The sequence below is a fragment of the Homarus americanus genome, unplaced genomic scaffold, assembly GCF_018991925.1.
Source record: "Homarus americanus isolate GMGI-L3 unplaced genomic scaffold, GMGI_Hamer_2.0 scaffold58837, whole genome shotgun sequence".
NCBI lineage: Eukaryota > Metazoa > Arthropoda > Malacostraca > Decapoda > Nephropidae > Homarus > Homarus americanus.
The window spans coordinates 290,397-434,575 of record NW_024719533.1 but is presented as its reverse complement, the minus strand read 5'-3'; the positions used below and the strand labels follow the sequence as shown (position 1 = coordinate 434,575).

Here is a 144,179-nt window from a genome sequence, read left to right as displayed (position 1 = left end):
ATATATATACTATATATATAAAATAACCATCATATTAGATGCACCCCTAACTTAGCAGGGAATATAAAATAAAGTTTTTAAATTTCTCAAGTAAGCAGCGGATTCCTTGCCAGTGCTACCTAAGATTAGACTGCTTTACATCATCTTCATCTTACTGTTTCTTATTATTGTTCTTTTTACTGTTTCTTCTCCTTCCACTTCATACTGTTTCTTCTCCTTCTACTTCATACTGTTTCTTCTCCTTCCACTTCATACCATTTCGTCTCCTTCCACTTCATACTGTTTCTTCTCCTTCCACTTCATACCATTTCGTCTCCTTCCACTTCATACTGTTTCTTCTCCTTCCACTTCATGCAGTTGCTTCTCCTTCCACTTCATACTGATTCTTCTCCTTCCACTTCATACTGTTTCTTCTCCTTCTACTTCATACTGTTTCTTCTCCTTCCACTTCATACTGTTTCTTCTCCTTCCACTTCATACCATTTCGTCTCCTTCCTACTTCATACTGTTTCTTCTCCTTCTACTTCATACTGTTTCTTCTCCTTCATACTGTTTCTTCTCCTTCCACATCATACCATTTCGTCTCCTTCCACTTCATACTGTTTCTTCTCCTTCCATTTCATGCAGTTGCTTCTCCTTCCACTTCTTACGGTTTCTTATTTGTAATGTTTCATCTTACTGCTTTCCATCGTCTTTTTCAGTACCTCTGCCAGTTATAGTACAGTACAGTGTATTTATGTACTGTACTGCATTAATTATATTATCTTTGTTTAGTTAAATTTGGTAAGTTTTCTGTTGTACAAACTGCCCCTAAATACAGTGTACAGTACATGTCATTTCTCTTTAAATAGTAATGTAAAATGTATGAATTTCTTTCAGACACAAAATCCTTCGTAGACAAGTTTCTTCAGGTAACAACAGCACGATCTTACTTACCAAAAAGATCTGCTCCATCCTCCTCCTCCTCCACCTCCAACACCTTCACCCTTGATACTTCATCTACTAGTTTCAACAGCACTACTGAAGGTGGACCTCCACCATTACCCCCAACTCCTGCCATTAAGCAATCTTCTGGTCACTCTCCTGATTCCACAACTCCCCCTAATGCTGTACCACCTCCTGCTTCATCCTCAACTACTGTACAACCTGCTCCACCTCCTCCTCCACCAAGCTCTGCTGTTGTTGCTCCTCCTCCTCCTCCTCCTCCACCCCCAGAATCTGCCCCACCTCCACCTCCAGCATCCGTTGTCACTCGCAAAGAAGAAGTGTCATTGTCTCAGCGCTTAAGAAAGTCAGATTCTGTGAGTATTTGCAGCTTATTTACTTTTCAAGTACTGAAATAGCATAAATACTAGGGTGGTCTCAGAAAATTAAAGATTGGGTTTTGTCTTCTCAACAAAGCTGTCCCTGTTCTTGTTAATGTACGAGTTTGTTTTATAAAGTTGAACATTTAGAGATCTTGGGAGTCAACTTTTTGTCTTTCATCACAGAAAAACTTAAACATAGTCAAAGAAGTAAAAAAAAATTGCCTAATGAGCCTAATTTTTTGCATGTGGGATTGTTTCCCTGGGTGGACCACCCTAATGTTGTATAATTTGAGTTATCCAGTTTATGCATTACTATATATTTATGAGAGAATGCAGGAAAAAAATTTTTTCAAGGAAAGTCACATTAGACTGGAAAGAACTGTCATATATTTTTAACAATATCACACCAGAGAAGCTTGTGTATAACACTCATATTTTTCATTTCACTCTTGTATGCCATTTCCTGCTGTATTATTGTACAAGGTGAACAGAACCATCATCATCAATTTCGAAGTTGTGTACTGTATTTCAGCTTTGTTTCTCCAGCTGTTTGGTTTGTCCTGAAGATACTGAAATTCTGTTTAGGTCTCCTTGGGGGTTTTCTGAAATGGGGTGTCGGGAAAGTTCTATTCTGGGAGTATGAACCTCTACTCCTGCCCTAAGAAGAATTAGGTCTACATGTTATATTTCTCATTGGGGTTTATGCCATACTCTTTATGCTCACTTGTGACAGCAGGTTAACTGCAACTGGTCAGTGTAGTAGAAATAATAGGGAATCGTCCCATTTCTCACTGAGTCTCAGGTACCCTTTAACCCAGCAGTGTTCATTTCCATTATCAGCATAACTCCAATCCATTTTTCCTGGGTTATTTACCTATGGTGGATTCATAGAGATTTCAATCATTGAAGTCTATTTTTGGATTGTGTCATAAGGTTCATGTAACATCTTGCAACATAGCTTTACAGAATTTTTGATCATGTCATATTCCAGTTCTCTTTTTGGACAAGACTTCATCCATACAAAAATGTCCTGGGAGGCATATGCTTGAAACACAGCCATCTTTTTTCTACATTAAACACTTGTGGTGTGTAACTTCCTCATTGATAATTTTTCTCTGTTCATCAGAAAGACCCATGCCATACCTGTATTTGGGTATGTGAATAGCTACTCTTCATTACTGTATATATCCTCCCTCTAAGCAACCAAGCTCCCTGGCAATGATAAGCTTTACCAGGGGGTGCTTAGTGTGAATAGATCTCTAAAGTCCTTGAAGAGAACCTGTATGCTGCAAAAAGTGACATCATGTTTCAGTTAACCATTTATAGCCAGGAAATGCATTCACCAACCAACATTTTAAGAACTTTGTGAAGTTTATTTCTTTTATGTTTTATTGAAATGGTATAGAGAATACTAATTATACAATACCTTTTAACCCCGAAAAGGACCGAGATCGAGATGACAGACGAGGTAGAAGAATATCACCGTCTCGGGGAAGGTCACGATCAAGATCTCGGTCAGGTTCAAGAAGTAGAGAAAGGTCTCGAAGGTCGCGGTCAAGAGGCCGAAGTGGTCGTAGCAAATATGATGATAGGAGAAGAAGATCTCCTCTAACAAAAAGGTAATCTCGCTTTTTACTTGCTAAAAGATGATGACTAAATTACTAACTGAAGGAATATATATATATATATATATATATATATATATATATATATATATATATATATATATATATATATATATATATATATATATATATATATATATATATATATATATATATATATATATCAACAAACGGGTATATTATTCTTTCAGGTATCGACGTTCTCGCACGAGGTCACGTAGTCGTAGTCCGAGGCGCTCAAGAAGTCCTCGTCGATCTAGGTCTCGTGAGAGAAAGTCTAGATCTAGAAACAGATCTCGTTCCCTCAGCCCAAGAAACAGCAGACCTGCCCGAGGAAGATCACCTCCTCCACTTCCAAGATCACCCAGTCCATCCAGAAAGTCAAAATCAATTCCAAGGGGTAAATATTCATGCTTTTAATATTATTCATTTATTTATTTATTTTTTTGTGTGTGACAAGTTATTCTTGAAATTGGGACAAGCAGGTTCTACCAAGAAATAATATGGGAGGGAACATCTTAAGTCACTCGACTCTTTCCTTGTTCAAGTCCTTTATTTTTATGGGTCAAACTCTTCTTTGAATACATTTTGTAGACGTAGATTGGTGTTATCCTTACGTATGAATTAATTCATAATTTTCAGATGAAAAGCATGAGTCCCCCCATGGAGCATCACCTGTAGCTGATGCAAAACTGGAGCCAAGGAGTGAACCAAGTTCTATCATCCAAAGTGTGGTTGCTGTCAAACATCCTGAATTTTCCCTGCCACCAACTGGGAAGAAACAGAGATGTCGGGACTATGATGGTATGTAATGCTTGTTAATTACAGTACAGTATGTGAGAAAAAAATTTCCAGTGACTAATTCATTGAAGTGTCAGATTGGAATGTATAAGAATTTTTAAGTTTAGAAATAATTGCTGGTATTTAATAATGGTGTATATAATATTGTCACTAAATAGTTTTGGCCATAATTTTAGTTGATTTGTAAATGTAACACTTAATGGTGTACATTTGTTTATCACCAATGTAGGTATTGGTTTAATTAGATTATACAGTACTTTATGATCACAGGCCTCTATGAGTGACTCATACTTCCAACGTATATATCTCTCATGACAGAGCCTGCCTTGTCACTTATAAGACAGCAGCAGGGAGCAGATATGAACAGGTTATGCAACAATTAGGATTTACCATCTTGGTTCTTCTGGTTGTTGGAGTTATGTGAATATTTATTTCTGTTCGGTTTTTTCTACAAACTAAAATTAAGCAAGTGCAGTGTTCTTCTGGGTGGGAGTGGTGGCGACATCTACTAAATTTTAGGTTGGTTATTGGCATGATCATTTATGCAAGAACTTCAAGAAGTACTTTTTTCTTAAATTGGTTATGGGATTCATCCAGTTTAATGTTTGTCCTCTGGTGGAAAGTGAGCCCAGAGTATCTTCACACTAAGTATTCATGAGTCATTTGGATGTTATTTACATATAGGAGTGTCTTACAATGTCTTGATCATCTTCAGTATGTATAAAGATGTAGCTTGTAGACACAAAAATAATTGTAAATATTCTTCATATGAAGGTTATTTTTATGAATAAAGAAAGATTAGTTAAGATCTCACTCAGAATTTAAATAACTAGGTTTTTATTAAGACAACAATGGAGGAAGTTGTGTGACTGTACAGTTGATTTACAGTTCATGATGTTTACAGTATGTGGGATTGACCGCTCAGAATGAGGGAAATCTTCTGTACTTGCGAATTAAAGAAGTAACCACTTCACTACTCGGATTCCACTTAATATTTTATTCAACTCACGCCAGATGATTTTACTTGGCACCAAGAGACCCAATACACAAGGGATTAAACTACTGAATTAAAGATACTGGTCTGAATTCTTTATACAGTACAACTCTGGTAGTTCCCAATTTATGAAGGCTCAGTTTTTTTTAATTCAAAGTTATGAACAAATGGGCCCATTTTCATATTTTTTTTTTCAAAATCAGTGAAAAGATGTTCTCATTTACTCATGTAATCTTAATTTTCATATGTTAATTATGTACAGTAAAGGTTTGGATAAAGCATTTAATATTGGCTTGTAATCATTTTTTATTAAAAACAATGATTCATTCTGAACAATTATGTATCATTTTGTGGCATTTGACAAAGGTTTATTTTTTAAGGAGTGAATTATGGCTTTTATAATGGGAGTCAAGGGTGGAAATGTGCTTCGATTTACGAAAAATCAGTTTACAGAAGGTTCTGTTCTATAACCCTTTTGTAAATCAGGGAGTTCCGGTATTTGCAGCCAGCCAAATTACTTTTTATTGCAGAAAAGGGCTATTGTATGCGTGGAGACATGTGCTCCTTTGACCATGGCTCTGACCCAGTAGTGCTTGAAGGTATTAGTGGAGTGTTGGACTTCCCTCCCCCTCCTGTACCTGGTGGCCCACCCACTGCACCTGGCTACACCCCAGCACCAGCACCACCCCAGGGTGTCCCTGCACCTCGCCATCCTCCTCCAAGACATCCTCAGTATGGTAAGGCTTTTATCTTTTTCTTGTCTGCAACATTCTTTAATTATTTTAAAGCATATGTGTTTCATATGCATCTTGCTACATTTACATACATCATGAACAGTTTACTCCAAACACCGATGTTGTTTTAGGGCAGCCACCATCGAACAGGCGATGTGTAGCTTAAAGGGAGTCTTGATTTACTTCTTTTTATCCAGCGGATGTTTCCAACTACATAATATGTAGTCAGAAACATCCACTGGATAAAAAGGGGTAATTCCTAAGACATATTATGTTCTGTATGAAGATAAAGGATAATCTGATTATCAAATTTACTCAAAACTGTATTTTGATTTCAGCTACAAAAGTCAGAGCTTAGAGTTTTTTTATCTCACTTCTGTTATAAAATGTGATTTTAGAATTATTTCACTATTTCTTGCTCACCCCTTGTTATAACTTTCAATTATTTTTAGTATCCACAGGTGAATACACCCCACGTGACCCAAGTCTGTGGGTTGGCCAAGGCAGCCCAAACACTGGGCCCTATTATGGTGGTAATGGTGGGCAGGGTAGAGGAGGTGGTAGTGTGGGGCCCAGGTTCTCGGCTCCACCACCACCCCTGCCCACTAGTACATCTCGGGAACTAATTAGCGTTCCTGTTAACAATGGAGGCCACATGGGGGTGAGTATATGAATTAATTGGAATGCTTAATTGGGAATGAAGACTTCAAGTTAGTACTGTGTTAAATGTAAGCTGTGTTTGTTATGGATAAATCATATCTAATTTATATTTCTAACAAATTATTTTTATTAAATAAGGATTAATGAAAATGGCCAGTACTGTACTTGTACTGTATTGGCATTCAGTAACAGGGTTCTTCCTGGGCTAATTAAGTGTTAGTCAACTAATATAAATGAACACCTAAGTGGGATGGGTTTATGTCTTAAAGAATTACTTAATAAATGAACCAATTATGGTGTGGTAAAAGCCAGGATTGTGTGATGACTAATATCAAAGATCAGAAAATGGTAAGAAAAATACTTGTCCTTATAAAAACTGTCCATAGGGCTTGTGTTAGAATTGCTTTGACAGTATACCACTAAATAGAGAACTGAAGTTTAGGTTAAGATATCTTGTATTTTAGTTGAGTGGGAATTAGGAGCTTGTGAGTCAAAGACTCCTGACCCGAAATGTTCACTGGTGTCTGAGATGACCATTGGATATAGATATGAATCTGGATTTGTCAAGATGTGGAGGCTACATTGCAGAAAATATTGTCCAATTGGATAATATTTTGTTGTCAAGCATTGCAGACCTTTGCTCTGACAAGACAAGCTCAGCCCTCAGGAAGCTTGGCAATGGCTTGCAAGGCTTCAAAAGTGCAGTATCTGTATGTGTAAATTGCAATAACAAAAGTACTATAGGATATTTTTTTATCCAACAGGCTGGTGGTGGTGTTCGTCCTTCTTTAGCAAAGCGTCTGGGTCCGGTTGTACCCACTTCTCACAATTTGTCTTTAATCTCCAAGCCTGGACGGCCAGACCTTGATAGCTGCACCCTCGAACTCAGAAAGATTCCTTCAGGTCTCAATACTATTGCACACCTGAATGACCATTTTGCAAAGTTTGGGACTGTAGTTAATATACAGGTATGTACTAAAGTTATATACTGTATTGAAATTTTTACTTATTTTAATCGATGTTGTTTTTTGGTAATAAGATTTCAGATAGAATATACTATTCAATGAGTCCTGCCTTACCTTGAGTAGGGAATGTGACATACTTATTACAGTATAGACTGATAATTGTCAAAGACAAGTGGATAAGTAATAAGTTTTCATTAATTTTGATATTTGACTTAAGTCGTAATATTTAATGAAACCTTTGTTAAGGATGGGTGATGGAAAAATTAAAGTACTGTACAGTACTGTACATATGACAGAAGGAAGGGCACCACTGTAATGGTAAGACAGTGTGTATAGTTCCATTGTAAAGTATAAAGGGAAAATGAAAAAAATTAGTCATGCCTTTGAAGGGGATGAATTGCTTTGAGTAAGCAAATTTTACTTAACATATAGCTGGAAATAGAGTCTTGGTGATAGATTAAAATTCACTGAGAGGGGAAAAATATTATTGTTATATATTTTTTTTACTGGTATGGCCATCGTGTTTTTACCTTGCTCCCTCCACCACACTGGATTTTGCAAAGTAATGCCAGTTCTCTTAAGTATATCTTGACAAACCTTGCTGGTGGCTTGTACACCAGAATTGTATTATGTTTGTTTGATTTTGTGTTTAAAAAGGTTACCAGATACCAAATAAATCTTGTTTTCATTGTTGTCTATAGTACACTGCACTTTTATTTATCTCATTTATATCTTACCACACCAGGTTCACCATGATGGTAATCCGGAAAATGCCCTAGTGACCTTCAACAGCCACTCAGAAGCTAATGCTGCCTATCGTAGTACTGAGGCTGTTCTCAACAATCGATTTATAAAACTATTTTGGCACAATCCACAGGTAAATGATAGAGATACTGCAACTATAATAATTAAAATTTTAATTCTACTACTACTGAAACGCTATAATTTATTTTTAACGTCTCATTGTTCAATGTTTTCTCTTATATTATTTTCTTTCTTAATGCTGTACTCTTCAACCTTTATTACTGCACAAGCAGTAATAAAGGTTGAAGAGTCATGCTCATCCATCTCTTTGTGAGTTTATTCATGTACTGGTATTGTGTTTCCTTTTGCAGCAATTATCATTCATATTGATGTACTGTATATTGTAGAGAAGCTAAGTCTTATAAATTAAATTAAATTCTGATGAAATTTCACAGAAGTACTGTAGGTAAGATCTTGGATGAGATGGATCTGGAACAATCATTAACTTTAGATGATCTCCTGGAGTGACCAGAGGGTTACATTGAGACAAAATACAGTTGAATGGTGAAGAAGGAGGGGGCATGTAGTATATATTACCCCTGTCCATCTCTCCTTATGCATGTATGGAATAATGTTTCTATTCAATGAGAAAGTCTTTGTGAATGGAATTTGAGTTTTGACTGCGAACTATTTCATATTTTTCCCGCCTCTGCTAATGGTCGTGTAATATTTCAATGTGATTCTGATCTTTTAAAATATTAATTTTTGCATAATGTAATATTACTGATATGTAATTTGTCTTAGTATGTCTTATTGTGGGTAAATTTAATATATATTAAATGCATCCTCCGAAAGCGTGAATTTGCTACCCGAGTTTATCAGTTAATTCATGTATAATACTTCTGATAAACTTCCTACGTGCTCCTGTTTGAAATAATGAAGGTGTGTATCTTTATATAATTTAGTTAAATATCTTTCTTGTCAGAAACGGTCATTATGAATAAACTCATTCAGAAATACATCATTACTCGGGACAAAATCGGACAGGTTTGAAACAGCCAATCATATATATATATATATATATATATATATATATATATATATATATATATATATATATATATATATATATAAGATATATATATATATTTTTCTGTTCCATATGATTGTTAGGGATATGTAAAATTGAGATGTGGTAACTGTTTGTGTGTGTGGCTATATTATTAAAGTGCAAATTGTGGTATTCGTAAGTGCAGAATACTAAGATTATTATATTATTTTTATTCACTTTCGTCTCTCATTTTCAGAGCAAAGTTGATCGAGGACCTACTTATGCTTCCCACCCTGTCAGGCCAGTACATGATAGGTTAGGTGTACGACATCCAAACAAAACTCTCAACAAGACAATTGTTGAACCAGTCAATGAGGATAAAAATGAGAAGGTAAATCTGCATGTGCTAAGGATACATATGTTAGAGTGGAAGAGTTGAACTAATTGGAAAAGAAAAAGAGGGAGTGAGTGAGTTAAGAATCTGGTAATAGAGGTTGCAAGAGACCATACAACATGGGCAACTGCTATCAGATAATCATGGCTAAATTGCACTGGTAATGTATCAAAGTTATGTGTCAAGAAACAAAATATTCTTGTAAAGCTGTTCATGTGGTAGCAAATACTGTAGATATTTGACAATTTACCTGATATCTGAGAAGGAACGAAATCAATGTGAACTAAACTTGAAGGTTATGCCTAACCCTTCAGGCTGAGTAGAGGGTTAAACTAAACTCCAATGAAAAGTTTAATTATTGGAAAGGTTCAGTTCAGAGAAGTCCAATTATGAGATATTACTGTACTGTATGTTAAAAAGTCAGAGACAATCTGGATGGTTATGATCTTTTATGGAATGTATTTTCTTTCATCAGAGATTATGGATTGGATTTTTCATTTAGACTAAAATAAAAAAAGAAAATGGAGAAATATTTAAATGGAATAATATAATTTGTATAAATTTATCTTGCTGTTCTTGATATAATAAGCAGGATATAATATGGTGTCTCAAATACATCACAGTTTTCAGACTGAGAATAAGGTACACTGGTCAACAAATCCTTGAAGAGGGCAACATTGAGTATATGGAGGTGTTAACTTGTAGCAGAATGAGGGCCTCATGTTTGCTTGGTAGATTAACAGTATAATGCAGATTTGATTCTCAGTGTATACCAGAGTTGTATTCTCTGACATAGTCATACCTGTTGTCCTAGGTTCTCACCTTGATATTCTGGACCCTAACCCCAATTTTCTCCAACCTACAATAGGTGATGATGTCACGTGGCAGCCTAGTCAAGACTGTTTACAATACCCATGCTCTCCATTCCGCTGCTGCAACTGCTATAAATGCTTCTACTTATGCTCCACCTACACCAGGAAGTGTCACACCTACCTCTCTTGTATCTGGATCCCATTCCATTCCAACTGCAGCTGGAGCTGTCACACCCAATTCACCCACAGCTGGTCCACCCTCCTTGTCAGCAATTGTTCCTGATTCTACACTTGCTGCTATTGACACAAAGAGGCAGGAAATTGATGCCATTCTAAAACAGCGAGAACTCATGGCTGCTGAGGTATTTAAATTTTTATTTCATAAAGTGTAGAAATTAAAATTATTTCTGTTTTGTCCTGTACTGTATGCCATTTTATGGCCAAACACACTGCACTAAATGTTTTGTTTGTAAACCCACTTAGTCTTTTGTTCAGAAACCAGGTAAGTTCTCAACATTAGTAGCCGATATTATTCCAGAGATTAGTACTGTAATTGGCCCATGTTGCAACCAACACCTCGAAAAAGGAGATAAGAAGCAGCAGCCAGTAATTAAAGTAGGAAGATGATAAGTTTGACATCACACTAGCAGATCCATACCCCCACCATCAGACCAGTTGTTATTCCAGCCAGTATTTGAACTGTGTATAGGTCATTCTACTTGCTCCAGTCTCCTAAGTGCATCGCCTCACTTTTATAACACTTGAGCTGTTATAGGCTGAGTCCATACATTCTTGAGCAATAACATAACAAGGAAGGCAAATTTGTTGAGTTGAGTTGATTTGGTGTATGGGCACTTGATGCTTACACTTCCAGTTCTATGTCACTCAGGTTATTGAATAGGATTTGCTCCTGTGACCCAAATCAGAAGTACAATAAACCCTCGTTTGTATATGATTTTTTATATTGTAATTTCCTCGAAAATGATGAACAAATATAAGACCTATTTTTATTACACACTCTCCACAACATGTTTTTATAACACCTATTAGCCAAATGTGTCATTAAAGATTGAACCAAATACCTCATAATTATTAGCTGGATGATTGGAATGAGGGACTTAATCTGTTTTAAGGTTTCAGCCTTGTGAAATAAAAGACTCATTGGCCCTCAAGTAACAACTGAACAGAATTAAAAAAAAATGCTTTGTCATTGGTTCATAAAACTTTAGTTGTTGCAAGATTCTCACTGGTTGTCAAATAATGCAACCTGCTACTAGTTCAGGCCAAGTCCCGTGTTAGGAAGAGATTTCAACATGAGGTGATGTAGTGGAGGTCACTCCTGTCATTCTTTGGCAGCCAATGAGCTACAAAATGCAATATTATTTGATAATTTTTAATTGGAATTTTTTCTCCAGGTGGCAGCCAAGCACAAAGTTGATAAACAGAAGGCTGATGCACTGAAGCTCAGATCTGAGGTTGAGCAGCGAAAGAGACAGTTGATAGAAAAACAGATGCAGCAACTGAAGGTAAAAAGAGAACATTGTGTTGCTGGTGTACAGTATTTATATGAGACTGTGCACTATCATGCTAAAATTATTTTTCTTCTTACCTGGGTGATATGATCAGTGCTGGGGGCAATGCAAAGCAAGCTTATTTGTAAGTGTCAGAAATGGCTGTAGGGAGTTTAGAGAGTTGCTGCATTTATTGTTACCAAGAGGGCCTTCCCTTCATGTGAAAGGAAAGTTGTATGATAAATGTGATGTTGTACGTTTGTGAAATATGGGCAGCTGAAAAGAGCATGAAATATGCTGGCTTGAGTGAGCTGAAATGAGAATGGTGAAGTGTATGTATAATGTGACACAGGGAGGCTGAGTATTGAGAGTATTATATTGGCAAAGTTTTGTGTAGAGGTAGGCCAAGATGGTTTGGGCATGTGGAGAGAATAGATGAGATGATTTGGATCAAGAGATGCATGAGTCTAAATGTGGAGGGGAGGAGAGCCAGAGGAGGGCAAGAATGACTTGAGAAGAGGTTGTGAGAAATTACATTAAAGTTAAGAACCTAATGAGAGAGACCAATAAAACATGCAGCATGGAAAGCCACCAGTGGGAAGCAGAAAGTACAGTACATTCAAGTCTCAAGCTTTCCAGCATGTATTATGGCAGCTGCTGGGCTACACAGGCGCTAATAGAGAATAAAATTTCATGATCAATCCTTTATTTTTAGTTGCCTTTTCTTACTTTGTGATAAGTGTACTCTGTAGATGTGACTTGACTTCTGTTTTGAAAATTGTGGAGGGCAGCATAGTTAAGACAAATGGAGTTCATTATTATAGATTTGAACTATTTATAGATTTAGTCTTTCTCTTTTGTGGCCTGCACTTCTTTCTTACTTACATTTACTTTATTGATACCAGTGTCTTCAAAATATAATTTATCATACAATTAAAACAAAATCTTGCAAAGACAGTGGAATCTTTATTGGTATCATATTATTTTTTTTTTCAGGTACTAGTGAATAAACTAGAGACCAACAAAGCTTCAATGAAGGGAGAAGAGAAAAAAGTTTTATTAGACACTATTAAATCACTTCAGGCAGCCATAGATACCACAAAGTCACAGTTGGTTGCTGGGGAGGTACCCAAAAGTAAGGTTCAGGTGGACCGAGAAATCCTGGACACAGAACTAGAACTGTACACTGTACAAGCAGAAGGTGGAGATATTACTAAACTGAGAATGCGACTCAACCAACTACGAGCACAACAGCAAGCAGCAGGGTATCCCCCTTCACGTTCTGTCAGACACAATCCTTATGGCTCTGGAAGGTAAATTCCATAAAATTTAGAATTACCCCACATTACCTGAGGGCATTAAATTTACTTTTAATTGTTGTTAGAATCTAAATTCATCATAGATTTGATTAATGATAACATTACATTGAAATATCTCAAAATGGATTCTAAAAACATATACTGTACTGTACAATAGTTCTTTGTATAGTCAGTTGCCCTTTACTAGTCTGCTCAAGGATATGCATTGACTAAGCTGTTGGTGTAGGACCCAGGAACATCCCCAGCAGCAATAGTAGCCCTTTTACAGAAATTTGTTATCAGAGTTTTTCCCTCTTGGATAGTAGTGGGAGGAGGTCTGGTTAGGAATGTTACAAGCAACTGCACATGTTGCCAGTTCTCTGGGCTGGTCATACAGGTCTCTCAGACTTATACAGTAATCCATTCCCAGCCAAACCTCACACTGAACACACTCATATCTTAATTTCTGCTTTGTCTCAGGTAATTATGCATAATTTAAAGTGTTTTGGCCTGGTCATACAGTGCTCATTGTTAGTGTTAAGTGAAAGATTGCTTATTTCATATTGAAAAATTAAATGTTTAACATTCCAATTTGGATACTGCAAATAAGCCAAATGGGAGCTGGCACCACCCACTCTGTCAAAGTATCATCTTGTTAGCAGCAAATAACATTTTCAGAGAAGCAGAATATTTACTGGTATATTTAGTCTCCCTTCCTCTTGATAGATTGAAGATGGCTCTGTGGAAGAAAGATTTTTACATTCTAGTGTATCCAGGAACCTTAGGTTTCTTATGTCATGCTCCTCATTGAGGCAGAGTTTTTTATCTCCTATTGTAAAGGTTTCTTTCTCTGAGCAGATTTATTGTCTTAAAGCCTTGGCTTTCACGGATAAGATTATAGAATTGAGTATAATAGGAGGTAGCATATTCAGAGCAATTGGATAAAAAATTATCACCCAGGAAATCTCTCCTCAAAATTTTTTTTATCCATTTTTCATCAGCGTTTGGGCTTAGGAAACCCTAGCCAGCCCAGTCCTCATCAAAAGCTGATTTTTTGAGGTAGGATAAATTAGAGTTACCCCTTCTTTAAGGTTACGGTTATTTCAGAGAAATATAATCTATGGGGGAGAGTTATAGCTGAATATGTTTCCTCGAGGAGGGTAAGGTAAAGGTGAGAGTATGGGTTCTTTCAAAATACAAAAAAAAAAGGGAAAGGGGCTGAGCACAGTGCAGTACATGTAATGGTTCTGTTAAGCACTTCCTCAAGCAGTTCTGTTGACGTTTTGATTCAAGTTCCTCATCTTTCAGGAAGAACTTGAAATAAAGTGGGACTTTTCATCCACCACGTGAAGTAGTATAGAACCAAATGCTCTTATCATGTTAAGACAGTTTGTCCATCTTTTTCCCAATGTTTGTGGGTAAGATTGTTGAAGGGAATGGTGGTGTTGTAGGTCTTAATTTTTTTTGGGGGGGGGAGGGGGGCTGGCTTGGCTTGAGGTCGTTTGAAACCACAAATTTATTTATTGATTTTCTGATCTGTTGGGAGGGAGTCGTTAACTGGTTAAGTTTGGGTTCAGGCAAGGGAGGTCTTCTCAAAAAAGTACAGTAGATCAATACTGTAACTTATTTTTAACACTTTTGGGCCCCACGGGGCGCATGCTGCCACCTCCCAAAATGGGCAAGACGTGCTTAGCTGACGCCAATTGCGGCGTAAATGTTTGCATTTCTTTTTTGTTTCTGACAGTATTTTCAATTGTATGTGATTTTTAAATGTTTTTTCTTAACAAATGATTGCTCTACAATACTATTATACAAATGAAGTTGAATCTAACACCAACATATGAAAATACAAGTGAATATCATGAAGGAGCGGGTAGCATCTGTGCACTGTAAATCCTTGTGACACACTGATGCTTGTAGGCCCACAGGGCAGTTATCCCTACACTTCACATCACCATAGTTGTGTGGTGAGAATGGGAAGACAATGGCACGCATTTTGAGAATTGCATCATGAAAATTATAAATAAATTTTTGGCGAGTTTTTGAAGTCGATAACGATATTTTTGTTATCAGAATGGTAGCAGGAGTTTTTTGGAGGCCATTAACCCGCCAAAGTGTAAATAAGGCCTGAAAGAATTTGACTAATATACAGCATGACTCATTTCAGACATTATATCAGCTTGAATCGGCTGCTTGTGCAATTAACCAGGCCGTTCACATATACTGTACTGTATTTATTATTTGGGTTTAAGTAACGAAACCCAAACGGTAGTTCCTTGTTTTATTATAAAAGGGTTGTATATATAATTCCTAAGTGTAGATCGACTGTAAGTCTCACTGTATAGGAGTGAATGAGAAAGGGACGGCGTTTATGTATTATAAACGTTAGGTCACGTCCTTACGATATAAGTTGATGTGAGCGACTGAAGCTTAAGGGCCTCGCAGTGCAGGCTTACAGAAATGCTGACTATGGGACTCGCCCTCTTGGGAGAGTTGCCCGCTCACGTGTCCAACTCATGTCTTACTCATAAACAGTGGAAAGTTACAGGGTGGTGAATCTGAATATAATATCAGATGTATTGACCCATTTATACAATATGTTCTGTTGATGAGACAGGGGCCCATTACAAGCTGAAAAGTGTGACAACTTGATGGTGGTTATAATTTCTTATTTGGGATTGTTGAAATGCATTAGCCTATTATTAATGTATTTTGATGGTAAGCTTCAACAGCCTTTTGAGAATTATTTTTCATCTTTGTTATTTAAAGACCTTTCCTAATCATTCTTTTAAGGAGACTTTAGAGATCCTTACAGGTTACCTGTACTTGTTTCCTGGAACCATTTCTTAAATTCTTGGATTCTTTTGGAATATTTATGGTAGAGGAGTTGAGATTGTCATCCGTTACGGTTGTCTGCCTTCTAGTATTATCAACAGCAAGGAAACTATTAGATTTGCAAGCTGTTAAGTGTCGCAATGTTTTTGTTTCTCTTGGTCATTGTATGATGGATGAGTTTGATAATGAGAGCCTTAAGTTCTTGACTACAGCTAATTACCTCTAAATTGGACTAATTTAGGGTAAACATACTTTTTTTTCCCCAGATGTTTCCTGGAATACCACATCCATGTTGGAGACACTATTATTTTCACTTTATTTGCAATGCTTGCATGTTTATATGTTCATTTTGGCTCTCCACCACACCCACAATCACTTGTTTTCACTAAGGTAATAATACATGCAGGAAAATGGATCAATATTTTTGGGGCTGGATCACATTTCAGCCTTTAACACAGGACCCTACAGGAAAATGAACTCCATTGAACAAAATGTCACCTAATGAACACCTTTTCAGGAGTGCATATCTCGTGTTCAGTGGGACCTTACAGCCCTTTTCTAGTTTTTCTTTTTGCAGGGGTTTACTAATCATTTTGGTAAGTCTAGGTAACTAATGTCAAGGAATTCTGGGTCATAGACTGACAGCTGAGTGAGCATATATGCGATACTTGAGCTGCTTACAAGTATTTCCAAACTTAGCCTTAATATTGGATTTCATGATCAGTCCTTTATATATCATGATATACAGCATAGTGATAATTGCAATTATTTGTTCATTGAACTAACATGAATTATATATATTTTTTTTATGTTTTTTGAGAAATTTGATCTTTAAGTTTATCTCATAAAATGTCTAGGGGTGGTCACTATGGATGTGGCCGTGGACGTGGGGCCAGTAGCTTAGGACGTGGGGGGTCCCGAGGCCGAGGCAGAGGTGCCCGAGGCTTTGGTCATTCCTTTTCATCCGTAGACAGGCGTACCACCAAGATCAATGCCTCAGGATTTGAGAGAGAAGACAAAGAAGAAGTTTTGGCTCATTTTAGTGTAAGTTGAATTGTATATTTAATATAACTTAAATTATTTTTGTGAAGTATAGTTCATAATTTTATTTAAAATGTAAATGCCTGTTTTTGTGACTTAGCAAAAAGATGTTGTTTGTATGAAGTAGTTTGGTAAGCATTTAAAGATAGATAACTCAGTTTTCTATGATTAAATGTGAATTTAAAACTTTTCAGAACTTATAGTATGAAATTTTTTCCTTGAACAGACTTTAGGCAAGATAAACAATTATATATGGGATGGACAAACTCCTGCAGTTACCCTTCAATATTCAACCCGACGGGAGGCAGAGAAGGCCATGAGTGAGGGACGGACACTTGGAGACCGCCTCCTCACCATTACCTGGGCCTTTGATATCCCTCTAGCCTTGCCCTCACAGCCCACATCAAGTGTGGCAGGATCTCATCATGTAGCACCACACACTTACACCAGTGTTGCCCCACACTCTACCACCCCATTACTTTCCCCGGACGACACACTGGTGAGTGGTGTTGGGCATGTGATGGGTTTCCACATGTATACAGTAAGTAAATGGGTAAATATATAGAAAGCCAGTCCTTATTATTTTATTTGTACTGAAAAAGTGCCATACAGTCTAGGTTATTTTGGATAACATTAATCATTTATCTCTCCTCCAACATCAAAAGTGGAGTGTTGCCAAACATGATAGCTGGTAGGGAACCTGAACCACAGTTATATTGTTTATTTTTCTTTTCTTTTTTATCAGGAGGAGATCACTGAAGAAATAGTGGAGGAAGTGGAAACAGAAGAGGGAGAACAACCAGTTCTGTTTGAAGAGGAAGAAGAGGAAGTAGAAGAGGATGAGGAAGAAGTTAGATCTTGGAGGAGGTAGATATGACCTAATGGTGGAGAGTGGAAGACAGTAGTAGGAATACAGAGAACACCATTTTATAGGTTTGAAAATACAAGACGAGACAGTGTATGGGTTAAGCAAAAGTGATAAATAGGAATAAGCAGGAACTTTGTAAAAGAAGTTTGTGAAATTTGAAATGTAAGGTAAAACTAGTAATAAAGTGATAAGTAGGCATATAAGGAACCTCATTAGAGGTGTTTGTTTAACTGTTTGAATAAGAATAACCAGCAGGATCTATTACTGATCCTGATGAGCTTATATTATCATCTGTTCCCGATCACTCATCATATTGTTGCTTGACACAGTTGTTTTTTCTGTAGTGTTAATTTATGTCAAAGCCAAATTTGGTGAATTAGTAATTAATGTAGTGTGTGTTGTGTATATACCTGTAGATTAACACTGTTTGACAAAGAATCATTCATAATTCCAAAGCTGACTTATACCGGTATGACTGAGCTTACAAAAATCTGTCTTTATCATTTATTGACGTACAATGTGCAGTAGTGAGTAGCAAGTGTGACCATAGAGTTAACAGAATTGGTAATTGATTTTCAGTTTTGTTTTTAAATGTTTCCTTAAGAATTATTTACGTATACAGGCATTCATCGACTTACTACCTACTCGACTTACGACCACCCGGACATACGACCGTTGCAGTCGTACAAAATAGTTTTCAAATTACGTATTTTCAAGTCCCGACGTTAGTGTACCCTGTACTGACAAAATTTTCATTGTAATTCCCTTTAAAATGGCTGGCAAGCATAAAAGTGAGAGTTCTCGTGGTGCTGAGAAGAAAAATAGACACCCATTTTAGATTTTCTCTGTATTATTTTCGCCCTTTCGACTTACGACCAATTCGACATACGACCTGGTCGTCGGTCCGGAACCCCGTCGTAAGTCGAGGAGAGACTGTACAGTACCATATACTTTATATCCAGTTTTAATATTGGGCTGTTCAACTTAATGGAAATACTGTATGTATTTTTTATTTTTTTTATTAAACTTGGATTTTTTCACACACTGTCAGCCTGTTTGGCTTAATATTATAAAAAAGAATAAGGATTTTTCATCTGAAGTTATTCGTAAATACAAAATGAATTGTACAGTATGGTAAGCAGGAGGCTAAATATAAAAAAAAAATCAAGTGACTAATATGGTCACTCTTATTTACTCTTATTTAAAGAATTCACAGAAATCATATTATATGTACAGTATTCGTAAATAGCTTGGAAGTGAAGTGGCAGAATTTAGTTTTACAGGATTTACCTAGCAATTATAACATATTTTTTAAAACTGAACATTTTATTGATGCTCAACTACTGATAATGAGAAATACCTGGTATAGTACCAGGTACTTACGAAGAGGATAGGAAGCTGACATTTTGTACACATGACTTGCATAATACCTATATTGAAATTTCATACCTGAATAGATAAAGATTTGGTTCATCAATTATTTATTTTCAAAGTAAATAATCAATCCATTTATGCCAAATATCAAAATGAAGTATTCTAAAGTGGCTTGATGATATGGGTTATAATATTTTAGTCACACTCATGTTATCTGTGTTGATTCTGCTGAACCACATCATCTGATGCACATGATTTTTTTCCTTGTTTATTGATATGACTTTTTTTTGGTGTGGCATAAATATGAGATATTATATAATATCTTTAAAAAATAAATTTGCATCTCAAGAATCAAAACATGTGATTAAGTAAATTTTTATTATTAATTTTATATAAACTTGGTTTGCTTTAAGAAGGAGGGATTGATTCGTAAACTTTACTGTTACCACCATTTTCCACAAAACGAATATATTTGGAAGCAAAAAAATCACAGTACAAATTAACTCAGTCTGCACCTCTGGAAAACAGTCATATTTAACTTTTCAAACACACAATTACTGTGAATATCCAAATCCTGTTGGTTGTGGAAAAAGATTTGGAATTTTACCCATTTAACTTTTCTAAATCACTTTAAAAACCCAAGGACTCATAAAAAGAGTTGGCTTGCAATGAATGTCTAAACAAAGCATATAAAAAATGCCACTTGGTGGACTCACTACTACCTGGCACTAAACTATAGAGACATCTTCAGCTACCAAAAATAAAGTCTAGTACTGTACCTTATGCACAACTCGTTGCAAGTAAAAAGGAACTAAACTGAAAATTCACCTAGAAGTCATGCGAGTGTTTCTCAAAAAAAAAAAAAAACCCATTAAATAGAGTTATCAAATGCTCTCGCAAGATGGGGATGGTGGTGTCTCAGCTCTGGATTTGTTGGTAGAGATCTCTGCCCAGATTTGGTTAATTGGAGTGAAAAATAATTAAAGCTGCCAAATCTTAAATTGTATGTAGAACGTGAGGGAGGGTTCATCTACCTCAGAGTAGGAACAATCAAAAGCATTACAGAAAAGTGGGAAGATACTGCCAATGCGGGTACTGTGCCCCACCTGCACAAAGTGTGTTAATGTAAATTAGAGAATGTACATTAATATAGATTCAATCTCTGATGTTGGACCACAAAGTGGGAACCAGCTGGAGTACAAGTTAATGCATCATGATCAGCTAAATTGCAGTCATTTCATGAGGGAAAAATTATTTTTTAGGCTCTTTGGACAGGCAGCTCTTTTAATTTAGGTGCTTGTTTGAAGGTTCCATAACCTTAAGTACTCCTCCATTAGTTCACTCGGGGCTGACCTGTTGACCCATTATGGGTAGACTAATCACCCATCCTTCCTTATCACAGCATGCAGCATTTGAAGTACAGTACTGTACTGTATATGGAATTTTATGCCATGATTTACAATAGGGGATTTTATAGATTATTAGAAAGCCAATTCAGTATTCATGTCTCGTGCACACAACACCATTAACCAAACTTATTTTTAGGGGGGATTATCAGGTTAAATACTTACAGTACACAAAAAACTTGCACAAATGAAATGAAAAAACTTAAAACATTATTATAGATACTCGCCAACACAAGATGGTACATTCATCAAGTGCTGCTAAAGACCTGGAAGAATAATTTCCAACTGGCTATTGGTACTGTTACGATGTATATTGCTACAGTCCTTCTGATTAATTATTTGCAGAGGAACTTTGCATATTTTTGTGATGGGCTTGTGTGCAGAGCCATTATTTTGCTTCTTTAGCTGTGAGCCTGTATATAACCCCCCTATCCACCCTCCTGTGTTTACAAGAAACACCTTGTCAGATTTTACAGTTATCTTTGATACCAGATGGGAGAAATCCATGATGTCAGCCTCTAAAAGCAAAAATGATTCCGTATTACTGAAGGAGGAGGTTAGGTTATGCTCAAAGTTCTTGGCCCTAAGTACATCAAATTTCTCTGTATGAAATCACTCCTTCAGTATATAAACAGCAGCTTTGCATAAAAGGAAACACAATATACCTTACATGTAGCACTTCTGTTGACAAGACAAAAGAAGGCCAGTGTGTGTGTGTGTGTGTGCAGAACTGCTTTGAGAATAGCTGTACAGTACTGTATCTTCCATAAGAGTTCTCACCATGCAAACAAATAATTATGCCACTTTTCAACTACTGAAACATTCAATCTGTGTCCCTCAAGAAAAGGGGGATGTATGATGCCCACAAATTTTGAAAAAAAACGGCAAACCTTACTCCTTAGTTACGTAAGTGGAAGTTGCAAGTGACAATTGTTATTTTGCCTGGAGTTGAGTTGGGGCCACATGGTACAGTAACATACTAAGCTTAACATGTTATGAATTAATTCTAAACTAATGTTACTACCTGGGTAAGGTGATATCGGGTATAAATACATCTGGGTAAGATTATAATCTGGGTTAGGTTACTTCACTCTTGGAGCTGCCCAATACATCTATGATTGTTTGGTCTTTAAGGTACAGAACTCATACTCTGATTCATTTGGTAATGTGTACAGTTACACAATAATTAACTAAATAGTAAATACAAGATACTGTACAATACTACAGCCCAACATCTCCGTCACCACCCCTTCGTGCCTGCCTCCACCTCTCACTTCCCTCCTTCCCTGCCCACCATGATGTTGGCCATTGTTGTATGGAGACCATCCAACTTACCTATAAAAATTCATTCTTTAATTTGAAGTATTGACTATTTCATCCTACTTTATACCCCTACAATTTGCATTTGTAATGTGGTTTCACAGCACCTTTTACAACATTTAAACTACAAATTGGAGGTTGTATAGAATTTTGCTGGTTAAATTGTATTGTGAGAATCTTGATTTCTCAGAGATAACATTCTTGATATCTTTTCCCTTTCAGTCCTATCTCCCATTAATTTTCAGTTGGTATTTTTTTTTTTTTTTTGTATTCTGTGAGTATACCTGTATGTTTTTTTGTTTTGTTTTTTCATTAACAGAGGGTGATGTGGTGAGAATGGCATATCTAAAATACTGTATATATACAATTTATTTTATCCTGCTGTAATGAGTGAAAATATGAGATCCAGCCACTGTAACTACTGTACATGTATTCATAAGTAAATTACATTATCTGCTGCTTCACTTGCCAACTTGACAGCTGTTTTGATTTTGAAGGTGGCTCATAACTTTAGCCACCAAAGATGCACATCTTGCAACTGCAGCTACACCATTAGTATTTGTATACTCTCCCATTGATCAAAGGAGTAGTGTGTCAGATTTAAGTTTTCCTTTCTTTAATTGTGATGTACTTACTGCACTTGACTGATACTGTAGGAACTAGAAAATACTTGATTATCTTTACCCTGTAGTATGTTTAGTATATCCAATTGGTTTTTTACATCTCGGATCAGAATATGTAGAAAGGAAGGGAAGAATTTAGAAATTTATAATAGAGTAATGTTCATAAGATTGTAAGATGACTTATACTTATTTAATTTGACCAGTAATTCTGTTAATCCCAATGTGTTAATATGAAAGAGATGCTAAAATAATCAAATATGGTTAAGAATATTAACTTTTATTTTCTCTTAATTGATAGGTGTTGCGCATAAAATGTATAGTTTTTTTACAATGAATTCTAATAATATTGAAAATCTTGTATGCCTGTTTTAAGTGTTTAAGGATTTGACCATCCATCTGTCCTCTTTGGGGTGTCTATCTGTGTCTGGGTATCAGTAAACATTTTCTTTTGTGTAGCATAACTTGCAATAATTATGATGAAACTACATGAGTGTGTATAACAACTTGATGAAGTGCAGAATTCCAAATCCAAGCTTGTGTGTCAAAGGTCAAGGGTGCAACTGAAGATCAAAGGTACAATGCTTTGGATGTTAGTGACTGAACTTAATAGAAAGTTTTATCTCATAATTTTCAATTGTTGATGGATTAGCTTAGTTATTAATGTTGTTACACACGTAAAGTTCTTAGTTGTTGAAGTGCAGTAATAATATTGTGACATCTACAACTGAACTGTAAAAGTTGAATTAAACAGATGTAATGCATGCTTAAAAACTGGAAGTTGTGTTTCAACAAAGGCTTATACAGTACAGTACAAGTTTATCAGTACAGTACTACAATAAAAAAAATTAATCGATAAATTGAGGGTTGGCCTTAGCTTTGGACGTAAGCAAATTCAGATATTATAAAAAAGGCTAATAATACTGTATAGCATTTGATTTATTTTATTTTATTTGTTTAATTTGCTGAACTATTCCCGAGTGAGTGTCATTTTGAACTTGAGTGTCTCATCTATTTTTTTATAAGCTTGTTCAGTTCTGGTTTAAATTAATTGGATTTCAATAACTTTCAGTTTCTATTACTTTTAAGATTAGAGCTTCCTTTATTAAATTCTGATTTTACTGGTAGGTGAGATTTTATACTGTAGTACTGTGCTTCATTTGTCTGTTAGATCACTTTAGTAATACTGTAGCTGATATAGCAAGCAAATTAGGACTTGTTAGTCTTAAAGCAATACAAGTGCACCAAAGTAGAAGTACTGTTCATTTAATGTTTACTGATTCCTAAAGTAGACAGACAACCCTCAAAATATGATGTCATTAAGGTTAGAAAGACGATGATCAAAACCCAGGATCTCATCTTAACCCTTTGTGCTGAATAAAATCATGTGGCATTAGCAAACTAAAATACTGTATTAAAAGTGGCATCCTGTAATGAAGGGTTAACATCATAATAATGTAAAGGAATGAATATTTGTGAGCTATGCTTAGAACCCTTGTCTTGTTATCTCTGTACTACTGCTGTATGTTGTATCGGTTGAGTTTTAAGTTCATTTATTTGGTTTTAATGAAATGCTCTTTATTATATACTGTACAGTACTGTATTTAGGTCATTTGTAGACTGCACTATGCTGTAATTAACACAAACACAATGATTTGTTAGAGACCAGTCATCATAATTTGTCTTGTTCATCTAAAATTATTTGGTGAAGTTATGGAAAACTTACTAAGTGTTTTTATGCCAACACTGCTCTAAAGAACTTTCTACAGTACTGTACTTAATTAGTAATTGAAATTTGTAAATTTGTGTGTTTAATAATAATAATATATATATATATATATATATATATATATATATATATATATATATATATATATATATATATATATATATATATATATATATATATATATATATATATATATATATATATTATATATATATATATATATTAATTTGTTTCAGGGATAATTGTATCAACAGTAATTTCAGTATACCTGTACAGTACAGTAGATAAGAAAAAAATGTTTTAATGAATAGGATGAATTTAATACATACAGTACTATAAAGTGAACATCATCAGTAATAACCTAGCTAATTCATTGTAACGTACCTAATTTTACCAAAGTAAAGTTGATGTTATAGAGATAATGAATGATATCTTAAAAATGAGATAACCAATATACATTTATACAGTACAATGCAATCAGCTTTACCTCCTATATACCGTACTAGTTTCCTTGAGAGCTTAAACAAAGCCAATTAATTATCCTTATTTCACAAGAGTCTGTTGCTCTTTTAGGCTTAATTGGATGGTTATCCCTAAAACACACACACACACACAGTGTATTACTTTGTTATAATTATTGTTAACAACCTTGAGTAAAATAAATGATCAAAGCAAATGTGTTTTTAGCAATGTATAGACATTTGAATCATGTATATCTGCATCTTAACAAGTGTTGGTATTTTTTATATAGTTTTAGGAAAAATGTTAACCTTAATTTTTTCTTAATGAAGTGCATATTGTAGTAAAAAAAACCCAGATATATTTGTTGCCCTTATTTCATAGGCCAAGGTAACAAATACTGTACCTGTACAGTACTGTACAGTACAGTATATGAAATTGAGACTGCAACACCATATATTGTATGTCAAATATGTGTATTCAAGTGTACTTAATATTCATACTAAGTTATTTGAATATTAGGGGATATAGCTTACTCCAGAAGGTCATACTTTTTATCAGTTTAAAAAAATTACGTACAACATATGAGTTGAGTGGAAATGTACAGATTTAGATTGTACGTCCTAGTGACATGTGTAGATGTTACACATGAGTGAAGTGTACAAGCTTTATACAGTACAGTATGTCTTAACTGTCATTGTAAGTAATCATGTCATCTGTGTTTATAGTTACATTAATCGCCTAGAAATTAGAGCAATAGATTTACAACAAATAGGAAGAAATCAATAAATATAATTGTATAGTAAGTTTCACTTCAAATATGAGTGTAGCTTCCATTACACTGCTGTGATGAAGACTCAGCCCATCAATATTGTTTAGCCATGACATAATTCATGGGTTGATAGTGTCATCTAATGAGTGACTGGGAATGGATTTGTTAGCAATAAGAATTTATTATGTTTTGGCTAATATATATTTCTTTTCATGTTGGAATAATTTGTTAGTATAAAACTTCCTTTATAAAGTTCAGTGTGCTTTAAGTGATATTAGATGTTGGGTATGACATCAAGCCTCTATCCATATTCATGAGTTGTGTCAATGATCGTATCTCAACACTGGCCTTTACAGTGGTTACTGTGAGTGCTTGTGGTTATTTGATATTTTTTATCCCACATATTTTCTGAAAATTCAACAAAGATTATCTATGGATAAAAGCTTGTGAGAAATTTATTGTAAACTATTGCATGCAATGTTTTCATTATTCACTTGATGCAACCACATGCTCTGTCAGTTGTTTGTATGTGGACCACAAAGTCTTTAGGTTTTAGGGAAATAATATTAAGAATGTCTTGTACTGTAGATTGGAACAGCCTTGCTCTAATTCATCTACCTAGGATTTGCTTCACAGTGGCTCTGGAAGAATCTTTTGAGTATTTCATGGTGCATTTTCAAGTATATATAATATAAATTTATATACAGTACATGTACATTATCAAGTTTGTTATGCTAGTGAGTCATGTTTAAGAGAGGATCATTCTAATTAACGTAAGAAACAAGAAAGTTATACAGGCATTACAATGTAAGATGTACTTGTAACATGTATGCTGTTCATTCCCTGGAGTCATAAAGTCAAAGATATGTATAATTGGTGAAAAATTTGAATTTTTTTTTATTTGGATAATTGTGTATTACTGTAGTCAAGAGTTTTGAACTCTAGGGATTCCTATTAGAACAGTAAGACAAGTGTTTCACAAATATGTCCATTTGATATATAATAATACTGTTGTATACACCACTGTATATAAATACTTGTTTGTATCGTTGAGATATATTTGAAAAAAACATTTGGACCAAACGAGATCTGCAAAAACAAAGCATGCAAAAAATATATTTTTGAAGCATGCAACTGAAGGTCCTGTAAAAAAAAAACATGGTTCATTCACATATACATTATAAAAAAAATGATGGAAATGAACCACAAAAATTCTTACTAAAGAGATTATATAGACACAATAAGTCATCATCATCATCATCTCATGATTTCATTTCTCATAAATAAAAATGACTACATCTTTCATTACATAATCATCGTGTTAACAATATTGACCTTGTCTCTTACTTAGAATGTGCTTGATAAGGCTGGTTGGCTGTGTGGAGAGAGAATACGGGTAACTGAAGTAACAGCTGAGTAGAACGTAATGAAATCAAATGTACAGTACTAGTGTTACTAGGGTACAGAAACTACAAAAATGAATGAACTTGAATGCAACTCCCATGAGCAGCAAACTTTTCATGGTAGGGGGGTTGAATGCATGCCTAACAACTATGGATCCACTCATCCACTATACAGTATTTCCATACCAATGTTTACCTGTCTCGCACCTAAATCTAAATTTGTATAATTTAAAACTATTGCTATAAGTTCATTCCTGGTTGGATAATCTAAGTACCTTTGTTATATCACCTTTGTTTAACCCTGACTTACATTTATACACCTCAATTATATCGCCCCTCACTCAAGGGAGTGCAAATTCAGATGCTTTAATCTGTCCCTATACTGTATTTGAGGTTCCTAATGCCCTCCTTTGTATGCTTCTGGGGATTCTATGTATCTGCCTATAGATTGGAAATGTGTGATTTTATAGGTAAGGATCAAGATGCCATATTGTGTAAATTTGTGGCCAGTAACATGAGCTACCAGTTTTCTATCTGTTAAGAAATCGCCCACTGCAGTTGGTGCATTGTGAAGTGAAAGAAGGAACTTTCATCCAATACATCACTTTTATAGTACTGTACACTTCCTCCCTAGTACTGTATTGTACACTATCTCATGTACAGGGTGTCCACAATGTCATGTCAATCCAGTAAGATATTGCAACGACAACATGATATAATGTTAGGGATGCATTTCGTCTTGTAAACCTTCAAATGGTTTTGCAAAACTACGGAATCACACAAAATCATTGTCATGAGTCTTGGTTGTGCATAAACAGATCTACTGGATGTTTAAACTATCGAGCATTATTAAAAGTACTTGTGTTAATTTTTTTTTTTTTTTTTACTAATTACTCACATCCATGACAGTAAGCTATAGGAAACGTCAATATTTAAGATGCTGTGTGGTAGATAAGAGTCAAAAGGGTGTGAGCTATCTGCATCCTGGTTCCATTCAAGAATTACTGTATATTAGAGTCTTATTTACGGTGATAGACCCCCCTAAAAAAATAAATAAGTAAATAAATAAAATAGTTTACAGCGTTTGTCAATTTTTTTTTTTTTTTTTGAAATATAGTAAAGAAAAAAAATCGCGGGGAATCTATCGTTTACTTGTTACTCAAACAATCGGCGGAAATTTGGGTGTAACGTGATACTTGTGAGCAGCACGATCTTTGGAATTTAAAATGCGTAGCAGTTACAAGATGGCTTCTATCTGTGAAGGTAGAGTTCCTTGGGGAGGGGGAGTAGCGTCTAATTCTGCAGGTTTTGAGAACGAAGCCACAACTGTCAACATCTGAAGGGCTCGTGTGTTCTCCCTTTTCCAGTCAAGTGTCCAAGGTGTGATTCAGACTCCGTATGGTGAAGATCGGCATGCTGTACTGTACTTGATATTGCAGTAAGAGCCTGTCCAAGGTAAGAATTTTACACCTGGGGCCCCGCACCCCTGGCAAGGTTAGGTTAGGTTTCTTGTAATTTTTTTACGTCTTTTACCCTACAATTTCCCTTCCTTTACTTCCAAGTCTTGCCCACTGTGCAAGTAATATTGTTGGTAATTGGAGGGGGGAGTAATAACTCCATAACTACTCATTTCCGACGAAAATGAAGGTAAGGTTTTCCATGGTATATGGATACCTAACTACAGTATGGAAAGTAAAAGGGCGGTCGAATGCTGTATAGGCCTCACTGCCTACTTGAGAATCGAAAGCCAAGTAAACAATGGGTTGTATTCACACTTCCTTACAGGGTAATTGGGTACACTATCAACTAGGTTATCTCGCTACAGTAAGTGAAATTTCAACGCTAGTTTTACATGTTTAATTGTATCGGCCTTGGGAAGCAGATGTGTCCTAACATCACCAGTTATTGGAGGAATTTAAGAGCTGTCTAAATGAAACGCTTATATATATATATATATATATATATATATATATATATATATATATATATATATATATATATATATATATATATATATATATATATATATATATATATATATATATATATCTATAAAACAAATTTATTGACAGCTTGGAATACAGTTTGCTTATTCTGTCGTGACACTGAGGGTGGTATCACTGCCACCAGTGGCGGCTCGTGCATAGGGCTGCAGTCCCCCCAGACACTCACTGCCAGGCGTATGATTCCTTTAGAGAGACAGCTGAATAATACACTACCAACAAATATATCATTTTATGTTATTTAATTATTTTCAATACGTTGCTAAGTGAATTTTCATTAAAATCAGACCAAAATTTAAGTTACTTTCATAGTTGCTGTCAATGCTGTACGATTCATGTCTGTTATTATTTGGCGCCGCCGCCGCTGCACTCAGTCTCGTACAACGTGTGGACGGTGTGGTTAAATCGTGCTTTCTTTAATTACCCTTTGAGAACTGAACTTACTGTACTGTACACAAGAGAAGATTTGTGTAAATCAGAAAGTCTCATAGACTTGTTGGAGATGATGAATGACAATAATCTACAGTCAACATTTTCAGACACTGTCAAGTTGCTGAAAATTTTAATAACAACTCCAATGACAACGGCAGAAGCAGAAAGGTGCTTTTCAACTTTGAAGAGAATTAAAACTTTTTTGCGCAGTACCATGGTGAATGACAGACTGTCTGCTTTAGCAGTGATATCCATTGAAAATAAAATGATAACAGAAATAAAGGATTTTAATGAAATAGTAATAAACAATTTTGCTACATCGAAGAGCAGACACGCCGACTTTATTTTCAATTAATACTGGTCCATCACCACCAACACTACTACCATGCCCTGGGAATTCGTGGACATCAACTACAACTCATACCTGAGGTAGGTCAAATTTGTGTATCCTACTGTTGTGTGAGGCTTGCAGTCCCTCCCTTTTATTTTTCACGAGCCGCCACTGCAGTAATGTAATAACCTTATAACAATAATAACTCGTGTTCCGAGGAAGGAAGAAATTACAGAATATAATAAAACATTAAATGCTGATTATGTAAGACGTGTTGGGTGCATGGTGTTTATGTATACAATAAAAGTACGAGGGAGAGACAGGGGGTGACATTGTGCAGTTAACCTACAGTACAGTTAATATTTTGTAACGGCACTCATCTGTTGGTCCAATATTCAAACAACAAGATCTATATACAACAAGAGAACAAGGTCCATTTTTCCTGTATATTTTATTTTGTTATTTTAAGTATATTTCAGTGGTCATCAAATGCCTTGGTCAGTGAATCTATGTAGGCAAGTTAAAACGTGTTTATTGCAGCTATAATTGTATCATATATGAAAACAGTGTTACACGTGGCTCATTACACAGCTGAATATGTCAGGTGCTGGGCATGGGGTAAAGAAGCGAGACACTCAAAAATATTGGTGTTGTCTGTCTCCTTCCCTCTCTTACATGACCAACCTCTCGGTATCACTGCAGAGGTATACCTTATGTTTTCTTATTAGGTACGATACTCCACTGAATATTAATTTTATATTATATCTGAATAAATTGATCACATTCACACAACATAAATTCAACTAAACTGTCTTGTTATATTTAGCTTGACATCACATGACTGGTGAAACTATACAAATGTCATTCTCAAAATTGAAAACTTAAGTTTCCCCAAAGTCATGTAAAAAATCTTCGTCATTCTACTTGATTATAGTATTTTAAATATACAGTATTATATTCTCAGCTGAACAGGGTGAATAAAAAAGTCAAGACATTTATGTGGATTCACAGATTAGAAACTACAGTAGCTTATTTCACGTGGGGATTATCTACCCTAACGCTACCCGGGGAGATTTAGGTTGGCGGTAAGGTGGATACTCGTCACGTGAAAATAAGCTTGGTGTCAAATCTTCAGGTGATGGCATTATTTCAAACTAAGTATCAACACTCCGATACAAGACCAGTAAACGTAGCGAGAAAGTTGGAGATGGGGTCACTGTACGTCGTAAGTCTCAGCTGCTTATCGTTTTACGGTCAATAAATATTGATGTCGGTCTGATGTAGGAATGTTCTGAGGATAACTTAAGTTGCTGACAGAAAAATTAATACAACTGTTGACGTTATTACAGTTAATACCACATTCCGTATCGCAGCTGTAACTACTGCCAGATCTATGACACACCCCTATAACTATTATCAGATCTGTGACACCCCTGTAACTATTACCAGATCTGTGACATACCCTGCAACTACTACCAGACCTGTGACACTTCTGTAGTAATTTCTATCAGATCTTTGACAGACCTGTAGCGGTACTACTAGATCTATGACAACTTTAACAATACTGCCAGATCCATGAGACAATAACTACATCACTACCAGGTCCATGACACACCTTGCTTTAAAGAAAATTACCAGATCTGTGATATAACTATGAGGCTGGAAGACCAACAACAGATCTGCCACGTAACACAGGTTCTGGTAACATTCGTGGGGGTGGGGGGGGATCTTGTTCCTTGTGCGGAGACACGAAGTAGTGATGTGTGCAGTTAGACTCACTTAGGCTCACAGTGGTGATGAAGTAAGTCTAGCTCAGCGGGGACGTGGAGTCCACATGAGGAACACCGCGGGAGGGGGTCGTGGACTACCTTGTGGGGGGTGTGAGGGAAGCTCTGGGCGGCGGCGGGGTGGGGATGGAGGAGGGGAGAGAAGATGTAAGGGAGGCCGTGGCGTTGGTCGTACAGAGAGAAGGAAGGGAGGGTGGAGGTGAGGGAAGCACGGAGGCCATGGAGGTAGTGAGGAAACACGGGAGAGATAGATGAAGGTGCTCGCTGTTGTTGTTGTTGTTGCTGCTGCTGCTCCTGCGGGTGGAGTGACCAGTCCATGGTGGTGCCTGTGGGAGAGGTGCAGATGTTAGTGGTGGCTGTAATGGGTGTTTGTAGTGTATGCGTAAACTGTAAGTAGTAATGTCATAGTTCCTACCGATATATCACACCTCAAACTGTGTTTTAACTGCGTCATCCGCTCTATGAATACCAATTCTGACTGACTGACCAACTCACCGACTATTCTTTTTCACCCGCTTCATTTAGTACGTAAATATCTTACTCCAATTTCCTTTGTTTCCCTCTCTTTCTCCTCCTCCTTGACTTATCCTTGGATGTGTGGAGTAGGATGTCGTGCAGCGGTAATGCAGTCAAGATTACACCCACCATCTGACGGTGTAGTGTGAGTGGGTGGGGTGCGGTAGGGGTGTGGTAGTGGTGGTTTGTGTCAGGTTCAGATTTTCCCCGCGAGGGGCTAGTTTATTGAGCACCCCCTTACATCCTGTGCAAGGCGAAACAAATGGGTGTGTGTGTGTGTGGCGGTGGGGTGAAAGGTGCCATAACACATGATAACGCCATCAGCAGGCAGGAAGTGACGCATCTTATCTTGGCTACTGCTGCCTACTGACTCCTACACCCTTACCAACCTCTTTCTACCTCCTCATTGTCCCTTACTACCCCCTACCTGCCTTTACCAACCTCTTTTACTTGCTTCCTATTACCTGCACCTGCGTCATATACTGTACGTGAGGGAGGGAGATCTCGCTGCTGGACGAGTGGTGTAAAGACGACTTAGCCCTCAAGACAGAGTAAGGGTGGAGGGCGAGTGCTCGAAGGGATGAGGGTAGGCAGACGTGGCCCTCCAGGGGAAGAGTAGAGTGAGGGACGTGTTAGTAGAGGGTGAATGAGGGGGCAATGAATGAGGTCTCGTCCACTACGAGGGAGGGGTGGGGGGGAGGGGGTACAGGAAGTGGCCGCCACACTCGGCACAACTTGGCGACGCCGGGGATAAGTTTAGTGGCTGGGGAAGGCACAGACAAGCACTTTCTTATCAAAGGAATATATTCGCAAGAGTTTAAAAGCACCGGATGTACGCTCGTGAAATAATCATTGGAGGTGAAAACATGTAGTGACAAGTCGGTCGTTTATTCTATAACAAGAGCGACCAGCTGTAAGGAAGAGAGCGGGAGTTTGTCAAGTGTTACTAGATTGTGACTGAGGATTTTTGAGAAAGCCAAATATTGTTGGAGAGACTTTGAGGATATTGAAGAATTCACGAATTGGTCTCTTTAATTTTGTATGCAAAATAACAGTAAAGATTCCCCCTATTTCTGTTCGTAAAAGGACGAGATTGTCGATAAAAAAATACTTCGAAAGTTTTAGGGATGCGACTCTCCAATCACAAGAAAATGAAATCGATCACATGAATATTAGCCCCCCATCTTATTTCACTTATGATTAACCACTCAAATGCTACATGGAGAGTTAGGTTAGGTTATTCTATTTCATTTCATTTCATTTTAGGTTAACGTAGTTAGGCTAGGTTTGGTTATTTTATTTGTTCGGTTAGTTTGGTGTGAGTTGAGTTAGGTTAGGGTAGATAAGGTTAAAGTTATATTATGATGGTTACTCTTTAGGTGAAAAATTAAACTTACCTTAGAATCTTACGAATGATTTTCACTCATATTTTGTGAATGAAACCTAGAAAATTTCGTGGATAAAACTTCCTATGAAATTTATGGTTGACAATAGTATACAAAGTTAATGTTTACTCGAGACTTTTGAATATGAAACTTTAACCATGCTGAAAAATGAGAGAATAAGAGAGACAGAGTTCAAAATAATTGCAAAATACATCGACTGACTCTTATTGTTGTTGTGTGTGACTTCCTGCCCAAAACCGGCTATACTGTGTTTCTTACCAGTTTTTGTAATCTTCACTCACAAGTACCACACTACTTTGTAGCACTATATACTTGTAAGCCCGGACCTACGGCCTAGAAAACAGTGCGTTAATGTTCGAAATGAGGCAAACAGAGTATTAGGTTTTATATCTGGAGGTGTAAGTAATAAAAGTGCAGAGGTCTTATTGCAACTATACCTTGCGCTAGTCAAGCCACACCTCGATTATGTTGTTCAGTTCTGGTGCCCCTATTATAGAATGGATATCAATTCACCGGAGTCGGTGCAGCGAAGAATGACGAAAATGATTCCGGGACTTAAAAACCTTCTATATAAAGATATATTAAAGAAACTAAACTTGCATTCCCTAGAAAGACGAAGAGTGCGGGGAGATATGATAGAAGTATTTAAGTGGGTGAAAGGAATCAATAAAGGAGATATAGATAAAGTTCTTTTAATATCCGAGCAGGATAGGACTCGTAGCAACGGATTTAAGTTGGATAAGTTTAGGTTTAGGAGGGAGATAGGAAGAAACTGGTTCACAAATAGGGTGGTGGACGAGCGGAACAAGCTTAGCAACTTTGTAGTAAGTGCTGGAACGCTGGAAAGTTTTAAAAGGAGGCTAGAAAGATTAAGAACATAAGAAAATAAGGAGTCTGCAATAGGCCGGTTGGCCTGTGCATGGTAGCTCCTGTCTAGAGTTACTCTCGACAGGAGCTGCCATGCACAGGCCAACCGGCTTATTGCAGACTCCTTATTTTCTTATGTTCTTTTGTTCTTATCACCGAGAGGAAGTTGTCACCAAACACCCACAACACAACGTTACACCATTGCAACACATTTACACTACATTGCATTATTTTATTTTAATTTATCCCTCGAACAGACATGAGTAACGGATGTGTTAAGCATTACATCTCGTGACGTTAAATGGTTGCGTAACGTTCTAAAATTTAGCGCGTTCACAGCTTCTCGTACGTCATAAAACAGCGACATCACAGTGTTTACTTGTTATGTTAAAATGATGATGGTGATGGAGGATGGTGCTCAGTGTAATACTATATACACTGGCAAATAGTTGTAAATGATAAAAGAAAAACTGACGATAGATAATATAACTGAAATAAAGGAAAACGTGGTAGGAAAATAGAAAGTTCATAATGCAGGGAAAATAAAACGAAGACGTAAAGAACGAAATGGAGAAAACAACGGGAAGTTAAATAACAACACAACCGTAATAATAATAATAGTAAGAAGAAGAAGAAGACAGGGTAACCTTTAACCTTAACCCTTTGAATATGATGGCTTAACCCTTTGAAGACAATAGTTTAACCCTTTGATGACGATGGTTTAACCCTCCACTACTCAAAGGGTTAACAGCTGGTGCACCAGAATGGGTGTTGAGGAGTAAGTTATTGTCATTACTCAAGATGCAGGCCCTTGTGATCAATCTGTCTGGTCCTTGTATATATGTATGTACTGTAGGTACGAATTTATTTACGTATGTTATATGGTCATGATATTTAAAAAAAAATAAATAAAGGATCAGCCTTGGTAAAGCTTGGTACAGACGGTAACACAGTAGTTCATAATGTACGGTAGACATGGTGTAGTGGAGTTGAATATTTGTTTACAATGACTGAAGGTCGCGGCCACAACAGACGGTCAGACGGCGTCATTAAGTTATCTGAAATTATTTACTAGGACTTACTGTTGTGGGTGGCATCAAGGAGTAATACAGACGGGGCTAGCGGACTCACCGTGTAGGTGATGGAAGGAGGGCAGGTCGTGGTGATCCTTGGGGAGGTGCTGCTGCAGGAGCTGTGAGGTGCTCCTTGTCACGGAGGAGGTGGGGGTGGACGTGGAGGCACTCTCCTCGTCCATGTATTCCTCCAACTCTTTGGAGGTGTTGGGCGAAGTAGGCGGCATCAAGGGCTGTGCCTCCGTCAGTGTAGTACCCCTGGCTTCGTCCTGGTCCTGGGCACGACGCAGTGCCACCTGTTGGGCCATGATCTTTTGCCGCTGCACCGTCAGCTCACACCGCTCACACTGACATTTCTTGAAGGGACAGTACCTCTTGTGGCCTCTCAAGGGCGTGTGTTTATTGTGGTTGCGACATCTGGCGCACTTTGGGACTCTGTTGCTGTATACTGGTTGTGGTTGTTGTGGCTGGTGGAGGTGCTTTGGGAGGTGTAGAGGTGGAGAGAGACTATCGCTGAAACCTTCATCAGCAGGAGTCTCTGTCCGTAAATCAAGAGGTCGAGCGTCTGCCATACTCCCGTGTCACGCTACACCAACTGGTTTACTTGCTGTATTATGAAGTCCACAAAATAAAAACAAGCGACCCTTGACGACCAACAGAATTTAAAGAATTACTCTACATGAAGGACCGACTGGTCGAGTGCAAGTTGTCATGGAGGGTCACTTGTTAACTCGCCAGTCTCCACACACTCACGAGTGTGAGGTGAGGGTGCTGACTGTTAAGGCCCCAACACCGCGCCTGCGCAACCAAACGTCAGCATTACTGTTCAAACATCATCTAAGAGTATTTTCGTATATGAAATGTTCATTGATATATGAATCACTTCCGGTATATCTAAGTTAACCGCCACACACTGTTACTGTCCGCTAACTTTCTGCCTTGTTTATCTGGATATCTTATTTCTTATATATTATAAAGAAGGAACTGTCACCCAGTTAAGACACAATCAAGGTGTCATGGGCTTAATTAGGCGACGTAAACTCTTGAATTATTGTAATGAATTAAGTTACGATTTACTCACATCACCTCATGACAACAACATTACCACCCGTGGTATAATTATTCGACCACCACAACTACTACTACCACCACCACCACCACCACCACCACCACCACCACCACCACCACCACCACTACTACCACCACCACCACCACCACCACCACCACCACTACCACCACCACCACCTCCACCACCACCATTACTACTACTACTACTACTACTACCTGCACTATTTATAAACGCCTTACCGTTAACATCTACAGCACCAGTATCACCCTGACAAAATGCTTCCCATTTCACATGATCGACATTGTCACCATCCTCACTATTACCACCATCATCCACATCCTCCCCCACCTAACCACCAATATCAACATCATTTCCCTACCACCCCTCATTACCACAACCAATACCCCTACCATCATCTCGCAACTACCATCACCTCACCACCACAACCATCACCTCACCACCACTATCACCACCACTACCTCACCACCACAACCATCACCTCACCACCACTATCACCACCTCACCACCACAACCATCACCTCACCACCACTATCACCACCTCACCACCACAACCATCACCTCACCACCACTATCACCACCTCACCACCGCTACCATCACCTCACCACTACCATCACCTCATCACTACCATCACCTCACCACCACTACCAACACCATCACCAGCAAGAGGCTGGGAGAGACACCATGTGACACACGATGTCCACAAGGCGTGTCAGGTGCTGGGACACTGGAAGGAGGGTGTGGAGGGGAGGGGAGAGTGAGGGGAAGATGTGGAGGGGAGAGTGTGAGGGGAGGTGGTGGCGTCAGCTGGTAGAGGCACCCGGGGGCGAAAGGGGGAGGGGGGGTAATGCTGGTGTTGGTGTTCCTGCACACACACACACACACACACACACACACACACACACACACACACACACACACACACACACACTGTTGCTCATGTTCAAGTTATATTGTTATCGTAAATATAAGGACGTTGGCAGGAGAGAAGGACACCCATGGCAGTAAGGTAACATTTTCTCATTTTGGGTTATCCTTGGTTAAAACGACTCACTGGGTCTCATAGTATACCTGCACTGGATTTGTACGTACTAATCCAATGTGAGGTTATGTGAAGATTTTAATTAATATCTATATCTATTCATTCTTCCATCCATCCACCCATCCACCCATCCATCCATCCATCCATCCATCCATCCATTTGTCTCTGTCTACCTATCAATCCAACCATCCACGTATCATTTGTCAATCAATCAATACATCCAACCAGCCAGCCATCTATCTATCTATCTATGAAATACTTTAGTTTAGGGCCTACCTCAACAGCATAAGGACGAGGACATTAAGTTGTGTCTCCACGTGAGCTGTGGGGCGTCCTCGGCAGTGTCCCCAGGTAAACAAACCCCACGTGAGAGCAAACCTGTGGCTGAGAGAATGGGAAATGAAAAACTGGTAACGGAAAGGTGTAAAAATGAGAGGTGGCTGATAAGAAGAAGTGAGGGAAAACGGAGATGAAAGGATAGGATAAGGATAAGTATAGAAGTAAGGGAATTAGGGGATGGATATGTTGCTTGAGGGGTTAATGTGTGTGTGTGTGTGTGTAGCTACGACGATAAAAACCCCAGATTTAAATCCGAGTTATGAAAGAGGAGTTCCACAGGGCCATATAGTTTATCCTATACAGTTTATTTATGCCTATCGGTACTTATTTATAGACTTAGTTTTATTTACATTTTGAGTTTATTTATTTTCATCTACTTTATATACTTATTCCTACTTTCACTCTTTTTCGTTTAAGTTCAAGATGCCTGTTGATCACCCATACCGTCACCCAGTTGACCGTGTCTGCCGTTGGATGATAAATGAATATAACACTGACGGATGATTGATTATATTAAAACAAACACTGACGGATGAAATGGGAAAATTATGAAATGAGATGACGAGGATAGTGTGTGGAGAGAGAGGAGAGGATGATGGTAGAGAGGAAGGAATGATGATGGAGGGGAGGGAGAGAGAGGAGCGAAGGATGATGGTGGGAAGGGAGAGAGGGATGATAGTAGAGAAGGAGAGAGAATGATGATGATGGGTGGAGCGAGGATGAAGACAAGATAGGTGTTGCCAAGAGCACGTTGATCACCTGATTTGATAATAATGAACCCAGGGAGATGAATGTGTTGATAAAATACTCGAAGAATAAAGAATGAGATTGAGTGGTGAACTTTAGTCCCGCGATGGACCATAATAACAGATAAGTGAGACTGGTATGGTATTAGAAGCCTCAATGAACGTCAGCTTGTAAAATCTTCCTTGGGCATAATATATTTGATTAAATGACATAAATACGCGGGGCCCCGATGCTCAAGTTCTACATCGCTATTTATTAACACATTTTTTTTTCAGAATACTTAGTTTTCTCCCTTTATTAATATAAAACAATGAATATTAATCCTGCACGGGGTTACATCAGAGTATTATACACCCCAGTACGTCAGCGCCACATGGTCGCAGGTGACGGAGGGGCGGGAGGTGGACGCTGCCGGCCCACACCTGTCTGCTGTAGGCACCATGTGTGCAAGAGTGGCGGCGCGGCGGCAGTCTGTTTACCACTGCATAGCCACACCCAGGAACCTTGATGCCATCGCCATACTCTCCTCCTCGTATGGCTATATGTATCCACTTTTTGTTCGGTATCATCTATACATAAAACAAACCTCAAACTTTCAGTGACGTATTTAGTATAGATTTGGGTTTAACGAGGGATCACAAACTCTCGGCCGCCCGCCCCCTTCACGCGCGTCACCACGTGTTTTGAAGAGATTTAATTGTCCGGACACACCCACCCATGAACACCGTCCCTCACCCTCATCCTACACCTCCCATTCTTTTTGTGTGTGTGTAGTAGTGGTTTATTTACTGTTTTTGCTCTTCTTTCCGTGATTTATTTACTGTTTTTGCTCTCCTTCCCGTGATCTTTAAAAGTTCAAGTCGGTTTCCCCGTTATTTCTTATCTCGGTGTAGGTGGTGGTGAGGGGGATGTGTGGTGGAGTGTCTACAGGTGTCTGCCTCACCTACTGCGACACGTGCTGACCCTACCTGTGTTACTCCTCCCTCTCACCCCCACACCTGCACCATCTGGGACAACTGTACTACTTAACCCACACCTGCCCTACCTGACATACACCTTCCCTACCTGATACACACCTGCCCTACCTAACATACACCTGCCCTACCTGACATACACCTGCCCTACCTGACATACACCTGCCCTACCTGACATACACACCTGCCCTACCTGATACACACCTGCCCTACCTGATACACACCTGCCCTACCCAACATACACCTGCCCTACCTAACATACACCTGCCCTACCTAACACACGCCTTCCCTACCTGATACACACCTGCCCTACCTGACACACACCTTCCCTATCTGACACACCTACCCTACCTGACACACACCTTCCCTACCTGACACACACACCTTCCCTATCTGACACACCTACCCTACCTGACACACCTGCCCTACTTGATACACACCTGCCCTACCTGACACACACCTTCCCTACCTGACACACCTGCCCTACCTAACACACACCTGCCTTACCTGACACATATACCTGCCCTACTGACACACCTGCCTTACCTAACACAACTGCCTTACCTGACACATACCTGCCCTACCGACACACCTGCCCTACCTGACACACACCTGCCCTACCTAACACACCTGCCTAACACACCTGGCCTACCCTAACACACCTGCCCTACCTAACACACCTGGCCTACCTAACACACCTGGCATACCTAACACACCTGGCCTACCCTAACACCTGCCCTACCTAACACACCTGCCCTACCTAACACACCTGCCTTACCTGACATATACCTGCCCTACCTGACACACCTGGCCTACCTAACACACCTGGCATACCTAACACACCTGGCCTACCTAACACACCTGCCCTACCTAACACACCTGGCCTACCTAACACACCTGCCCTACCTGAGTTCGTGTTTCTTGGGGTGTTCTGTTATAATGACTGTGATATATTGACAGACAGCATCATTTATAAAATATTTCGCCATAGTGTCATGCTCTCGATCACACGGTAGAACTTAAGTTTTATGTTCACTGTGTTCATTTGACTTCTTACCACTATTCCACATCAAACTTTACGATAAAGAAAAATTACTCCATTCATAAACTGATGAATGTTTTCTTCTCGCCAGTGTTCCTAGTACGTGGTCAAGCTGCTACAGTCACCTATCATTAATGTTATTTTCCCATTTTCTGCAGACTGTTCAATTTTCTTTCCTGTCTGTAACTGTTATACCTTCTATAGTTTGTAATCATTTGGTCGTAATAAGTCATTCTCTTATATCAACAACTGTATCCCCAAATAATAACTTACACTTGCTGGCTCAGGGATACGAAACCAAATCATTAAAGATGCAGTAAAAACATGAGCAATAGGGTTGAAAACAGGGAGTTGGGTCAACATAAATCTGTGTACCCCCACTACCCCAACCCTCTCCATGCCCTCCTCTCCGCTGCTCCCCAGTACACGTGTGTACTGGGTGGCGTCAGCTGGTGCTCACGGTGGCGAGGGGAGGGGGAGGTGGTTGGGGTGGCGGCTGTGTGCACAAGCTGGGGAAGAAAGGGAGGGAGGTGGTGGTCGCTGGGGGTGGCAGTGTTGACATTGTGGTTGGATACGCCATCTTGACTGTGACTACACCACTGTATTTTTATGTACTTTTCATTTCCGGTGTTTGTGTCAATTTCCTGTTTATTATTGTATTTTAAGATCCCTCTAATTTTGTATTTTTGTTGATAATATGAAAATATTAGACGTTAAGTTTACACAAGGCCAAATACAGCTTTAAATAGGCCTAGATTCTAGATCTAGACAGTCTCCAGAAATGGTCAGATACCACTTCATGGTTATTCCGTTTACATCTACATTGAGTAAAATTATGTGATTAGTATTGCCAGGATAAGATAAAGGCCTGTGAACGAGCACAGGGAAGATCAAGATTTCATATATTATTACGGAGGAGCTCTAAATATATGTAGCGCAGCCAGTTACAGTTAGAAATAAACTTTTAAATGTTTTCTTGGGCTATATATACTTAATTGAATCGACTTGTCTCCCATATATGTGTATCTTCATTGTTTTGTACACGCTTAACCAACGTGAATTTCTATGACGATTTTACTGAATGAATATGTATCTATGAGGACGAATATGTCTGAATTGGCTTAGTCCACCATCCACTAGTGTGTCACATAACTCCATTTTCTGTTAATGTCACTGAGACAGGTTGTGGCTGTTGTCGCCTACAGCTTATGCCACCGCCAGTGTCTCAATTGTCAACGCCGTCTTAGTTACTGTCATTTTGTCTCTTACTCTAACCGCATTCTTTACTGTCAATGCTCTAATTACTGCCACTGTCACCTTATTTTGTCACTGCCTGTCTCTTTATAAGTTACCGTCAACAGCCACCACTTGCTTCTCGGGTCACCCAGGGTCCTCCATCCAACAGAGGAGAGGACTAGAAACACTACAACTCGCTCTCCGTAATCTTACGTGACATTGATCAGCCCAGTGCTTGTCCAGTCGGCCTTTCAAGCTCATCACGTTTCTGAGATGTTGGTACAGACAAATTCTTCAGGTGATCTGTTAAGCTGCCAATACGTTATTTACTCTCCGGGGAAGATATTAACCAGTTTCCTCCACTAGGCAGCGTTTGTCTGAATATTGGTCATTTATATTCATTCACAGTCCCATGCACTCACAATACCATACACTCACAATACCATACACACACACTCACAGTACCATACACTCACACACAATACCATACACTCTCAGCACCTTACACTTTCACATTTATCCTCAAGGTATCTCCACCCTCCCTCCCTCCCTCCCTCCCTCACCGGCGGCAACAGGTAGAGGTCGTGATTTATCACTTCCGGGAGGGCACCTGTCGGCCAGTTTACTTGTAGTCTTGTGGTGAGGAAGTAAGTCACCTGTGGGAGGGAGTCACACACACACACAGTAGCCATCCAGAGTCTGAAGATGGAGGGCTTGTGTGTCAACAGAGAGACTAGCTGGGTATAGGTCAGCTGTTCGTTCCCAGTCAACAGCACGTGGCCGACTTCCAGAGATATGGTCCATAACTAATCACTGGCCACCGCCTACCATACACCACAGTAAGTCAAGCACCATACCTAAAACCCACCATGGCCTCACTACCCTAAACACCTCTACTTCGAGTTCAGCTGATATCAAGTACCGTCCGATGGCACTTTAGAAAATGTTCAGTAGAATCGGAATACAAAACTGAAGGGAATATATTAATACTGTTACTGTTATTATTATTTCACCCGCTGATTAAACAGTGATGAAATCTCCTGCCACCAAAAACATCCGCACTGAACCACTGAGTGACCCTCGCCCCACCTCCTCCCCCCCAACACCTCCATAATCCCCGAGCAAATCTCTCAAATCCTCGGTAGAGTTAATCACCAATGAGTGATCCATAATATTCCCTCGACACCACCATCATTTACACACTGTAACGCTAAACCACATATTACCCTCACCACCTTCCAAATTATATATATATATATATATATATATATATATATATATATATATATATATATATATATATATATATATATATATATTATTATTTTTTTTTTAAAGCCATAGACAAGTAAATAGACCCACACCAGTAGTACAGCACACTGCGTCTGTAGACAAAGTAGTTACGACCAAGGTCTATATAGGATCCTATGTAGACCTTGGTTATTACAACGCAGCACGCCTATAGTGTTGGTACATTTGTATTACAATATGAACTAATTAAAGGTTGTTGAAATGTGACTTAATAATAAAGGCTCATTTTTGTTAATGGTAATGACTACGCCGCCTGGGACAAGGTGAATACTCGTATTGTGCAACAAAGATATACTGTATACCGCACGCAAGAAGAATCAAGCACTGATAATTTTATTGCAGTAATTTACTTACTTGAAATCTGCCCGCATGGAGTAATATTAAATTACATGGACGCCTTCTATGACTAGTTGCGGCGCTTGGGCAGCCTCACCAAATAGGGAATAAATTACTTGTCTATAGATAACATTTTCGGGATCATTTGTGTCATTCACTATTGAGGCTATTGTTAAGATGATGACTCTATAGTTGCCAATCAGTATTTAACTAAAACCTATTTCCCGAAGTATTGGTCAACAACAGAATATTTTTTTGGATATTGATATAATGAACGATTGATTTATGAATAACATTATTAAAGAAATTATCGGTAATATGGAGGTATCAAATGAATAGAAATATATCGTGTGTACCGCTACAATAGCCCTAAAGCCACGCCCTCACAACAGCTTTTGACGAGTCTATTGGTCCATCACGCGTGATCTCAAATAGAGACTTTTAAACTTTTACTTTTCTTTTATGGATAAAACTATTATAGATTTTTCACTTGTAATGCTTACATTATTTATTCGTCATAGTGTAATTCGTCACTACTAGTTCAGTAATATTCATATACCATAAGAATTTTAAAAATAAAACTTATCTTCTGGCAGGCACATCTAGGCGGCCGTGAATTAGCCGTGATTTCACGTGACAAACAAAATTAAGCTTTCTATCGCTTTTGTTTAAAGATGGTTTCATCGTAAATAATAATTCTGACCACGAAACGCAAAAGCAAATTGAAATTCAGCTCGAAGTCACAACACATTAAGGGCTGTTATGGTGTGCATTGGTGCGTCTGCTGGCTATATGGCGATGATGTTATTGACGGCCGTAAACACTTTATTAATAATTACCACAATATGGCTACCCCCGTGATCTATTATCTGTAAGTTACACCGCACTGTTTAACGATTGTTTTTCTTTAGAAACTGTTGTTATTGTTACATAATTCTGTTCCCAAAGTTAAGGTCTTGAAGTACATATACTCTTCGCAGGTTCATACGTTAAACAACTATGGAAAATTTAAGAAGGTAATTGTGTTTGTTTCTGCAGGAATATTGTATTAATCATACTTTTCATTATCCTATACGGTGTCTAGTTTATAAAAAAGTGTGAACTAAACCACTGTGAGGGAAAACAAACCTCACCTAACCTTACCTTCTCTTTAGGTATTCTTCCCTTATACCCACGAAAGTTTTTTTTATGATTTTTTTTCAACTACCTTAGCCTAATCTAGGCTAGGTTAGGTTAGGTTTAATTATTTTTTCAGCTAACTTAACCGACAGAAAAACCCCCCTTGACTTGTGTTTTAATCGGTATTTTATACCTATTGGTTTAAAATTGTTCCATATAAGTTCATGTATTCCCTGTTCTTCACGAACCTTAGTTAAACATATAACTTAGCACTGTGAATCTTTCTCCTCGTGGAAATTTAAATAGGAGTTAATAAAAAAATATTAAAAAACAATATTTTACTCGAAATTTGGGAGTGATAAGAATGTGGAGTTGCAACTACGAATTACCTGATGATGTATGTTTACCTCTTCCTGCTCACACTACCTGTACCTCTGATGAATATTAACAGGAGGCATGGTGATGACAGTGTTAGTGTGCCAACTATTCATTACTCCTTAAAACAGGTGAAAAGAAATAGTGGTATAATTATTGTTCCTCAAGCTTAATCGGTGAATTCTATTTATCTCGGTAAATATAACTCATTCAGTTTAATGGAATGATATTTACAGCCGATATTTGTAAGTTGAGCTTAAATAGTATATGTTGAATAATAAATAAATAAATTATATTTATTATTAACTGCTTCCTAGAGGTCCAATGATGGTTATTCCCCTTGAATCCAGAGTTAGTACAATACAGGAGGAAACTGGAGTGTCCGGAACCTGCCATGTTCGGTGTATAGGGAAACGCCGTTCTCTCATCCTGTACTGTACCACTGTATTCTGGTATTGATTTGAAGCTGTCTGCCATTGTTCCATACACCAAGACATTTACTTGAGACGTTATGGAGATAAAGATGGTAGTCAATTAAACAAAAGTATTCTGAACTTGGCTAATTTTTCCGTTAGCCTGCACTGGGGTCACACAGTCAGGGACGCGAGTGGCTGTTCGTTATTCAATAATGCTCGAACATGTTATTCATTTATATGCAAAAGCTTTAATCTAAGTATTAATGTAATCTGTTAACTCGAAACTTTTCTCAACCGTCAATATTATTCTCCTTTGGTTCAGATTTGGCAAGGCAAGGTATTCTTAAATTCCTCGCATTTGGTAACATTTGAACATATCTAGAATGATAGATAGATAGATATTCAGTCAAATCGTCATGCCAGTTCACATTGATCCTGCATACAATAATTTGGGTGAACAATAAGTCGATGCGATCAAGGATATCCCCTAAAGAGAAAACAGCCAAGATGACGTCGAAATTGTGCCGAGACTCGACCTTTACTTATATGAAATCTCTCACCCTCATGGCTGAGCGAAAAAAAAAGAGAGGAAAAATCTATAAAATACCTGATCGAGAGCGTAGTGAAGATGGTGAGTTTGGTTGAGAGTCGCCGTAGTTAATGTATAATTAGTAACGTGTATTATCTCTCCCTTCGTCCTTTCCTCCCTCTTCATGCTCCCCCCCCCCGCCCCCCAAAATTAATCGCTTTCCCTTGCCTTTCCCCCAATTGCCTTCCTATCCCCTTTCCCCTTCTCGCCCCCCCCCCTCATCTCCCCGCCCGCTCTGGTCGGGGTCGGATGACAAGTGTACAGTCAATATAGGGGAAGGGCGCCACTCTGGATTATCCACACAGTCAATTGAGCATCTAATATTTCTTAATATCTCCACCTTCTTCCACATTTCACTCCCTAAATCAAACTCACAATACGAAAACTAATAAATAAACTCACAATCAAACAAAAAATATTAGGGAAATCGATGTGTTGCTCCCTGGACGAGGAGTTGATGAGGCGAAAATGTGAAGCAGAAATCTGTTTGATAGCGAGTGAACGCGGCGTGACGAACAAGTGGTGCGGCGTAGCACGTGCTGCCCGCCATTAACCCACATTATCCTTGTTTATTCTGTCTTGTGGTGGACCCGCTGCCGTCTGTTTGTTGGTTGATTTTTATTGTCGGTACCACCAGGATCGGAAGCACGTGTCTAATCTCATCTGAAAAAAAATCCACTAAGATTAACCTGCAGGCGGAGATAGCCAGCAAAATCCGACTTAAATCCCACACCACTGCTATAAGACGCTGGTATTTTTTTACAAGACCCACAACAATGCCAGACACAACTGATCTTGAATACTTTAGGGATCACTAACAAAAAGTAACAACACTATACCGGAAATTTTTAGGTGATTGTCACTCGGAAGTTGAAACAGTTTGGCACGATGATAACAAATCTGTGTGTCAGTATAGTAGACACACACACACACACACACACACACACACACACACACACACACACACACACTGCCACTTGCTTCATCCTTCATCAGTTCATTTTGTAAACTTATTCTAAGTTCAAAAAAGTTAATATAAACCACTACCAATCACCATAACCACTATGCTGTCACCATCACCACCGCCAGTCACTACTAGCGCTTCATCACTCATCACCTGTCACCATGCACCACTTTATCACCACCACCAGTCGACACCTCATCACACTACTACCACAACCACCACAACGCCATCACCACACTACCACCACCATCACACCACTACCACTACAGTACCTCACAACCACCATCACACCACTACTACCAACACCATCACCACACTCCTACCACCATCACCACACCCTTACCACCACACCACTATTACGATCACCATTAATACCACCACCACCACACTACCACCACCACACCAGTAGGACGACAGCAGGAGGGGTGGGAGGGGGTGAGACTGGCCTCCAGGCAGCTGGTGTGTACCACGTGCGGCCCAGCTGACACTCTCCCACGCTTGTGCATCAGTATATAGCCGCACGCGCGTGCCACGTGCCCACACTTGTACCTCAGGGGCCAGCACGTGCACGTCGCATTATAGGACACCCGAGGGACGTGCAGAACCTGACACGAAGACGGAGGAAGCCGCAAGAGATAAGGGTGTGAGCTAAGGGCGAGTGAAGGGGAGTGAGAAGACGCGGGTGATAAACAGTAACAAGAGAGGAGAAGCAAGAGATAAAACAATAAAGAAAGCCAATCGTAATAAGAAGATAAGATAAAAAAAAGTCAGAAGTAGCAGTGGCGGAGTGGCATGACTGTGGGCGTGATGGTAGGCGGCCATGGGCGTGAATGGGCCGCTTGTGTTGCCCCGACTACCGCCCACTCCGAGTCGAACACCGCCCCTGATCACTCCTGCACCCAAGCCTCCGTCCTGGCCCCGCCCGTCCTTACGCCCACATCCCCGCTGATGGTGATGGCCGGTACTGATCTCCCGAGGGCGGTATCGACTCACGCCCACGCCGCCCACGACCTAAGTGTGAATCTGACCCAAGATAAGTTCCTGCCGCAGCGACACCACCACCACCCATCCACCCTCAAGCTACAGGTGTGTGAGTCTAGCTGTCTCTTTACCTCTCTCTCTCTCTAGCTGTGTCTGTCTCTTTATCTTGGTTCGCCTCTCTTTGTTTCACTCTGTGTCTCTCCCTCATTTCGCTTACTGTCATTCTCTCTCACTTTGTTTCTTCGACTTTCTATTTTCGTTCTCTTTCAATTATTTCTGTTTATCTATATTTCTCTCTTCCGTCCTCCTACCTCTCTCTCTCTCTCTCTCTCTCTCTCTCTCTCTATTCCTCATTCTGATTCTTTTACTATGTGTCCCGAGTTCAATTTCTGTCCCGGGTCATATGTGAGAAGGAAGTTCGTTATCCAGTGCGACCAAACTAAACATGGCGGTTTTATTTCTTCAGGTACTTTTGTTTCCTCCTGTACTAACGCTAGACACCTAAAGTCCTAACAGAGAATTGATAGTCTGCTCTAATGGCCAGTAAGGTGATTAGTGTGTTTATCTTGGAATATTTTTGTTGATATATTATTCTATGTCCTTTTAATTTAATATTTTGTACCATTTTAATGTATTAGTTTTTGTGATAGTTATCTTAAAATATGAGTATTTTAGTGGTTTTAGTGTTTGTGATGTAAAGAAACTGTCTCCAACATACCGTGTCCGAGAGAATGTCGCTCAGTAAGGTGGTCGCTGGAGTAAGGTTTTCACTGTAGTAAGGTTTTCACTGTAGTAAGGTGGTCACTGGAGGAAGGTGGTCGCTGGAGGAAGGTGGTCGCTGGAGTAAGGTGGTCGCTGGAGAAGGTGGGCGCCATTTTTGTACATGTCATTACATCAAAGACAAGTTCAATAGTGACTCACATTGTTTTGGATCATATTTATAATTACTTGGAGGTTGACCTAAGACACGCTTATATATGTTGTCTATGTCACCAGAAGCAAATTAGAACTGACATAGGAATTTTACGTTCGTATCATTTTAAAACGATTACTTTTAGGGCACTCACCAGGGTGTGAACCACAGACCTCCTCACACTCTGTCTCTTCTTTCTCAGGTCAAAGACGGGATGCTGGTGGCTGCAGACAACGTTGACTTAAAAACATGGTTACCTATACTACCCCTGGCTACAGACGTTCATGCAGAAGCTGCCACTCTAACCTATGCTCATGAGCACCAGCAGCGGGAGGCTGGCCGGACAGCGCTGAGGGTGACGCTGACGAGGGTGGTGAAAGAGGGGGAGACGCCTCCCTTGTGGTTCTCGTCAGAGGTAGCCGCCCAGCTGGGTCTCCCCTTTTTGAACTTCTCCCACATAAGAAGTGAGTTATTTAACTTTATTATTCTTATTCTATGTCAGTTTGAAGAGCCTATTGACACCCTTCGTTTTTGTATCCAAAACCACAATTGAAACACGACCCTGGCAAGTTGATTTATTACACTATATACAGTACATAGTATTTCAGTCGTAGGCAATGATAGTTTCGTAAATTTAATGTCTCATTTTTAATATTTGACACAATTGTGGTTCTTGTAGACGGAGTGTATGTGTGTCCACACTGCGACCGTCAGTTCACGGCGCCCAACCCCCTCAAGCTCCACCTGGCGGCCCGCTGCGACACCCTGGCGTCGCACTTGCTGTGGGAACGGCTCTATTGTTCTCCCGCCCGCGTCACGCCCAAGCCTTGGTTCACGCCTCTGCTATCCCGCCTTTCTGACAAGACTTCAGTGTCTCAAAAGCCGCCGTTGCCACCTTCCCGAGCCACTAACAATTCCCCGGGGACGTCACCAAGCGTGTCAGGAGGGCGTAGGTCACCTGTGGGACATAAACCAGTGTCACCTGATTCCACCAGTTGTCATGTTAACACCTCCAGACCCACCTCACCCAGGTCCTCCCTCGTGGGGCAGGAACCCCGCTCCGCTTTCCGACGGGTGAGTAGCAACGTCGGGGGACGTCCAGAGGGACCTGTCCCTAGACTCCAAATTTTTCCAAGACCCCCAACATTACTGCCCCCAGGTCCCTCTCGTGGTTACTTTAGGGCATCTACGGTACACCCGCTCATCATGGGCGGTCCACAACCCACAAATGGCTCAAATTTATTATTGAACCCACGATTACTGTTGGGAACACTAATACCTAGTCACTCTCGCTCCCAAAGTGCCAGTGCCACCCAGCCCCTGATGCCAGTCATGCCACTGGCTGGGGCTACTCGCCCTCTCCTGGACGCGAGTCCTGCCGGGGGTACAGTGGACCCTTGTGCTGAAATGGAGACGCTGGTATCAAATCTGGGTCGTAGCCGACGCGGTCATCTTTGCCTTTACTGCGGTAAAGTGTACTCCCGGAAATACGGCCTCAAGATCCACATCCGCACCCACACAGGCTACAAGCCCCTTAAGTGTAAAGTTTGCCTGCGACCCTTCGGCGACCCCAGCAACCTGAATAAACATGTACGACTACACGCGGAGGGTGAAACGCCCTACCGGTGCGACCATTGCGGGAAAGTGCTGGTGCGACGCAGGGATCTCGACCGACACGTCCGTTCACGTCATCCCGAGGCCCTGCCATCCTCCGCTAACCCTCTCACGGATACTGATGATGAGGACGACATTCTGGAGGTGGAGAACGATGACTTCTCGGTACAAGCTGATGTCCTCGATGAAGCTTAGTCTACCCGGGTCTGTAGAAGCTGCTTACTGACTTTAGGGTATAGTTTAATTGATCAGATCACGCTCAGCTGTATTCAGCGATGAACCACAACATTCCCTTCCATAGAAGTACAAATCGCCTGGTCATGTTCATTCCTGTAGTGTAGAGGATGTTCCACACATTTGAAGACAAGCGCCAAATTTTATATAAAAAACTAAAACTTCTGAGATTGATTCTTCGGATACTTTTTATAACCAGTAACAGTACCGGTAGTTCTAGTCATGCTAAAAGATAATTAGGTAAGGTAATTTATCGTCCAGTGAAATTAATTATATTAATTACTCTTCAGTAATAATTTTGAGTTGCGCTCTAAAGTGCTTTACTAGTCTTAATTACTTTATTAATATTGTATTCTTGTATTATTATTACCGAGGTAAATTATTACTAGGTTGTGCCAACAGCACCTCACTTCCCTCCTAGTGGCAGCCAGCTGAACCATGATCAGTTAGTTCCCTTCACTTGTGTGTCCACGTGGTGATGTGTCACTGAATTGACCTAATAACGTGCCTTGTCATGTGATCTCTGACCTATATATGTGCCATGTCACCGGACTGACCTCAATACATATCCTGTGTCATCATGATCGAGTCCGTGACCTTGTTGAGTGAAGGTAACGACCTCAGTTCCTGTATACAGTAGTTAAGTGAATTGTGTGTACTGCTAGTGGGCCTTGTGACCTGACAATGCTCCTTCATGTGAACTTATAAGTATTCATTCCTGGAAATATTACTGGCGAACATTTTGACCAGCAATATTAGTTTTTTGAACACAACCTGTATGAGGGTTATGGCAGTTAATCGTCCTTGTTGTGCAGGTAAACCGTATATGTACAGTATATATTAACGTCAGTAGTATAGATGTGTACACTCAAGTGCCAACCTCCTGTGATATACCATTTATATCCCGATAATAGTTTGTATTTCTTTATCAAATACTTCATATGAACATTCTATATTTTGTAATATGTAATAATATTTTATTAAGACACCGTAGGACATATATATTATTTAAGGATATTAAATATTCATGTATTTCCCTGTTTTATTGACAAGAAAAACACACAACTAGACTAGATGATTTATTAAGCAACGTGAGACAAACTTGTTATACCGCCACCTAGGGTTTAAAACAACACAAAATGGAAAATGATTACTCTCATTCATATCTCGATAACTATACACTGATCCTTATTTCAGGTTTAAATAAACATTCGAACACAATAAAAGAAACACATAAAGATTTATAGAATATTTTTAGTGTTATCTTTTATATGACATGAGCTACAGGCAACGACTTATGGAATTTTGTACACACGGTGGCTGTAGCTTCATAATAAATACAGCACTGTATACAAAAATAAACACTGTGATATAAAAGCGGAATTTGCAAGTCAACTCCATGATGTGATTAATAACAACAACAACACAGCGTGGCAAGAAAATATAGAGATGTGGTGTTTCTTGTCATAGTAATTACTTGACATATTTAAAGTGCCTCAACACATGATTTATTTGACATAAACAGGGTATTTATTAAGACATAGTTAAAGCACAATGTTCTGTCATACAGCTTTTATGTGTGAAATAATCCTATAATAATACTAATACAGTATCTAAAAATAATAATTGTATCATAATTATCGATATTAAAACATACGATTGTAAAATGAACAACAATAATTATAATAATTTATACCTCTTTTATTGATGCTATTAACAGCAATACGACAGATAAAGAAATAAATAATTAGAAATCTGAATAGCATTGTGCTCATTTGTCACAGGAAAGAGGAGAGAATCTGTAATATCAAACGTGCATCACATTAAATCATTATTACAAATATCAATCATATATATCATAAATTTGGTAGTGAATTCGTGAATTTTCAGTAATGCTTAAAATTCACCTTTGGGTATTAAACAATATATGAGCTGCACCGTTAGAAAAGAATAGTTCGTTATTGGCAGTCACTCCATTGTACTGTACTAAATTTTGTGTGTGTGTTTCCAATTATATGTTTATCCATTTTTTTTAGTTATATCACAACTATATCTGTTTTATACTGAGATTATGTTGTTTGACGTTCTTTATTTAATTTTCTTAGTTAAGGCAAACAATGAGTGGTGTGTATAAAGATAGCTTTGTGAGTTACAGTATGTTAGAGAGTTACCAATATAATTTATTGCATTGTGGAATTATATGCGTCTTTCCTACATCATTACAGGCAATGGAAGTTATGGAAGGTGAAGAGGCAACACTAGGATTTATCAAATTATCACCACTACAAGGTAACACTGATTTATCACCACTAAAACTAGCTACCACTGCGCGATGGACGGTTGAGATTGTTTTGAGCACAGACAACATAATGTGATCACCTCTGTAACTCAGGTGTCACACTAAACATACTTAAATTTACTAAGTCAGTCCTATGATAGTAACAGATTAATGATGGATGATGATGATCCCTAACGTGGGTGAATATCTTACTAAGTTACAGTATTTCGAAAATATATAGAGATCCTTCAGACAACTGTCTCATCATACCTTGCCTGCATCACAGCCACAGTAACTGGGTTAAGGTCTCATAAAGCCATAACAAAGGAAGGTGAATATCATCAAAGAGAATCAATTTAACACGTAATATCATAATATCCAGCCAAGGTTCACGATCACAGTAACAGTGAAGTCCCCCCTCTCTCCCCAGCCCCCCAACCTCCAGTATACTTTGTCACTTCATCCACAGTTTCACTTCACCGCAGTTTCCAATTCAACAATCCTCTTCATTTGTCTTTTGATTTTTATATAGTTACAAACTTTTTGCTCAATATATACTGTACGTGTACAACATGTTGTATCTGTCACCCCCAGAGTCACGACGAGTTTCACACTGTAGCCCCAGTTGGGTATAATAATTTTCCTTGTTAATTCGTGTTTCTTCAAGTATGGGGAACCAGAACACTGTTTACTGTGTATTATTAAGTCTAAATTGGAATACATCTTATATCACAAAGTAATCGTAAAGAAAGATGGATTACAACTGGAATTCGCATAAAAATCGTTTATCAGTTCATACACTTTAAGCAATCGGTGTGTTATTGTGAATGATCTTTGGGCAGTGAATGGATGTGTATGTTAGTGACAGTTGTAACAGATAATTTTATTCTTCTAGCTGATGTGTACATACTGTAGAAGGTTATATAAATAAACGTAATACAATTTAACTAAATAGCATTGATACAAATTAACTTCGGCTAACCTCTCCTAACCTAAATTTTTTTTAAATCGTAGTGTTGAATTTACAAAGAATAAAGGTCATTGATATGAAGAATAATTTGTTTAACGTATACGTATGACAAAACCAAAAAGTTGTCCTAATTATTAAGTGTTTGTTGCGTTTCAAGGTTTATATAGTCGATTGGTTAAACCTAAATAGCGTACATAAACCGTTAAGAATTATTTATATTATTTGAGTACTAAGAAATAATTAAATCTTAGAAATTTACAGGTACACCTGAACGCTCCATCACACGGTTGTTAAGAACGAGGCAACTATTCTCCAAACCATCATAATTAGTGATAAGGAACCACAGCCACGAGCACCACACCGTACTAAGCTCCTCAGTCACTGCACCCCGCCTGTCATAGCCAAGACATGGAGCTGTTCCTGATAGTCCCTCCTGACGAAGGCAGAAAATACCAACGATCTCCAGAAATGAAGTCAGTTGAACTCCTGTGCTTCTAGACTGGTAGGATCCTTGTACCACTACATTTATTTTTGCACCATTGTGTATTCTTATAATTGATTGTTGTTATAACTGTATTAATCGCTTTGTTCAGCTTCTTTCCGGTCATGATGTGGATAACGTCATTTGAATTCAGTTTTTTTTTTCAATAACAACAAATACGTGTTTGTTTTAGGTTTTACATATATGCTCTCTCCTTCTAAAATTCACTTCAGTCCTCCCTTTATCCTTCCCCTGAACCTCCTTCCCCCTGTCACTGGCATTTATCTATCTATCATATATGCAAGTACTATCTGGGGTACTCGGCGTTGCCCGGGTTGGTTTTTGACGAAGTAAAATTAACCTAACCTCACCAAATTTCAGTTCTATGCTGTAAAGGTCAAAAGAACACAGATACACATAAACAAACATACTATTAACTACCCCTAGAATTAGAAGGGCAGCTCATAGCTTATCTCTGTCCTTGGATAAAATGAATCTCAAGTGCACAAAATATCCATATTGAATTTCAACTCTCGGTATTATAAACTGTGCTCGTGCATAGTGAGCAACCACACGTGAGAAGGGTGTAGTGATGTACTTCAGAGGAGGACGTGTAGGTTATCTAAGGCACTTGACACTCTGACTTAAAAGTAAATGTTATCAACTTTCAAGCATGTTGATTCATACTGTTGGTGGCACGAGTTCTTGACCCCTACTAACTCATGATGCACCATAAAATCTCTTCAAGTTTTCATTAAGAGACGATGTAAGGTGATTTATCAACAAAATTGGTTCTAATTACCCACACATACACAAACATTCACACTCACCAACACACACACACACAAACATTCACACTCACTAACACACACACACAAACATTCACACTCACCAACACACACACACACACACACACACTTTAATCTTGATACAAACTGTTTTACGAACTAATTAAGGCACTAGATAAGAAGGAATGACATTACTATATCACTATAATCATCACAATGTAAGATTCTTAATATCCTGCAGGAGAGGCCAGGATACAGTCAGTAGCTGAACGACTCAGTGTTCTGGTCAGTGTTCCTGTGACCCGAGGTTTCTTTTGTCTAGTGTTGCCAAGGTCGTCACTAGCGAGGAGTTAATGTATAATAAGGCAACGCTGTTTACTTGTTTCATACGCTAACCTCACTGACATTGTTACTGCACCCTGTTGCCAAGTTTCTTTTGATATTGTTAACATGTCAAAATCTCTCTGACGTCCCTAATTAGCTGATATCTCTGAAGTCACTTATATTTGTCGTTACGTCAGCGTCTCATCTAAGAAACGATTACTTAGAGAAACGGTTTACTCACTGAGGTTAAACAGAAGCGGCACCTACATGCACCATCGTCTGTCTGTTCGTAGCTACTGTATTTTCCTGTACATATATAAAGCAGTTATAACTAAATAACAATTCCTTTGTTTCAATACTCTCTTCATTTTTTTTTCGTCATGCACCGGGGACAAGTCAACACATATTGCATTTCCACATTATCAATCTAGTTTGCGTTATATTCTGTTCTAAATCTTCGTAATAATAATTTTATCTTCACTTTATCACAAACTGGCAGTACTGGCGTGAAGGTGAAATGAATATGTTTGTTATTATGATATATGGATTTTGAACTATTTTGAGCACAATGTTCAGGAGGTCGGTAACACTAGTGGTCCAAGTATATTTTCCACCGTAATATTTTTGTTGGAAGTGATAGGTATGTAGCCGAAGCGCTTCATCACAGGTGTACACGCACTCTGTACCACTTTTAACTTACTGGAGGGAAGTTTGGACACCCAGTAGGTCACTCTGGTCTTAGACTCACGCGAGGTACTCCATGGCTTATCGAAGTTCTTCGTCGTGTGGGAAACCAGAAACTCTTTTACTCGGGGGTCGAAGTCAAGACCAACATACTCCAAAAGTTCGTGAGTCTTATTAAGAGGTTCGAGGGACATGTCTTCATACCTGAGGATGTAGACCTTGCCAGGGAAGTCCTTTTGCATCTGCAGAGCCGTAGTAAGGTCGTCGTCCATGTCCCTGCACAGGTTCTCGGGGTTCTTGCAGTCTTCAGTGTGGCACCACCGGACGGTGTCAGTGCGGGAGTTGATCACACCTCGGGGGTCCCTCACCAGGTACACTATGCGGGTGTTTAGTTGACTATCTTCCAGAATTGGCCGCAGAAGTTTTAGTTGGAGTCTGACAATCTTCATAATGGACCACGGGAAGAGTTTGCACGCTTCCTTTAAGAAGACGTCATTGAAACATAGAGCGTCTCCCCACTCCTTAGTGTTGCAGGTATTCCACAAGCGGGTGTTGCGAGAGATCATTTCCTTGAGCTTCTGAGCCGTCAGTATATAATCCTCGTGACCTTCATACCTGAGAGATACATCATCACTTAGTAACCTTAAAGCAGAAAACATCGATTCAAAAGACCTTTATTTTATTTTTATTTTTATTATTATTTTTTTTTTTACGGGGATTCGCCCACCCGGGCACAGGTCAATGACCCACACCGGGGCCTGGGGGGCGAAAATGTAATAATAATAATAATAATAATAATTCATAGTAAATAAAATTTATAATAAATACAAAATTTAAAATAAAATAATAAAATAATAATAATAATAATAATAATAATAATAATAATAATAAAGAAACATAAAGAAATACAAAATGCAAGAAGATCAAATGTGAGAAACAATATATGTATGATGTGTTATCAATAGAAAGAGAAATAATTGAGATCCTGCAATTGTGTGTAAATGAGGCAGAAAGTCAGATGAGGAACCTGGGACTTGGTCACAATTTTCGTGATGCCATATGGCAGCAGGATCTACCATTAGACAATACATTATGCTTCCAATATCTACCCAGGCGGTAGTACCTCCCTGTTTGGTAGCTGCCTCCTACCTACAAAATTTATATTTGTTGTTGCTACATATATTGACTCCACCATACACAACACCAATGACAGTTCAGCCGAATTTAACAGATGCACAAAAAGTTGATTATTTAAAACTGAGGAATTTAATCTTCACAGTAGCTGAGATAAGTTCTGGAATTTCCTATGAAAACAGAAAGTGTCCCTTTTTCTAATTTGAAAGACAACGAGAGAAAAGGACACAGGACTGTAAGCAAATTATGATTTATATCTAGCTGGAGTATTGAAAAGAAAGGTACAACAGCCTCTTAACCCTGTGAGGACGATACATTAACTCTTTAAAGTATTAATACAATCTCTTGTGTAGGATGTATGATGACATGGTACTCACTCACGGGGTTTAGTTGACTCATCGTACTCAAGACGTTAAGAATAAGTACGAGCACAGTCATCACACTTACTTGCAGGACAAAAGATCGTGGACAGTTTCTTGTGCTTCGGCAGCGCCCGGAAGTCCCTCTCTGATCCGACGGAGGCCGAACTGCATAAGTGGCTCGTAGTGGTTGTAGACGGCCGGGTACGAGGCTAACAGCTCCTCCAGGAAAGTCGACCCAGAGCGCCACGTCGTCGCTATCACAACCTGAGCCATCGTGGAAAGCACAAACTGGAGATAGTGGGAAGTGTAGTTAGTAAGATCAAGAAATAATAGAAAGGTGAAGGGATCAGAACGGTACCAGCATGCAAACTACAAGCACCAGAACATTACTGTACCATCGTAAATGCATGCCTCTACAAGTACAGAACCAAGATATAGATTAAATTTTATTTAAATGCCTCCACAAGCAGTAAGAAATAGTTTACACCTTTTATGAATACCTCTGCAAGCATCGAGAAATAGTTTACACCTTTTATGAATACCTCTGCAAGCATCGAGAAATAGTTTACACCTTTTATGAATACCTCTGCAAACATCGAGAAATAGTTTATACCTTTTATGAATACCTCTGCAAACATCGAGAAATAGTTTACACCTTTTATGAATACCTCTGCAAGCATCGAGAAATAGTTTACACCTTTTATGAATATCTCTGCAAACATCGAGAAATAGTTTATACCTTTTATGAATACCTCAGCAAGCATACAGAAATAGTTTACACCTTTTATGAATACCTCAGCAAGCATACAGAAATAGTTTACACCTTTTATGAATACCTCAGCAAGCATACAGAAATAGTTTACACCTTTTATGAATACCTCAGCAAGCATACAGAAATAGTTTACACCTTTTATGAATACCTCAGCAAGCATACAGAAATAGTTTATACCTTTTATGAATACCTCAGCAAGCATACAGAAATAGTTTACACCTTTTATGAATACCTCAGCAAGCATACAGAAATAGTTTACACCTTTTATGAATACCTCTGCAAACATCGAGAAATAGTTTATAATATGAATACCTCAGCAAGCATCGAGAAATAGTTTATACCTTTTATGAATACCTCTGCAAACATCGAGAAATAGTTTATACCTTTTATGAATACCTCAGCAAGCATCGAGAAATAGTTTATACCTTTTATGAATACCTCTGCAAACATCGAGAAATAGTTTACACCTTTTATGAATACCTCAGCAAGCATACAGAAATAGTTTACACCTTTTATGAATACCTCTGCAAGCATACAGAAATAGTTTACACCTTTTATGAATACCTCTGCAAGCATACAGAAATAGTTTACACCTCTGCAAGCATTGAGAGAGGGATTTAGCACCAGGAAAGGATCAAGGCTTTACCGGTACATGTCAGCTACATACTGTATACTGGTGAAGACATACCGGTATACCACCTGCTACACCGGAAAGTGAATTAGAAGCATTAAAGAATGCTCCTGGAGATAGTAAAAGGTATTGTAGGTATCACAAACGAACAGCACAGGTGGAGTGAGGCAATGAGAGATCAACCAGAAGCTCATCAAGAGGTGAGTGAAGCGGCGCGAGGGAGTATAGAAGAAAAGATGGAGAGGCAGAGGGAGCAGTTACCACCTAGCATACCTTCACCTTCTGCAGGAGGAGGAAGAGTTTAGTAGTTGTCTTTAACACGATGATGACAGTTCTGTAGTCTTCATTGTTATCCTGACTGGTTTTAAATGTTATTGATTGGTGTAATTATTATTTACGATCAAGGGTTACATACGGTACGTGCTTGGCAGTGAGAAGGAAGGGAGGATGGTGGCATACAACTCGGTGGATCTTTTACCAGTCAATCACCTGAACTAAACCTTCCAGCGAGAATATAATATAATATACTGTAAATACATAAAGAGGGAGAGAAAGAAAGAGAAGAAGATGGAGGTTTACCTTGAGCGGAGCAGGTCTGGGCTGTGAGGTTATGGTCTGGGCATGGATAACAGCCTTGGAGATGTCCGAGTACTTCTTCCCACTGATCTCCTCCAGTAAGGTCACCTGATCAACCATATATATTTATGTACATATAAAAGAACGAAAAAAAACCATAAATTATATTAATGTTTACATACGTGGGTCAATAAATATATTAACAAAGAAAACATTGTATATTTCACGATTTTTTTAATACATCAATTTTTTTATGGAATCATGGAGAGTGAACTGTTGTGTATGAATGTCAGGTGTCGCCAAGGTAAACGTGTGTATACCTGAGTGTTTTTATGATGTCTTATTGTAAGTGTGACCGAGATTTGGCCATGGTTGTGACAGCCAGGAGAGAGTCTGGCTGTCAGATCCTATGATGACGACTGTTTTTTTACTTTATTTATTGTCAGCATTATACAATCAAATCGTGAAGCACGGCTGATACACCTGCTGGGAAAGTGTTATGAACGAGGCTCCGAGCACCTGACGCACGATGGTGAATGGAAGTGAAAAGAAAAGTGAAAGTGGATCACATAGGCGTGACTGTTCGTTAGGGACAGTGTGGATACAGCACACTGTAAAATAAGCCTTCGGTACACAAGGAGACAGTATGCCCGGTACTGTACTCGACTGCATTAAATTCCCCAAGTTGTTGACCTAAGTACCCATTTACTGCTGGGTGAACTGGGAGTGCCCGGGAATCAAACTAACGACCCATAGAACAGGAGGCGAGCGCTGTAGAAGTAAACCCATATGCTGATGATGAGAGGATATTTTGGTGCCTGAACCTCTAGCATGTGAACCTCGAGCACTCGCTGTGGGTTCAGGGATAAACGTAGTCAAATGTGCAAACTTCCGATAACCTGAAGATTAATGTCACTCTAGTTTAACACAGAAGTGCCACAATAATCATACAGCAGACTGTTATTCTGACTGACATTACAGTGACCAACGCCACTCCTTTTTAGTAGGTAGTAGGTAATAGGAAGCTATCAAACAGGGAGGTACTACTGCCTGGGAAGCATAATGTATTGTCTAATGGTGGACCCTGCTGCCATATGGCATCACAAAATTGTGACCAAGTCCCAGGTTGCTGATCTGACTTTCTGCCTCATTTACACACAATTGCAGGGTCTCAATTGTTTCTCTTACTTGACAACACAACATACATACCGTACATGTATATTGTTTCTCACTGCAGTATTGATTTTTTTTTTAATTTTTGTATTTATGTATGGCCCTTTATTATTATTATTATTATTATTATTATTATTTTTATAATAATAATTATCATCATTATTATTATATTATATTTTTATTTAATATTTGTTATAACTTTTCTTATTAATTTTTATTAATTATTATTAATTATTATTATTTTATTTTCGTCATCAGGCCCTGATGTGGTTCATTGACTTGTGCCCTGGTGGGCTAATCCCCCCCCCCCAAAAAAAAAACCTAAATGGGTATTTAGAGTTAGGTAGTCAGGTAAGCAGCGGCAAAACGTAGGACTGGAGATCTATAGAGAGGTCAACATGTTGATACTGTTTTGTGAGATGGCTCAGGTTCTCCCTCGACAGACTACAGTGTGACAGCTTCTAATGTTGAGGCAACATTTCCATCTACTACATTACATCACAACAAGGTGACCACGAAGCAGATGGACAATACGGTAGTCATATATTGCATTTATTTTCCAAAATAAATGTTGTAACTTGAAAGAACAGTGAAATCATAATTTTCAATTGTTGATGACTTTTGTAATGGTTTATCTGGTATACGCATTGAAAGAATTTAACTGTTAAAGCGGAGTAATGCATTATAACGTTAACATCAGCTTACGTGAACGGTGATAATAACAAATAGCATCTTTAACATTTGTTATTTACTGTTTCGATCTCCTCTGAGTAACGGTTCGTTTTTACAGACCTTAGTTGATGAAGCACAAATATATTTAGAAAGAGCAGCAATCCTTCATTCCCTATATGAAATAAAAAGAAAATAAGTACATTGGTTGTATACCAGCAATGTCTATGTACACATGCTGATTTAATATGAATTTCTATGGTGATTTTACCAATTAAAATATCTAAGCTTCTTATTCCCTTAAGCCCCGCCCACCTATAACAAGACAATTAAGGCAGCCAATCAACAACGGCCAAATAGGTCATGAGGTATGTGGTGTGGGGCGACGCGAAGGAGGAGCCGCCACTCATTACTAAAACGCTGCTTGTGTCCACCCGTGTGCGTGTTTCGGAGCTTATTTCTCATTTTTTTTAATATTTCAGTAACATTCACTTTGTTCTCTAGTAATGGTGAATATGTTCCCTCATACGGTAGCAATGAATCTGAAAAATTGATGAATAGCAGTGATATAAGAATAATGAAAAGTGCAAATTCTCGTGTTCATTCTTGTGATAACAAAGGCTGCTAACCCGGAGACATGTGAGATTTTACAAGGAAAGTTTGAAGCTTTGATTGATGCAGGTGACAATATATCAGTGAATGAAAAACTTTTCTTGTACAAGGGAAAGTTGCCATTTAGGATTTGCATAAAATTAAATGTGAAATATTTTGAAGGAAACTTTTCGTCAAATGCCTTAAGTAGTGAAGACTTATTCGGGCACACTTGGAATTTTGCCTGGTGTTATGATAAACTATTTCGTGACAAAACCTTGTACTTGCTGGCCTTACAGAAAACTACTTTGACCGAGACAAAACGTAAAGGCAGAGGACCACCAACATCTGTAGTGAATTAACACTAGAATTCTAGACAGTTTTGTAGTGTATGCTAGAAAAGACAACTTAATGTTTGTGAAATGGAAATATTAACGAAAAATTACGATTGACTATTAAGTACATAACAAATATAGTTGAAAATAAACATTGTAGGTTGGCGAAAACAATTGATATATTCTTATTCGAAAATATAACAAACTGGTTGTTGTTACAGACTTAAGTGATCAACGTTGGAAACCACATTATTTAGAGAAGCTTCGTTTATCAATGATTATGAGTGATCCTAAATGCCTTCTCAGTTACAAGAAAACTAATTATCTTAGTGCTAAACTAACAGATGAAAAATCAGTGATTACACACGGTACAGGGTGACAATAAAACACTTCCTGTATACGCTGACTTTTCTTAAGCTGGTAGTTGTCTTGATCACTCAGTCTGCCAAGTGAGGAAAGAATTCACCCACGACCTGAAGTAAGACATGACAGTGCGTCACCCACTGCTAATAATAATTACCCAACCAAATAGTTTTGTGTGTGCATTTGACAGAAGCTGAAACAAACTTATAAAAGCGTATATGGTTTGTCCAGGTACAACCTTCCAGTTCTCTGTTTCACAAGTGGCTTGTGTTAGCTCCCCAAAGAGATGTTCCAAAACCCAACATGATGGAAAACTCGCCTATTAATCATTCTGCAGTCTACATCGCTGCATATGGTGAGTAGACATTGTATATTAATATTTTTGTATAAAAAGTGTTTGATTATAATTTTAGTGAATTATTTAGTGATCTTCGATTGCGCACAATCTGCGTCCACTAACATATTTACCATTATTTGCCGTATCATTTACTTTAACAGTATAGGTTATCTCGCTCTGACGTCACGCCATGCTATGTGACTTGTCATCAAGATAAACAAATGTCAATTTTCATTTCACATGGCCTCCGAGTGGGTTAACATCGCCAGCTGTGAGAAAGTTTTTCAAAGCTATAACTAGCGAGGGCATATGTGACAGGCTTAGCTGTCTTGTTAGTTGTCATCAGGGAAACCTGATCAAGGAAAAGACTTGAAAATACACACGGTCTCGGGTTCGTAGACTATCTCACCTATTATAAGCAACTGTGTTGTTTTGTGATTCTGTAATGTCATTTCGTTTTCTAAAGCTGTGAATTGTATAAGTTGTCTTATATGTTTTGGGTTTCGTTGTATTTTGTGATATAACCGTTGAAATTACGTCCATTTTGGGATTTTGAGTTTGTATTTTGTTTTCATTTTGTCCTGTTATTCACTTCTACCCCACCCACTCCACCCTACTCTTAATCTCCACCAAGATGTCACCAACTTGCTCCCCCCCCCCCCCTCATAGGACACTATGTGGGTGCTGACCTTGAGAGACTGAAGGGCGTGGTCTATCCTGGTGGCCTGGACTGCTCTTGGGTTACGGGTGGACTCCAGGAGCTGCAGCACGTGTTGTAGCTCCTTGGCGTCCAGCTCTTCGAACTTGGAGAGCAGCTTCTGTTTTATCTCCATCTCCCTCCCCTGTCAGGTAGTGGAGGAAACGTTTACACGGCGGGACAGTTATGTTATACCTTAATGTTGACAAGTTTTTTTTGAGATGGGAAGAAGGCATATAGAGGATTAAGCCATGGATGTCAAACTCATAAAAAGACGTGAATTTGATGCACATTATATATCAATTACATTTTTATTATTATTATTATTATTGTTATTATTATTATTATTATTATTATTATTATTATTATTATTATTATTATTATGCCCAACAAACTGCCTGCCAAAGCGCTTTTAAAATGCATTTTGTACACAATGGTAAAACTATCTACCACACAGAGACCGTTGTATACAATGTCCATCGACAGTGTCAGGAAGAACCGCTTTTTCCAAATAAATGTTCAAACAAAGTGAATTTGGGGTTTTAAATGATTTTAGGGTTTATCATCCGACGGCACCATTTTACCCTTGAATTTATGTATTTTGACCTAAAATTTGGCATTAAAAAATGTTGACGTTCTTTTTATTCGGGACATCGGTTATGGTGAATAACGGCGAAAATGATGACCTACAGGTAACCTCTCGAGTCATGGTGAAACTGTTGCTGTGTTTGCGTCAGTTAGCCTCGTATGGTAAGGAGAATGGAGCAAGGCGCCCTGAGTCTCACGTTACACAGCCTCACTTAAGTCAACGCCTTGGTCATGTTCACATTAATGTGAGTGTTTTTATATCTTATAGACATATTATTAAGTCAGATTATGTCAGTTACTACGATAATTGAGAATAACAAATTACACTTCTAATGTGTTCATAGTATTTATCTTTAATTCTGTTGTCAAGAGGAATATTAGTACCACGTGTGTTCCTTATTGCTGAGGATCTTAACTGTATCTCCCAGTAAAACGTTATTACCATGATGGAGATCACCATTATGCAATCTATATACATATACAGTACAGTGCTATGTAATTTTAATTCTGAAAATACATTACAAATACATAAAATTAATACAGTTTAGAAGACATTCCATCATCACAGGCTGGGTGAGCGTGTGGTTGCAGTCACTTGACAGTTCGTCTATTAATATCTCACTCCTACAGGGGGTTCAGGCGAAGCCAAAACAGGAAGGAAGTGCATATTAGGCAGGTTGAGTCTCGCCTTTATTTCTTATAATTTACATACCGCAAACGTAGAAAAGCTATTTACTTTATCAAAGGAAAATACGAAACAGCGATAACTTCTAAATCACTTGGTAATTGTAGTGGCTGATAGGTACAGTAATATAAACAATTTATACCTAATTACATAAATTTTATCTCACCTCGATATCTTCGACATAAGTGGGCTAACTTTAACCTTTTATAATTTCTCTTGAAAAAATATATAACAAAAAACGCGCATCGGTCTTACGAGGCGAGCATTTCTGGTGTAAACTCTCAATAAAGTAGTTGATCCGTTACTGAGAAAATCTTACTCGCGGGCAATTAGAGGGAACCTGTTACTAGGGGAGTTAGCACGTGACGTTCCCCAACAGGGATCCCCTATAGACGGGGAGCGCTCGGGCAACACGACTCGTAACTGGGTGTCAGAGTAAAGGTGTTGGTATATAGAGTGGTGAAGAGATTGTGTTCCCGGAGGTTAAATGAGTGTTGTTTGCACCTCCGTAGTAACTGTGTGACAGATGAAAGTCGAGGGTAAGTATTATAACGTGGAGGGGCCGTCACACACGATTAACACAGTAAAAGGAGGACTAGATTTTTTTTTATATATATATGTCCAACTTAAGTAAAAAAATGTCGGACAGACGCACACCACGAGAATTGAGCGGACTGACTATCGAAGGAAACACTTTATATACCGTCTGCTGATGGCGGCAAACATAAAAAATTCACAAGGCAAAATTAGAAACTACCAACAGTGATCAAGAACCTGAGACAAAAATGTGAAAAACTATAAACATTGGAGCGCGCGCCGTGGTGTGGGTCGATGTGTTAGCCACTCGGAACCAAAACTTCTCTGGGAAGAATGTGGACAACATTAGTGTTCTACAGATATACCTTGTTAACTGCTAGGAATAAACTCTTTATGTTGTGAAAGATTAAATGTTGACATAGACGAAACACACCTCAATCTTTGGTCAACTTTCGTGTTTTAAATGTCGATCGAACAGAGTCCATCAGAGGGGTTTAAACATTAAAGAGAAGCGCCAAGAGATCGGTACAAACGTTGGTATAAATAAACACATTAGGCCACCTGGCAAGGGTTACACTGTAGTAGAAACCAATTAAATTAATGGTGCGGAATAAATATCACAATAATAAAATATCTGGGAGAAGTAGGAACGATAAAATGAAGACTTAACAAAGCTAATAGTAAGCCTAGTAAATGTAGGAAAAGTGTTATAGAGACTTGCGAAAATTAGGTTAGTTGTTGGAAGGTAAACTAGGCGAGAATTAGAGCAACTTGATACTACAAACTATTAATTAATTTGGTCATTTAAGGGAATGTGAAGATCTGAAGAGATCTGTAATAATAACATTGCTTAATGAAGGCAGTAGACCAGGTCACCTGCTGCGAGCTTGAAATATCCCCTCCACTCGGTTACAGCAGAACACGTGTGGCTCGGCAACTAGAGTGAGTGAATGACAGGAAATGAGAGTTGTGTGTCACCCTTTGTTACGGCCATCTTGTATGGCGGGAGACGACTTGACAAATTTAATATAGCACAAGATGGCATCCCACATATTCACGCTCCAAAAATTTCACGCATCCATTCTTCTTGTTTTAATTTTCTATCTCATTAAAACTTTTTGTTGTGATTTGAGAGGTATTTATGCAAAACGGTGTACTGATATACTTGTTGGTATGTAAGTAACATTTATCATTACTTAATGTCTTACTGTGACGCATAGTTAGATCTTCCTATGTAAATTAATCTTGATTAATTGTGATTTTTGGATACGTGCGTCTTTTTATGCTGCTTCCATCCCTTCACGTATACACCGTGTCCAGATGTTGTCATACCAGGATTAATATAGAGTTAGGGATCATTACCGCCTTTAACTTCACCTTATCTTCGCATAATCATCGCTTCGACGTAATTAAATTTTCTTAGTATAACCATCGCATATCAAACACTATATTTTACTGGTCTTGATCAGTTGCGTAAAGAAAGAAAAACTGAAAGCGACTGAAGCCATTATATCATTCATAGGCAGAGACGCACTGAATGTTCACCTCACAGCGGGTGGCCATCGTTGACCTGGAAATGTGATGACCTTGCACCTGTACACATTTTTCGGCCCTAGCGCAGGTTGAAAAAATAAACCACTGTGGCAGGCGTGTGTTTACAGTAAACTCCATTATACTACCAAGCGTTGCGATATATAGGTGGAGGTTGATTTAGCTGCTCTGGTGTTGACAGGTTCCGCTCCTTTCACCTCTACTGCCGCCACCCGTGGGTCCGTGAAAGTATTGGGTAGTTCCCCATTTACCTCCTCCAGCTCTGCCAGTCCAAGACGAAAAGAAATAGAGATTTAGAACCCAATTACAAACAATATTGTAAACATTAAAAAGATTGACACAAATAAGAATTACACCATAAGTTACATTAGTCATAGCTACGTTAACAAGATGTGCTAAAAACTTATGTTAAACTTAAAAGTACTGATAACTAACATCCAGAGTAAAATTTCAAGTAACAGAAGCTCGAAACTTAATCCTAAACACAGATATTCACAGATGAACAAGTTTGTTAGAGTAATCATGGAGCCGAGGAGTGGCTGGACGGTTGGCAGGGAGCGTCTCAGGTGAGACCAAACTGGACAGGTGTGGTAGAGGTTGAGACTCACCTGGGTGGGCGTGGTTGGTGATGATATGTGAGGCCAGCAGAAGACTCACTAGCAGCAGCACCAGCAGGAGCCGCCGGCCCTTGCTGCCAAGTACCCGCGTCTGCGTCATCACGCTCTCTAAGGCACAACAAACACCCGCGTTATTACTTCAATTGTGGGGAAATTTTGGAGGGAAGAAATAGATATTGTCTTTCTGATTTGGTAAAATATTTTAAAGCCATTTTTTTTAATTATGTGGAGTATTATAGGAAGGAAATAATTGTTGTTTCTTTAGAGAGAAGAGAGGGAGCAGGGGAGGAGAGATCGAAGAAGGAAGGAAATAGAGATCACAGAACTTATCCCGGTAAGGTTAGGCCGCATTAGTTTAGTTAAGGTAGGTGAAGTGAGGTTAGTTTAGCTGAGGTTAGACTTGATTGGGTTGTCGGGGTAAGTCAGAGTATGTTCGATTTGTTTAGGTTAAATTATGTTAAGTTAGTTAGGCTCAGTAAGGTTAGATTTGGTTAAGGTTAGGTTAGGTTAGGTTAGGTTGGTGCATGATATAAAACCCATCTTATCATTTAGTAACACTGAAATCTGCGGAGGATTACAGCCACCCTCCAGCCTCCGTGTCCAGTGTGGGAGTGGGAGACATTTAGGTGTGGGTGTGGGAGACATCTAGGTGTGGGTGTGGGAGACATCTAGGTGTGGGTGTGGGAGACATCTGGGTGTGGGTGTGGGAGACATCTGGGTGTGGGTGTGGTAGACATCTACTGTAGGTGTGGTTGTGGGAGACATCTGGGTTTGGGAGACATCTAGGTGTGGGAGACATCTAGGTGTGGGTGTGGGAGACATCTAGGTGTGGTTGTGGGAGACATCTGGTGTGGTGTGAGGGGTGGGTGTGGGAGACATCTGGTGTGGGTGTGACATCTGGTTGTGGAGGTGTGTGGAGACATATGTGTGGAGTGTGGGGTTGTGGGTGGGAGACATCTGGTGTGGGTGTGGGAGACATCTAGTTGTGTGGGAGAGGGTGTGGGTGTGAGACATCTAGGTGTGGATGTGGGAGACATCTGGGTGTGGGTGTGGGAGACATCTAGGTGTGGGTGTGGGAGACATCTGGGTGTGGGTGTGGGAGAATGACCTAGAGACCAAACATAAGGCTCCGTATTTTGCTGACCTTTAACCCAGCAACATGTAGGGTATTCCCGTGTCCAAAATAAATGAGACATACTAAGATAAATGAATAAACAACAGCATAGAGAAGACAATATTATTTTGCAATCTATATTAAGAATGGTGTACAGTTTTTGGTTCTTCCGTCGTGGAAAAAAAAAATATATATACTGTCACGTATTTTTTTAAATTTGTAAAATTTCTGGGACCTGCTGGAGTTTTTCGTTTGACTTTTGATCTTTTGAAATTGGGGATGGAGGCTGAAGGCTGTGTTAGGCTGTGGTTATTTCTTTCTGGTTTCAACATGACTGAATGAAACTTAGATGTATTGTGACCGTGACATTTCACATTTTGGCCCTAAAAAATAAAAGTATCTCTCGGGGTTGTGGTTATTATAATTATATACTGTACGTCAAGCATAAATTTTGTAAATCAGACAGACAGTGACAGATACAGCCGAGTGGCCGTACAGCCGAGTGACCGTACAGACAGGAACAGACCACAGTAACAGCAGTACTCAATGGACCTCGTCAGTGTGGGTAATAAAACAGCAATAAAAGTCTTCCTAGCCACCGGTCGTCGGGTATCGCCATCCACCCATGAGTTATAGTTGGGTAGTTAAGACACAAGCTTGTGACAACATAAACGCGTCGTGTTGGTGATATCTGGTGTCATCTGCCTGTCAGCCATTGTTGACAGGAGACTCCTACAGATACCGAACTGTGGTCAGTGTCTGTGTGTACTAGTGGTAGTTTGCTCGTCTCAAGGTACTGTCTGAATGCAACTCTCATGGGTTGTAACTTGTCACTATTTTTATCCTTTACGGTAAACAGCTCATAGAGTGCAGGATCCACAGGTGACTGTCTTAGCACAATGAGTTAGATATATCAGACGGAGGGAACACGCGAATTCTGGCAGCACGTGTTCATCCTGTTCGCTCCAGGTGTTCACTGTGCAGGAGCAACGTGTAAGAACTTTACAAATGAGCACCCTGTCTTGTTACGGTGACTGCCAGAAATTTTTATTATTTTTAATGCATAGAGGACTTTATAAATATTATATTGAAGAAAACGGATATATTTATTTTCACTAAACCATGATGTGAGTGTTGTGAAATTGAATTGTCAAATAAACAATAACAATTATTTCCTCTTAACATAATAGTTCCCAACACTACGATAATTTAACCAAAACAAAATGTAATACTGGAGAGGCATATCAAGTCTTGTGTGACTGAGAGAAGCATTGGTAGGTGGTGGAGGAGGAGTTTAGTTCAGGGGAGACATTCCTGTACAGCTTTACCGGTAAGTCAGTGGGTGTGGCGGAGCGCTGAACCCAGAGATTGTACAGCCTCCGTGCGTGGCTCTCACTCCTGTCAGGGGATGAGGGGGCAGGGAGGTACAGTACGCTAGCAGACAGAATGGGGAAATTTTAAACTATAGTGGCGAAATTCTTATTATTATTTTGTTGTGTTGCATCATCAGTAGTGAGATGCCCAAAGCGTTTAGTTTACCACACCAGTGACTGATGTGGGACATTTTGAGGATCATAATTCACGAATGACTTTACACAATAGGGGTCTGTGTAGATGAGATAAAAGGTGATACAGAGCAGATCAGGTCAGCTGGGTGTAGCCTGATCCACTACTCAGAGAAGTGTTGGCAGGTTTACTTTGATGACGTTGACGTGTTGTTGTCTCATATCTACATCAACATTTAATACTTCGATCTATAATAATCTAAAAAATGACGTATTGTGGTGTCTGTAAGTTGTTTATAAGTTCTTAAGTCACGCCTTCTACAGGTAGGTACTGGTAGAGGTGCGGGAGACCAAAACACTGACAGATCAAATGAGAGAAAATCAAATATGCGTGTTTGGAGTGTAAGTGGAGGAGAGTATAGCTGGTGTGTGAGCCAAACAGAACACTCATAGTATACCACATGGCCACTACACTATGCGGGAGTCTGAAATGTTAATAAGAGAGTTAATCAATCACTGTGTGTGTGTGTGTGAGGGCGGCTTTGTAACATTACACCTCCCAAAACATCTTTCACGCCCCCCCGCCTCAACAAAAAGGTGGCAATTGTATGTGTCTGTTTAGGTGTATAAGGATGTGTGTATGTATGTGTAATTTCTTGTATGTGTAGGTATGTGTAACTTCTTGTGTGTATGAGTAATTTCGTGTGTATACAGTATGTGTGTGTATGAGAAAGCCTGGCATCAGTACGTGTGTGTATCTGTGAGTGTATGAACAAACCTGGCACCAGCACGTGTGTGTCTGTGTGTGTGTGTGTGTGTGTGTGTGTGTGTGTGTGTGTGTGTGTGTGTGTGTGTGTGTGTGGTGAGGCAAGAGGTGGCAGATAGGAGGCTGGTCCACGTGGTCACTATATTTATATATATATATGAAGCTCTCTCGTCCCTTCCCAACACCACCCTGGTCACACCACACACACACACACACACACACACACACACACACACACACACAAACCTAAATATGCATACAAATACAAACAAAAAACTCATGCATTCACGGACATGCACATAAACAAGCAAGAAGCCAAACAAGGACACTCACTTGAATAGAAACAAACACGCAAACCAACGCATTCAAGTGTGTGTGTGTGTGTGTGTGTGTGTGTGTGTGTGTGTGTGTGTGTGTGTGTGTGTGTGTGCAAAAAGGATGAAGGGAGAAGAGCCACTAAAATCATAATAAAGGGAGAGGGAATAAAGGGATGATCGAAGTGAAGGAGTAGTTGTGTGGTGTAGGTGAAGGACCAGCTGTGTGTATAACAAGGAATCACAAATAAGACCATTCCTCGAGCACTATGAGCCACGGTACACAACAGGACAGGGATTGTGAGTATACCAGAGAGGAAGAGGAGGGGGAGGAAGAGAAGAGGGAGGAAGAGGAGGGGGAGGAAGAGAAGAGGAGGAGGACATTTACAATAAAGTCCTTAAATATCAGTCTGACATGAAGGGAGGCGAGAGAGGGCAACTGTGAAGTGAATTGGATTGTGAGAAAATTGAGTGACCCGGATTGAATCGACGTAGAGAGAGAGAGAGAGAGAGAGAGAGAGAGAGAGAGAGAGAGAGAGAGACTAGACGTTCGTGAAAGTAAGTTTGTTAGTTGAGTTGCTAGAGAGAACTGAGAGAATGTGTATGTGTGTGTGTAGAGAGACATAGGGGTGAAGAAGGGAAGAAGAGAGGGAGGAAGAGTGAGAAATGGATAGAGTGAGAGAGAGGGAGTGAGTTAGAAAGGGAGGGAAGAAGGAGGGAATGAGAGACGGAGGAGAAGGGAGTGAGGGAGGTGTTGGCGAGCAGTACCTGTGTTTTACCTCACTCAACATCACCTTAATGGATGATCAGCCCTCAACACCACTAATAACACGGCACCGTCTGTTTGCCTTATGAAGAAACCGACCCAACCCGGCCCGACCCAACCCAACCCAAGCTAACTTAAGCTAATGTAATGTAATATATCCTAACCTAACCTAACCTAACCTAACCTCGAACTCTGTACAGCTAGGCAGATGGGGAAGAGGATAGGCCGTTAGGAGAAGAAGAAATAACCGAACAACAAAAATAAAATAAACAAATAGCCGATGGAAATTCCACCTAATGTTGTATCGACCATGTCAATTTTTGTAGTTAGTTTGGCCATAAGGTGACCAGTGGAGAGTAAGATGGCCGAAGAACTGTGTTATATATTCCTCAAACTTAAAAGGATATAGCTAGTGTTTCTGAGGCCACCATAACACCGTGAAGCTTATTAATACAGTAAATGTTCAGTTCATCCTCGCGGTCTGGAAACCCTCACAGATGAACGTAATGAAATCTGAAGATAGCATGGCTGGCACTGCATTCAGCTTCCTCCTCTTTCCTCAGTTATAAAGTTAGATATACGGTACACATTTTGACTTTATGCTGTTATTACTACGCTTCAACTACTAAGGTCATTAAGTGCGTAACAAGTTTAATACCGGTACTTTCACGAGTCCATCAAAAATTACAACTTATAAGAGATATAATTACACATACACAGTTGGTGAAATAGAGGGGGGGGGGGGACAAACTAAGGACCCTGAGGTAGGCAAGCGGCGAAGTAGGCAGGTAGGGAGGTACTACCGTCTGGGAAGATATTGGAAGCATAATGTGTTGTCTAATGGTAGATCCTGCTGCCATATGTGACCAAGTCCCAGGTTGCTGATCTGACTTTCTGCTTCATTTACACACAAGTGCGGGTCTCAATTGTTTCTCTTACCATTGACAACACAACATACATATATCGTTTCTCACTTTTGATCTTTTTTTTCATTTTTGTATTTATAGTTCTTTATTATTAATATTATTATTATTACAGTTACTGTATTATCATCATTATTTTATTATTTAATTTTTGTTTGTTTTATCATAAATTTTATTTATGAATTATTATGACTATTATTTATTTTTATTATTATTATTATTATTATTATTATTATTATTATTATTATTATTATTATTACTATTACTATTACTATTACATTTTCGCCCCCCAGGCCCCGATGTTGGTCAGTGACCTGTGTCCGGCAGGGCTAATCTCCATAAAAAAAAAAAAGACCTTGGCCTCCGCGACCTAACCTATCTAATGACCTGTCACAGCCTCAGTTAGCCTAGCCATACCTGGTGTGTGGAGACAACCCCTGGCGGTAGGTGACACTGTACTGTACCATTTCCCTGTCCACCACTGACACGGTGTTGTACTGTTATCTGCGTCGCCCACCACGGATAGTAACACGAGTATATTTAAACAGCTGATAATGGCTTCTTTATCATTCGCGGTGCTTGTACTTGTCGTTTCATTAGTTTTATCCTCATGAAGAACTCGACACAAGGTGAAAATGTTCATAACTTCAGAAATGTTGAACTGATCAAAGCAAACCTAATCTTCGTTATCAGCAGAAGAGCTTAATTCATCCTTATTCCACAGACATTGATGGCTCACTGGTCTTGGTGGCCATCTTGAATTTACGAAAATATTCCGAAATTATATTTAAAGGTTTTCTCCGTCAGAAGCACATTACTAGTGAGTGAGTCAGTGTCCAGGAGGGGCGTGCAGTGCGGCTGAGAAAACGCGGCTGCCACCCCATCACCCAGCCTGAGTCCTTGAATATTAATGATTACCTTTTCAGTTATTTAGAGACAGTGACGTAAGATAACTTATGAGCATCAGTAGATAAATACACGTAGCGGAAAAAAACCCCGTAAATGACGTCACTGAACCTGAACTTGTGTATATCTAAACCGTAATAAGAGACCTGAGATCTTCACTATAGTTTCCGGATGGCAGCTGTTGGTACCCTTTGTAATATCACGTGGTATTTGGTATCCTTGTGTGTTATATAGTGTTAATATGTGGTATCTTATAAGGTGTTTGGTATTCTGTTAATTACTACTTTCATGTTTCACGTTTGATGTTATATGTTATGTTTCATCTTACGTTATCGTGTGTGATGAGAACATCGTTGTGGAAAATCTAACTTACCGTGGCCTGACTTGACCCGTTTCAGGCAAGGCATTATTGTTATGTTCTCAAAGCTGACCAGACGTGTGTATGATGTTTACAATGAGGGAAGATTTCTGACAAACTGACTAAGACTGTAGAGGGTAGAGGAACGTGCAGGGTTTGACAACGTAACATAACTGGATATAATGATGGCCCAGGGGCAGGAGGTTGGCGGTGTTCTGCAGGGACTTTACTTTGTTCCCATTCTATTTAGTGATACTTTTTTTTACTAAAATCTAGTCATATTAAAGCAGATATATTTATGTTAACTGTTACATAAAATATTAACTTAAAAACAGGTTGTGTTACTTAATATACAGGCGTACAAAAATAAAATATTTGCACCGCGGTATTCGAATCCCAAGGAGGATTATTTTCAGTGATAAACCCGAGGATGAGGCTGTGTGAAGATGAATGAGCGGGGGAGACCCGACAGACGTGTGCCAACTGTGTTAGCTGCCGTTCAGGTGCTGGGTATTATTATTACAACACGTGATCGAAGAGACTATATTAAACTTTAATGAATCCTCACTAACACGGCATAAAGCTATTTGCTGTGAGCTTAGAGCTAAAAATAAATATCCGAGGAGTTAAACAAAAGAACTTCACCGCTAAGAAGACTCGTAAACTAAACTTTGAAATAGTTATAGACTAAATCATAGAAGAGTCAAGGACAGACGCTGTGTTCTTCCCTGAGACGATGACAAGAGTATCCCGTGAGGCAGAGAACCCGCTCATAAAACCATCACTACGTCAGCTACAGCCCAGAAGAGGTTCCTCAATTGTGATATAGAAAGTGAGTCGTGTGTGGTTCATAGAACACGCCATGTGCACTGTACGGAAAATGTATCTCTGAAAATAGTGATCGAAAAGTCGCTGTGCACCTTCAGTAAATAACAGTATAGCTGTTCTTTGTTACTGCTACGTATACTGCATGTAGAGCAAGGTAAATAAATATACTGCTAATTATTGTAGATGCACAGAAACTTTTCGATATAATTGTTCCTCGTTATAACTACAATTACTGTAAGTAGAACAAGGTAAAGAGATATCGTATTAATTATAGCAGAATGCAGATGCACAGGGACTTTTTGATCAACCTGTACATGAAGCGATAGCCTAGTATTTGAGAGGGACTGTGTAGTGATTGTCGACAGATACAAGCACAGTAACGCTTGATGGTAATGGTGGTGACGGTGGTGATTGTTGTGGTAGTGGTGGTGGCGTACTAGTGTTGGTGATGCTATAGTAGTGGTGGCGGTGGTGATTGTAGTGGTAATGATAATGATGGTGGTAGGGATAATGATGTTGTGGTAATAATGGTGGTGATGGTGATAACGTTGATGGTAGAGATAGGGAAGATGATGATGGTGGTGATAGTAGTGGAGGACACGATAGCCTTCAGAACACAGCCTCCTCCTTGTACTGGTAGACCACCGCGGGCAACACGAGCAAGTCACTGTGGTCGGTAATTTCACGGCCACCAAGACACAAATATTGTTTAGCTGCGGCCGCAACCTTCACCACCTAAAGGACGACACCCCAGCTTATGTCAGGTTAGGTTAGGGTTAGTTTAGGTTAGCGTAAGGTTAGGTTAAGTTAGTTTAGGATTGGGTAGGTTATCGTTAGATGGGGTTAGCGTTACGTTAGGTTTGGTTAGGTTAGCGTTAGGTAAGGTTGAAATCTGTTGGAAAGTGGACTCAGGCGTTCATCTTCTTTACCCAATTCAACCTCAGCTACTTCCTGAGGCGTCGCTACACACATACTGTGTGTATGAATCCAATGCCAGGTTTATGAGAGCCACTTATAGGGAAGGAAGAGAGACGCAGGACAAGTAGGAACCATATGAGTTGGGGAAAAGGAAGTGAAAGAGGGAACAAAAATAAGTTCAGTTTTATAGAGAAGATGATTAACCTATGATATAGTATTGCTTTCTTCATCACCTTTGTCACTTTAATATACAGTACACAGTTACCACCCCAGGACCTGTGACACCTTAATACACAGTTAATTTGTATACTAGCCGGGGTTAGTAGTGTGGTTTACCTTGATGTAGTTCTGCTCTAGTCACCTGCCTCTCATTAGACCGCCATTGACCTGTCAAAACCAGAAATTGATCATGTTAGTAAATGTAAGATGTATATACCTGTATTTCCTGTCAGTCACATGCTACCACACTATACCAATACTATCACATACCTGTCTCTATCACATACCTGTCTCTATCACATACCTGTCTCTATCACATACCTGTCTCTGTCACTTACCTGTCACTGTCACATACCTGTCATTTACTGTCACATACCCGTCATTTACTATCACCAAACTGAGTTAACCTAACCTAGTGTAACTTAACCTAACCTAACCTAACCTAACCTAACCAAACCTAACCTAGTGCAACCTAACGTTACCTAACCTAACCAGACTAAACTGACTTAACATAATCCATCAGGGAATGACCTTGACGACAGGACGGGAGGAGGGTCAGGGGACGGAAGGGGGCAGTAGCAAGAGGAGAGAGAGAGAGTGGCTTTGTGTGTCATTAGGCTATGAGGTGCAGGAACGATAAACATTCTGCACGTAAACTAAAGTCTACTCACAATGTCTACACGTAAACTAAACTCTAATTGTCTACACGTAAACTAAACTCTAATTGTCTACACGTAAACTAAAGTCTACTCACAATGTCTACACGTAAACTAAACTCTCCAATTGTCTACACGTAAACTATACTCTACAATTGTCTACACGTAAACTAAAGTCAACACACAATTTCTACACGTAAGTAAATATAACACCATCAGTAAACTAACCAAGACTGATATACACACACGGTCTAGGACTACTACACTTTATGAGTTTGTTTATTCCTTATAATCAGTTTAGTGGTTTAAGCGATCATGGGTGGCGGTAAACACTGGCGAGGCGACGTGCAAGTGTGGTAGAGATTATGTTAGTATGTGCTGTGTGTCTGTCTCTGTCTGTCTGTCTGTCTGTCCATGTCTTTCTCTCACTCTCTAAAACACAGACACACACACACACGCGCAAGCACACACACACACACACACACACACATACACACACACACACATGCATGCTAATATACTAATTCACACGCAACTTGCCAGAAGAGAATGTCACTTCCTGTGTGTGTGTGTGTGTGTGTGTGTGTGTGTGTGTGTGTGTGTGTGTGTGTGTGTGTGTGTGTGTGTGCGTGCGTGCGTGTGTGTATATGTATGTGTGTGTGTGTGTGTGTTGTATGGAGGGCAGGGAAGGAGCGGCGTTGGCTTCATTAATGTTCAATTTGAAGTTATTAATAGTTTAAGAGGGCGACCACAAGTGTCCAGATGAGGGAGGAAGGAAGGGTGTGATGGTGAGGGGGGCGGGCAGGGAGGGAGAGGCGGTATGGGTGGAGGAGGGAAGGAAATTGGGCAAAGGGGGATTTGATGGAAAGAAGGGCAAGGGGAGAGAGAGAGAGAGAGAGTGAGTATCACTCACATCCCTATTACAGTTATTTTTTCTTATTTTTATCCTCTCCCCCAGCACTCCAACACCCCATCTCCCCATCTCCCCAACACCACACCTCCACCTCCCTCCTCCCATCTCCCCAACACCCAACACCTATCTCCAACACCTCCATCTCCCCCAACACTTCCAACACCTCCATCTCCTCCCATCTCCCCCAAAACCTCCCTTTCCTCCCATCTCCCCCAAAACCTCCAACTCACCCCCATCTCCCCAACACCTCCATCTCCTCCCATCTCCCCCAACACCTCCAACACACTCCCATCTCACGTTACTGTATCGTTAATTAATTTTAACATTTATTCCCAAGAAAAAAATTAACTCACCTGTAATAAACCCCTAAAATATATTAATACAGGTGTCTGGGTTAATGAGCACCTCATCATCATTACCATTACTAATTGGTTAATAAAATGGACTTGTGTGCGTTCGTGTGTGAGGATTTTTATTGATTTCTTTTTCAAGCATGTATGAAATATTATATAGTTACGAATAAGTTTGTTTTGTGTTGGCGAACTGCAGGTAAAAATTCTGATAGCGTACTAGGTGGCAGATTAATCAGGTAAGATAGAGGTAATAAAATAGTGTTTATCAAGTCGGTGTGTGTGTGTGTGTGTGAGTGTGTGTGGGTGTGTGTGTGTGTGTGTGTGTGTGGGGGGGGGGTGTGTGTGTGTGTGTGTGGGTGTGTGGTCGTTTATCGTCACACACACCCCCTCAGGCTACAACTGTGTCACATTACAGGGCGAGTGTCTGTTTATTTGTCTTGATCCCGGAAGATGATAACTGTTATACTCTTCTGACATGATATAGAGCGAAGCAAGAATTAGTGAACGGTTAGAACATCAGTTTCAAGTGGGAGTTAATTACTGTCACTTCCTTAATTATCATATTGTGTGTTATTATCTACCGTAACACCTGTAATTATATCATTAAGTGTTTGATAATCTCCAAGGTATACAGTGAGGTATCTCTGATGATGGTAACGTTACATTGTACTACCTGGCTAATGAACGGGGGGATTCTTGTTATTTACTAGTAACTGTTTCGTGTATTTTCTACACTAACATGTATGATAAAAGTTGTACTTACTGTAGTATGTTCCTATAGGTCAGTTAGGGGCAGTGGTTTATGGTGTACTGACTAAAATAAACTTTAAAATATATGATAAAGAAACAGTGTGACCAGTATTTAAATTCTCTTAGCCTGAGGACTGTCACCCTAGCCAGAGTTCTTACCTTCTTAGACTACGGTAGCCCAGGTTAAAGTTGTTATGGTCTTAGACTATGGTAGCCCAGGTTAAAGTTGTTATGGTCTTAGACTACGGTAGCCCAGGGTGTCGAGGCTACTAATCAATCTTGTAGACCTGGGACACTTGAGATGTTAGTTCCGGTTTGTAATAAAAAGTCAAAGCGAGTGTTGTTGTTAAGATTATGTTAAGTAACCCTGAAAAAATGCTTAGGAATTTGGCTTACTATCCTTGGTTGATTATGCCATGATATATTCTATCAAGGTATTGCTTCACCTTTACTCCAAGGTTAAGCTGCTTCTACAACAATCATACGCCATGCTTCTCTCGCATCTTGAGCTGAGACACGTGTCCCCTACCCTGTTATAACACCTGAATACAAAGTTGATTCTATTTTGCCCTGTACGGATTTGAGAATCATTGGGTGAGAGAGTTTGGTATTTTAACGTATTTAATATATTTTTTTTTGTATTGAGTATTTTTTTTTCCATTTTGTAGTTCCGATGTAACATGTGATAAAATACAATATTGTTAGATTTACACCAATCACATAATTGACCCAGAGGTGTAGGTCCCAGATATTGCCACATGTGTTTAAGGAATTTCGTCCGCAACTGTATATATTTTGGGTATACCTCCATTACTTAAAAACCTGCAGTGTTTTTGTATATATCGCATCAATCTGTCTGTCTATATCAACTTCTTATCACTATATCAACATGTTATCTCTAGAGTATTATAAACCTCATGTGCTTGTGGCTTTAATGACTTGAAATTACATGGTGGTCACGGTGTAATTTGCATATACTGTTTGATATTCATACCATTGTTTTATTACTTTAATTGTAGCGTTTAATAGTTCTCTCGTGTGAGCATTTAGCTTCTCTCCACTAGATCGATAGATAGATAGATAGATAGATAGATAGATAGATATTCAGTAAAAACATCTGTTATACGAGGTCACATTGATTCCACGTGTACATAGACATTGCAGGTATATAAAGTAACAATGTGTATAGTCCAAGCATTCACTCAAGGTATACAGCGCAGGTATACAAACAATATACACAGAAGATGCATATAATTTCACACCTGGCTTGGTCTGTTGTAATTGTTTTCCCTCACCTAGTTCCCTGCTGTGTGTGTGTGTCGTAGTTGGTCTCAGGGTTACACAAGAGTCGTAGTTCCCCGCTGTGTGTGTGTGTCGTAGTTGGTCTCAGGGTTACACAAGAGTCGTAGTTCCCCGCTGTTTGTGTGTGTGTCGTAGTTAGCCTGCAGGATACGTGTGAGTGGCGGGGATCAAGGCGACGTGTGATGGGAGGGACGCGACGCAGCATTATAAAAGGAGATTATCAAGGCAACACGACGCTACTGACGAGGTGTAACTACTACTGATGGTGGTGGTGTGTGTGTGTGTGTGTGTGTGTGTGTGTGTGTGTGTGTGTGTGTGTGTTCTAACACTGATGGACTTGGGAGGGTAAACATGACAACTACTATCTCTTCATCCTTCACTACTTTCCCTTCCTCAATAATAGCATCAATAACATCAATAATAACATAAAAAATAACATCGTGGGTCTATCATTAATAACCGATATTTTTGCTTCATTAAATTGACTTGGAACACCCGCCAATATGGTTCACTACTTGACACTTGCCACATAAACACTGGAGGTAATGAGTGTTTCCTCTGGTGGGTCAGGTAGTTGAGATGTGACAAGGAAGAAAATCATGTCATATTGTGTGTAATAATAATAATAATAATAATAAACTTTTATTGAAAAAGTTTGCAGCCCGAAGGCTGAAAATATACATTGGACATAGATGACTTATTACATACATTGGTGGTTTAACAAAAGCCTTCGTTAGAGAAAGGTAAAGGAACATACAGTGAACATACAGATTAATGTTTACACACGTGTGTGTGTGTGTGTGTGTACAAGTGTTGGTGGTTCTCATTACTCTGGTGTAGGACAGCGAGACGTGGGTCACCTGTAGGCAACTTCTCAAGCTATCTGAGAACTTTTATCAACTCTGTCTCTGTTCTTTCTAAATCCTCTGGGAAGAAAGGAGGATAAACGTCTGTATCCTCGCTAGCGTCGCTGACACCAACTGTAGGAGCATCTGTCATTATCCAGGCTTATTTACGTCATGGTCTATAGGAAGAGTACACCTCGAGTTACGTTGGGCTGACCATGTTTACCTTCACGTACGGCAGGCGACTACCAAGGCAGCTACTCTCAGAGACATTTGACAAACATGGTGTTGACGGGGGTTGGAAGAGGTAGCTCACGATGATACACATAAGACGAACCAATAAAACTACCTCATCGACAATAGTAGCTGGAATACCATCACCTCCATCTGCGACTCCTGGAGAAGTACTACCACTCAAATGGAGCCAAAACCTCCCGAAGGTGATCGATCGACTACACGCCTAGGGCAGATAAGCGCCAGGGTCGGAGAGGCACAACGAAGATGACTCCTATGAATAATTCCGACATCTTACAATCGCTGGGTGATCGTCGTGTGTGTGTGTGTATGTGTGTGTGTGTGTGTGTGTGTGTGTGTGTGTGTGTGTGTGTGTGTTCTAACACTGATGGACTTGGGAGGGTGAACATGACAACTACTATCTCTTCATCCTTCACTACTTTGCCTTCCTCCTCTTTGTCTTCCTCACCTTCCCATATCTTCCCTCCCTCCCTCTCCTCTCCTTCCTCACCTTCCCACATTACCTCACTAAGTTGAGGCTGTCGTGCGAGTCTCGCTGCCTCTATTTCCTTTTTGCTTAGCTTAGTCATGTGACGTGTGTGTGTGTGTGTGTGTGTGTGTACACTATCATCCCTGACCTATCTAACTTCTAAAAAACCGTAATCGCTCTGGGAAAATCGTGATTATTTTTCCTTAACTGTTCATCAAGGTCGTTCCCTACCACTCTGATATCTTAAACTACTTTATTACACACACACAGTATATATATATATATATATATATATATATATATATATATATATATATATATATATATATATATATATATATATATATATATATATATAAAACACATTCTCATCAGACAAAGTCACATAACTTAATCCTAACCTAACCTATAGTCTATTCCAACTTAATTTAACCGTTTAACCAACCCTAAATCTAACCAACCTAAACCTAGCTTAAATCTAAACTAACCTAACCTAATCTAAAGTTAACAGTGTGACACCTTACCTGTCCGGTGAGTTTTTGTCCTGAACTGGGAGATTTACAGTATTTCCGCATGACGTCATAACTGTCTTGTCGTGACCTCTGACCCCGTGTCTCTATACAGTTATTACCTGAGGTTTTATCCGTACTTCCCCAGCTGACTGATAGACGAAACTTTATATAAGGAGGTTATAATTTATATACTTTGATATATTAACACAGTCTTTTCACTGAAGTATATCACCTTAATGTTGGCAACACTCAAAAGAGTTTTCAGATGTCGCCAGAAAATTTCTCTAAAATTTTATTTGTTTCTATAATTTAAGACGATATAATTTTTTATTTGAATTTTTATATTTTTTAAAGAACGTGAATATTTCTCCAAAATTTCACGACAGGAATAGAAACGATCCACCTTATATTCAGCTATACGGATATACGGTATAATTATCCTTATATATCAAAAACAAAATATAAGGTCCAACTTGGTCTTAAATTCTGTATATAAATGAATCCAGATAATTAGCGAGACGTATTTTTAACTTAATATTTATTGCTTTTATTTGGGAAGATATCGCGCCGAAAATGTTCCCATCCCAGCCAATCACATTCCTCGGTGACCATCACACGAAGACTCCATTCTTGGACTCAGGCACAGAGCTACCAGCCAATGATGAAACGTTTAGTAGTCATACAGGATTATGATTGGCTAAACTGAAATACTCCTGGCCTACCTGTGAGGGGTCGAGGGAGTGATTGTGCTCGACCGTCTCTACAACCAGGTGTCATCGTCGACTCTCCCTCACTGCTGGGCCTCGGTGATGCTCGTTAGGGAAGGGATGAATATTTACTGAATCATGGTAAAGTGAATCATGTGAGGTTGAGTCATGGTAGAGAGAATCATAGTAGAGTAAGTGAATCGTGGCAGAGTAAGTAAATAATGGTAAATGAATCATGGTAGGGTACGTAAATCATGGTAGTAAGTGAATTAACAGAATCTTTCCCACGTTAAGGTGAGAATCACATTACCTTAGTGAACCCGAATCTCTATATTTAAAACCTCTTATTAATTAATTACCACAGAACAGTCAATTAAACTTACTAATGAGACTTATTACTGCGATTAGTAGGGTCCTATTAGTGCTGGCATTCAGAGCTTCCGTCAGACAGACAGAAATAGAGAGATACAGACAGACAGGGGGGAGGGAAAGGATATAGAGACAGCGAAGGGAGAGAGGAGACAGACAGACAGAGAGAGAGAGAGAGGGACAGAAGATAGAGAGAGAGAGAGAGAGCGAAGGGAGAGGATAGAGACAGCAAAGGGGGAGAGAGGAGACAGACAGATAGACAGATAGACAGCGAGAGAAAGAATAGTGTTTCGTATTTATGTCATGTAATAAAGCTGTAATAAACATAACCTAAGTAACACGGATATACCAACCACTATATAAAAATACATCTTGTAGGTTAGGTTTAAGTTAGTGTAGGTTAGCGTTATGGTGGTTAGGTTAGGTTAGGTTAGGTTAAATTAGGTTAGTGTTTTAATTATCAGGTGGAATAAGCAGTGGTGTTTAATATTCAGGTGATCTCTCTTAACAGCTGCTATGAAATGTTGACGGTACGACTTAATGACTAATGAAAACCCACCTGACCACACTTGGCCTAACCTAACCACACCATATTCCAGCTGACATGACTTGACCTCACCACAACCCAGTAGACATGACCTGACCTCACCATATTCCAGCAGACATGACATGACCTCACCACAACACAGTAGACATGACCTGACCTCACCATATCCCAGCAGACATGACCTGACCTCACCATAATCCAGCAGACATGACCTGACCCGACTTGACTTCACCAACCATTGTCTTAACTGTTTCCTTGACATTACTTTTACCGTCTACACCGTCCTGGGAAGAGGCGAGAGTGGCGCCAGGGGGAAGTAGCGGTGGTGGGAAGAACTGCTGGTGCTGGAGGGCGAGAGGGAGGGAGGGAGGGAGGGAGGTGGGTTCATCAAGGCAGGTTCTACTATCCAGCATGTTCCACCCTTCACCTCTCACGCCTCCCTGCTGCTGTTCTGTGTGTGTGTGCGTGTGTATGTGTGAGTGTATTGGTGTGTGTGTGTGTGTGTGTGTGTGTGTGTGTGTGTCGTGCCCCTCCACAAAGCAACAAGAAGAAGGGGAGGGGAAGAGGAGAAGAATAGGTGAAAGAGGAGGAGGAGGAGGAGGCATCTTTACGTCATACTGAGAAGTAGGTCCAAGATTTGTAAAGACCTGACAAATGCATCCAATCATGTGTCTTCTCTCTCTCTCTCTCTCTCTCTGTGTTTATCCATTTTTCCTCTTCCTTTCCCCAATGCTTCGACAACTAAGGCCTTTTTTCCCCTCTTTGTTTATTCCTTTCTCTCTTTCGTCCTGTTTGTTATGTTTCCTCTTTATTTCATTCTTAATAGGTGCTGTTAATCTCTTTCACTATCTCTTCTCCCATTTATCATTTGTTATTTTTACTGTGCTTTTGTTGTGTCTTTTAAATCTTGTGTATCGTTGTAGTCTGGCTTCACGTACACAAGTAAACACGTACACGAACATACACGTACACAGACATATCACCTGGTCTAATAACTTCAAGCAAAATACAGAATCATGTGACCTCTCAAGTACTCACTGTAACCTGTAACCTGTATTTAAAGGTTAAGTTTGATTACATTAAGTTAGGGTAAGGTTGGATTAGGTTAGTGTTAGGTTGGGTTATGCTAGATCTGATTAGGTTAGCGTTAAGTTGGGTTAGGTTAGGTTAAGAGGGGGATTAATCAAATGAAATAAGCTGTGGTGTTTAATCTTCAAGTGATCCGCCTTTTAACCCTAGACCAGACAAGAGAGAGAGAGATATCCACTTGTCAGACAAACTGGATGGACGAGTCGAGTGGTGTGGTGGTATGTGGTGGCGGTGGTAGTGGTGTGAAGCGGTTGCAGTGGTGGTGGTGCTGTTGACTTTCACCTTGAGGGAATATTAAGTCTTCCCCCCACGGATTTAGTTCCTTTCACTAACCATCCTCGACCACTCTTCCTCCCTCCCTCCCTCCCTCCTACTCTCCTAACCACCCTGCCAACCCTCCCTCCCTGCAATCCCTGCCAACCCTCCCTCCCTGCAACCCCTGCTAACCCTCTCTCCCTCCCACTATCTCAACCCTCCATTCCACCCTTCTTCCTCCCAATGCTGTTGGACTGATACTTCTTGTGACCCCGATAATAAAATCTTGCAAAATATTACCAGAAGATCAGCCCCCCCCCCCGCACAGCTTACTCCACCTCATGATCAAACATCCTAACGCTACCTGTGTGTTAGGTTAGGTTAGGTTAGGTTAGGTGAGGTGTGGTGAAGCGAAGGGAGATGAAGTGAGGTGAGATAAGGTGTAGTGAGGTAAGGTGAGGTAAGACCATAAACGCCTCTCACACAGGAGGTCGTGAAGCAACGGCACCCAGTACTGGTAGGTCGTCTTGTACACTCACCTACACAAGATGTGGGGCCATGCAGGGTCCCGAGGGTGTGGGGTCATGCAGGGTCCCGAGGGTGTGGGGGTCATGCAGGGACCCGAGGGTGTAGGGGTCATGCAGGGTCCCGAGGGTGTGGGGTCATGCAGGGTCCCGAGGGTGTGGGGTCATGCAGGGTCCCGAGGGTGTGGGGTCGTACCTGAAGAAGGGATGTTGCGTCTACACTCACACACACACACACACATTGAGATTCCGAAGCTTTGTATAATATAACAGGACTGATAATGAAAAACCGAGTCGCTTGATAGTTTCTTCTCTTAGTCACCTCCATTAACCCTTCACTATTAGATGCCATTTTTTTAGTTGGTTAGGTTTGATTACGATTTGGTTAGGTTAGGTGATTTTATAAGTACTGTTAGATGGTTGGACTGATGCTGTGAGGATTCATCTGATAGCTTCCTCGTCATCCACGCACACAGGTAAAGGTATATCCTTGTAGGTACGAAACTCTACTTTAATTTAACGTAACTTAATGTATTTTATTGTCGTATTGTCTTTATCTACATGCCTATCTATCTATCTATCTATCTATCTATCTATCTATCTATTAGTCTATCTATGGCTGTGTGTGTCTCAATCTATCTCTGTAAATAGATAGGTAATTGTCTATTTGTCTATTTCTATCTAACTTCTGTCTGTCTGTTTGTCTGTCCATCAGGGGGGGGGGGGACGAGGAGCCTTGGACTATACGGAAGAAAAAAAAATATACGTTTGGAAAGTAAGAGTTTGTGCAATGCGATTATATATTTCACAACCAAGAGGAGTGTAAAACCTCTTCCATCCAACCTTCAAGTGAGAATCAAAACCTTTTTACTCAAGCTGATAACAAAACAAAAACAGATCCCTCTAGCCTTCAGCCTCAAGCGTATACTAGCGGTTCTAATCTTTTGGTTCTGTTTTTGTCGATCGTCAGCTTGGTGGCCGTGTTGAGTCTCTAAGAGTGAGCTGTGGGTAAGGACGGTGTTGCGAGGTGGGGATTCTAGACCTGTGTTTGTTTATGTTTGTGTCTGGTATGTGATTGTACGGCTGGGTGATGTTTGTTTGTTGTTGTTGTTGTGTATAGGTGAGGTACAGTAATAACTAAATGTTTGGTTGAGTGTCTGTTGTACTGAGGTAATGCATCTCTTCTATACCATTATTAAAACTACTACTACTACCACCACCATCACTACCACCATTGCTACTACTACTACTACTATCACTAATACTACTTATACTACTACTTCTACTACCACTACTACCACCATCACCACCCTTACTACCGCCACCACCACCACCACCACCCTTTTTGCCACCACTACCCCTACCACTACCAGCAGGAGTCGACGAACTTTGACTTGACCTTCTCTCTCTCTCTCATTGCTTAATTCACTTTTCTCTTGCTTAAGTCTCAGGTGGGTGCTCGTAGACCTAGGTGTGTGTGTGTGTGTGTGTGTGTGTGTGTGTGTGTGTGTGTGTGTGTGCGAGTGTTGGAGATGTCAGGTTCAGTGAGGACATTCCTTAAAAATTTCGTCATAGAGTTGTCTTAGAACTTGAAAGGCCAGACGCGTGTTTCACTCCCAGGCATGTCACCCTTTCACCTGGGGGCAGATGTCGTCATGGATGGCACTGTGACGTCATACATAAGATTATGACGTCACGTGTGGGGCCATGACGTCACCTATTGGACGATGGCGTCATATGATCGAGGTCATAGGTGGGCGTGGCCGTAATTCTTTCATCTACAGTAGGTCATATGTTGAACTAATTATACTTTAATTAACACAATCTATATATAGACGAAGAGGAGGGAGGCAGGGGGGTAGAGGGGAAGACAAAATAGAAGAGAGGGAGATATTGTGAAATGCAAAGGTAGAAGTGAGAGGCGGTGATGGTGGTCAGTGGGTGAGGGGAAGGTCGTACTGTGTAGGAGAGGGATGTTAGAGAAAGGTCAATATCACACAGCCAGTCACAAGCTGTTGGTCACACTGTCTTGTTAACTCAGTGTTGAGGTGTTGTGAGGGCTATGGCCGTTCACTCAGACTCTCAACACAGTAAATACTCCAAGTCAAAGTATGTCTCTTACGTCATTTGTTTTGCTATATCTGTCAGTTCATGTCTTATAATCGTCAATTTAAATGGGAAAATGTAATTTATTGGTCCTTGTACCTCACCACCAGCAGAAAAACGCTCCAATAAGGTGAAAAATGCTGTATACACTACACACAGCCTGAGAGACATACTGTATAACCAGCCCACAGGTGTGCTCAGGGTGAACGGAAATAAAGTCACAGGAAAAATATCACATAACTTGTACACATTGACAACACAATTTATATATATGATGGCATTGTACGTAGGTTAGGTTAGGTTAGGTTTTTCCGTGCATTCTTTTTCTTGTGACTTTTTTCCTGGATTCGTGTTCAACACCTCTGGTAGACGAGGTGGTCGCAGTAGTGTTTATTGCACCGTCACCTGATTTTGGTTCCTCACAGGTGACACGATCGTTAATCACCGTCTCGCCAGGTAGCAGGAGGACTGTTATTAGGCTTCAACACTTAAAATACGCAGGATGCCTTCCCCGCCTCTTACCCTCCACCCTCGAGGTCCTGCAAGAAGGATGGTGGGCCCGCCAGTAGCGTCCTGACCCCTTAGATAGGAAAGAATCTCCTCCCACCTCCCTCTCCCTCCTTCCTTCCCTCCCTCCCTCCCTCGCTCCCTCCCTCCCTCCCTCCCTCCCTCCCTTCTCCCCCTACCAATTAGAGGTGCCGTTTCCCCCTCCCTCACCCCCACCTGTTAACACACACAGATTCTCAGTAGCTTGTATATGTTATGTTTCTCCTCCATCACGGGAGATATAACACCACAGGTACTTGCTTTCAAATGTTATTACAAAAAAAAACAAAATATGGAGGTGAAAATAGCGTAGACACATACCAGTGACATTGTCGTCATGATACGCCTTTGTTAGCTGCTTCATTTATCTATAAGAGAAACAACTTAGGCTACACATGTTTGAGAATCACACTTGACAGTCTACCCCTTCCCTGTGTCACCTGCCACCACTACCAAAGGCAACTTAGTGTTCTGGTGGGGGTAGAGAGGTCCTGGCAGGGGTGGGGAAGTTCTCTCTCTTTTTCTCTCTTCTGTGTGTCTGTGTCTCCCTTCGTATGTTCCATTTTTATTTCTTATCCCCGTCTTCCCTCCTTCTCTCACTTCTCCTTCCCTCCCTCCCTCACCATCCCTCTCCCTCCCACCCACACTTCCTCGCTCACCCTCACCTCTCTTTCCCTTACCAGCTACCCTTCCATTAACTCCTTGCCAAACTTACATTCTTTAGCGTGTCTTGGGAACCTCACGTCAACACTCTTTACTAGCTAAGTGGAGTGTTTTTTTTTACACATTCCTGATACGCTTAAGCCCCCCCCCCTCCTTGCTTGCTGAGATGTAGTAGACTAACACTCGATTACTGATGAAGAAATAAGGCGTAAAAATTGCTACGTCACCTTAGTTCTTCAATGAATTTTAGGCCAGGAGAGTAAATGAACTGGAATATGCGATTATTATTAGAAATTAATCTCAAATGAACTCAGGACATGAATAACATTGACAAAGGAGAGATACATTCTGTGATCGAGTGATTGTCGTGATGAAAATAATGTGGGTTATTACTCTTTTTTTTTCCTTTATAGAAGTTTCGTGCTGGCAACTATTTTACTTCCCTGTGGCTTAATGGTGACAGATTAAAGTGCATACAAGCACAAGCACACAAGCACGGATCAACGGGACTGGTTTGGAACACAACTAGGTTGGTTTTTGTGAGGTTAACATTCTTTGAAGGACACGATATAAACTGTTTCTTCCAGGAGGGGAGTGAGTGACGTCATGGCGCCGTGGCAACAAGACTGTAGGTAAAATGATGACGAATGGCAAAGATAGATGGCAGTGTCCTTCATGGTATTGATGTAACGTGGCAATGAACACTATGGCACATGCCGCACCTACATTTGACGATATCTAATATCGCAATGACCACTGGCAGTACAGTTACAATATCTAAAATGGCAACGATCACTGGCATAGGTGAAATTTCCACTATGGCAACAAGACAACAATACCCACTATGGCAACAAGACAATACCCACTATGGCAGCAAGACAATATCCACTATGGCAATAAGACAATATCCACTATGGCAACAAGATAATACCCACTATGGCAACAAGACAATATCCACTATGGCAACGAGACAACAATACCCACTATGGCAACAAGACAATACCCACTATGGCAATAAGACAATACCCACTATGACGATAAGACAATAATCACTATGGCAACAAGACAATACCCACTATAGCAACAAGACAGTATCCACTATGGCAACCAAACAATACCCACTATGGCAACAGAGTAACAATAGCCTGTCTAAAGGTTCACCTGGGAAGCCATAGTGCCAGAGGTCATAAAGTCCACATTCACCTACACGACACAACCAAGCAGGTCCCAACAACACGCCCTGCAAGATGCTGGCGGAGATAACGGACGTAGGTGGGTGGAGTCTCTCTCTCGTTCGTCCTTGGGGTCACTGTTAAGTAGTCTCCTTGATATCACACTCGTTTTCTCCCAAGGTGTCTTTCGTACTCCTACCAAAAAACGAACGCCAGTGCAGGCAAACATTGGGAGAACGTTCGTCTGGTGTTCTTTCCTAAACGTGTTCTGGTGGATAAGAGGAACACGACACCGTGCTGGCTCCTGCTTGACCTTGTTTTAAGGTGTGGGTGTGTCTGGCAATTACTAGTTATGTTATTAATAGAAACATTACTTATCAGTGACGATATTAATAGAAATATTATCACTAGCTCAGGCCAACAGTCTCGACCACTAGTAACATAGGCGAGGTGTCACGTAACATTGTAAATAAAAATGAATGTAAAAATATAACTTTTCGGACTCTACGTTCACCAGCAAACTGTTTTTGGTGAAGCCTTGTGTCTGCTGTTTGTTAATTGTTGACAGCTTCTTGGTGAATTGGCGTAAGTGCTTGATGTTGGTGCTGAGTCTTATTTATGTCTTGGTGACTATCGTCTTCTGGTGCTTATAGTAAGTTGGTGCTCATACTGGTGCTTAGGTCATGATGGTGTACTTAGCGTATTGGTCATTTGCTTCTCCTGGTGGCTGAGCCTTGCATGATCCCTATGTAATGGTGACTTGCAACATCACTGCGTTATTACCAGGCCATTAGGAGATAACGATAAGGTTAACACTTTGATAACAGTTGTGTGGTGTTAGGTGTGTGATGCAGTATTAGGGATGTGGAGTGTCAAGTGTGTAGTGTTAGGTGAAGAAGTGTCAGGTGTGTAGTGTCAGGTTTGTTGATGTCAAATGTGTGGTGTCAGGTGTGTTGATGTCAAATGTGTGGTGTCAGGTGTGTTGATGTCAAGTGTGTGGTGTCAGGTGTGTTGATATCAGGTGTGTAGTGTCAGGTGTGTGGAGTGTCAGGTATACATCCGTGTCAAGTGTGTGCCAGGTGTGTAGTGTCAGGTGTGTGGAGTGTCAGGTATACATCCGACAATGTTGCCCAAGTGCTATTATTATTATTACTATTATTATTATTATAGTAGCACCATTGTGTAAGTATAACAAATTCACGCAGTATTATTGGTTGTTGTGTCTAAATTCATTGTGCGGATGAAAGTGCTGTGGCCATCTTAGGGACCTCCTTAGCAGTTTTTCTTTTTAAGCAGACGAGGTTAGTCATAGTCAGCCACATGTGACGAGGGAAATAATGGTGATGCACAGTTGTAGCTCCTGGGGTCTATTCCTTGTACTCCGGGGGTCAAGCAACGTACTCAATAGTATAGTACTCAGGGGTCTATTCCTTGTACTCCCGGGGCCAAGCAACGTACTCAATAGTATAGTACTCAGGGTCTGTTCCTTGTACTCCGGGGGTCAAGCAACGTACTCAATAGTATAGTACTCAGGGTCTGTTCCTTGTACTCCGGGGGTCAAACATCGTACTCAATAGTATAGCATCCAGTCTATTCCCTTTAAAATTGGGGGCCAAGCAACGTACCTGGCCAGTAGTACTCTACTATTCCTTTGTATCGCAAATAAACGTATTTATGAGGGTAGATATTGATAGATGACGTACCTGAGTAGTAGACTGGAGATCAGACACCAACATTCTGCATCACCAACGTTCATCAGGACAACAGCACCTGAAGATATTATGGAGTTAGAATGATATATCGTTTACGTCTGGCAATATAATATTCTACCAACATCCTACAACATTTAACTATAACATTCTACCAACATCCTACAACACTAACTATAACATTCTACCACCATACCTACAACACTATAACACTCTACCACCATCTTACAACACTATAACATTCTGCCAACATCCTACAACACTAAATATAACACTCTACCACCATCCTACAACACTATAACATTCTACTAGCATATCTACAAAACTATAACATTCTACCAACCTACAACACTATAACATTCTACCAATATTCTACAACACTAATTATAACATTCTACCACCATCCTACAACACTATAACATTCTACCAGCATATCTACAAAACTATAACATTCTACCAACATCCTACAACAATATAACATTCTACCAACCTACAACACTATTACATTCTACCGATATTCTACAACACCAACTATAACATTCTACCCCCATACCTACAACACTATAACACCATCTTACAACACTATAACATTCTACCAGCATATCTACAAAACTAAACATTCTACCAACATCCTACAACACTATAACATTCTACCAACATCCTACAACACTAAATATAACACTCTACCACCGCCCTACAACACTATAACATTCTACCAGCATATCTACAAAACTATAGCATTCTACCAACATCCCACAACAATATAACATTCTACCAAACTACAACACTATAACATTCTACCAACATCCTACAACACTAACTATAACATTCTACCAGCATACATACAACACTATAACATTCTACCATCAACATCATAAATAATTAACACTACAAACTAATTAAAATGTTAAGAAAAATACAAAAAAAATTAAAAACGAGAGATAACTGGTCGAAGGGTGATAGCTAAACAAAGAAGGATAATTACCCTTGTGAACACACGCAAATACAGGGAGAGGAATGACGATGGATAGACAGACAGATAGGAAACGAAGGAGAGAGAAAATGATAGATAAAGTGAGAGAGAGAGAGAGAGAGAGAGTCGACAAGGAAGGAGGGTGAGAGAGAGAACGACAGGAGACAAGGCAGGAGAGAGAGATTGAATGACAGGCAGCGGCAATGAGGGGGGGAGGGAAAGACTATATCAGGCAATGAGGGAGAGAGGGAGAGACTATATCAGGCAATGAGGGAGAGAGGGAGAGACTATATCAGGCAATGAGGGAGAGAGGGAGAGACTATATCAGGCAATGAGGGAGAGAGGAGAGAGAGGGAGAGACTATATCAGGCAATGAGGGAGAGGGAGCTATATCAGGCAATGAGGAGAGGAGAGACTATATGCAATGGACAGGCAGGCAGGCAATGAGGGGGGGGGAGGGAAAGACTATATCAGGCAATGAGGGAGAGAGGGAGAGACTATATCAGGCAATGAGGGAGAGAGGGAGAGACTCAATCAGGCAATGAGGGAGAGAGGGAGAGACTATATCAGGCAATGAGGGAGAGAGGGAGAGACTCAATCAGACAGACAAAAGGACGGACAGACATAAAAGTTACCGCTAACAAATTTCATCTCGTATTTTCGTTTTTATATTTTTTCAACACATGTCTTAAAGTGTGATGGCTGCTACCCACGGTAACCACACCAATTGTCCAGCTGCTGAGGCAGACGAGGGAGAAAAATAATGAACTTCCTGTATGGTGGTGGTGGAGGAATAATGACCCTGGTAGCGAGACACACACACACACACACACACACACACACACACACACACACACACACACACACACACACACACATTATCTGGCGAGTCAATTTCTCGCTTTATTGTACCCGAACTTATCACGAGTTGCAACAGAATTACTTTGGCTTGTTTGATGTTCTAAAATTACTCGAAAATTCTGTACCAAATTGTAGTTGGTGGGACCTTGTGTTTTTACCGTACACTATAACCAGGCGTCGGTAGCCAGTCATGACGGAATTCTAACACAAGTTGCCTTAGATGCCCTCGTTGGCTCCGGTACGTCAGTGAACGAGTTTGTATGATCATATAAGTTGTTCTGTACACGTGGATAAGAACCAGATGAAGGATATAATCAGTACATTAGTCAAGGCTTTTGTTGATGGTGAGAAATATCAGGTACAGTCAGGGTGAAACATGCGTGTGAAGCGGTGAAACTTTGTCACGAAATGAGTCTCTGAACTGCATATCCTGACTGTCATCTGGTGCGAGTGTGGTGAACAGGAGGTGTTCAAGAAATGTAGTTGGCGAGGTGAGGAGAACAACAAACACCAGAGGGCTGCAGTGTTGTCTTCCCGTGCTATAGTGTTGTCTTCCCGTGCTATAGTGTTGTCTTCCCGTGCTATAGTGTTGTCTTCCCGTGCTATAGTTCGCTGGTTCGATCACCCAGGCACTCCCAATCCACAGTTATAAGTGGACTCCTAACTTTATAAATTTGGGAAGTGAAGGCGGTGAGTGCAGCTGCCTCCTTCAGCATAAAAGGCTTATATAGTGTTGTGTCCACACTGTTCCTAACGAGAAGTCACGTTCCTTCTCCGGAGTTTGGTCCCTGGAGGAGGATGAGTCACCCGCTAGTGCAACTCGTCCACCTCCCCCTCACCACCAGTGATGCGCCTTGAGTGATACACTTATTGACACTATTCACTCGCTAAGTAACGCGTCAGTGATCAGTGTGGTACTCTTAAGTGGTGTATGCTGGGTGGACTACCTTGTCTTGCCTCTTCTGCCAGACATAATGAAGACATCAAGAATATGTATATTCTCAACAAAATCTTCTCGAATACCCGGGCACGATGGATGTGAGATTGAGCATAATGGGGCTTGTCATCTCGGAATGGTTTCAGATTCTTCGTTTATTTTTCAGATTACATAGAGCTTATAGCGCTAGGGAAGATATTGGTGAGTGTACAATATTTATGTGAAAAAAAAAACACAATACTCATAGTGGTGTTTAAAGGCTGCAACGAAGGTCCGTCCAACAGGGTCAAGGCTCTAGTGTACCGCCGCGCCGCTCACACCACAACAGCAATCTACTTTGAAAATGACATACAACTGTTGGATCACCTGAAGAGTAGACACCCCCAAGTTATTTCACCTAAAGATTAATTACCGTAACGCTACCTCGGGGGTTAAGTTAGGTTAGATATTTTAGGGTAAGGTAGGCATTAAATAGGTTAGGTTAGGCTAGGTTAGGTTAGGTTAGCGTTAGAGTGGTTATTCAGGTAAAATAAGTTAGGGTGTTTGATCTTCTGGTATCCAACTGTGAATTAAAAGAAGCAATTTCTGTGCCCAAAAAAAAAACCCCGATCAAACAGTCGCTCATTTCAACAGAAAGTTACTAACATAGAGACGTTAAGAAACACAAACACAGGAGAGCTGTGGGAGGAGAGTGGCGGGGCTCTAGACCATGGCAAGGTGTAAAGTTCTCACCAACGCGCAGACTTACCCACAACGTTTAAGACTTCAAAAATCAACGTAATTCTGACTATTTATGTATACTGTCATTGACTGTAACACAACATAACTTATTATTTGGCTGTAACACAACATAAAATACTCCTCTTGACTGTAACACAACATAACATAATCTCTTGGCTGTAACACAACATAAAATACTCCTCTTGGCTGTAACACAACATAACATAATCTCTTGGCTGTAACACAACATAAAATACTCCTTTTGGCTGTAACACAACATAACATAATCTCTTGGCTGTAACACAACATAAAATACTCCTCTTGACTGTAACACAACATAAAATACTCCTCTTGACTGTAACACAACATAACATATTCTCTTGGCTGTAACACAACATAACATATTCTCTTGGCTGTAACACAACATAACATAATCTCTTGGCTGTAACACAACATAACATACTCCTCTTGGCTGTAACACAACACAACACATACTTCTCTTGGCTGTAACACAACACAACATATCTCTTGGCTGTAACACAACACAACATAACACAACATAACTCCTCTTGGCTGTAACACAACACAACACAAAATACTTCTCTTGGCTGTAACACAACACAACATACCTCTCTTGGCTGTAACACAACACAACATACCTCTCTTGGCTGTAACACAACACAACATACCTCTCTTGGCTGTAACACAACACAACACAAAATACTTCTCTTGGCTGTAACACAACACGACAAAACATACTCATTTTGGTTATAACGCATCATAGCACAACACAACATAAAACAACATACTCCTCTTGGCTGTAACACAACTCGTTTTTTAGCTTAACTTTATTGGCAAGGCTGAGGAACAATTTTGTTTAATCTGAATAGTTGAGTCAGGTGTTGCCGACACTGAGGCTGCCATCACTGATCACTGCCACGCTGGTCAGAGGTCCACACACAAAGGCGATACTAGAGTAGGTCGTGTTCATAAGTTTTATATTATTATTGAGGACTAATCAGTGTGGACTAGCAAATTTAGGATACTGTTAGAATATTTTTAAGAACTTGTGATTCGGTGTAGAATTGCATAGTTCATGATACAATAAGCCAGGTGGTCTGACGTCTTTGACAGTGTCACATTCAATATTATAATGTTCAAATGTTTGCTTTAAAGGTTTATCACAGTTTTCACATGCTTAGTGTTCCTGTATGGGCACAGCGTCACTAACGTGCCAGATGTGTCTGTATCGTAGCCTAATTCTGGTAACGACTACATCACATTGTCTGGTTCTGTCCCTGTGCTGGCCATACCGGTATCTCTTGTCACAAAATTCGTCGTGTTTACTAATGCTACAACTGTCAGGCCTCTGTGCATTTCTCAGTTCTTCTGGGTTAGAATTCGTAAGATTAGTTTGTGTGTGTGTATATATATATATATATATATATATATATATATATATATATATATATATATATATATATATATATATATATATATGCGCAAAACACTTTAAGAGAAACACAATAGCACCCACCTCCATTTTCATTAAGGTAGTCAGTTGCTAGATAGCTCAGTCTTTGCGTGTTTGACATTATCGTGACATTCACTCGCACAGCCTGATGTACCTGTGTTTATCTGCACAGGACCATCAGTATAACACAACATTCACTGAATTTAATACTCTGAAGGTAACTGTTAATAGGTTCTAGTGCTACAGATCTCACCACATTCGTGTTTTAACATTTGCTTTGCACTAACAGGAGTGTAAATAATGGGAGCTGGTACAGCTAGCCAAGGAGAGAATGACATAAAGTTTACATTAATTTAAGTAGGTTTAGTTGTCTTAGGATGGGCTAGATATGTTGAAATTTTGTTAAGTGTATACAGTACACTACTGTACTAGAACATCCGGCTACTGTCTGTATTACAAGACGAGGGGAGTAATTTGGTTGTGTGTACAATGAAAGACAAAAGTCGTGTCGTGAAATTTGGTGAATGCCGAAGGGCTAAACTTTTGGTGCGCTCTGCCTTGTGGTAGGGAGCTCTCATAATGTTTCACGAGTTATTATTTAATCTTCGGACAAAACGGCGACACGACTTTTGTCTTTGATTGTACATCACTAGTAGTACACATACCAAGTGTTTGTATGTACGTACATCACTAGTAAAACGAGTAATCAATATCAATCTTTCTGCTCTTATACTTCTTTCTATTCAATTTATTTTCGTACATGGAAATATGAGAAATTTTTTGAGCCAAATATCGATTCAGTTTTAGTTGAGACACGTGTTAAAATTTGTGTTCGTTTTGTTAATTTTTTGTCTAAGTCTCGTACAATGTTTTAGTCAATTTTAATCAAGAAGTCCGTTAGTGAGTGAATCAGTCAGTCAGTTGGTCAGTAAGTCAGTCATTCATTCATTCAGTTAACCAGTCAGTCAGTTAGTAAGTCTATAAGTCAGTCAGTCAGTCAGTCAATTAATCAGTGAATCAATCAATCAAATCAGTCAATTAGTCAGTCAGTCAGTTTATAAATCAGTCAATCAATCAATCATTCAGTAAGTAAATCAGTCACTCTCAGGGCTGAAGAAGGCACAGGTAAATAGAAAGTATTTTGTTGATGACTCCAGCAGGCAGTGGCGACATGTACGTAAAGTATATGACGTGATTCGTGAGTGTCAGCGTGAAGACCTGTACACACACACACACACACACACACACACTGGACAAATCGTTAACACGTGTTGACTCATTCTTCCAAAAAAAAGTTTTGTTTGCGGGCCAGGACTGGTAAGCGCAGCAACGTGTTATAAGAAGTGTAATGCAAGCACACTCGCTGCCACAATACATGAACTCACGACAAAAGACTATCAATAACACACAAACATAGTTGCTTCACTTCAGCTAACCCACAAACATAGTTGCTTCACTTCAGCTAACCCACAAACATAGTTGCTTCACTTCAGCTAACCCACAAACATAGTTGCTTCACTTCAGCTAACCCACAATCATAGTTGCTTCACCTCAGCTAACCCACAAACAGAGAAAATAAATTATGAATGATGATGAACGAGAGAGTAAAAAATATGTCAGATGTATATATGATGAACAATAAAAACACCAATGTGTATCAGTTTTATATAAGCTTTCTTGGGCTACACTTGTTTTTGAATCGACTTACTGTTTACCATTGTTTATAATTATAATGTCTACTACACTGTCTATGTATACATTGTTTGTATACCTGCACTGTCTATGTATATATTGTTTATATACCTGCACTATGTATATATTGTTTGTATACCTGCACTATGTACAGTCAGTCGAAGATGCATCGACCCCACCCTGCCTCTCGTAAGGTTGTGCAGGTTATGACTGGTGGACTTATTTTCAACTGTATCTCTGTCAGGATAAATATTAAACAGTCTAAAGGTAGCAGCCCTGGTTATACTTGAGTTGCCAATTCAATTATATAATTCTTTCATCACTTAAGCAAATATACGAACATTTGGAAACTTCTCGTGATCTTAAATAACAATGAATAGCCTTACTACATCAAGTATTGCCAGGTAAAATTACGAGTACGAGAGCCAGGTTGGGTAAGATGCATCCTTGGTTGACTGTACACTGCTTGTATGCCTGCACAGTCTATGTACACTTTATATATGTACCCTGTCTATAATTATACATGCAGAACCAATTTGTATAACGCTTGCCCTGAATATCTATCTATCTATCTATCTATCTATCTATCTATCTATCTATCTATCTCGACTAATGTTACACAAGAACGTTTTAACTTTCACCGTAAATATAGACAGAAAGACAGACCGTCACCATAATACGGCCGACTTGGTATAATTTTACCTCCAGAGAATTTTCCCACAACCTCTCTCTCTCTCTCTCTGCTGACGGTGATGAGTATCTTTAAATCTTCAGGAGGTGGTGTGGGTGGTGGAGGTGGTGTGGGGGTGGAGGTGGTGTGGGGGTGGAGGTGGTGTGGGGGTGGAGGTGGTGTGGGAGTGGAGGTGGTTGTGATTTTAGCCGAGGCAGGCAGGTCTGTCAATAGAAAACCTGACTCACTCATTCACAGCATCAAGTGAAGTTTTGTACCCCTGCCTTTGACTTACCTTATTATTATTATTATTATTATTATTATTATTATTATTATTATTATTATTATTATTATTATTATTATTATTACTATTATTATTATTATTATTATTATTATGTAATTGTACCAAACACAAGTAAGAAATTTTATGCCACTGCTGTGAATATTAGTCGAAGAATATAGCAATTAACTCGTTCATCTGTGCATCTGTCTGTCACTCTGTTGTAATGGATGAACGTGTGTTGTAGTGGATGAACGTGTGTTGTAGTGGATGAACGCGTGTTGTAGTGGATGAACGTGTGTTGTAGTGGATGAACGTGTGTTGTAGTGGATAAACGTGTGTTGTAGCGGATAAACGTGTGTTGTAGTGGATAAACGTGTGTTGTAGTGGATGAACGTGTGTTGTAGTGGATGAACGTGTGTTGTAGTGGATAAACGTGTGTTGTAGTGGATGAACGTTTGTTGTAGTGGATGAACGCGTGTTGTAGTGGATGAACGTGTGTTGTAGTGGATGAACGTGTGTTGTAGTGGATGAATGTAGTGGATGAACTTGTGTTGTAGTGGATAAACGTGTGTTGTAGTGGATAAACGTGTGTTGTAGTGGATAAACGTGTGTTGTATTGGATGAACGTGTGTTGTAGTGGATGAACGTGTGTTGTAATGGATGAACGTGTGTTGTAGTGGATGAACGTGTGTTGTAGTGGATGAACCCGTGTTGTAGTGGATGAACCCGTGTTGTAGTGGATGAACGTGTGTTGTAGTGGATGAACCCGTGTTGTAGTGGATGAACCCGTGTTGTAGTGGATGAACCCGTGTTGTAGTGGATGAACCCGTGTTGTAGTGGATGAACTTGATCTAGCCGTGGTGAGATGTTAAAGCTATGTCACTTGCTAGCACTTGTTTGAACTAACTGTTGTTCCATCACTGGTACCTTTGATGCTGTCACCTTTGATACAGTCGTAGATTGGTTGATAGTTGTAATCGTCACAGTTGTCCAGTATTGTACTTGTAGTTATCTCAGCTTGTAAGTTACACAAGACACGTGTAGTTTTCTGTTCACTCGTTGTTCCTTGGTTTGATTTAAACATACGTGGTAATTTTTTAGTTATATTGGGGTAGTAATGTCGGTACAATGATTTGGTATTGTCTGACTAATGAACATCAGCTGAGAGATGTAGAGCCCAAAGAGGTTGTCTCGGGACACGTCTTTGGGGTATCGTGTCGGGTTATGAACTGGTGGTTGAAGGTAACCTCACTTCAAGAGGCCATTAACGAAACAGCTGACACACACACAGAGGGTTGGGTGTGAAAGTTGATGACTGTCAAGTCAAGATGGTGTGATATAAACAAATGCTTAGATGATCATTACTCTGGGTGATAGAATGAATATGTTATTAACCCATATTTACTGTATATAATACTGCTGTCTATATGTGACAGGCTAATACATCTCTCCTGTTGTAGTGGATGAACTCGTGTTGTAATGGATGCACTCTTGTAGTGGATGAACTCGTGTTGTAATGGATGAACTCTTGTAGTGGATGAACTCGTGTTGTAATGGATGAACTCTTGTAGTGGATGAACTCGTGTTGTAATGGATGAACTCTTGTAGTGGATAAACTCGCGTTGTAATGGATGAACTCCTGTAGTGGATGAACTCGTGTTGTAATGGATGAACTCTTGTAGTGGATAAACTCTTGTAGTGGATGAACTCTTGTAGTGGATGAACTCTTGTAGTGGATGAACTCTTGTAGTGGACAAACTTTTGTAGTGGATGAACTCTTGTAGTGGATGAACGCGTGTTGTAGTGGATGAACGCGTGTTGTAGTGGATGAACTCGTGGTGTAGTGGATGAACGCGTGTTGTAGTGGATGAACGCGTGTTGTAGTGGATGAACGCGTGTTGTAGTGGATGACTTCACCTAACCCGGCACTACTAGTTTATCATCGCAATAAAAAAGAACCTATTAATGATTGTGTTAGGTTATCCACCTATATTATCCGCATGTAATAAACCTATAGAATGTAGAGTGGGTAGACCCTATCACTACTACTGACAATACCACCTCTACCACCATCACCACTACTACCACTTTATCACCACCGTTATTACCACCACTACCACAATCACCACCACCACCATCATTACCGTCAGGATCACCACCACTATCACCATCACCCCCCACTACCACTATCACCCCCCACCATCACTATCCCCACCATCACCATCACCCCCGTAGGTAAGGGGTCGGTCAGCAGCGTCTTACCTCGGTGGTGGGTTGTCCTGGACTCTTGATCTTCCTGCAGGATCTTACTCTCCCTCTTTTACGAGCACCTGTCCGTGTCTTACTCTTAACCCTTTCCACAACGCGTACACCACTGCACGTAGACGGACAGTTTTGCGTGTACACACCGCTGGACACTGATGCACACACTCTCACACACACACTCACGCACCGGGGACCGACGTACGACCAGGTGTTGACGTAATAACAGAGCAACTAAATCTGGGTGTCCGCCGCAGCCACAGCCATTCTTTGTGGCCTCAACATGAGAGACAGCGAGACATGGCAACTCTCCACAGGTGAGTGGCCCTCCCGGCCCAGGTAGATGGAAGGTCCCAGGTACCACAACATCGCGCACTGCTTCTTATATTACACTAATGTACATTATGACAAAGCATTGCCACTAACGTTTACATGACAACTTTGTCTAATAATCGTCAATTAATGAACCAGGTCAAATGTGATGCTAATTATTGCACCTTGACTCGGTTGATCAATAATTAGGGTATGTAGGCTGAAGTGCCTTCACCAAGAGGACCTTTGAGTGCGTGTTGTACGTGATGCTGACGCAGACACAAGGCACCACTAACGGCGATCAACAAGGGATGGTAACCACCACACGATGCCACAGCCCGCTAGCCCCGCCACTACCCTGCCAGCTGCACGATACAGGGCGGTCACCATCCACCAGTCATCTGCCCGAGGGCTTGAGAACATTAGTTTTACTTCTTGTTAACGTGGTCGACGATACCAGTTGCAAGTAGCGGTATTTCTTCTGTGACGCATATATCGATAGTTACTGTAGTAAGAATTATTTGATTTTTAAATGAAAAGTGAAATGATTTCAATAAACGACTCGTGTGCAAGTTGTTGAGACGAACACATTAAGCAGACTACTGACCTATAAACATGTACTTTATGTTATCTGATTTCAACATTATTCCTCTCTCTCTCTCTCTCTCTCTCTCTCTCTCTCTCTCTCTCTCTCTCTCTCTCTCTCTCTCTCTCTCTCTCTCTCTCTTTATTATTATCCAAGAAGGACACACACACACACACACACACACACTTGAGTTGTCAACCAGCAACACAACACAACAGTGATCGAGGCGTCGCTGGGTTTTGTAACACTGACCATCACTTCACACAGTGACTCGTGAAGAAGGAAAAGTAAAATTGATGAAATAATTTATATGGTAAAAATCTTATTTTAGGAAATGTTTAACACTTTAAGAACACCATTGAGAATTTTTAATTAAGTGAACCAAGATTTAGAAATATGTTAAAGGCGTCTACCATCACAGCCTCATGGAGATAAACTGTTAAAGAAAATAAAAATTCTCGTCACCAAAGAGAAAATGAAGAAATGAGATTAATTAACACTTGAACAAATTAAGATCGCAGAAGAGACCAGTCTAAAATGTCGTTGTCAACCCCTTGCCAAAGACCGAAGCTGAAGCAAGATGTTTTGAACTGTTGGAGGTTGTATAGTGGCGAGAAAAGAATACTTCTGTGGCAGGGAGTTCCTCACACTGCTGGTCCAGGGTATAAATAAAGTTTGGTAGACACAGATTCTGCAGGTTGGCATATTGACAGAGAAGGTACTGACCCTCCCTGATGTCCTCGTAGGCCGCTGGTGTATAAGTTACTGAGTGTCGGATAGTGACTGTATGGGACAGGGAGATAACTCTGCGGGTGTGTACTACTTCATCTTCCGCAGTCGTGCAAATCTTTTTTTGTACGGCTGTGATATCATCCTGACTTGCTACCTTCCCATATATCTTCAAATCGTTCACAAACTTGATTATGTGGCTCGATATATTTACATCAGTATTGTAGATCACAAACAGGGTGGGTCCTAGGAAAGATGCTTGTGGTACTCAACTGAGAATCTTTTTCCATTCTGAATATGACCACACTTTGTTGTCATCGGGGTGACGTTGGCTGATTTCCAGTCCCTAAATACTTTTGCTTGGTTCATGAATTTTCTGAGTTGTAGTCCAAGAGAAATGTTTCCTCTTTCTTCACCTTGGCCTGTGCTCCGTCCACTGCTGCTACTCTTTTCATGCTGGCTGTCTCTTTCTTGATCCTATCTGTGGCTACTGTCCCTCTTTAATTCTTTTTAAACCCCTGAGGTATGCATCCCCCTATAAATTAATTATCCAGAGACTTATGTATGAACACTAATGCAAAGTAATCATTTCAGGAACCTACTTTCTGTTTTTCGCCCTCCAAAGCCACGTTAGTTTCGTCTTTCAGTGGACCAACATTACCTTTCGTCGTCGTTTTGTTTCTGGTAAAGTGTACGCACAAAGGGAGTTAGAATCATGGTGGTCACAACATACTCAGGCAGGTTGCTCCAATAGCTGACTGTCTAGTGTTTATTAGATAACTCATCACGTTCGTTGTTAAATATTCCATTCACTCTAAAGCTGTATTTGATGTTTCTTTGTGTAATTAACTAAGAACACAATATTGTCTGCTAGGTTAAACTATCTAAGCAGGAGGCACAGAACTACGTCATTCACTGGGCCATACACCTAAGCCACCCGTCAAGGGTTCTTCCAAACAGAAGATGTAAATTAAATATTTGACGAGTAAGAAATGTAAAGTGACTTGCGTAGTGCGAGTGTTGGGAGAGTTAAACATAGAGGGCGTGAGAGACACTCCTGCTGTGGTATGGTGTCGTCTGCAAGTCTCCTCACCAACCTCAGTAGACCATCCTGCGGCCACAAGTGCGGAGGTCACATTCGGGGGGGAATGTGACCTCCGCTCTTGTGGCCGCAAGTGATGTAGTGGAGCTGGTGCCATAGAACCTCCCATGGTTATTTTTCCTTTTTATGCTGCTTAAACGACCTCAGTAAATGGTTTACCTTACTTACTGACTGACTCATTGATAGAACTATTTGCTTTAGGAAAAGTTCTTGCTGTGTCCAAGGTTTGCACTGTGCTGCCAGGCGCACAATTATTACACCACACACCTGAGAGTTTCGGTTTTGGTTACAGATTTAAATAGTCATCACACAGAATAATATATTTCATAATATTATTAGTCTTATTCACGTTATCATTGCAGCTACAGACTGGAAGATACAGTATAGTAGGTAGGAGGCAGCTATCAAACAGGGAGGTACTACCGCCTGGGAAGATATTGGAAGCATAATGTATTGTCTAATGGTAGACCCTGCTGCCATTTGGCATCACGAAAATTGTGACCAAGTCCCAGGTTGCTGATCTGACTTTCTGCCTTATTTACACACAATTGCAGGGTCTCAATTGTTTCTCTTACTTGACAACACAACATACATATATTGTTTCTCACTATTTTTTTTTTATATTTCTTTAGAGTTCTTTATTATTATTACAGTGCTATTATATTATTGTTATAACTATTATTTTATTTTACTTTTTATTATAAATTGTATTTACTATGAATAATTATTACATTTTAGCCCCCCAGGTCCTGATGTGGGTCAGTGACCTGTGCCCGGGTGGGCTAATCCATGTAAAAAAAATACAGTATCTTGTTTCTATAGGAGTTGGGTGGCCACTGTAGGTGTTGGGTGGCTACTGTAGGAGTTGGGTGGCCACTGGAGGTGTTGGGTGGCTACTGTAGGTGTTGGGTGGCTACTGTAGGTGTTGGGTGGCCACTGTAGGTGTTGGGTGGGTCTATAGGAGTTGGGTGGCCACTGTAGGTGTTGGGTGGCTACTGTAGGAGTTGGGTGGCCACTGGAGGTGTTGGGTGGCTACTGTAGGTGTTGGGTGGCTACTGTAGGTGTTGGGTGGCCACTGTAGGTGTTGGGTGGCTACTGTAGGAGCTGGGTGGCCACTGTACGATGAAAGGAAAAGACCATTTTACTAAGTTACCAGACAATGGGTTTAACTGCCAAAGACTTCTCAGACGTTCCGCCAAGCTCACGGAATTGTAGTTTTGATCACAAGGACTGAGTGTTTAATGTCGCTACCCACACAGGTGTCTGTAGGTAATAATCGTCTCCTCAAGTTTTATGTCTTCACCCGGACTCTATAATGTAGTACTACAGTATATAAGAAAATTTGTGTAGTTAGTATTCTTGTTTTGTTACTTTACGTCCGCCTGTGGGTTAATTCTCCTCTCACTGCACTGTTTATTATCTCTAGTCACTGAATGTTTTAATATTGTGATGTTGTGTGCGAGCGACGTGTTGACAGAGGCCAGTTGGTGTGAAGTAATGACGTGCTGCTGCTAATGTAAATGTTTGTTTGTTTTGTTGTAAAATATTAGCTGTGCGAGACAATAGAAATGGCGGAGGCTCGTGGCTGGGAGACGCATACAGTAGGATGTAAACAGTCAAATAAGTACCTTTAGTTTGTTTCAACACGTTATTATTATTATTATTATTATTATTATTATTATTATTATTATGATTTTATTTTTATTATTATTTATACTTTACATTATGGTATACGGTTTATAATTCCATTTTTATAATTTTTTAATCAACATAGTTTTTTATGCAGTGGTAAAAATCCTGGTTGAATATCTTAAAAATAGGACAAAACAATGAAGCTTGATTTTTCTATAAACGTATGAGGCAGTGACTAACTAACCTCATCTTGTATGGACGAGTGTTGGAAGTGATAGTGTAAAAGGAATCTGTTTCTTATCCGTGAACTATTCCTCGGTGAAAGAAACTGATATTTTCGTCAGTAAGTAATTATTGTTTGAGATTATGATAAATGTTTAAGAGGTCGCAGCTGTCTAGACTCTAGAATATGTTACTAGTTTAATGTCTTTCTTACTTACAGAAGCCGACGAACTTGAGCAGTCTTTCACCGGCGGTAAGTGAAGTGTTTGTATAGTAACTTACCTGTGTGTGTGTGTGTGTGTGTGGAGCCGAACACCGGTGAGCCTCGCGTCTCCCTCAGCAGCCCAGGACATAATTATACTCTACTTCACCTTCCTGTACTGTAGAAATGCTGGGCAGGTAACATTTACTCCTCCTTGTATGAACTACGTTTATAAAGTTTATTATCTTAAATGGAGGTTCATTCTCCATAGTATGAAAAGAGTCAAGTTTTACACTAATTTGGTATAATTTGCATTTTGTTGGTATGGTATTGATGATAAAACCAGCATATGTATGTAGGGGAATATATGTAGGAAAAACTGGGAAGAACATATCCGTACCACGAGGCATCATGAAGGTGTGGGACGCGAGGAGTTATGTGATGATACAAGTGAAGTGTCAAAACAAAAGACTGTGTGGGGCGTAAACTGACCAGGTCTCGTTGCTCTGAAGCTGTGTTACGGCGCCTTTCCAGTCTTTTAGTCTTCATATACTCGTTGATGTACTGCTAATGTTGTTGGTGTTTCTTAATCACTTACACTCTTTGGCCTGCCAGTATGAGTATACGGGTCTTGTACTCTCCCAGTGTGTTGGAACGGTTAACTAATCTTGTGGCGCTCGTGTGATCAATGGTCTTGCCTGCAGGTATTATTGATTAAACTCTTTTGTAACTGATAGGTGTGTGGCATCTGGGTTTCCGTATATGGATATTAAACCTACCCTTTCCTCAAGTGTTAATATATCTACCACATTCGTTGGTTTATTATCATTTCCTTACCTGAAAAACAAAACAAAATTAATTTCTCAAGGAACACGACCAATGAGAGACCTCGTATCACTGATTAACTGATATATTGGAAAAAAGGTTCATTAGTCTCATTAAATACATGTAATACTGGGCAGTCACTTATTTCCTCTTCCTTACTGATATATTTTGTAGTTCTGTCATTAAAGGACTTAGAGGTCTCTACTCCAGATTAAGACTACTGTACTTTCGACATAAAATTTTAACACATTTCTTAGTCTATTCTTGGTTGAATTTACATCCTGTTTACAGTTGTTTGTATTCCTGCACTGTGTTATGTACAGTATATGTTGTACTAGTGTGAATTTATGTTACTGTGCTGATGAATATATTGTGTTAAGATTAGAATCCCTATTCACCCATTAGTAATACGATATCTCCCTCGGACACCTGGAGCTAATGTGGACGATTCGTGATGATCATATTAGAGTACTGTAATATTATAGAAACGGTAGAAATGATATAATGAATATAGCGATGTGGCCCCTGCATACTATCTTATTTTCTTTAATATACGATGTGACCATTTTTTGTGAATTGTATGGGATACTGAAACATATTGTTGTAATTATCACTACCGCGTGTATGTTATGACCAGTGATTACTCATAACCACACGAACATGTACTGTATGTGTAATGCCCAGGAAGTACTACTCCTCTATATGGGTGAAGTTACTAGTAACATGTACATCCATATGATTTAATTATCGTTTCATATTTCCGTATTCTCTTACTCGCTAGTGTTTGTTATTATCACACTTGTTGACAGAAAGAGAAGCAGTAGCTGAGAACCTTCACTGGTCGAAGAGATGATCCGTCCAACATTAGTAAAACATTATGATAAAACTTAAACAGAAATTATTGAAAAAGGACCGACTCGGCGCCGGGTGAAAGAAAAAAAATGCGTCGAGGTGATGATGAACGTTTTAGTGAAGATACAATGGTTAATAAATTCATAAACACTTTGATACCTCTTGCCATCATTATGTTGGTGTGTGAAAGGAAATGCATACAACACTTTCCTTATTTATTAAACATATATAATGTATCACAAACAGAGTGACAATAAATACAGGGATTTCACATCTATTATTCAGAATATTGCGTGGGACTGTCTTGTATTATACGTGTGTTATATTTTGTTAGTTAATAATAGACATTTACTTATATTGTGGCCTCCTAATATATGACCTACAAATGTATTTATAGAAAAATCATTACACTGTCTCTACAGTATCTTGGTTGCTGCTGTATCCAGTCAGTCGGTAGCGCAGCCTATTAATGTTTTCTTTTGTACAGTCGAAAGAAATGAAAATGAAGGTTCCTTGTAAGCAGTTGAAGAAGACATTACAATAATTCACCACAGATGACTCCACGAAGAGGGAGACGAGAGCGAAGACCCACGTCATGCCCATGATGAGCGCCACCTTGCTGTAGATTACCACACGGTCCCTCACCACCTTCAGGTGTTGAGTTTTCTTCTGCTGACGTTCCAGGCCCCTTCCAGGAAGTTCTTCCAGACACATTGCTGATGTGCCCATGTCTGGTGTTGTGGACCTCGAGGTAACAGCACTAGAAGGGGGATATTCACACTGTCCCTCAGTTCTCTTATTACTCGCATCTGACCTACATCTACGTTTGTTATTTTTAATAGCTGCTCGCGACGCAAATTCAGCCGATTTTTGTTGTTTATATATTTCGTATACAGCAATTATGTAAAGAATGAAGTCAATTATCAGTATCAAGAACACTGGACAGATAAAGAACAACACAAGTCCCCACTTATTGTTAAACCAACATCTACCAGTACCCAGATCGGGGCGTAAAACAAAGTCGGGAGGAGATAATAGGTCGACCACTACGGCTGTTACCGTCATGAGCAGCGGCACGGTCGTGGTGTACACAAAGTAACCTATAAACGTCTTAATGGTGGATTTCACGTAGGTGTGAGAGCAGAAGGCTCGGCAGGTGTCGAAACTGATGACATTCATCCAAAAAAAAGCGACAGAAAAGAAATAATACATGATTGAGGCGTATACGACACAAGCGACGTAGTTGTCGTTGGCGTTAAATGTGATAAGTAAGAAGAGTTCAGCAATGAAGAGGGAGAACACCATCAGGAAGTGAGTGAGTCTTGGGATGCTCCTTCGCTTGTACTGGCAAAAGAATATACACATATGGAGGAACATACAGAATAGTGACAATGACATGAACACTGTTGAGACCACGCCGAGGACAGGGACAGTGTCTTGAGGCCGACAAACTCTGACGAAATCCTTATCGACGAATTCGTACTCGCCGCGGTGGTGGGTCGTCCCTGTCGTATTAAGGTAGATCGTTAAGTTTGGAAAAGTGACACTTAGATTCCGATCGTAATCCCGGGTAAAGCAAGAGGAGTTGATGGAAAAACGTCCAATCATTTGAGAATTATCTCGTACACATTCACCACGAACAAGTTTATACAGAGAACCACACCTCACTGCCTCACACCTTCCTGACAGTGGATTCCATACTTGAGGTTCCTGGCATTCACCGTAAACTTTAAATAAATCATTAACCGATGAAGGTGGAAAACTACAGATGAGAGTACGTGGTTTAGGGTATGGAGAACACTTTATATTATTTACGGGAACATAATTACAAATTGCGCAGTCCCAGTTCTTGAATATCTTCTCCGCGGTGTAGACGTGGTAGGTGTACGACGCACAAGACTGCCTCGTGTCATCTTGAGTCCATCCGTCTGCACAGCTTTTATGTACGTCATCACAAGGGTGGCCTGCGATATCATAATACAAGGCACATTCTACCGTCTTATTCACATCTTTATCAAAGCTGCTGTTGAGGTAGGTTGTGACCAGCTCCTGCGTTAACGTGGTCGTCCACTGTAGCTTCCCAGCGTGATAGTTCATCTTGGCGAAAAATTTTCGATTGGTAATCCGAAGTTGGACACCATCTGCTATGATACACTGCATAATGGCGTTCAGATCGTTGAGCTGATGAGCGTCCTGGTGACACAAGGCACAAAAAATGTTGCCATAAACGATCCCTGAAGTAGTTGACTTAACAAGTATGTCTTGGAGGAATGTGTGATGACCTTCCAGGCCGGCACAGCGCGTGGCAAGGAACTCATTTGTATTCTCGGGACACCAGTCGATGGCATACACGGACTGTCGGGGAGAATAAGAACACACATTACCAGTGTCTGAAAACGTCTGGTAGAGGAGCATGGTAATGTTATCGGAATCTATGAATGTGAGCAATAAAGACGTTTATACTGTGTTAAATAGCCTAAAAATGAGCGTTACGTTAACTTTTTATACCTGAACATAAACAGCTACCTTCATCTACTCTAGCATTTCATTGGACAAGTATTAGATTATCTTCCCAATGACCAGTCGACAGTGACGTCTTATCTCAGTGCAACATTTAAATAAAGAGGATAAGTACAGTGAAATGATGCACAATTTTCATTATATATAGAACAGAATTAGTTAGGAAGTTCTATTTGTAAGTAAGCATTCATAATGTCGAAAATTATATTCCTACAGACATCAATATCTTTTGTAAACGTCCGAAAATAAGTTAAAATGTTTCCCGTGCATTCTGCAAAGCGTCATCTGGGGGAAGCAGTTTACTTGGACAGGAAGAAATGCACACAGGCGCGGTAGTCTGTGTAAACAAACGGTTGTCCTGCTCAGGAGTGTGTATTAATAGCAGCGATTCACCCAACAGTGTGTACCCTAGCTAAGGGTAAGTGAGACATGGCGGTCACGTGAGTATTAAATGATAATTAAGAAACTACGGCAGTGTGTTAATAAAGATTTGACGACCTTAGAACTTACGTGGGGACACAAGTGTTTACTCGTGAAGGTCCTACAACTCCATTTGTGTGGGTGAGGAAGGGTGGAGAGGTTGGTGTGTGCGGGGGCGGTGGCGTCCTGGCAGCAGTCGCCGTACACCCCACAGTCAGCCTCACAGGAGCAAGGGGCGGGCCTGAGGCAGAATGGCTCTCGTAAAACACGATAATCTTAAATAAAAACTAGAATCAGAAACATCATTATGTACGATGGCATAACTCCTTGAATACGATGACATGCCTTGAGTACGATGACATAACCCCTTGATTACGATGACTTAACCCCTTGAGTACAACGACTTAATCCCTTTAGTACGACATAACCCCTTGAGTACGATGACTTAGCCCTTTGAGTACGATGACACAACAACCTTATTCATACCAGATCCTGTTATCGTCCCGATGGCAGACAGATTTAACGGAACACCTGGGAGGGACGGACCCACTGGCTGTCACAAGTATCATCGCCAGCAGGAGGAAGAGGAGTCGGCTGGTGGTGGAGGTGGTCGCTACACTACTCAAGATAGACAACTTGATTGGGGTCATCCTGAAATAAATTAAATAATATTACTAAGCTTTATACAATTTAATTACCTTCAATCTATATCGGATCACCTGGAAATTAACCACCCCAGGTTATTTCACTTTATGATTAACCACTCTAACGCTAACCTAACCCAACCCCCACCCTAGGTATCGTAATATTGCTTATTTATCAGGTAAAATAAGACCAGGGGTTAATCGTCAGCTGAACCATTACCACAGAGTTGCAGTTTCATAAATCAATTCGTCTATTTTTTTATTATTATTTATTATATAATTATCTGGAGCATAACACTACATCCATCCCTGTGTCAGGTAGGTACTGGAAGGAACAAATAGGTACTTGGAGACACAAATAGGTACTAGGAGACACAAATAGGTACTAGGAGACACAAATAGGTACTAGGAGACACAAATAGGTACTAGGAGACACAAATAGGTGCTAGGAGACACAAATAGGTACTAGGCGACACAGGTAGACTGGGAGACACAGGTAGGTACTGGGAGACACAGGTAGGTACTGGGAGGCACGGGTAGGTGCTGAGAGGCACGGGTAGGTACTGGGAGGCACAGGTAGGTACTAGTTGCCACATTGATCATTAAGTAACTATTCAACCCTGGAAAGTTTTTATTCAGAACCTTTTAGCATCCACGAGGAACTGTCCGGAGGTCTAACACGTGAGGCAGACTGTCAGGTGGCTCTGGGGGTTCTTACGAGTCTTGAGGGGTTCTCTCACTTCTCTGCGTCCTTTTTAAGGTTCTTTAATGTCTTTGAAGATTCACAAGGGAACTACGATACTCCAACAGGCTCTCATGAAGCACTTGCTGTATTTATGTATTTCTGTGCTTCAACAGCTATTACGTCATTGTGCTCGCTAACCGCTTTTGAGTGTGCTACAGATGATGTCTTCTCGCCACTTGTTCTTCAGTGTGTGTGTGTGTGTGTGTGTGTGTGTGTGTGTGTGTGTGTTTTAACTTTGCACCGGGTTTTCTTCTTCTCAATAACACCTATGAAGTAATATTCTTGATCGTTAAAACTAGTCATTCATCACCATTAAACTTTTACTAATAAATTATCATAAAGTCAACTGTTTCACAAGGATAAGTCTCTGTCTATACATGAGAGAGCTACATCTTTACTCATAACGGCATTACTTCTCTTCAGTCTGCTTCTTCCACGTTTCTCAGTGTCGCTTATCTTATCATTTATATTATTAGACGCTTGTTTTATCTCCTCTGCGTTGCATTGTAGATGGGAACACTTCTTGTCATGGCTGCCTTCACCGTACTCTGGTTAATTAACTGAGTGAGGACGCCGTATTGTTGGACACACTGTTCAGTCGACAGCCTCGACACTGAACACCCGTATCACTAACTCTCACATATAATCACACTTAATAAGCAATATCCCGCAGTAAGCTGAGTCACACACATTAGGACATAATTATGATCTTTTTGTTCCTCGTACTGTCGCCAGTTAACCTATTTAAGTCTGCCTCAGGCTATGTCCACCAACTTTGTTACTGGCACTCCTGTTGCCTGGCACTCACAAGTAAATCTCGGTGTGTTGGCCGACGTAGATAACAAGTGGCATTGTTAGGCATCACTGTTGGTGGCGAGAGGCGGCGATGGCACTAATGTTCCCGCCACCACTATCAGGGCCTGACTCAATCAGACTCACTCTCCTAGTAAACCGTGCTCTTAGTTTACGACTTGTTCAGTTACCAAGTCTCTATAAAACTGTTTTTATTTATAAGGAACTGTTCGTTTTTGGCATTGTTTTCATTCTCCCAGTTGTAAAACTTTATCTAATGAAGGTTTTCCACTATCACAGTATTTATGACTTGTACAAGATGAAGGAGAAATAATGTCATGAATGAGGCGATGTATACAGCTATGCCAGGGGCGTTACCTTACCACCAGTAAATATTTATCACATGTGGTCGTCCTGCTGCCAAGATTGGTGGTAACCTTCTCGTTCACTTTTCTTGTGGTACAGTGATGACGCTAAATTATTATTGACCCTCAGATGATTACTCTTGTTGTAAATTAACGCCAAAGTGTTAAAGGACAACTCAAGAGAATATTTTTCTAAATGGCGCCCAGGTGTCTTATTTCTGATACTGTATTACCAACTTACTGTATTTTTACACTCCAAAAAATCACTAAAAATCCAGGCGCTTATTCGAAGCTTCACTGGGAACTAAGTTCTTTGAGGAAAAAATTAAATAAAAATGAATATATATATATATATATATATATATACTGTATGTGTGGGTCTCGTAAATTGTTAACAAGTACCTCTTATGACGTCACGCCTCAAGCATGCGTGTGTTTTCTTGAATTATGTTTTGCAAGATTTTCCGTTGAGATGACCGCTGTGTTAAAAAAAAAATATAAGTATTTTAAGAAAAGTTATAACAAAACATCGAAAATCGTGCAATGGGTGCAGAGCTACTGTATGCTTAACATTACAAGAACAGATGTAGCAACGTAGTATACTGTATGGCGCCTGCTTTTCTGGTTTACTTCTCTGTTCTCACATATAAACTGCTGGAGCTAAACGGGCCCCATTAAGATCAAGTTAGATTTTAAGAGAACTATAACCGCGTCCTGTGTTCAATCCCGGATGGCGTGTGAGAAGAGTGTTGTCCACTACCCCACCATGACACTACAGAACATGGCAAGTCTCCGAGTCCTCTGCTTTCCTCCTGTACTAACGCTGAATTATGATGGACAAACTCATCTGGAACAAGGGGTTGGGGGGGGGGAGGTGGTAAACAAAGTGGTAGATATAAAAAAAAAACCTCTGTAGTTACCTGTTAAAATTACTGTGTGAATTGACCGTAAGAATTCAAGATTTAGGGTGCCGTCGTTTAGTAAGATGTGTCTGACCTGAAAATCACCAGCTCCTCAAATTTGCTGACCTTCAGCGATGTTAAGACATTAAAACCAACATATTACCTACTCCTCCAACACAAACCTTATTATTTTGACAAAAGTGTGGACACCTGCATTTCTGTCATATCACCCAGTACTGTAGTTCATTAACTCAGCCAGGGCAATTTTGAAGACTTCTCGATTCCACAGCTTAGGCTGGTAGGCTGTTTCATAGATCTACCACTCTCTGTGTGAAATAATTCCTTACGTTCGCTCTGTATGATAACTTGACGAGCCTTAAGTTATATCCCCTTGTGCTGGTGGTGCGCCACATCACCGAAAAAAAAAAGTTTACGTTTTTATCCCTTTCAAGATTTTGAATGTCCACAGTATGTGAAATTTTCTCTATTGTGTCTTTTCTGAAGAGCTTTTAGTCGAAAGGCCTTCAGTGTGCTTGGATAATCAAGAAGACTTAGTTCCGGAATCACCCTAGTCGCTCTGTGTTGCTCCTGGACTTGAGGTAGGATTTCCATGTTTGTATACAGTAATTCCCAAAGCATTTTTTTCTTCATTGCTGCCTCCACTTGTGCTGCCTTCATTGACTGATTTATCACAACAATTAGATATTTTGTCCTTGTCAACAGGATCCAGGAGATGAGGAGAGTGTCATTAAAAAAATTGCGATTAGGGTTGTTGTATCCTACGTACAGTCTTGCATTTCATAATGTTGAAGACCATTTGAACAACTCGCAGGGGCGAATCCAGGAATATCAAAAGGGGGGTCCAAGAAGTTTTGGGTGGGGAAACTTGGCGAGCAAAGCAAACCCACCCAGCTGTATTTTATTTTTTTTTTTTGGGGTGTTTCCCTCAGAATATTATTTTTAAATCTGACCAATATTATGGTCATTTTGAGTCCAATTTGAAGCCATGCGCACTTGATATTAGGGGACATTCTAAGGTCAATAGTAATCACTTTTTACTATACAAACATACCTGAGTAAAATACAGCATTAAAGATAAAATTATTGGAATTGTCTGATGAAAAGGGTGGGGGGGGGGGGGTCGGGACCCCCAGTACCCCTCCCCCATGGATCCGCCCTTAGTTTTATCCTCTTCACCACTGATCGGCTTATTAGCCGCTCGTCCATTGTTTATACAGTTGCATCAAGTACACTTTTTAACATCCTCACTGACAAGGTGATTTTAATGTATATCCATCTATATATACAATATATTTATCGACCCACGTATTTACCTATGCATTACATGTATCACCCCTGAGAGGGAGCCAGCCTCGGGTCCCTCTGGCAGCCACCACAGAAAACTTTTGTTTGTAAACACAATGGCTGGGCTGGTCGCCGACTATGGCTCTTCATCTGATGAGGAAAATGAAGATGCTGAGCTTGCTGAGGAGTTGTAAGAAAATTAACATATCTGCTGAATATGGATTAGTCATTTATAGAAGGTTTTAATTATGAAATAACTAGTGTATGGTGTTATTAATAATATATTCCTTGAAGTTGACTCGAGCTGTCGGCGAACTGGAGATAGGAGGATTGGGATGTGAATATAATTAATAAAAACTTTCCATGCAGTATTAACATTGATTAATATGAAGTGTGGGGGCTACTCGTTAAGATTCAGTAGAGTACATAATCGAAAGTTTATATTAAATTTTATGTAGGGTGAAGAACATGGTTAACAGTTGAAATGGTAGAGTTATCGTTTTGGTCATACACCTATTTTGAAGTAGGTCAGAATCGTTCAAAACAAAACAAAAATCGGAAAAACATAATTTCAATCTAACCTAACCCAATGTTAAAATCCTAAAATTCGCTGCATGACCGAAACGATAATAATACTGTAGAAATAACGATAATGGTGGAGCAGCTGGCTAACACGAGAAGATATTGTTCGATTTCGTTCATTTTTGCCACATGTTTTTTAGGTGATAGTAAGTAAAATAAAATAAAAAATACGACATTGCACAGAACCTGACCTAAGGAGACTGCTAGCACCAGAATCCATTGTTCAATTTCTTTCATTTTTCCTGCAAATGTTCTATGGATGATAGTAAGTAAAAATATGATACGACAATGCAGAGAACCTAAAGAACCTGAACTAACTTCCTAGCTGTGGACCCCTGGCAATTTCAAATCTCTACCAATCTTTGCTGGTCCATCACCACTCTTACTACGCCTTATCAAGGGGAACTATCACTGGGGCATTTAGGCATGATTGCGTAACACACAAAGTCGGAAATAACGAAAAGAAACGCGAAATCGGAGACACATGATTAGTGTAAACAAGTGCAGAGAGGCGGGAATGAGTTGGAGGCAGCATGCAGAGCATTCTTGTGGTAAGAATTCGCACCAGGCCACCACCCACCAAATTCAAAACAGCTCTGTTGCTCCTCCAATCGTTGGATCAACGGGGTATCAACGAAACTTGCGGAGTATTTCCCCAATATGAATTCGTCGGTTATGCGAAGCGGCGGCTAATGGGACGTTGGTTTTCAGGGTATACCTGTATTTACAAGAAGAACTACTAAAAAATATGAATATTGCACTGTATTCCAGTCCCTCATCATTTTTAGGAATATTCTTACGGCAGGAAAAAAGTTGTCTTCCATAGGAAAATATTCAAACTGTGCAGGTTTATCTGTGCAAGTGTTTCAAAGTACTGTTACTGAAGGCTGCTGTTCAAGTTGTTCCCAATTCCTATTGTGGGCATATTCATGAATTGTTTTCTCTAGGCTCGGTTCTAAACTGGGATTTCAGGATCAATCCCACATATATATTTTGTGCTAAAAACTGCAACCTACACACACATACACACACACAAATTGAACTGATGAGAATTATGGTTTAACTCCCCAAAGAAACCGGAGATTGTGATTTTTGTGACATTGTAATTAGACTATGAACCATTATCTTTGAAGCAATACGATGACATTCGTTTTCAGCAGGAAATTTGAAAGATGAGCAAAGCTATTGTTTTCACCTAGAATTTAATTATCCTGATATAAGGTAAGCTTCCATTAATCATACCTAACCAAGCCTTACTTAATCTAACCTATGAAACATAACCAATCATAACTAAATCTAACTTAGCCTAACCTAATTTAATCTAACCTAACCAAACCAGACTATATAAACAAGCCTATTAACCTACATCTAATGTTGGGAGAAATATTTTAAAATATCACTGAAAATTAAAGGACTGCTATTATACTAGGGTAAAAGTGTACAAGTAGTGGCAACTATGACAGGAGGAGGAGGAGGCCCATGACCTGTGTAGGGTGATGAATAGATTTTATATTTAGGTTGATAATGATTCATTTCATGCTTTTTATGATATATTATATATTGACTAATTTTTTATATGAACAATTTTAAAAGAAGTGTAAAATCTTACAGATCAATTAGAGTCACCACCAAGAAAGCTGTCAATTACTTTGAGACTCCTTCTGAGCAAAGAAAACATATAAAAAGAATCAAGAAAGATGAACCTAGAAAGCCTGAAGTCCTCGCTAACCCTCTGCGTGGCAATGCAATTCCATCTCCCTTTGGGGATGACCATTCTGCCTCTGTTTTCTTCAACCCATTTCATAAAGCACAAGAAGACAAAAAGATGGTATTGGAGAAACATGTGAAAATGACAGAAAATCCTAAAGATGTTTTAGAAATTAATGGGAAGAAAATCTGTTGGAATTATAGGAAAGGTCGTTGCAAGTTTGGACACAACTGCAAATTTGCACATGATTCAGATATCAGTCAGCCCTCTGATTCTAGAGAAGTTCAGAACCTAAATACAAATGCTACAGGAGCCTCAGTGTCATATGGAGACCTCGGTACTCAGGTCTTAACAGCAGAGCCTATTGTAGATGAATTGACAGTGAAGAAGAAAAAACGTCCCGGTTTGGCCGATGGCATTGTTCCTGGAAAAAAGGTTCAAAAATTGCATCGCAAACAACAAGCCAAAGAAACTCCATGGCTTTTGAAACAATAGATATCCTTTAGGCTATTTAATTTTTTTTTTTTTTTTTACTTTTTGTATCATCTAAAAGCTCTTTATCTCAAGTAGAAACTGGACATGTTTTTAGTAGTTAAAATTTGTATTTTTATAAAATATTTGGACAAATTTCCCATTCATTGAAATTTGCAGTCTTAAGCATCACACACACATATACACTTGGCGGAACCAATGCCAGAGTTATGCTGATTCATTCTTCAGATGTTCACTTTATACTGTGTTAGTGTAAATTACCTTAACCTACAGAAACTATGGAGTGTTTTCATTATTTTTGCACAATGAATAGAATAGATGTGATATATGTATAATAAGGTTGTATGTGTGACACTTCTTCACCAAACATACATTTTTATTGTACAGTACTGTACTCATGAATGTTTACAAGCACACTGTGAAAAGATGTCAAGTATGCTTTTAAGAAAGCTTGATACTGTACTACTGTTCCCCTATTTATGAAAAAGGATGTACATTACAATATTATTTAAAACCTCTCTGATACCAAATTTTCATAACTTGGGAAGGCTTCTCCTATTATTTTAAAGGGAAAAATTAGGGATGTATTCTGGGCAGTCTTCTCAACCTTTGTATTAACCTAAAACCATGTAAATTGCATTTACAGTACTGTATGTATAAGAATACATACCATAATACTAAAGGTAAAAATATATAAATTACTGTACACAAATAATAAAATTATACAGTAATTCAGTTTTAAAAAATTTAATAACACAGTGTGCAGATACTACATGTATAAAATGTCAAAACACTCAAGCTACCAGGTGTATAGAATTATATGTCAGGATTTTTTGTAATTTAAAAAAAAAATTATACCACATAGACTGTTATTTAATAAAAATGCTCAGTAGAGAATAATGCTATACCTGTACCGAGAAGAGTAGCACTCGGTGTTGAGCATGTCTCCTTTTGTGGGTGAGTACAGTACACCTGTACAGGTAGAGTGCAGTACAGTACTGTACTGTACTTAATTCTATTACCAGTATATTATTATATTTTATTTTTATCTGATGATTATTGTTTCAATATCATGAAAATTACTGTAATAGACCTGGGTCAGTAGAGTTCAGGCTGTGTAATACATTGTTATTTAGATAAAGTTATTCATATTAGCTCCGCTATATCGGTTCATGCAAATTTTTTAAAATGCAACTCACGCTCACTTGAGATACTCCTTGAAGATTATTTCCTTTTGGAACTCATAATGGAGAAGATGGGCATAAAAAATAAGGAATAAAAAATAATGCCGCACATTCACTAATGAATAAGCAACACTGCTAGGCGGCAACACCTGTAGAGGTTGGGACACACTGTACCCATTGTTCTTTTCTGCTGCATCCTATGAATTTTGTACATTTCGTGATGGAAAATTGCTTGAGTAAATATGAAAGTGGTCCCCAATTTGACTGTTTAGTTAATTTTTATTTGGATACATAAAGTTCATAAATAGAGGAATAGGTGTGCAGTATATACTTGTCACCAAGAATTTTACAAGAATACAGTACTGTACAGTACTGTACTGTACAGTATTTGCTTAATAAGATTTTTTCAGCAAAAAATATCCTTTTATTAGTGAAGAAAGTTTTAATTTTCATTTATGAAATTATTTTCATTAATTTTGTAAAGTATTTTTGATACATTAAAAGCTCTGTGATTTGTACTTTGTTTATTGTACAATTTTGAAAAAAATTATGGCAAATTTGAATGTGTGTGTGCGTGTGTCTGCATGCATGCGTGCGTATGTGTGTGTGTGTGTGTGTTGCAAATATAGTATCCAGGAATTTTGCAACATTTTAGATAAACAAATTAAATCTCAACATATTAATGAAGAATTTGAAAATATAAATACCTGGTACCCGTAAATAGCTCTAATTAAAGCCATCAGCTTGATGTGTAAAGAAGTCCCAATCTTGCCATTTTGTGTGAGGCATTATGGTCATTCATACTCCTTTTAGAGTCTAGTGTGTGTGAAGCACTGAGACTACTGTTCACTTACGAAGGAACGCTACATCAACTAGGATAGATTGATGAAAACCATGTTGGTACTGTAGAAGTAAGATTATATATAACAGCAGAAAAAATAAAGTTACCATACCTTATCTGACTGACTTAGTACTGTACAGTGTAACCTAATGAACTGAACTTCATTACAATTATAAAAACCTCTGATTTAACATTACTGTATTATGTAGGCATCAGTATACATAACGGCTACTGAATAATTTGAAGATGCTTATGTTGTTGATGTGATGTATATATGGGTGTGCATGATATAGAGAATTCCCTGTGAGTTCTCATAAGATTACTACAGTAAAGGTTTATGAAATAAACCTCAGTGTTTGTCATAATTTGTATTAAGACTTTTCATTTCCATTTATAGTTGAGCTTTTATGTCCCATATAGAGTTTTCATTAAAGGAAATACTGTATACAGTACAGTACAGTACTGTACTGTATATTGATGCAATGAGTACTGTGAAGGCCACCACACATATTTGTGATAGTCAGATGTACTGTAGTATTAAAACAAATTACAGACATCCTATGTTATAAAGATTACATTTCTTTCAACATTTGATATAAAGAATATATATTGTAATTACTGTATATATATATTTGATTTATATTCATGTAATTTATTATTTACAATAATTTTATGTAAAAGAACACTTTAATTTACTAGAAACACATATAAATATTATTATTGTATTGAAGCCTGATTCAGTCAATCATGTTATAAAATGTATTATCGTGGCATTGAATTCTTCATAAAAAATATTTATTTCAAGGCTGTTGAACATAAGTATAGTATGCTCTAAAATATTTGAAACTTCAATCAGATATTTTCTTAATTTATTTATACCAGTTTTTGTTGTCATTAGTTTTCATAATAGTACTGTACTTCGTTACCTGTATATTTTTCGCCCCATGGAGAGATTGAAAGTTTATAGCAGCTTGAGTGACTTTCTTAAGCATAAGTATGTACAGTGGACTGATTTTCCCAGACCTGGAGGTTAAACTTTTCAGTGGAAGGATGAGTTTTCATTTATGTAAGCCTTAGAATCAAGCTGTTTTGCATATAATTTGATTCTTGAGGTAATAAAGTAAACATAAGACTGTTTAGCTGTAAACCTCATCTGTTGGGAAAAATCAGGTACAGGTATATAGCTCTAGAGTGATCTGCTGTACCATAAACCATACAACCATGAGCAATTGTGTTTAGGGACTCCTCTAGGTTTTACTCTGTAACATGGGACTGAGAACCAAAGATACTGTTGAGTAAGTTTTCAAGAATGTACTTCCACAATAATCCCAGTAAGTGAATATTTCTAGCTGTCGTCCTACTGCTATGTATCTTAAAGTCTCAACTTAAACAAAACATTTTAAATATAATTTTGACGGGTTAGTCATAATCAGTAGCTTAGGCAATATTTTTTAATTAACTCTTTAAGGATAAGATTTAATTTTATCAGCATGCTCTTTTACAAGATTTAAATGTGATACCCTGTATATGGTTCCTGCATGATCATACCACATGTACTTTTATTAATAGTGAATGTAAAACATTTCCTCTTAGAAAGATGATGCTGTACACTGAAAATAAATTTTCAGCAGACTGCTCACAGAAGCTGTAGCTTTGATCTTTTATGCAGTGTTACCAGTTTAGATATTTAGTGTATTTTTCACCATTGTACAGAAGTGTTCAAAACGATATGCGAGCTTTAACATAGGATATTAATATTTAATGTGCAAACAAAATTTATTGGATTTACTCTTAACTGGGTAGGAAACTAGAATGAGCAACTAATGACTAATCTGTGTGGGGCGACAAAGCTCTGATGAAAGTGATGAATACAGGTGCCGTCTCGTTCAAGATTCTTCGAACACTGCTGGAGACAACTGGCAACTCGAGGCCTTTTGTTTACTATATACAGTGGTCCCTCGGTTAACGAACGGTTCGGTTAACGAAATTTTGGTTAATGAATTACCTTCCATAAGAATCTTCAATTCGGTTAACGAACAAAAATTTTATTAACGAAATCCTTACGAAAATCACGTTTTGTTGTGAGCATCAGCTGATGGGGTACTCTGCCAATTCAGTAATCTGTTCTATGTTTACATTCGTTTCCAATGGAGTAATTATCAATAAAGTTGTGCTCTTAATATTTTTGCATGTTTTACTATTAAAATTATTAGTCATTTTAACATTTATTTAACACACTGATAATATACAGTGGGGTATGCTATAACGAACGGATCCTACTACGAATATTCCTATAACGAACGGTTTTACCTATAAAATTGAGAATGCTATAACGAACGAAACTCCTACAACGAACATTATTTATTTATTTATTTATTTTATTTTATTTTTTTTACTAATTTATTGTTTTTTTATTACAAGTATTAATGATACTCATTATTTCAGGGGTTTAGATGCATATTTATGCAGTTTTTTACAATTTTTACAATTTTATATTATATTTTTCAGTGTTAAGTGGTTGTATTTGGGGGCCTGGAACGGATTAATCCTATAACGAACGAATGCTATAACGAACAAGGTTCTAGAACCAATTAGATTCGTTATAGCATACCCCACTGTATGCAGTACAGGGAACTAGTTTGTTGTGCGCCCATCAGATGCATGAGTCGGTCACAAGGCGTCAGTTGAATTTTGAAAACAGTGGAGAAAGTATCTATTTTGTTGGTGTCTTGAATATTTTTGCATTTTTCATTGAAATTATTGGTCATTCTGAACTTTAGTTAACATATTGATAATATATAGTGCAGTGCAGTGTTGATTTAAAGAAAATAAACTTGAATTACACCTAGTGAACTTAAAATTTTATTGGTGAAACTACTGTGTCAAGCATGGGTCCCCACTCCATACCCACTACCTTCTCTTCTCCCTTCTCCTCCACCCCCACTTCTAATTCCCATCATCATCAACCAGGAACCTTCTACATACACACCTCAAAGTAAGTGTACTTTACTGCATTTTTTTTTTTTTTACTTTGTATGTACTTTTCAGTGAGCTGGAACCAATTACTCAATATCCCATTGAAACAATGGATTCGGTTAACGAAATTTTCGGTTAACAAATGACCTTCTGGAACGAATTGTGTTCGTTATCCGAGGGACCACTGTAGTACGTAGTAAAAATTATGAATGAATGTAAAAGTGATCGGTGATTGGTTACTTAGTTCCCCATTGCTTAATTAATGGTTGGGCTTTTACATTCATAATTTTTACTTTGTACTATAGTAAACAAACGGCTTGAGTTGCCAGTTGTCTCCAGCAGTGTTCGAAGAATCTTGAACGAGACTGTACATTATAATACTGTACAGTTGACATAATAGCTCTACTTACACACACACACACACACAAACACTCTACTGTATACACTGCATACCTACACCCCATCATACACTGCCCCCCCTCCACCCCCTACCCCCAGACACACACACACACACACACACCATAGACCCTCTTAAAACATGAGCGTTATGTTCCTGTATAATGCCATGGTATTTCAACTTTTGTCAAGTGAACATTTAAGTACAAGTTGCACTTCAGAAATAAAAAATGCGAGGAGCCAAAGCTATTTCAAATAAAAAATTTTTTTTATTAACTGAAGGTCATTACAGAAAACCCCCCTAATATTTCACTAAACCCCAAATAAAATACTATATGATAATTACATATATGCACAAATATATAGTATGTGCTGTATAACAACTCTGTAACATTAAATAACGTTGATAGTAATGCAAAAACAAGTACAGTACAAGTACACTTTCTGGGCATTTATTAATATGTACCAGTAGGCAACTCATCTTTTTTTTTTTTTTTTTTTATTGAAATTTTTGGATAACTTATGTTCAGAATTTTGAAGTGCAACCTGTCCGTGTGCTGTACCTTGCTCTATAGGGGAATAATTACCTTTTACTGAAGACACCTGGACCTCTATTCCCCTCCCAAATATTAATAGAAATATATTTCTATTACTGTTTTCTACTATATTCATAAATAAACATTTGAAATACTATACGGTATAGTAATACAATATACTAAAACCCCTCAAATACAGCCCAAGGGTCGTCCAGATAAGTGAAAAGTCCAGATTGGGTCAAGAGTCCTTTAAATCAGGGTATTTGGATACAATATAAATAACTGCAGTACAGTATTTATATTTTTTTTAAATTATAACTCAAATACTCAATAACGAAGTTGAATGTGAAAGATTTGGGTGGGAATTTGTGAGTTGTTAACTGCATGATATGTATTCCTTAGCATTCTGAGTATCACAGATACAATAGTCAACTTACCTAGGCAATGTAAGGTGTCTTATTTCTTCTCAAGGATCTAATTTTATTCCAATGGTGACATAACTGTGCTTATGCTTAAGTCAAAATTTCTCACATTCAGCATTGTGGCAGATATACTTAACACACTATGTATGATACAGTACTATATAACACATAAACAATCAATAATTCACCCTGCACTAACACAATATACAGGGTGCAAGCCTGCTGAAGGGAACTGATTGCTTATTCACCAACACATAATGTCCCTCAGCCATTCAGCACCTCCTCTGAGTCTGAGGTCCCTCTCAACCCCCTACATACCACAATACTTGCTGCTGGCTGATTAGCTATGTGAATCGAACATGTGTGTTTGGGTATGCAGAATTTTTTCCATAAACTGGATTTGGGGTCTAGGTCCTTGGGAGTGTCCAGACCCCTCATGCTGTTCATTTTGAAGTATACAGTATATAGAATTAAAATGGGTCTGGATTTGAGAGACGTTAGTGTAATAGCTATCATTCTTGATGTACGAATATAAGAAACAAGAGAATCCAGTGCATAAATACCTTGGGGTAATGGTAGTGGTACACTGGTGAATTTATATCTCTTTCAATTTGAAAAATTTTCTTGTGTTTTTTAATAGCTTCGAGTGTGAGACATAATAATACACACAGAACTAATGCTGTACACAAAAGTCACAAACACAGCAAGAATGAGTGATAAAGAGGCTTATCAATACTGTACAGTCTTAGTGTAGCAATAGGTGTGGTGGATGATGATCCTCCTGTGTTCTGGGTGTGTCCAAGATGACAGGCACATCACTGCATGAGCTAAGCCACTAGTGAGATAGCCTTGTCAACCAAAATTTACCCAATTATGTTATGAAAGGAGTTTGTCAAGCAGTTTGAAGTGTGGTCACATTATGTATGACATGTTTAAACAATAAGCGTTCTATGGGACCATGTTCCATGGGGTTCTATTGAATGTAATGTACATACAGTGAAACCTCACTGATTTAAACTATGTACACTTCCATTTATTTGGGCTTTGTTTCTCCAAGAGCTTCACATGATGTGCATTTTTCCAATTAGAAATTTTTATAGTAGTACAGTAATATCTCCAATAGCTGGAATCCCTCAAACCCGGAACTCTCTGATAGCAGGAATTGAAATTTTTTCGGAAAATCGTTCCTAAAGCGTTAATTTTCCAGAAAATTCCGGCATTGGGAATGATATACCTAGGGGCACATTTTCCGAAAAAATTTATGCCCGGAAAATTCCGGGGATGAGGGAGTTTTTTCCGAGTTTTGGAGATGAAAATCAGGTGCATTTTCTGGAAATTCCGAGAAAAGTTTTCCGTTACCCTGAAAATTCCGGGGATGAGGGATATTTTTCCTTGTTCAAGAGATGAAGTAATGGGCAATTGCTGGAACTTCCAAGAACACTCTTCCGTTACCCGGAAAATTCCTGGGATGAGGTATTTTTTTCATGGTTCGAGAGATGATGTAATGGGCAATTGCTGGAATGTGCGGGAAAATTTTTGTTATCCGGAAAATTCCGGGGATGAGGGATTTTTTTTTCCGACTTTGAGAGAGTCGTTTCGTTACCCAGAAATCTCTGATTCCCGGAAGTGCTCTGCACCAATTGTTCCGGCTAATGGGGATATCACTGTATCATATCCTACTGCACTCTGTTGTCATTCTCTTTTACATCAGTATGTACCGGTACTGTGTCTTTAATGCTTGTACTGTACTGTACTTCCTTTTACAATTTAATACTGTACAGTATATTATTATGTACAGGGATATGTTTAGGGAGACGGGGTGTGTGGATATGAGTAAGCTAGCCAGTGTCTAGCAGCCAACAAGAGGTCAGTAATGGTATGACTGTTGGAGTTGTTACAGTCTCCTTGTACATGAGGTAAAGAAAGACTGTCTCCTTTATATCTGTACTGTACTGTACTGTACTTCATAATTATGTTTTAGTTCTATTTGAAATTAATAGGTACTGTGTCTTTAAAGTATATACTGTACAAAATATCAGATATTGTTTGTATTTAAAACTGAATACAGTATAGTACTGTATACTGTACAGTCACTCAAAAAACGATACATACAAAATTGTGTTGAGAAAATATGACACAAGGGAGGAAGGATTTTGAGAACCCTACTGAGACAACAGGAGTTGCAGTGTTCATTCTGAAATTCATAACACCCCCTCCCCCTTTACGTAGAGAGAGTTTTTTGAGTGACTGTATTTGTGATTTTAGGAAATTCACTGTTTAATATTTTGTTTTTACAATAATACATGTAGTGTTATTATTTATATAACTGAGTACTGTACAGCATAATATTATTATGATACTAACAGTGTGACTGGTCTACTGATATTGCAAGTTTACTGTGCTTTTCGCTCATATTTATTGTATGGGTGTTAGGATGGACTTTATGAACATTATTCCCATGTGTTCAAACAAAACACTTGTATCTGGCACACCTTTGGCCTAACCGTGATGCATAATAGTTTGCCATATGGCAGAGGAAGTTTAGGTTGAATCACTTGATGATTTGAATGAAAGGAGTAAAACTTAATTGTGGCTTCTAGTGTATCCCCACAACAAAAATGGTTTTAACAACATTGACTAAACTTGTCAATTTATGTAGACTCACCAGGAAGGCAAGGGAGAAGGTTGGAATTTAATGCAACCACTTTGGCCAAGTAGAAACATCCTATCCATGAGAATGTGGAAGCTCCACTCGCCCCAAAACCCCATTAACCTGTATAGGTTGACGTTAACATACTGTATGTGGATTGTTATGTACAGTCCCGGACATTTCTGCATTAGGCACTCACCCAAAAATATGAATCCCGTGAATGTTAGACTAGGGAATTCGAAGCAACAAGCAGAGATCGATTTATCTAATAACAATGTGTGTGTGTTCTTCCCACCTGCCACATCCACTCACAGTATTGTTCCCAATGGCTAATGTTTTAGCAGGAAATAAAGCAAAATCTGGTCTTTCTTGTAGTATATTGTATATACAGTACATGCATTATATTAATACTATTTAATATTTTAATGTAGGTATGAGAGTTTTGAGTGTTAGTTTTAATACTGAGTACCTGTACTTCCTTCTAACTGGCCTGCCAGGAAAAAAAAGACACAAAGTACTGTATATTGTTCTTTTCAATGCAGATCTGGTCATACCTTTAAATTGCGCAACAATTTTTATCTATGTGTGTAAAAAACACATCTTCTTATCAGTATATCGTCTTCTCATCATCATGCTTTATTTGATAGTTGAATATGTATATTATTTCTTTGATAACTACTTCTTACTCCATGTACATTCTGTTAAAAATGTGTGTTCATCATACTTCTTAGTTTGTGCAGTCTTGTGTGTTATGGTACATGTGTTATGCATACCTAGAAATATTGTGTTGGATATCAACCTTGGTCAGTTTATAGAGATGTAAGAACTACAGAAATCTGTGATAAATGTAAATAGGAATTCAGCAATTTTAGTGCTATGCATCTTTGTTTTTAGATCTACTCATGACGTGTGTAAAAAACTGAATGGTTGCCTTATTGATGCTTATATATATATATATATATATATATATATATATATATATATATATATATATATATATATATATATATATATATATATATAAGTTACCTGATTTATAATATATATATATATATATATATATATATATATATATATATATATATATATATATATATATATAAATGAATGATTTGGATGCAATTACTAATGTTTCAGGTGCATTAAGCAACTTGTTAAAGGTTAAATTGTGATATGAGAACTTTTGTAGTTTTTATTATAGTTCACATCTTGATATATTAAAAATATTGTGTATTGACAGTACTGTATATTGTCAACACGTATCTGTAGTAAGTTTCTCAAGGATGATAAAGAAATACTCTATGTGTAGTATTTAAACCTCTCATGTATTGCAACTAAAAGTTCAAATTTTGTAATCAATACATTACTGTAGTAAGATTTTCAAGTGGAAGTGAATATATTTATACAGTTTATACATTACATACTGACCCTTTCAGGCTTCATGTTTTATACACCAAAGAACACTGGTTTAGGGGAAAAGCAGCAGCATCACATTTCAAATTTTTATTTCATAATACAGTGCAGGTATTTTATTTGGTTTACTGATACCCTGTATTGACAACATTGTGCTTAATGTCTAGTTTATAAGCAAGGCAAACATCATGCAGTTTCTGTATGTTTTTTTCTTCAGATTTCCTTTGATATTTGAGCAAACAATATATTGATAACACAAGTACTTATGATTGAAATGTTTAACCTTTTAGAGATGCTATTTAAGATTATTGTTATCCAAGTAAATTTTGATAGTCATTCACAGTACTGTACAGTATATCTGCGTTATGACAGTATGCTCAATTTAACATATTCCTTGGGTGTTTAATGTTCAGTGTGATGTGTGAAATGCAATAAAAATAATGCATTAGTATTTCCTCCAATGTGGTGTATCAGAGAATAAAGAAATAGTGTTGTGTTGTTCAAAATATACTTCATAGTCTAATGTTAATTGATGATTTTTACATTGTCTTGAAGTGAGGAATAACTATTATGTATATTTTCAGTGCTGTCATTGTACAATAAATGTATGACATCAGTGCCTACAAAATAATTTCTTGGTACCACCTGTTTACTATTAACATTCAAATCCATGCATTAAGATGAACTTAAACTTAGTTTTTGCCTTTAAGCATGTAGAATGAATCTGGATGACTGATGAAAGCTTGTGTTTTTCAAGTTTGGCCTTTGTACAGTAGTTTTTTGAGATGGGAAAGAGGGACCGATATCCAGGTCGTAAGTCGAAAATGCTTAAATAACACATAGAAAATCGAAAATTTGGGTCTCTTTTTCTTCTCAGCACCACGAAACACTCACTTTTAAGCTTGCCAGCCATTTTAAAGTGAATTACAGATGAAAATTTTGTCCGTGTACTGACTTTGGGACTCAAAAATACATAATTTGACCAGGGTACACCACTATAATCTTGTACCTCACCAGGGTACACCACTATAATCTTGTACCTCACCAGGGTACACCACTATAATCTTGTACCTCACCAGGGTACACCACTATAATCTTGTACCTCACCAGGGTACATCACTATAATCTTGTACCTCACCAGGGTACACCACTATAATCTTGTACCTCACCAGGGTACACCACTATAACCTTGTACCTCACCAGGGTACACCACTATAATCTTGTACCTCACCAGGGTACACCACTATAATCTTGTACCTCACCAGGGTACACCACTATAACCTTGTACCTCACCAGGGTACATCACTATAATCTTGTACCTCACCAGGTTACACCACTATAATCACCTTCCACCTCCTGAGGTACATCACTATAATCTTGCTTGTACCTCTGGGGTACCACTGCAATCTTGTATACACCTGCAGGTCACATCACTATAATATGCCTCCACAGGGTACACCACTACTAATCTTGTACTCTGGTACACCTAATCTTGTACCTCCCAAGTGCACACCTGTCTTAGCCTCACAGGGGTACATCACTATATCTTGTACTCACCCAGGGTACATCCACTATAATCTTAGCCACCTCACAGGGTACCACTATAATCTTGTACCTCACCAGGGTACACCACTATAATCTTGTACCTCACCAGGGTACATCACTATAATCTTGTACCTCACCAGGGTACACCACTATAATCTTGTACCTCACCAGGGTACACCACTATATAATCTGTATGAAGGTACAACTCTTGATTTAATTTTGTGAACTGTATATTCAGTAAAAATTTGATTTATTATTATATATATTGAAATTCATTGCTCGGAAAAAAAAACATTAGAGAGAGAGGATACACATAAATGCACTTACCACTGAAAGGATGCCACATTCATAACCCGAAATATTATGCACCAGGGACCTCTTAGCCTAATGAAGGGGACTGCTAGTACAGTTACACATGACTTAACACACCATCTGAGGCTGTGACCTCTTGTTTATGTGTGTGTGTTTAGTTCATATATCAGTACAAAAAGCGGACAGATGAGCAACACACACATTTTCCAGTTGGACCTGTACACGATGGTACCCCCTCCCCCTAACACCTCCCCAACCAACTCTCCTCCACTGGTCTCCCACCAAACATTAGCGAGTGCGCCTTTGCGAATATCATCTTAGTATGCACAGTTTAATATTGTATCTCACTTGACGTTTTACAGATTAATATCAACTGTGTTTAAGTTTTGTTAATAGAGAGTTGTATCTTATAATTTTTAAGCGTTGATGGACTAGTTATGCGCTTGAAGACCTTAGATATTGAAGAGCAGTAATAAAACAACATTAACATAAGCTTTCGTTGTTGTATCCCTGTTTATTTTTTCTATGTGAATCACCATCTGCTTTGGCCGATGAGATCAGTTTCATATATAGAGAGCGTGACTAAGTAATTGATACGACGTTAATGGTAATAATAAACTTCAAAGCTTTCGTTGTTTCAGGAATATAAAAACTTTATTAAATTTTGAATCGTACACAAAATATATACTTCGAACGAAAGATTTTACTGAAAGTCCAGCTTGTTGAAAGATTAGTTCCTGGGGACACAAAAGGCGGCGAGTGGTAGAACAGCTTGAGGAAATAAGACCTAGAGAGAAAGGGAGAGAGAGAAGAAAAGGAAAAGACAAAATCAAAGAGAGAAGAGAGAGAAACGTTGATACTTCTAACAGGACCAACAAGAGACAGTAAACAAGAGGAGCAACATGGACTCCGTGTCCACCTGCACTCATACCTTCTCTCTACTTCCTAACCATGTTAACGACGTCAGCTCTGTAATTATAGTAAATGTGCAACCTGACCCATTCCGTCGCACTGATTCTGACACATTAGACGACGACCTGCAGCACCAATTAGGCGGAAGTACACGGGGGTGAACAAGCCTATTAATGATAATGCACCGGCCCTCACGGTTTCCACAGAGCGCTGCCACATTTCTTCCCGCCCCACATAAGTCTGGGATGTATGAAGGCTCATTGAAAAAATATATTCGTCTATTGTATTGTAGCTTTTAGAATAAAAAAAATTATTTTTGGGGATAGAATGATGAGAGAGCAGGAGAAGCAAGCAACTACTCCACATGATGGGCCATGCAAGCAGCGACCGGGTCATTAGAGTAAAAGCTTTTGGTAAGTAGTCACGTTGGCTGGGATTTACGAGGTGGGCCGCTGGCTGGCGTCTGTGTTGTGGACACGCGCGGGCTCCCCTGCCCACCCTTTTTTCACATAAGATCAGGGACAATTTTACCTGTATCTAGAAAAATAAAACTGTTGACAAACTCGTGTGGGTTGAGTAGGTTCTTTTCCACTTGCCTTTCGGTAAATTTTAGTGAGATGTTGATGGTTAAAGAGAGACGTGGACTGAAGATGCAGTAGAACCTAAGAGGAGAAATCACTCACCACTTCACCCTCCTGGCCGTCCGTGTGAGCGTCAAGTGGTATTTTGAAATATATCTTCCAGTCTGGGTTTTGTGATTTTTTAAGTTATATATAAAGAGAAAAGTATTGTTACAAACAGCTAATTACCACAGCTCTTGTTACAACCTTTTCTTAATGCAACAAAAGCGTCAGCCGAAGTAGAACAAAAAAAAACTTTTCCATGATTTACAAGTGTTTGTCTTGTTATGTGAGGTATTTGCTTGTAATACAGTAATTAAGTCAGGTGGGTGTAAAGAGGAATAATATACCCATCAGAGCGTTTCTTGTCCTATATCATTTGCTGCTGTTTTGGGACCATTTGTGATGCCGACTTTGGCTGTACTGGTGGTGTGGTTTTGTTAGTTCCGAACATAATGCTAAGAGGAACGTGATCGAGCAGTGATGCCATGACACTGAATACACTTAACGCGCCTTCGAAATCTTTAACTTGGTGCAATGTTCTTATCCAGAAGTGAGACTAGAATTATTTATATAAAGAGATATTTGTTGAATACCCCGACAAACACTTAGGTCATGGTGGAGACACTGTTTGTATCTTTTCTGATATTAGATGGCATTTAAAGACTAGATTTGGAGAGCTGAACTTTATTTCACGGAGTCTGGGGGCACCATGAACTGTGTGACCTGGGCTTGTATAAACTAAGGCTTCATTGGTGGAGGAGCAACTTAAGATGGTCATCCTCGTACTGACAATCAACTGTTTCCTGGCAGATACAAGGGAGGAGGGATGAGGAAGTCTAGCTGGCCTCACACACAGATGGTAACGACCTCCTGACCCACATAGCTGCACCTCACTGATATCCGGTGTCATACGTGACCAAAAAATCAGGTTGAAGCTTTAACATGGTAAAAATATAACATTCCGACAGGTGCCTCGCTCAATGATAGAGATTACAATTGTTGAAACAGTTTATTTCAAGGGTCCATGACCTCGTGGTGTATGTGTGCGTGTATGTGTGTGGGAGAGATTAACGGGTAAGAACTAGAGAAACAAAAGCGAACGAGCGCACACACACACACACACACACTCGCTAAAGTTAACCATGCCAAGTATCCCTGAACGCCCTTAATCTCCTTGTTAGAATAATTAGGAGCCACTGACATTTAAATGAGACGAATTATGCTGAAAACTGGCGGACGACTTGGCAAACACCTGGCATTGCCTTCAAACATCTGACACTGTCCACAAACACCTGACACTGTCCCCAAACACCTGACACTAGTATTGAACATGTATGTGGATAGATAAGCGTGTTTCATTTACAAGGCGTAAACACAATCATCTGGGGACGACACACGTATTATCTGTTTTGATTATATTCCCTCGCCATGAAAAAACAAAGAGTTAGAGGTCACAGGAAGAAAAGCAATACAGTACGTTTTATTTATTTCCCTTTACTCCCCATGTCACTCTAGAGCTCCTCGTGGCAGTTGTAAACAAAACGCAGATTCATCCCGGATTTAGCGCTGTTTATTTACTGTCGGACAAAAAGGTTCTTGTGATAGATGTCAAAAAATCGGTGTCGGTTTATTTGTAATCGACCAGTATTAATTAGCCTAAAACGTCGTCTAAATTGTTTTATTTTTTTAATATTTAGTTGAAAATTTACATTTTTTTTCGTATTATTTGGTGTTTTTTTGTGTTTTTGTAGTATCATAAAACAAGGAAAAATAGTGTATATCTGTAATGTACGTCTTTGGTGTATGCAATGTGTTGAGAAATATGTTCACTGAGGACGAGATGTTGTTCAGTGTTCACGAGGTGTTTGTGTATACATGGGGTAAACCTGGAATATACTTGGAGTAAATCTACAGTACAACAAACCTGGAGTATGCATGGAGTAAACCTGAAGTATACATAGAGTAAACCTACAGTATACATGGAGTAAACCTATAGTAGACATGGAATAAATCTGAAGCATATATGGAGTAAACCTTATTAATCCTGGAGTATGCATGGAGTAAACGTGAAGCATATATGGAGTAAACGTGGAGTATACATGGGGTAAACCTACAGTATACATGGAGTAGTATACCTCCACTCCAGCAGTACAGACTTGTAAACTAACCTTCCTGAGTAAATTAAATGATTAATATATTTTTCACGTCTGTTGTAACGCAAAGGGCCGCCCATACACAAGACCCTTGATATTACGGACTTTCCTCTGTAGTCCATTAAATAGAAGTTTCACTATATTAGGCCTATATGGTTTAAGTATAACACCCCTTATCCTTAACACCCTCTCCTCCTACCGGGTGCCTCAAAGTGTGATCTAATTTATTTTTCTCTCCAGTAATGACTAGATTCAAGTATTCTGTTTGGGAATAATATATATCTTGGTGTTACATTAAGGCTATTGGACACGGCTCATACTGTTTCTGTGAGATGATTATGATTTAGATCTCTAGTAACGTTGAAAATAGTTGTTGTTGTTGGTGAATCTCTTCTCGTTAGCTTATACCAATATAATCACCAGATAAGTTTATAAATTCTGTTAAATTACTTTTCCGTAGTTATAATTTGGTAAATGCCAAAATAATACTGATAGGTGGTTTTCTTTGTTATATTTATTGGATTAATATCGAAAATAGGTCAATAATTTAGTGGTCCATTTACTGAATGTCAAAGTCAGTTGTTTCTGTTGGTCCACGGGGAGCTAAACACATCCCAGGTAGTGATCCGAGTGGTCGTCTCTACCCTGTCTGGCTGCCCGGAGGTAATACATTACCCTGAAGAAAAAACCCCACACATTTATAACAAATACAAATGACCAGTGTTAACCATCTTACACTGACGTCAAGTGTCTGATAGTAAATGAACACGCAGTCAGGTCTATTTTTTGATAAAGATAACTTTTGACCTCTGGATGGCTTTCTAGATGGCCTACACAGGTGGTGATGGAGTTCATTATCAGGAAGGTACAAGAATCTCTAACACTACAGTCACACACGAGCGCTCTCTTTCTCTGTCACACCAAGGTAAGAATAAAGCCAACAACAGCCTCTTTCTCGGACCTCACAAATTCCTCCTCTCGTCCAGGGGAACAAAGTTGTGGGGGGCCGCCTCAACTTCGTTAGGTACAGGTGGGCAGTAAAGCTTAATGGCTGCTGCTTCATCACCTCTTGTTAAGTCTTATGCCTCCTACGAGTTAACGTGACTGGGATGTACACAGTGTCCCTCACCACGTTACTGCTGAGGCGTCTCTTGTGTTCTCTGGGGAGGAGGAGGCCAGGTGAGAGAGACAGCAGGCATGGATAAGTGGAGGAGGAGAGATGAGAGAGGAAGTCAAGGATGGCTGGCGAGATGGGGCGAACGAAGGATAGAGAAATGGAGATGAAATTAGAACGAGATTTGGCGATTTGCTAGCGAGGTGGGAAGGAGAGGTAGTTTGTAACTGGTTGGCAGGAGTGGGAAGGTAGCAAGAGAAGAGATTGGTGGAAGGGAGGTTGTTGTGGTGGATTAGTGGCGACAAGAGTAGACGGGTAAGTAATGTTAAGAGGAGGACGTGTAGCTAAATGGATGGGAAGACGCAGGAGGAGGAGGAGGAAAAATGTTGTAGGGAAGAAGAGGAACCACCCTCACCTCCCCAACTCACGTGTATATTTTCTCCACCAATATTAACACTTTCATCTTTGCGTATCTCCTCCATTCTCACTTCCTCTTGTTACATCACCATCCCTCCCCCCCTCCTTGCCTCCTCACCCATACCACTTGAATAATAATTAATCCAATCAGTCCTCAACCACAAGTAGCTAAACAGAGAAACACCGAGATCTCTCATCCTGGCTCAGCTCTCCTCTGCTCTCGCTCTGTGATTAATGTTCAGGCTATTGACACCCAGCTCCATCAATCTTTGGGGTTTTCAGAATATGGTACTCTAAAGGTGATTTAAGAACCCATTAAATTCTAGGAAAATATTGAGTTATTATGCTGACTTTTGGCCATCAATGAGGAGTGATAGACCTTTCTTGGACGTACTGGTGAAAATATGAGTGGTCCAATAATATGTCCAAACAAATGTTACTTATACGGGTTTACAAGTTTCATTACATTTACTTTTTACCTGTTATATTCATCCAACTGACGTTACATGCAAGGAGCCTATGTTTGTGCATTTTCATATATTACTAGAAGAACCACTTACACTGAGTTATAGAATGCATTTATATAAAGTATGTCACTTAAATTCTACGCATATATAATAATATAAAAAGCAGTATGTCAAATCTCCAAGTTCAAAGAGGTACTGTAATGAGGCGAAGAACTTCACTTCACCCACTCCGCTATATCAGGTGTTGGTTTTGCGGAGCAGAGGCGGTGGCCGATCCCTTTCCAGCTTAATCCCCACAGCTAAGTGTAGCTCAGAGTGAATTAACGTGATTAATCTGGCACGTAATAAGGTAAGAGAAGTGTGAGTAGTTCAAAGGCTGAGTGAGGTAACTCGACTCAGCCACGAGGAAGTTCTGCAGCTGCGTTTGAAGTGAATTAAGGTTTGGTTATACTGTATATTTCATCTTCATGAATTGTTATGTAACACCGAATATTCTTGAATACCTAGGTAGGTTGTTGTTTTGGGAGTGACAACTATTCTCACAAGACGGGGCAGATTTTACATAAATTTAAACGGCTTATAGAAAATGGAAAGCATAAATAAACACTTACCAATAACTGCAAGCTGCCGAGTGACGCACCCAAGGCGCCAGCGATTCAGCTTTGGGCAGGCAACTGTTAATGTTTTATGATATCACAATTGTTTGTTTTCACTTTCTGTCTGTCTTATAATAGATCATTGGGCAAGCTTTCATCATCTTCAGCATGACATAAACCTCCTTACCAGTCACCAAACTGATTAAAAAAAAAAAAAACTACTGTATAGTCATTTGTTTCAATATCCATGGCTGAATTATCAATCTTTTTCTTCCTATTCACTTAACCTTACAATCTGCTAAACTTGATATATTGTTTCTTATAAATATACATATTTCCTTATTTCTATGTCAGCTGGGTTTGATTTTAGGGACATTTCATCTCTGCTGTTTTGGTTCATTTAAAAGACTCAATATTATCACCTCGAAATTTCATACACCGACCTAACGATGACACTTTAAAGACAACATTAAATGTCCAGTACAATCATTGGCCACAGAGTTGCCGGTGCGTCATTTTAACGAGAAAACAGAACCTTTCAGCCAATAACAGAGCAGATATTTTGCATTGTTTACCTCAGTGTTTTTCGACGGGGGGGCGGGGAAGGACGTGCGTTTCGCCTGACTGGAATAATTAGTGAATTTGGACAGTTGAACGTATTATTTGTGATGATATTGGAACTTTATGGACATTTAGAGTGATGGTTGTTATTATACAGACTCGAGAGAAATATATCTGGACTACGTCAAGGATAATGAGGATGTTGACGAGACGGAGGAGATGTTTGATAGAGCCTCTTTTATTTCTCCAAGATGAGGAACTTCGATGTGTGGCTACAAACCAACATATTCAAAGGCTTTAAGCAGGTAATTAAACATTCTGTACATATTTGAAGGGTATTTAATCTTGTAGTGTTACGCCGGAGGTCCAGGTTTATTTCTACATATTTTATTTATTATACATTTTAACGTCTAGAATTCATAGTTGTATTTGTAACTGACGCGCACACCAAAAGCTCAAGTTTTCCTATCTTTCATAAATAGTCTTTGGGTAAAACGCTACTATTTTCGGTTAATATTCGTATTTTTATCTCGACAGGTATTTCGGATATTTTACCATTATCACTAGGATTCTTTTTTAGGTTAGCTCGGGTTAGGATAAGTGTTTAGGTTAGGTCGGGTTAGGTCAGGTTAGGTCGGGTTAGGTTAGGTTCGGCTAGGTCAATTAAAAAACACCAAAATACACTAGAAAAATATTACCTATCAATTGTAGAAACTGGGATAAAAACGCACTTTTATCTTATTTTCTTTTATATAAATATCTAGTTATCGTAGGCAGGTGCACAAGGAAAGTACAGTAGTGTTATTCAGTGTTCATTCATTAAATTATTTGTGTGAAAACTTCATGAATACATTATAAAAGATAGATATTCACTATTTATTGACCTTTTTATTGTAAATTTGTTTTTATCATAATTGATGGTGTGTTTTAATGGATGTTAATTAAAAATAACCACGTTTAAGCCTAGTGATGTTAACGAGTGCATTAGCCTTTTGTGTCACTCAATCAGCTGTACTGTAAATATTTATATGTAGCATATTTTTTTGTGTATTTTAACAACAAACATTATTTCATGGCATGGTACACATTTTCGATATTTAACCGAAAGTTGCAAGCAAACATGTTTTTATATATAACAGTATATTACAGTATGACTAATTTCCCCGATAAATTGTTCATTAAAACGCGTTTTTTGATTATGCTAAAAATATACAGGTTCTAACAGTTCAAATATTGTACAATATAATTAAATTGGTGTCACTCAGAAACTACTCTAGTACATTTTTCGGTTTATTATTGTTGGTTAGTGTATTATTAATATTGTTACTCGTTAAAAGACCTATATTGTTGAAGTGAAGTCATAACACTATAAAAACAAAATAGTATTCAGGGCATTGTGCTCATAATTGTACTAAAAATAAAAAAATGAGGTACTCGAACTCATGACCTCGGTACTCTTAAGTCATATTCTAACCTCAGGACTCGTAACTGTACTCATGGTTATTTTCAAATGCATATACAATAAAAGGAAAAACAAATCCTGTCGCAGATGCCTATTGTCAGAAAACGTTGTTCGATTTCGTTAATTTTTATGACACGACAATGCACAGAACCTAATAAAACCTGACCTGACCAACCTATCTAACCTGACCTGACCAACCAACCAAAGAAACCTACCTAACCTGACCTAATCAAACAAAGAAAGCTACCTAACCTGACCTAACTTCTTAGCCGGGTGCGGACCCCCCTGCCATATCAAACAAAGTATTAACGTTGATATCTGGTACCTTTTCGGAATTTTGATCAACAAATTGAATCACATTTTCAACTTGAACAATGGTGATCATATTATGTGAACTTATAATCGCAGTGGTAAAGCTTCAAAACTGTGTCAAATGCAATTTACTGCTTATATTTGTGAACATTTAAAATGGTATATTGAAAACCCGCATGGACGAGTACATTTTTGTACTTATACTACAAATTTAAATTAAGGTACGCACTTTAATTTGTGTCAAGCCCAGTCAGCAGAGTTTGTTCCCACAGACTAATATGTATTAAGGATTAACCTGCAGTTATCATCCGTGTCGACAGCCTTGTAGACAGTACTGGATGATGAAGAGAGTGAGACCACTTCATGTAACCTTTCAAGTCAACACACACACATGGTCCTCGGTAACTCGGGGACAGTCACGATCAGCTGTAGTCACGTGCAAACATGTCCTAACACGATGAACACCGGAGCCGAGGCTAATGAAATACCTGCTGGTTCAGGAGCAATTTTAAAAAGCAAATAATTCTCTCGTACCGAATTCAGTTTCTAATTGAAGTTGCAAATAAAAGCTTTCATGAATGTATTATGGACTTAATTTACTTACGTTGTGTTTTACCGGGAAGTAAAGGTCGTTGTAGCATGTAATTTGTTTATTGCCAGTGAAATACTATTTAAATATTAGATTCAACATCCAAGGTACTGTATCAAATATTAAAAACAAGAGGGCTCAGGCTTTGATAAAATGTAAAGCCATATCAGTGATCATTTTACACTTTAAACTGAGTATGTTAACATTTTATATTAAATATTTTAGTGAGGTATCTTTCATTATTAAACACGGGATTAAACTTGTAGTTCTAACGAGCTTAATTATCTTTTGTGATGTTGCTACTGTTAAGGCGTTTTACCTGACGATTTTTGTTTTCATTTAATATGATGTCAACACAGCGCGGAGTTCCCTTGGGTTGTTGGATGTCTTGCCGTCTGTTGCATCGTCTGTCCGCCCATCCAATAGTTTCGTTATGTTTGATTATCTCCTGTCATGGTGGATGGATCTTAACCAAACTTGTACACAGGTTTAACATCACCCAAGGAAGATACAAAGTTTCAGGTCAGCGTGTCCATGCGATATCGTCCGTACTTGTTGGTAGTTCTGAATCATATTTGGTAAGCAAGTTTCTCGTCACCCAAGAAAGACACTTATTAAGTGTTAGGTGTATAGGTCAAAAGTCAAGATTGCTATATGAAAAGTTTGACATGGCATACTAATTACTTTCCTGAGTGTCCTGTCCCAACCTTGTCAATTGAGGTGGTGCTGCTCCTCAACTTTCACGCGAGTTAGGTTATGATTTGTTGAGATACTTTGTTTCGGAACTGTCAGACTGTGTTTGTGTGTGATGCGTAGTGGCGAGATACAGAGAGGAGCTTGATACATAGTGAGGGGGGGGGGTGGCTGAAGGAGTGTGATACAAAGTGAGGGGGGACTGAAGGAGTGTGATACATGGAGAAAGGTGGCCTTGGAGAGCGTGATACATGACAACAAAGGTCTAACAACTATTCAAACGACCCACAACACTGAACATCGCCAGAGTCACGAGGGACCAACATATGATAATGAGAACAACATAATAATAATAAACCTTAAAATAAAAATTCAAGTAAGGTAGGAGTTGAAGTTTGGCCGTAAACAAGTGTAACTATTGTTTTCTCCTCCAGGGTTCCTTGGTGTTATGGGGCAGCGTTAAAACACCACTACTGCAGGGTGTGACTCAGTCCTGTGACGTTGGATCAAACTAATGGTTGAGTGCACTTCCTTAAGGACCTGACTAGCTACACCACTTCGTATTTTAGTAAGTGTAAGTTCCAGTGCTTTATTTTGAGCCTAATTGTCATAAAATTCATCAGTCTAGTAAGCGTATTTCAAAGCCAATTACAGCCTTGGTATTCTCGTTCAGTATACATCGGGTTCAATTTCTTATAATTTTTCATTGTTGATGGACTAGTGTAGTTACTAACCTTGTTGGGAGGGTGGTAACAGATAGGGCCACATTGGGTGGGTGTATGGGTGAGGGAGGTGTGTGGGTGAGGAAGGTGTGTGGGTGAGGGAGGTGTGTGGGTGAGGGAGGTGTATGGGTGAGGGAGGTGTATGGGTGAGGGAGGTGTGTGGGTGAAGGTGTGTGTGGGTGAGGAAGGTGTGGGTGAGGAGGTGTATGGGTGAGGGAAGGTGTGTGTGGGTGTGAGGGAGGTGTGTGGGTGGGAGGTGTGTGGGTGAGGAAGGTGTGTGGGTGAGAAGGTGTGTGGGTGAGGGAGGGGTGTATGGGTGAGGGAGGTGTGTGGGTGAGGAAGGTGTGTGGGTGAGGAAGGTGTGTGGGTGAGGAAGGTGTGTGGGTGAGGGAGGTGTATGGGTGAGGGAGGTGTGTGGGTGAGGGAGGTGTGTGGGTGAGGGAAGGTGTGTGTGGGTGAGGGAGGTGTATGGGTGAGGGAGGTGTGTGTGGGTGAGGAAGGTGTGTGGGTGAGGAGGTGTGTGGGTGAGGTGTGTGGGTGAGGGAGGTGTATGGGTGAGGGAGGGTGTATGGGTGAGGGGAAGGTGTGTGTGGGTGGGGGAGGTGTGTGGGTGAGGGAGGTGTGGGTGAGGGAGGTGTGTGGGTGAGGAAGGTGTGTGGGTGAGGGAGGTGTATGGGTGAGGGAGGTGTATGGGTGAGGAAGGTGTGTGGAGGAGGGGAGGGTGTGTGGGTGAGGTGTATGGGTGGGGAGGTGTGTGTGGGTGAAAGGGGTGTGTGGGTGAGGGAGGGGTGTATGGGTGAGGGAGGTGTGTGGGTGAGGAAGGTGTGTGGGTGAGGGAGGTGTGTGGGTGAGGGAGGTGTATGGGTGAGGGAGGTGTATGGGTGAGGGAGGTGTGTGGGTGTACGGGTGACGGAGGAGGTAGCATTGTGGGTGGCAGGCCAGATGGGTCTTGTGGGGAACTTGGTGACGAGTTGAAGTAAAGTTATTGTCTTAATTGTGTTCATCCCGGCGCAGCTGCTGTGGCGGTTACTGCTGTGACTACTGCTATCGTTGCTACTACAGCTGATCCTGCTACAGCCATTCCCCTTGCTGCTGTTTCTACTACAGCTGCTCTTGCTGTGCTGCTGTCATCCCACTAAGTCTGTTTGTTGGTGTTTTTCCCGTTTTTTCTGCAGCTGTTGCCTTGGTCGGGTAGCTGTGGCTCTTCATACTGTTGCTGCCATTCAAGCTGCTGTGCTCAGGTATTACTACTAATTCTATTACAGCTTTTACTGCTGCTGTTGATATAGCTATTGCTGCTGCTGCTTCTAATGCTGTTGCTACTACTATTGCTGCTGTAATCTCTTCCTTAAAGGTGGACCCAGAGAGAGTGGGAGTCTTATTATCCCCCGACCCACCTCCAGATCCCCCCCCCACTCCCCCGACCCCCCCCCCTCCTAGTGAACAACAGTGACAGGTACACAAGGCAGATGTTTACCTGGGGGAGGGGTCTCTCACGTCGTCTGGTAATTATCTGTCACCCTCTTCCAAATTAACCCTGTCCCTCTCTGAATTAGCTCTTTCTTCACCCCTCTCTCACCTTTAATTAGCTCTTTCCTCACCCTTTCTCTCTTAATTTACTCTCTCTTCGCCCTTTCTTACCTTTTAATTAGCTCCTTCTTCACCATTTCACATCTTTAATTAGCTCATTTCTCATCCCCTTTCTCCTATATTTAGCTCTTTCCTCACCCCTTCTCTTCCTGAACTAACTCTCCTCTCGGCTCCCTCCCACCCCCTCCCTCGGCTCCCTCCACCCCTCCTCTCGGCTCCCTACCACCTCCCCTCGGCTCCCTCCCCCTCCCTCGGCTCCCTCTCTCCACCCCCCCCCCTCGGCTCCCTCTCCACACACCCCTCGGCTCCCTCTCACACCCCTCGGCTCCCTCTCCCACCCCTCGGCTCCCTCTTCACCCTCTCGGCTCCCCCCTCCCTCGGCTCCCCCCTCAGCTCTCCCCCCTCGGCTCTCCCCCCCTCAGCTCTCCCCCTCGGCCCAAAGATGATGTTTGGAGAAAGATATTTGACCCCGGTGTTGTAGACAAGGGTCCTGGCGGGTCGAGATGCAGGTGTATGTTTTAAGTGACGTGTAATTGTGTCTTAAAGAGATGATGGACAACGTGGCTGGGTGGAGAGGCTGTATTGTATTGTTTTATGTATCGGAACCTACTTTTCTCTCTCTTTCATTTGCTCTCACTCTCATTCCTTCTCTTTCCCTCGCTCTCAATCTCACTCACTCTCTTTCTCCCCCTCTCTCTATTTCAATCTCACTCACTCTTTATTTCTCTCTCACTCACTCACTCTCAATCTCTCTCTCTCTCTCTCTCTCTCTCTCTCTCTCTCTCTCTCAGGCAGGGCGGGGGGAACTCTCGGATACGGTACACATAATGTACGTTATGAAGGAGCCAGACACATGAGTGGTGGAGGAGCCGAGCGAGCAACGTCCTTCCCTCTCCTCCTCCCTTCCCTCTCTCCTTCATCCTC

General features: G+C 39.5%; 5 protein-coding genes across 10 annotated transcripts in view; 3 read left to right on the top strand and 2 right to left on the bottom strand.

The window, feature by feature from the left end:
• LOC121860090 (RNA-binding protein 26-like) overlaps positions 1 to 18,399 on the top strand; it is a 22,149-nt gene extending 3,750 nt beyond the window's left edge. Inside the window, exons 3-17 of one of the 2 annotated variants that reach the window (XM_042357118.1) lie at positions 880 to 1,301; positions 2,751 to 2,926; positions 3,124 to 3,332; positions 3,575 to 3,736; positions 5,258 to 5,464; positions 5,914 to 6,122; positions 6,886 to 7,089; positions 7,832 to 7,963; positions 9,138 to 9,272; positions 10,144 to 10,449; positions 11,503 to 11,613; positions 12,595 to 12,911; positions 16,589 to 16,775; positions 16,999 to 17,313; positions 17,518 to 18,399. In XM_042357118.1, coding sequence (XP_042213052.1) covers positions 880 to 1,301; positions 2,751 to 2,926; positions 3,124 to 3,332; positions 3,575 to 3,736; positions 5,258 to 5,464; positions 5,914 to 6,122; positions 6,886 to 7,089; positions 7,832 to 7,963; positions 9,138 to 9,272; positions 10,144 to 10,449; positions 11,503 to 11,613; positions 12,595 to 12,911; positions 16,589 to 16,775; positions 16,999 to 17,313; positions 17,518 to 17,643 — 3,218 coding nt within the window. In that variant the 3' untranslated portion in view covers positions 17,644 to 18,399. The remainder of the gene's footprint in view (positions 1 to 879; positions 1,302 to 2,750; positions 2,927 to 3,123; positions 3,333 to 3,574; positions 3,737 to 5,257; positions 5,465 to 5,913; positions 6,123 to 6,885; positions 7,090 to 7,831; positions 7,964 to 9,137; positions 9,273 to 10,143; positions 10,450 to 11,502; positions 11,614 to 12,594; positions 12,912 to 16,588; positions 16,776 to 16,998; positions 17,314 to 17,517) is intronic. The other variant, XM_042357119.1, reaches the window with a different exon arrangement.
• Positions 18,400 to 47,508: 29,109 nt separating this feature from the next.
• Positions 47,509 to 51,631, top strand: LOC121860100 (zinc finger protein 574-like). Its single transcript, XM_042357135.1, has 3 exons — positions 47,509 to 47,677; positions 48,889 to 49,074; positions 49,290 to 51,631. The coding sequence occupies exons 1-3, from the start codon at positions 47,509 to 47,511 to the stop codon at positions 50,417 to 50,419; spliced, it is 1,485 nt and encodes a 494-aa protein (XP_042213069.1). The 3' UTR covers positions 50,420 to 51,631.
• Positions 51,632 to 53,167: 1,536 nt separating this feature from the next.
• LOC121860088 (carbohydrate sulfotransferase 1-like) lies at positions 53,168 to 102,434 on the bottom strand. 5 transcript variants are annotated; one of them, XM_042357115.1, is made up of 9 exons: positions 101,833 to 102,434; positions 91,955 to 92,021; positions 76,336 to 76,386; positions 67,593 to 67,709; positions 67,113 to 67,246; positions 63,616 to 63,768; positions 59,462 to 59,566; positions 57,565 to 57,767; positions 53,168 to 56,598 (listed from the first exon to the last, which is right to left on the bottom strand). In XM_042357115.1, the coding sequence occupies exons 4-9, from the start codon at positions 67,699 to 67,701 to the stop codon at positions 55,872 to 55,874; spliced, it is 1,431 nt and encodes a 476-aa protein (XP_042213049.1). In that variant the 5' UTR covers positions 67,702 to 67,709; positions 76,336 to 76,386; positions 91,955 to 92,021; positions 101,833 to 102,434; the 3' UTR covers positions 53,168 to 55,871. The 5 variants fall into 5 exon arrangements, with proteins under 5 accessions (XP_042213049.1, XP_042213050.1, XP_042213051.1 ...); XM_042357116.1 differs by lacking the exon at positions 101,833 to 102,434 and adding an exon at positions 100,498 to 100,570; XM_042357117.1 differs by lacking the exon at positions 76,336 to 76,386.
• A 6,106-nt stretch (positions 102,435 to 108,540) lies between these two features.
• On the bottom strand, positions 108,541 to 113,538 carry LOC121860087. Its single transcript, XM_042357112.1, has 4 exons — positions 112,521 to 113,538; positions 111,721 to 111,885; positions 111,325 to 111,475; positions 108,541 to 110,649 (listed from the first exon to the last, which is right to left on the bottom strand). Exons 2-4 carry the CDS (start codon positions 111,882 to 111,884, stop codon positions 108,700 to 108,702), a joined length of 2,265 nt encoding a protein of 754 aa, XP_042213046.1. The 5' UTR covers position 111,885; positions 112,521 to 113,538; the 3' UTR covers positions 108,541 to 108,699.
• A 2,548-nt stretch (positions 113,539 to 116,086) lies between these two features.
• Positions 116,087 to 118,805, top strand: LOC121860086. Its single transcript, XM_042357111.1, has 2 exons — positions 116,087 to 116,177; positions 118,181 to 118,805. The coding sequence occupies exons 1-2, from the start codon at positions 116,104 to 116,106 to the stop codon at positions 118,770 to 118,772; spliced, it is 666 nt and encodes a 221-aa protein (XP_042213045.1). The 5' UTR covers positions 116,087 to 116,103; the 3' UTR covers positions 118,773 to 118,805.
• Positions 118,806 to 144,179: the final 25,374 nt, after the last annotated feature.

Excerpts from the sequence above, each read along its gene's own strand:
- LOC121860086 (XM_042357111.1), top strand. The coding sequence starts at position 116,104 with ATGGCTGGGCTGGTCGCCGACTATGGCTCTTCATCTGATGAGGAAAAT. Across the intron at positions 116,178-118,180 it reads GCTGAGCTTGCTGAGGAGTT|ATCAATTAGAGTCACCACCA; the intron begins GTAAGAAAATTA and ends AAAATCTTACAG.
- LOC121860087 (XM_042357112.1), bottom strand. The coding sequence starts at position 111,884 with ATGACCCCAATCAAGTTGTCTATCTTGAGTAGTGTAGCGACCACCTCC. Across the intron at positions 111,476-111,720 it reads CGGGACGATAACAGGATCTG|GCCCGCCCCTTGCTCCTGTG; the intron begins GTATGAATAAGG and ends ATTCTGCCTCAG. Across the intron at positions 110,650-111,324 it reads GTAAACACTTGTGTCCCCAC|TCCGTGTATGCCATCGACTG; the intron begins GTAAGTTCTAAG and ends TCTCCCCGACAG.
- LOC121860100 (XM_042357135.1), top strand. The coding sequence starts at position 47,509 with ATGACTGTGGGCGTGATGGTAGGCGGCCATGGGCGTGAATGGGCCGCT. Across the intron at positions 47,678-48,888 it reads CCCGCTGATGGTGATGGCCG|ACGTTCATGCAGAAGCTGCC; the intron begins GTACTGATCTCC and ends CCCTGGCTACAG. Across the intron at positions 49,075-49,289 it reads GAACTTCTCCCACATAAGAA|ACGGAGTGTATGTGTGTCCA; the intron begins GTGAGTTATTTA and ends TGGTTCTTGTAG.
- LOC121860088 (XM_042357113.1), bottom strand. The coding sequence starts at position 83,050 with ATGACACCTGGTTGTAGAGACGGTCGAGCACAATCACTCCCTCGACCC. Across the intron at positions 67,710-76,335 it reads TAGAGCAGAACTACATCAAG|AGAGCGTGATGACGCAGACG; the intron begins GTAAACCACACT and ends GTTGTGCCTTAG. Across the intron at positions 63,769-67,112 it reads CCTATATATCGCAACGCTTG|GGGAGGGAGATGGAGATAAA; the intron begins GTAGTATAATGG and ends ACTACCTGACAG.